The sequence below is a fragment of the Dermacentor variabilis genome, chromosome 9, assembly GCF_050947875.1.
Source record: "Dermacentor variabilis isolate Ectoservices chromosome 9, ASM5094787v1, whole genome shotgun sequence".
NCBI classification, from domain to species: Eukaryota; Metazoa; Arthropoda; class Arachnida; order Ixodida; family Ixodidae; genus Dermacentor; species Dermacentor variabilis.
In genome coordinates, this window is record NC_134576.1 from 29855310 (window position 1) to 29999488 (window position 144179).

The 144179-nt window shown below is 46.3% G+C and overlaps 1 protein-coding gene across 1 annotated transcript; it reads right to left on the bottom strand.

Annotated features, from left to right (window-relative positions):
- Positions 1-8579: 8579 nt before the first annotated feature.
- LOC142592564 (dermonecrotic toxin LcsSicTox-betaIC1-like) lies at positions 8580-78415 on the bottom strand. Its single transcript, XM_075704082.1, has 3 exons — positions 78330-78415; positions 13614-13854; positions 8580-8789 (listed from the first exon to the last, which is right to left on the bottom strand). The coding sequence occupies exons 2-3, from the start codon at positions 13721-13723 to the stop codon at positions 8654-8656; spliced, it is 246 nt and encodes an 81-aa protein (XP_075560197.1). The 5' UTR covers positions 13724-13854; positions 78330-78415; the 3' UTR covers positions 8580-8653.
- Positions 78416-144179: the final 65764 nt, after the last annotated feature.

The window sequence follows — 144179 nt, forward strand, 5'->3', positions numbered from 1 at the left end:
ATACCAAATATGATTAGATTATTCCTTCCACCTCGGTCCTCGATTTCAACTAACTTTCTTTCCAAACTCTCTATTGTTCTTTCCATATCTGTCATTTTCTCGCGAAATACTTTCACTACAGCCAGAGACGTCTCGACGGCCTTAAGTTTTCCCTCTTTTGCGTCAAACCTTTGCTGCATGCTTCTTTGAGCGTCAAGTAGCTGTTTTAAAAGCTGTTCAGTGCTCGGACCATATATTAAGAATTTACGAATTATTATTACGAATTTATTATTGTTCCCGTCGTTCTACAACGAATTAATCTCATTTGCCCATTGCTGCTCTTCGTGCTTGTGTAAAGCTGCTGAAGAGAAAAAAAATCTCGCTTTATTGATTCCTTTGGCTTTCAACGTGTTTGCTTTGACTTCACTTTCAACGTGTTGGCTTTCACAGGAGTTTCCCGCAGTGCACACCGCTATCTTCAACAGCAATTTGCGCTCGTGATCCACACAACGTTTTCTTTTCTTACACCTCACTGTTGCCTGATTTGATATCCGAAGTAGATGTAGAAAGCTACGGCCTTCGCCCGCCGTAGTGCTTGATAAGAATGATAAAGCTTTTTAGTGTGAATGCTTCCTCGGCCTGCTAGTGGCAACTAAGTTGGGGAAACGAAAAAAAAGTAAGCAAATTGCGTTTTGTAGCAACGCTTCCTCGCCCAATTTCCCCATGCAAAAAATACCAGATTCGGTAACCACAGGGTACAGCGTTAGCAGGAGTCTGTGGGCCTCCACTGAGGAACCGACGCGCTTGTCGATCTAGGACTGCCACTCCTATCATGCATTTAAAACGTTTGTCATCATCATCGAAGCTGGTCATTTGGCCCCGGTGCTTTTGTGGGAGCGCTGCGTACTTAGGGGACTGTCTTGGCAGCTGCCTCTTTGTTGGGATGGTGGCCGGGTTGCACAGCTTGCAACCCAACAGGCGTCTTCTGGTGTGCACGGTGGCCAGCGCGAAAGAACTACGGCGTAAGGGCAACACCGGTGTGGGCCTTACATACAAGTGGTCTGCGTGGCAGCGAAACCAGCGCCCAGAGCTTCTATCGTGTGTTGGTGTTCTCTACGCACTGTCTGTGTGGCTACAATAAGAAGGATGTATCGGTTTGCTGCAACTTCATGAAGGCACATTGCTGCGGTGGTTCTAGGTTGGTATCACGCCCACAGCAGCGTGCGGTGCTTAATTACCTGGTACACTGCAATGGCCGAGAAGCACCCACCCCCCATACACCCTAGATGGAAATAAAACAGCAATTGAAAGCAGAAGGATAGGACCGTGGTTAGCGCACCCTGCTCTCAAATGCACATAGCCAAGTATGTGCGGTTCGTTTGACTATTGCGTATCAAAAACTAAAGCAGCCTCAACTCCACCTGACAACTACGTATTGCGAAGCATGCTCGTTTTCGTAAAGAATGGTTCTTATGAATCATATCGGCTGTTCTGTGCCGAACAGTGAAGGACCTTAGAGCACAGCTCTTAAGTGCCGATTGCTGCATTGAGCGTCGGCGTGTCTCGGGGTTGTCGTCGTAGACGTAACCGAGCGAACGTAGAGTGCAGCGGTGGATAAAAAGTGAAGAGAGCGCGAGGAGGAAAGCAGAGGAAGAGGCTACAGGGAAAGCACGAAGCGTAAAGTGCAATAGGAGGGTATGGCGAAAGTTTGAGAAGAAAAGCGTAGTGCCGCTCTGCGGCGACGATGGCGCTACAGCAGTGCGTCTTCTGTTCAGCTATGGCATGCGGCGAGCGCGTCCAACGGTACTGCACCTGCACGTGAAAACAAAGCGCTGCACAGCGGAGGTCTGTTTGCGACGGCTCCTGTGAATCGCGCCCACACGTCAACCACGTGGTGCTTCGCAATGTTCCGATTAGGGAGGCAGTCGCGCCCCACTTCGCTCCATTTACAACGAGCCGCATGTGACTGGTTGTCTGCGCCAGCCAATAAAATTGCCGTGGTTAAATGCGGTTAAACCAGGTATGTCTAGCTATAGCTCAGTTTTGCATGATTTGGGTGTCACGGATCCCATCCGGAGAACACTCTGGCCGAAAGAATGGACTAGGCGACAGGTGTACCCACACAGATGCACATTTAATACAACCAACGTGACACAACACCAGCACACTAACCAAACAAAACTAACAAAATACAAAGGCTATCAGTACACACGACCCGGTAACACTGCTACTAGCGTTTTACTGTTGGTGGTTGGCGTTCGTGCTCACGTCTGGTTCGGTGCGGATGTAGCGTGGTATGGGTCCCTTAGCCGGCGTCGGAGTGGCGTTTGACGTTCAAGGGCTGGCGTCGCTGGCGGCGTCGTTGGTTGCGTCGTACACGCTCCCGGTCCGAACGCCCGTGGAGCTGTTGCCGATGATGTTGGCGTTGGGGCACCACCTGGAAGAGTGGCAACAGCGCTGGAGACACCCCTGGCCGTAGCAGGTGGTAGCGTCCTCCGTGGACTCCCCGGAAATGGCTCAGGAACGGCAGGAAGTCTGCGGTGCGAAGCCGTAGAACGCGAGCTCACCGGAGCAGTAGCCGGCGTCGCTCTCTTCCGGCCGAACCGTCCCTGAGTTGCCGAGTGTCCGCTGCTTCGTTCTTCCTCCCTGTGCCTGGGCCTTCCTCGCCCTTTTATAGCCATGACGTTAGTTCACGTAATACTTCTCTTCGTCTTCTTCTCTTCTCCATCATCGCTTTCCATCTCACCGGATACTGCTTCTTCTCTTCTCCACCCATCATCTCTTGTCACCTCACTGAGTACTTTTTCTTTATCTTCTTTCGTCTTCGGTTAATCCACGTCACACTTAAAACTTTTCTTTCTTGTGAGGAGGGGAAACCTTTGTAAGATTTGGCCCTTACTTCAGGGTCCCATTGGCTCGCGCTACTCCACGTGCCCGCCGGATCAGCCGCCGCTGCTTTTGCGAGTCTAAGCCGTTACGCGCAGTCTCCCAGGAGGAAGGTGAAGATGAAGAAATAGGGCAGTAACCCGGAGGGTGTGGGCACTCCCAGGTGGAATGATACGATGTGTGCTGTCCTCCACAGTAGGGACAGTGTGAGGGATAATGTATGGGGTGGAAGAGGTGAAGATAAAAGAGACACGGAAATGAATTTTTTTGAAGCTATCGCATTGTTGAGGAATGACCTAGCGCTTGCCAGAAGGTAACGCGTTTTGAAAAAAACTCGAATAGGGCCAGTCATGGAAGTATTCGCGTAGGCGTATGTTACAGGCGAAATTATCCAAATCTTTCAGCAGTTGAAATTCACTCTGTCCGCCTGTACCTTGACAAAAATTGAGACCACGACGCCGACCACTGCACTCATCAGCTGCTAGTAAAATGTCCGAAATATTACCAATATTGTTCTGGATTTAATCGAAACAATTCCTAAGAGAGGTTGACGAAGAAGTGATGGAGTGCATTTCAAAAGGCTTGGTTATAAAAGGGGCGGAATTACAATCCCTGTCCTAGCATGCAGAACGGCACCCAACACCATCACAGGACAGGTGCTCGGCTTTCAATGCGTGAATTTCATTGCGTTTTTTTTTTACTCAATGCCTCTATGGCGGCGGATTGGGGAGATGACAAGTTTAATCTCGCTACAATTTGACTTTCTTGTTTCTTGAATTTCTTACAGGAAGAACGATAGTGATTCAACACAACATGCGTGAGTTATAAAGTGCTTGTTATTATGTTATCCCATCTAGCCTTATCGCGTTCGGATATGTAAGACAGAGCTGGTTTTGCAAAGATACGGAGAGCCTTCGGTGCAACAGAAATAGCTAGGTAGGTATTTACCGTATCTACATCTCGATCAATGCGGATTCTTTCTTCTAAAACCGTCCATAGCCTAAAGAATTCATTTGAATATAGGTAAGTGATATTATTACCAGGAGACACAGTTCTTAGTCAATTCGCAGATGCGTCGTTACCGGCTTGGGTGTAGGCACTGCGAAGCTCGTAGTAAGCACCTCTAGGGGAGAAACCTGTTATGTCCTGTGCTGAAGGAACTCTTTACCTGACGAAGATCACGCTGCCGTGTTTCTTGGTGGATTCGTTGAAGTAGCCTTCTTTCCGCGGCGCTGCATTTTTCGTTTCTGGGGTGGTGATTCCATTTGAGAGGGACTACCATTAGTTGTTTAGCTCATCATGAGCGCCGGGTTGCGTATTTCCAATTGATAGTAGGTACACCGGGGCGTGGAACTTGCGGATATGACGGACGTTTGCGCGCATACGCGAACAAGAGTGGGTGCGTGAGAGGAAATGCGGGGAATTTCGCTCCTTGAATATACGAGTCTGCCTAGGCACTACGGAGGCGCGGTAGTGCTCAACTTAGCATCGCAAGTTGGCGGCTCCGCGCATTTATTTTTATTCAATTGTGCGTTTTTACTAATTAAAAGAAGGTGTAATTATTTGGCATTTTTGGCGGCGCCAGCAGGACACCAAAGCTGCAGAGGCCTGCGCGTGCCAGGAGAGTATAAGATCGGCTGTCCACTGTCACTGACAGCCAATTTTTTATGCGACATCTCCCTGGCATGCTTCGGCCTCCGCGGCTCCACCCACGGTCCGCCCTGTTACCAGCTTTCATCCCCCGCTACCGCTTGGGTGCCCCGGAGATCCTTCGCCGCCTGCTTTAATATAACCTCAGGTGCTCTCCTGAGGCTTCCGTTTGCCGGTTACATGTGCCCTCCTGGAGCACTTCTTGTAAAATATGTAATCTGTCGTCGCGACTAAAAGAGCGACCCACGACTTACACAACAATAGTCAGAACCTTGCACCTTCAGAGACAACAATCATGAAATTGGGCGTCAGTGCCCCCTGCCTCACCGCGCGGGCAGCCAGCGGCGCACCGTAAGCAAAGTGGACCGCACTCCGCAATGCCGGCATGCCTAGGGGCAAGCGCATACAACACGGGTTAATAAACCTCCTCCGTTGTGCCTAGGCCGACTCACATATTCAAGGAGCAAAGGCCTCCAGAATTTTTCTCTCGAACCCGCTCTTACTCGCGCCTGCGAAAAAACGTCGGGCGCCGTGACAAGCGCCACGCTCCATTGTACCTACTAGCAATTGTAAAAACGCCGCCGGGTTCAAAGATCGGCCCACAATGGACTGTTCCTCTGTGTCTTGCTGAGGCGGATCGCAAGTGCACTGTCTAACCAAGAGTGGGACGTTGTCCTGAACGGTTTGCAAAGGAGGTGCTGAATGCGGTAGGCCATGAGTGAGACGCCTTCAAAGCTCGGGCGTAAGTCATCAGCGGGCAGCACGCGGTCCAGGGGCAGACATTCCAATCCACGGTTCAGAAAAGATACCAGTCGAGAGTGGCTAGAGGATTTTTACAGCAGTGCGTTGAAATAGGACGCTTCTTGGTTGAAGCAACCAAAGAATGTGGCACTGGGGTGCCCTCTTCAGCGGTTCATGGTTCTTGGTAGAATAAGAGCGGCATCGATTCTGGTGTCTTCAGGGCGTTGCTTGGCGATGTGGCTACTGACTTCTTAGTCGCTGTCGAAAGCTCTTCATGCAGATACTCGAGCATGGTTTTTGAAGCCTACGTGAAAAACGTTCGCCGTGTTGTTCTCGGGGACGAAATACAATAGTCCTGGCACGTCCTGGCAAGCGCGGGCGTTTCGCTCAACGTACGATCAAAATACTGGTACCTATGTTTTGCCTGGCAGTCACCTACAACGGTTAAAGACGGAGCACTCTTCGGATACTTCCAGCAGACATGCTCCAACGCGGTTTTCTCCGCAACCATGGTTGCAATATACCAGAAAAAAATAGTTTCTTGATCCCGGAAAATGTATAAAATGAAGTAGACGTGCCTTTGAAGCGATTTATTGACGTTTCTGCCGGGATCTGGTCTTCATCAAAATACAATGTATGGCTTAGCTATAGTTTATATACATGCGCATATCAACGAGATCTAGATATGTTTACATAAAAAGAGAAGTAAACGCGCGATAAGAATGCCTGTCAATTGTTCTGAAAAACAGCGGATACATGTCTAAACAGATGCCGTTTGCAAACACATCAATTATATATACGTGCAAAAGATGAAAATCTAATGAATTGTCAGGTGACAGCAATACCGTCTCCAAATAGGTGCTATGTCACCAATCAAAAACAACAAATAAAATAAAGAAATAAACAAAACCGAAAAATACCGACGTCAAAAGGACAAATAATGCCGTACTAGCAAGAAGAAGTGAAACGAGGAAAGATATGACGGGCTATGTGGACAGGCAACTCAATTTTCCTACACTTGCGTTCAAGCCAGACTTGACGATATCAAACTTATAGATAAGAAAAGATTCATGAGCTTCTTTACCATAATTTCAACGAAATCCCGACTCATGCAACGTGACTTTAATCCTGCCAAATGAAATGAGCCGTCAGGCAGATGTACGCGTTATGAGATGGGCAGTTTGAGCAACGTATTAGCGTGGGATTTGTGATTGTTAAAGCGCAATTGAAAAGGCGCTTCTGTTGGTCTAATGTACTGTTTTTGAACAGTGTGCATTCAAGCATATATATTACATTTTTAGTAACGCAGTTGAAATCGCCTTTGAGTTTTAGATTAAAGTTTAAAGCCGTACTAGTTACCTGCTGCGATGTACACATGTAGGGGCATACGCGTCATAACACGCATGATAGCGTCAGGGCAATCATGCTTAGATAATGATGACAGTATATTAATAGAGGGAACATAAGACATCCACCCAAACGTAGCTAAGTGCTACAAAAGAAATACATACGAGTTCCTCGAAAGAAAAGCTTCGCAGTTGAAGAAAAATTCGTGCTGGTCCGAGACTCGAATCCGGGACCACCGCCTTTCCGGGGTTGCCGCTCTGCCATCTGTGCTAACCAGGCGGCTAAGATACGGCAGGCGAAGTCTAATTTATCAACAACTCAGAAGCAAAGGCAAGAGTTTGACGCAATAGTGACGCAACGCGCAAGGTGGAGAGAAGGTATTAATAAAAAAAAATGAGGCATCAACCCGAACGTAGCTAAGTGCTACCAGTACGACGCTATTTTTCCTATTTTTCTTTTGTTTCTTCATTTGTTAATTTTCATTGGCGACATAGCACCTATTCGGTGACGGTTTTGCCGTCACTTGGCAAATCTTTCAAATTTCAATATTTGTGTATATCTTCAAATGATGTGCCTGCAAACGCCATCTGTTCGTGCATTTTCTTCGTTTTTATGTAAACATATCTTCATCTGGTTGATAGGCACATGTATATGAACTCTGCTTATGACGTACACTGTATTGTGATAACGGCCGGACCCCGGCCGAAACGTCAATAATCACTTCATACTCGCGTCTATTTCAATATATATATATATATATATATATATATATATATATATATATATATATATATATATATATATATATATATATATATATATATATATATATATATATTTATATATATATATATATATATATATATATATATATATATATATTTCATACTGCAGATCTAGATCAGGTCGAAGCAGGGTGGTCAAACACAACAATAATACAATGCATTATTCAATCAAGTAGGGCGGTAAGACACAACAGTGGTACAATGAATCAATCAATTGAAACAGGTAACAACGAGTTATTCCAGTCTGTTATAGTTCGGAGAAAAAAAAATACTTGAATACATCCGTCCTTGCCAAATAAAGTGTTAGTGAATACGGATAATGGTGTCGAGTAAGCCTAGACGTTGTACTAGACAGATACGATGCAGGATTAATTGATAAGTCTCCAGTAAGTCTCGATAGTGAAGTAGACGCGCGTATGGAGCAAATTATTGAGGTTTCGGCCAGGGTCCGGTATTCATCTGAATACAATATATGGCGTGAGCTTGGAGACGCTAAGATTATTTTTTCATGCTACTTTACACAATTACTCGTAATTATTTATCATCGTCTCAGATATATTTAGGCGAAAAGTGCCAATGAGAAAATTCTAGAGCAACATGAAAAACTCCCGATACAGCTTACTGTTGCACAAAATGTGCTACACAAAAGCGTTTTTCCGAGCGCTAAAGAAGCCCGCGAATACACGCAAATGTCCTCAAGCAGCCAGTCGAGCGGCAATTTGGCCTGCATTTGCAGGTTTCTTTTACTGTCGGAAAAACTCTTGTATGTAGGACGTAGTGAGCAACAGAAAGCTGTATCGAGAGTTTTTCATGTCGTTCTGCACTTTTCTCACTGACACTTTTCATCTAATTGTAATATTTTATAAGTTGATGAATTCATTAAGAATAATTATCTGATTGGGTGGAATAAAAACAATTTGAGTATCTTCAAGCGACGAAAAACAAGAGCAGCTTGGTTATGTTCAGCTACGTGGCATTCTCAATTTTTTAAACTCTGGCTAAACTTAGCTGGGACCGCTTATATGCAGCTATCAAGAAAGACGCCGCAGGGGAAGAATAACAAAGGTGTGTAGAGTAAACCTAGCCGTGCGTATTCATGGCCTCTTTCCTCCTTGCAACGATTGCTTGGTTTAGCGGCTTCTGTTTGTGTCCGCAGGACATTTGTGGCTTGCTAAAGATGGTGATTAAAAATAATAATTTGTTCAGTTTATTCCTCCATACCGTCTCTGGTAATGCGATCACAATGAAAAATTTTGCCAATGCTGCTACGCTGAGTAGACAATTCGCTTCCACGGATCGTCGAGACTATTGGCAAGCCTATACTTCCTGGAAAACTCATCTTCCTCTAGAACTTTCAAGGCGTTTCCTGGAGAGTTTGTCACAATGCCATCGATGTTCTTCCTGCCAAAAGAAGCGCAGAAAGCTCACATTAGCCATTTCTGGTGAAGTTGACTTAAGGATACTTTGCACCTTGCGTTCTTTGTTCGTTTTGGGACGTTTACGATGACGTATGATTTTTGCGCCTTATGCTTGAGAACCTCTCCATCCTTGCAGTTTTTATGTTGTAGTACATTATCAGGTTCTTTTTGGTGCGTGTGGCATACATGTTCAACATATCTTATATAAATGTCCAAAAAGAATTTCATTATACATTCTTCAATGGTAATATAAAACTTGAACAGTATTTTCAGAACTCAGGAGCAGATAAATAAGTTGAGCAAATGCCTTCTTTCGCCAAGATATTTGTTTGGGTTTAACTTCCTGCAATTTCCATTTTGGTGCCGAACGATGAAAGCCTCCTTAATAATTTTGACCATACCGGATTCTTAAATCACTCCTAAATATAAGTACGTAACAACATTTGTTTGCATTTAGCTCAGTGAGCTTTTCCCGTCACGGCTCAGATTCAAACCCGCGACCTCACCTACTGCACCAGATTGTCATAGTCACAAATCCAAAGCAGGTCTGGGGTTAGAATGTAAGTGAGAGCAGTGAATTTAGTGTTTCAATGTTTCTCTCATTTCCTCAATCCACTCAAATAGCTTTGTGGCGACTGCTCATGGCCGTTTAATTAGTCACAGCTCTAACCCAAACGGAAAGACAAAGATGCCAGTGATTTTAAGGAACTCGTGCGCAGAAGTGTCGATCATGCAAATTTTTTGTACGCACGCGAGAGACCATAAAATTTGTTCTTTGAACTAAATTAAAGCGAGACCTTCCCGTCATCCTACGCGATTTAGCGTTTCCCGTAAGCATTCCCGCGCAAAAAAATTCAGGTGTCATTAAAGAAAATCTCCCAAATTTAGAAGATCAGGCCTGAACAAAAAATTTACTTTTGAAAGCCTTCCGCTGCCGATAAACGTTCATCAGTATGGTCAAGCTGCACAACGTCGCAACGATAGGTCCTCATGGCCGAGGGCCATGAGGACCTATCGCTATACCTATCGGCTATGTGGCTGTGAAGTGTCATTATACTGTGTAACAAATTATAACATCACATTGAATTCATTCAATTTCTATTAGTACATAACATTACATTACAATCATTGCAATAAAATCAATGAGAGGAGGAGATTGGTGAACATCCTACTTAATATCCTTGCTAATAAAGCGAAGCTGTCTATGGCTGTGATCCAGGATTTTGTGGCGCCCGCAAGGAAAAACTCTACCCTAAAATATGACCCTAAAAAGTGAGAGTGAAATAGCCATCAATAAAAGCAAACACATATCACCGCTCGCGTCGGAGCTCGATTTAATGGCCACCTGTTTCTAAAACAGCGCTCCATCGCAGCTGTGTCTCTTTGTATGTATGACGTAGTGTGTGAGGTAGTGTACGCCTGATAAGGCGACCAAGGGGAATTTTTGGCACCATTTCGCTCTACCATTGCTATGGGAAGTCCAGGTGTGCTGCGTACGTCGGAAGAGCAGCTTATCTACGAGCAGCGAGAGCAGTGGCAGGAGAGAGACCGTCGGTGTCGTGCTAACCCAGCGGCCCGAGAAGAACGTGCCCGCATTGTGGTAAGCGAAGAGCAAGAGAGGACGACACATATCGGGACACCGAGAATGCCGCAAAAGGACGTAGATGCCACGAGGGCAGGGTGCCGGGATTCGATGGCGATGCGCAAGGTTCCAAAAAGACTCTCTCGATCGCAACTTTGGATCAAGCTGCCGACGTGATCGCCTATGGTTCGCTAACGACCTCTCGGGAGCCAACGACATGCGGCCGGAAGAGCGACGGCCGAAGGGGGTGGATGTGCTGACGCGGTGTTTTACACGCGAAAACATTGGGCAGTTGCGAGTCTGCGGCACGTGTAAGAAGGCGCTGATAAACTGTAACGTGGCTCAATTCAGTACAACGCGTGTTGAGAGGCTCTGCTAAAGAATGCGGTTCCACGTTTCTCGACGACGAACGGTCACGTGTACCCGCATGTGCCGGCGCATCTTCCGAAGCTCAATGCCGATCGGATCAGCTTCGCTGGTGATCCACGTTAACAAAGCGCAATGGCTCATAAATTTTTTATTTGTCTTTCTCAACTTACCACTATAAGTTTCGCTGTGGATAGCCCAGCTGCTGGACGCAAGTATAACACACCTGCTTTTGCTGCGTACAAAACGAAAATGCGCACAGTGAAGCTGCGATTGATTTAAGCTCATCCTACTTAAAAGCTAAGTTGCCCTGAAATGGCTGTTTCGTGATACCTGAAAATCGTAAGGCGAAAGAAAAAGAAATTAAATTATGGGGCTTTAAGTGCCAAAAACACCTTCTGATTATGAGGCACGCCGTAGAGGAGGACTACGAAAATTTCGAACACCTGGGGTTCTTTAACGTGCCCCTCAATCTATGCACACCTGTATTTTCGCCTTTCGCCCACTTCTAAATGCGGCCTCCGTGGCTGGGATTTGATCCCGCGATCTCGTACTCAGAGGCCGAGCACTATAGACACTGACCAACCACAGCGGGTTGCAAGGCGAAAGAGGAAATGACAGCGTATAATTCCAAATGATGGGTTAGCAATAGAAACGCGAACCTAGGGCCACATCCAACTTGATTTGAATTTCGTACGTTTTGCTACTGATTCTCAAAGCTAGAAAGTTGTGTTTGGTTTACTGCGCGCACTCTCGCCAATTTTTATTTCACAGATTTCTGTACACAGGCGCATAAAACGTTTTTGTGGCATGGTCCTAATCTTTGCTCGAACTGTGGCGTTAAAATGATTGTTTTAAATTTCGTGCTTGCGGGTGAAATTATCGCATTTAGGACCCGTCATTCACTGGGGTATGGCTTCGTTTCTACAGATAAACCTGGCTCATCCTTGTGAACTGTTGTCTGCGCTTTTCGCAGGCAAAGTACTACCAGAGCTCCGCTACATGACTTCTGACTGCGAGCCACCCCTCCCCCCCTTGCAATGCGCTTAGTTCACGCTCCTTATGCTCATGGCTCTGTTAATGTTTCGCCTCAGCCTCTATAATCATTGCCTTGTTTCATGGTCCGAACTCGGTAGCACTTTTTCACTTTACCGCACCCTGCCCCCCAATGCTACGATCTTTTTAGATTCTCGAACTGTTATTAAAACGAACACCTACTGTGTCAGAAGCCTCTCATGGATGGCATCAAGCCACCATAGGCATTGGGTGTCTTGATAGGTCTTTTTTATCGTTTGTCTCTTTTTTTATTGTATCAGTCTATGGCTAGGGCCGCAGCCCCGTCATGCGACAATTCTAATGCCTAGTACCTGTAGAAAAATGCCTAATTTGCAAAGTTAAGACATTTAATCGTTATAATAATGTATATGTGAATGATCCGTAGCTTTATAAGCAACAAGGAAAAGTTTAAACAATAATGAAAAAAACACGACAATACTCATAGGAATACGTCAGCCTCCTTCAAAAATGTATGGGGAAGCTTATAGCATAAGTGAGCCAACTGCTATTTTGGGATGAGAAAAATTTAAATTTGGGGTTGGGTAAATGTGAAATTCGGGGTTGGGTAATTTTTACACTTGGAGGTGGGCCAAAAGAAATTTCGAGGTTAGCCAACTTAGATTCGGTGGTGGGCCAACTTAAATTTGAGGACAGGCCAGCTTGAAATTAAAAGTAGGACAACTCGAAGTTTGCGCGTGGGCCAACTTAACTTTGTGGGTCGACCAGTTTGAAATTTGTGGGTAAGCCAGCTTGAAATTTGTGGGTGGGCCTACTTTAAATTTAGGGGTGGGTCTACTTAAAATTTGAACGTTTATCAGCAACTCTAGTAGTGTTCGTATTCGTGTTGAGTATTGTTTTCCGCTAATAGCGTTCTTCTTTCTTTTCATTTTATTCTGTTTCTTGTCGTACGTTAGGCTAGAAACAAAATTAATCTTCAGTTGAAATCAGTTTTCTGCTGCCTACACACCTCAGTTTCACAGAAGACAATGGTTTTTCACAGGCGGATCGAGACCTGGGTGATCAAACAGGAAATGTACGGGGAGGTCTCTGCAGGGACTCAACGTTTCAATAAGCGGTGTTTTCTTCGTCATGGGCCCTCACGTAGACAAGTTCCGTTATCGTAACATTGGCTTCCTGCAGAGACATCGCTTGTGCAGTTGCTGTTCGACCACTCCATGCTGTCGTATCGGCAGCGCTGTATGGCTTTGCGCCATCTAACGCCGTGAACGAAGTAGCCCCACTGAAAGCCCAGCTTTGAACTCGCACAGAACTTTGTGGCAACTCCTTGCTATACTCGCGGACTCAAGCGGGGCAACCGTAAATGCTTGTCAGTGCGTTTCCTGAAAGAAAAGTATGCTCGTCAAAAGATAGGCTCTAGGCCGAGGCTTCCATTGCGAGGGTGCTGCTAATAACGCCAAGATTTAAACATTTTGTTAACCTCTTTTTTGCGGAGAACGATAGCTCACGAGGTGACGGAATTTTAAGTGCAATATTTCAGAACTTGCGCTGTAGTCTGAGAAGCTCAATAAAGTGGCCATGCTTCAAGCACTGCTCGTTCAAAACTGGGAAAATCCAACACATGCCCGAACAGCTCATACACTTATCCATATCAGTTCGTTATTTACATACTCGGTAGTTACTAACTGGAATAAAGTTATGTCGGCTTAGTGATGCAGTCTTGTCGAAGTTGTGGCTTTAGTATATAGCAGCTGCATTTTATTTTGACCTGCTCAGGCTAAAAGCTCCATACATTGACTAGACTTGGCAAATGCTTGAAGCTAAGCGGGAGTTACAAAAGGTCACCTGAAAAATCGACGAATTGTGAATGTGTGGTCGGCTGTCCACACGTAGGCCTTGTCCACATAATCGTGGGCCGAGCTGTTGAGAGATCGGCGAGCAGTCACCCAGGACATCCTAAGCGTAGGATAAATATCTATGAAACGGTTGTTGGTGCCGTCTCCTTGCCACCGGTGTCTCGTAACACCGAGCTTTTCGAACGTCGTGGCGATAGTTGAGAGAAAATTGTTGCCGCTAACGTCGAAACCTGCAACAATTGTTTCATTATTTTATCAATCAAACACTCCAAATTTCATATTATTTGCGTTCTATTCTATGCACCCAGAACAGAGACCAGTTACTTATAAGAAACAGTGTTGTTGTTGTTGTCCCAAGTGCCAAGACTCTGGTCTCTGAGTTCTCTTAGAGCTGTCTTCTTTTCTTATATTATCGTAAAATTGGCTTCAAATGGCATTTCTCGTCCTTATAAAGCCACCACTGCTGAACAGCAGAACACTTGCTAACCATAGGACATCACATGGAGGTAACTAGCTTTACCTAGAAGTCAAATGACCATCCATTATTCAATTACGAAGGCGTTCAACTACTCTGAATATTGTAAAAGCTACACCAATATAGAACACGTTTAATGAGGTTACTGAAATTTCTTAGTGAGGCATGTGTTGAATGTGAACTCAAGAAATGCCTCACAAAAAATGTGGGCGCGAAAGCGCATGTTACTTTTCCGGTTAAAAACTAGTAGGCCATTCAAGGATCCTAGCGTATTGTCAATGAAAGTGGCAGGGTCCCATTTCTTATTATCGTAAATATTCAATTTTCCGTCGTGCCCAATTACTTAAGACACTCTGGTTTCATTGTAAATGGTTGATAGGTCAGGAGGAACGACACGTGCGGACCATATTGACGTGCAGCTTCATGGCCTCATGAAAAGTGTGATTCAGGTTAGTATGAACGCTTTAGCAATGACTTACATAATAAGGGCATCTTGAAGAGTGTAATGCAGATAAGTATGAATAATTTAGCTATGCTTCTAACCATCCAGGTCTTCCGCTAGCTCTAAGCAAAGAATTAGTGCACATGTGTACTTGATTACTAGCATTTCTCCAGCATTTTAATGTTTTATATCACAAGGCTAAGCTCCAAGAGTATTCGGTAAGGTGTAAACGCCGCTCTTATTATGTAGGCGGAAAATGAAGCTTTCAGAAAGGCAAATGGCGCGCCAAGCTGTGTGAATCAATATTTCACTTTCATAAGTTTCCGGAAACCTAAAGCGACTGCCTTAGTAGCGCATACAACGTCAAGACTTACCGTCTCTCACGATGCCGCCGTAATCACTAGCATGGAACCATGACTCAGTACCTTCAAGTTTTATATATATATATATATATATATATATATATATTTATATATATATATTTGCGCTTTAACCTACAAACCATAGTGAACAGCTTTGGTGCGTATCTTAGAGTTCGCTTCGTAACGCCTATTGTGAGCCTAATTAAAATAACGAACGAAACTGGGTGGCTACTAGGCTGTCAGTCAGTTCTCAAAAGTCTCAGTTTGATCCTGATGTCTTATCGCGAATCATAACAAAGAACACAAGGTGATTCTTAATACTGTTAAGGTTAGCATTTGGTAAAACCGAATACCTGGATTAACATTATAGGATAAGTATTACGTTCGAAAATGAAAACCCGCCTCACATTTCTCGGACTCTGTAGACATCGTGAACAGGAGCAGTGAGCAAAAGTAATCAGTCAATCAGACTTATTAAGAGAAATCCATGCGATTCTAGCTAGTGAGCCACTTCACTGGCGTATTTTGTATTCCTCGACGATCTTCATAAATTAGAGGGACTTGCTGTCTTTAATGAAAGCAGGACACGTTTGCATAGCTGGTGGGCTGGTTATGCAAAGGATACACACCGTGATTCTTGGCTTAGTTCTTGCTTACTAAAGCACCTGTTTACCGCTGAAATGAACAGAGAGGAACTGTCTCTGCTGCAAGTTATTCCGGGACATCATGTTCTTTATTTAACCAATCCTTATTGACACACTATGGCGTATACCACACTTAAAACGTGGCACTGCGTTGCCTGTCAGTCACCTGGATATTAAAGACTGCCAGTTCCTTCTAGTGTATGTCACGTGAGCGGCGACGGGCTAACTCTACACTGGCTTTCGCAACAGATGATGATTATTCCTTTGGTTAAATTTTCGTTCACCGTTGCTTCGATAATAAAATAAGTTTTCTTAAGAGTCTACACGGGAGCACTACGTTCAGCTTACGTGGTGTCGATAGAAGAGCGAATTAAGCCATTGCTTTTGTTCAAGATCAGTAAAAAATGACGTAACATTTAAAGACGAGACAATAGAATTCGTAGCAGAAATAGGCCTAATATTACATCCACACATAAAAGTTATAATGTATAAATAAATCATAATGCTGATGACGTTGCAGTTCGTAGGACCGATATGACAGCACACTTTAAAAAGCAAAGTTCCAGCATTCGAGACAAAACTCTACTACTACATATAATGCAAGCAACAATGCATAAAACGGCAGTAGTTTGACGTCACGTTAGTTGTATAATATGAAGACACTCTTCCGTAAATTGGTGGCTGGTCAAGAACAATTTCACCCTAAAACAGCTGGAGCCATCAATTTCAATGACCACACAGTTTGCACAGCATAGAATCCTAAGTATGACAATGATTATAGGTGCGCATATTGTTATAATATCACTGCATGTCAAAGCACGATATAAACAAAGCATTGCAAGACTATAGTCTTTATTCTATCTTCTTTCCGGTATCCGAGAAAACACTAGCACGTTTTATTTATTACGTTTTCTCTCATCTATTTATTGCATTCGTTAAAACTTTTGACCAACCATGCACACGACTTTTAGACAGAGCTGAAGGACTCTTTGCTGCAGAGGTAAGGGAAGCAAATAAAGCACCCGAAAGCAGACAATTAACCAGGAAACAGGTATTTCGCACTTTCTATACGTATTTCCTCAGCTTTTTGCCTTCTCTGCACCATATTTCTTCTTATCATAGAAGCTTTATCACTATGACACACAAATGCAGCTTAAGCTTTACCTCAAATCCTCACCGAAATGCAAGAAAACACACCGCAATGGCTTCGCGGCTATGGTATTCAACACGAGGTCGCGGGACTAAATCCACGCCGCGGCTGCAGCATTTCGCTCGGGGGCGAAATGCAAGAACGCCTGTGTACCGTGCACTGTATGCCGGTTGACGATGGTCAGATTTAATGAGGTGTCCCCCACAATGGCGTACTTCAAAATGAAATCGTGGTTTTGGCACGCGAAATCCCGGAATGCATTCATCCACTCATTCGAAACGCAACGGCTCGGGAGTTTTCTAGTAAAATGGCAGAGTTTCATTACACGCGTTCTGGATAGTAAATTGAGCTGGGCATGGGCAAATCAGCTGTGCGGAATCCCAGAAGTTAGAAAAGTACACGAAAGGAATATATTGACATCCGCTGCTTTTGTAGCACGATACCACAAAGGAAACTTATATTCACTTCTTATAAAAAAGTTTCACAGTTGAAATCCGCGACCAGTGCCTTTGCGGGTGGTCGCTATACTACCTCAGCTAACTACGTGGTTAGATCGTAGAGCGAGGGCAGATTGATCGACAGCGTAAGCAATTCCTCAAGTTTGTGCACTTCCGCATGCATGCTTTGCCACATCTTGTGTCCCAGTGCTCCAAGTAATCGAATAGTTCGCCTACACGCTGCGGTCGACCAGCTTGTTGGTTAGCTCAGATGTTGGAGTGACCGCACCTAAGAGCCGTTGGTCGCGGGTTTGAATCCTAGACGGGGAGGAATTTTTCTTAAGCTGTGAAGCTTTCTTACTGAGAAACACGTGTACGTTTCCTTTGTAGCGTCGTGCAACAAGATCGGTGGACGCCAATATTTCCCGTTCATGAGCTAAACATTGTGCCTTTTTTTGAACAAGCAGTCTACATCGCTTAAGCATTTTTAGGGGTGGCCGCGTATTCGATGCTTTCGAATAACGAATCGAATAGAGCCTTATTCAATTCTATCTTCCGAACTAATGGTCACCATTTGTAAATCCGAGTATTTTTTTAATACTTTTTCAATATTTCAATACGCCAACTGCGTGTAATTAGACGTAAAGTATGAGCAAAACAACGCTAAAACGTCAAGCTGGTGACCATATTATAGACAGAAAACATTAGTATTTCCGTACTGGACCATTCGACATCGCTTAGGTAGCCATACTTTACAGGCTATACAGGGATCATTCGCACTCTGAAGAGTCGTGTACATGAGAACTTGTTTACTCCTAATGCTTTATTTGTGCTTTTTATAAGGAATGATTCATAACGTAATGCGTAATGACAAAACTTGGTAGTCTTCACGAAACTAGGATTTTACAATCGTTGTAAGTTAGTTGTGATAGTGGCTTTTCATTATTAGAAAAGCGTTTGATATTTGATTTGATTCCATTCGCTTCTGGCGCTATTTCATTCGTACTCTATTCGTTCTCAAAAATTACTACTCGCTCAACCTTAGCATTTTCACCTGCGTCGCTCAACTAACAATACTACAGTATAAGCAGTCACTGCAGTACAAGCACTCACGCTAGGAGGTCATAAGTTATGATTGTTCGTTTGCAGATTACCATGACGGGTAGCGATAGACGGAACATATCGCGTTTTGCTTTTTAACCAATGCTTCATCTTGTGCACGAGAAATGTGTTTGCCTACTTGCTAGCTCATACGCCGAAATTAAATAATGGAGTTTAAAATCCCAAAAGTCAAGAAATCGTCATGAATGGTGCCATAGTGCGAAGCTCTAGATAAATTCTAACAGCCTAACGTGCCTTAATGTGAGCTAAAATAAACCGGAACCGTATTTCTTTTTCATGCCGAGGCCACTGAGATGTGATCCCCTCGGCAGGCAATCGAACCCATGTCCATGTTCTCAGCAGTCTAAGGCCATACATAACCTCTGTGGCAGGTATTGCACGTAAGCAGGCACTATTGCGCAATCTTGTAGCAGAATCTACGTCGAGGAAGATGAGGACAACGACGGCTGGATAGGGACAGGCGGGGAAGCGGAAGGGAGGAAGGGAAGCGGGCGCTTGGCTCACATCACACGTGGCCTGTGCGAGGTGGCCGGCGGATGTACCCGCCAAGGAATAACCGCCAGCTAGGGCCTTATGCTCAGTAAAAATAAACTGCTGTTTATTGTGGCTCATCGTCATCGCCGATTTTGCATACCACCATATTGGTCACCCCGGACAGCGGACAGGGCTCACGACCACTGCAGCGTTTCCAATATTCACTGTCAAACCACCGTCACGGATGACAGCGATCGAACAACCCCAGTACTATTGCGCGTCGTGGTTACTCTTTCCGTGATGCTACTCCAGTACTGGCCAGCAGACCCCCAACTCTGGATTGCTCAAGTAAGCAGCCAGTTCACCATAGCGCGATTCACGCCGCACACTAAAAAAATTCAACCATCTCGTATATTCGCTGCCACCTGAGATTGCCACCGAGCTTCGCGACCAAATCCTTCAACCCCGGCAACAGACCTTTCGACATCCACACGAAGGAACTCGTCAAATGCACGACAATGTCGGAATGACGACGGCTACAGCACTTTGCCCATACTGAAGAACTTGGGGATCGCAAACTTTCGCAGCTCCTGCGTCGTTTTCAACAGCTTCTCGGAGACAAGGCAACCACCTTCGATCAAGATTTGCTTCGAGAGTCGTTCCTACAACGCTTGCCCACCTCCGCTGGTTCTGGCGACCGCAAACAGTTTACCCGTGTCGCAGCAAGCCCAACTTGCCGACTCCGTCAAGGACACATCAAGTACCGCGGTTTCACTCAGGGAAGGTCCAGATGCATCCACTGTGCCACCCTCGCCCTCCCTGGACAATCTAAGTGATAAAATCTGCGAGGTGATCTGAAAACAGCCAGACCAGATCGCCGCTCTATCTTCTCCGCGCGAGCGCTCTTCATCGCAGGGACGCTCTTTCTCGCACAGTCGCTCGCCGTCCTCACAACGGCAGGGTGAATGCTGGTACCATCATACTGACACGTGTACTAGTTTGTCTTTATCGGCCGACACGTTTCACCGCCTAAAAAATGTTATCGTAAAGCGCAGGACGCGTCTGCATGTATCGGAAGTTTCTCCAATGTTATCGAAGCTTCCATCCACTGTCTGTGACCGAACCTTGTGTAATCTGATCGCAAGTCTGCGCGACGCGAATGATGTAGAACTTTGTGGAAGGCACGCGGGTCCCAGCAATTACTCTGGAACATTCGATGACTGATGTATAAAAGCCGACGCGCTTGACCCGATGACCAGATTTTCAACGATCGCCGACCGTGTTCGCCGCTATCGTTGTGCTAAACGTGTAGCCTGTTTTTTGGACACAGGTCCGCCCAAGAAAAGTGAGTTTTGCCTTTCACAGTATTGCTACTGTGTTCTTCAACGTCGCCACCACGTGACATCTGGTGGAGGTGCTTTTTGTTCATGTATCGGACGCAACCGACAAGCTGAGATCCAAGCCAACTTTTAACCCAAAGAGCGTAGGTTACGGCGTGTTGGTTCATAACTGAGGTTCTTTAGCGCACGACAAGGGACGCAGGACAGTTGCAAGACGCGGACACTGTGCTACGCGTCGCTGTGTCCAGCGCTGTCCACGCTGTGTCCACGAACACAGCGCTGTGTCCGCGTCTTGCCACTGTCCTGCGTCCCCTTTTGTGCGCTAGAAAACCTCAGTTTTAACCCAACTTTTAACAACTGGAACAGCGACGGCAAACTGCGACATGTCTTCTTCGCATTGGAAGACTCTGCCAGGACGTGGTTCGAGAACCGAGAAGCCACCTTAACGACCCGGGAGCTGTACCGAAGCGGCTTCCCGCAGACATTCGCAAGCATCGTACGCCGAGAACGAGCCCAAGCGCTATTAGAAACCCGGGTGCAGCCACCTAATGAGACAACCGCGATCTTCACGGATGAAATGAGCCGTCTATTCTGCCACGTTGACCCTGAAATGGCCGAGAAGAAGAAAGTGCGCTACTCATGCGTGGTATGAAGGAGGAACTTTTTGCCGGAATGGTACGAAGCTCACCGAAGACCATCGACGAGTTTCATTGCGAGGCCACCAGCATCGAGAAGACACTCGACATGCAAAAGCGGCAATTGCACCGCCGCATGAACTCGACAAACCTCGCCGGAGTTCTGGCCACAGAAGACCTGCACGAGACTATCCGAGTGGTCGTGCGGAAGGAGCTACAGATGCTGTTCCAACCATCACAGCCTCAAATGGCTTCGATTGCCGACGCCGTACGTGAGCAGCTCCAACAACTCGGAGTAGACCCTGAAGCGCCGCAACATCAGCCGCAAGCGATGAAATACGCCGCTGTAGCCCGCCTCCGCGTTCCCCCTCCGCGCCGACGGCAGGGCCCAGCGACGACACAGTTCCGTCGTCCACTCCGCACCCCCCCCCCACCAGCATGCCAACCCGTCACCTCACGCGGCGTTTTAAGGAAGACTGACGTTTGGCGTGCGCCCGACCACCGTCCGCTTTCTTATCACTGCGGAGTAGCCGCACACTTCGACCGCCTACGCCCATACCGAGAGAAGGGACTCCGAGGATTCGCAGTTAACGCGCCGCGACCACAGATTGGCGAACGACCTCGCGATATCGCCGACTACCTCGCCGCCACTCAGTGGAGCCCTCGACGACAGTCCCGTTCGCAGTCACCAGGCCGCTACCTCTCGCCGCAGCGCCGACCATACACCGGACCAGCCCGGGCCGCTCTGCGAGCCAATATCCGGAAAACTAAAAGGAGCAACCGATGGAGGTTCGGTTGCTGTTCGTCGCACTGACGAAGATCCTCTGCCGCCGACGAAGACAACGAAGAGACCATCTCGACGACATCATAACGACACGCTGCCGTTCCGACGAAGTCAGGAAGCCAAGACTACACCGAAGGAAGACGACTTCACGACGCGACGGTCCAACGTCAGTTCAACACGACGCAGCCGTGATCCGCCGCCAAGACCTAACTGCAACGCCAGACAGGAACCACCGACCTCGACGTGCTTCTCGACGGCCACGCAGTTACCGCCTTAGTGGACACAGGGACTGATTACTCCGTCATGAGTGGACACATAGCCGCCCAGTTGAAGAAAGTTAAGACTACATGGGAAGGCCCTCAAATTCGTACCACTGGAGGACGCCTCATAACGCTGACTCGAATGTGCACGGCAAGAATTGCCATGCACGACCGGACTAATCCTGCCACCTTCATTATCCTCCAACAGTGTTCACGAGACGTCATTCTCGGCATGGACTTCCTGAACCAACACGACGCAATCATCGACCTGAAGTTGAAGTCAATAACGCAGTCGGCAGATCAAGCGATACCGCCGGAGAGCCTTCCTAGTCACCGCGCCTTGAGTGTGCTCGAAGTTCAAGTGAGCATCCCTCCTCACTCCAGCAATGTTAGTTCGGTCGGCACCGAAACACCTGCTGACGTAGAAGGCATCATCGAAGGCGACCAACGTCTACTGCTCGAACGCAAAATTTGCGTCGCAAGAGGAATCCCCCGACTGCACAGAGAAAACACGAAAGTGTTGCTGACAAACTTCAGCCAGGAGTTCAAGCACATCAACAAGGGCATGATGACCGCGTACATCGGGGAAATTCTGGAAACCAGCAATGCGTTTGTCCTCTCGGATTCTGCCGCATCTTCCCCGACAACCGTAGTTCCCGAACCAGACTTCGGCATAAATCAGAATCTCCCCATGATTAAGCAACAACAGCTCAGAACTGCTTGTTGGCCTAGTTGGTGCTTGCTAAAAGACATGTTTTTTGCCGCAATTGCACACTCACAAAAGGAAGACACATAAATACAAGGTATTATTATTTTTATTATTATTTGGGGTTTTACGTACCAAAACCACTTTCTGATTATGAGGCACGCCGTAGTGGAGGACTCCGGAAATTTTGGCCACCTGGGGTTCTTTAACGTGCACCTAAATCTAAGCACACGGGTGTTTTCGCATTTCGCCCCCATCGAAATGCGGCCGCCGTGGCCGGGATACAAGGTGTTGTCTTTATGTGTCTTTCTTTTGTGAGTGTTCAATTGCGGCAAAAACATGTCTTTTAACCACTCAGAAGTTTACTTCGACTATACAGAGTGCTTTTAGACGTCACCAATGAATCGACAAACGCCAGTCGCAAAGCATCGCATAATAACCAAAGAGAGTGTGCTCGACCACTCCGCCAGAGCCCTTATCGAGTTTCTAGGCGAGAACGCGAGGCTATAAGGCACCAAGTCGACGAAATGCTGCGCGACGACATCATCCAGCCGTCAAAAAGCCCGTGGGCATCTTCTTTAGCCTTCGTGAAGAAAAAGGACGGAACCCTAAGTTTCTGCGTCACTTATCGTCGTCTTAACAAGGTCACCGAAGAAGGACGTATATCCCCGCCCACGAATAGACGACGTATTGGATCGGCTCTGCAACGCTAAATACTTCTCGTGGATGGACATCAAGTCTGGCTATTGGCAAATAGAAGCCGACGAAAGAGATCCGGAAAAGACCGCCTTCATCACCTGAGAGGGCCTCTATGAGTTCAAGGTTGTGCCATTCGGACTGTGCTCGGCGCCTGCAACGTTCCAGCGCGTGATGGACACGGTTTTAGCACGATTGAAGTGGCAGACCTGTCTCGTATACTTGGATGACGTCGTCGTCATCGCCTGAAATTTCAGCGATCACCTTAGGCGGCTTGCAGCAGTACTAGAGGCCATCACGTCATCAGGGCTTACTCTGAAGCCGGAAACGTGCCGCTTCGCTTAGGACGAGCTTCTGTTTCTAGGCCATGTCATCAGCAAATCTGCAGTCCGCCCTGACCCGCAGAAGACAGCTGCCATCGCAAACTTCCCGCAGCCCATCGACAAGAAGGCAGTGCGTAGAACCTTGGCATGTGTGCCTACTACATGCGCTTTGTCAAGGACGTCTTACGCATCGCGGACTCGCTAACAGATCTAACGAAATGTGATGTCGAGTTCACGTGGGAAACGCCGCAGGCCGATGCATTTCAAGAACGCAAACGACGCATGCAGTAGCCGCCGGTACTTGCGCACTTCGACGAGGACGCCGATGCCGAAATCCACACTGATGCCAGCAGCCCAGGCCTCGGTGCTCTCCTATTCCGGAGGAACGACGGACTTGAACGGGTAATATCTTATGCTAGCCGGTTGCTGTCAAAAGCGGAAGGCAATTATTCCACGAGGAATGCCTCGCAATTACTTGGGCTCCACCAAAATTCCACCCCTATCTATATGGAAGGCCATTTAAGGTGGTCAGTGACCATCACGCGTTGTGTTGGCTAGCTAACTTAAAGGACCCTTCAGGACGGTTGGCGCGGTGGAGCCTCAGGCTACAAGACTACGACATCACTGTAACCTACAAGTCCGGAAGAAAACACTCAGATGCCGATTGCCTATAACGCGCCCCCATTGACCCACCGCGTCAAGATAACGAGGATGACGATGCCTTCCTTGGAATAATAGACGCGGAAGACTTCGCTGAACAGCAACGAGCAGACCCGGATCTAAAGGCCTCGATGATTATTTGGATGGGTACACCGACGTTGTCCCTAGGGCGTTTAAGCGCGGATTGTCTTCGTTCACGCTTCCAAACCACCTACTCCTGAAGAAGAACTTCTCACCAGTCTGCGCCAACTACCTTCATATTGTTCCGTCAGCACTGCGTCCGGAACACTGCACGCCCTACATGACGACCCGACCACTGGGCACCTCGGTTTCTCCCGGACGCTATCGAGGACACACAAAAACGAATACTGTCCGTGCCTAACCGCCTATGTCACCCGTTACGTGAAGACATGTCGAAACTGTCAGCGATGCAAGACACCACCGACAAGGCCAGCGGGATTATTTCACCCGATGAAGCCTCCTTAACGACCTTTTCAGCAGATCGGGATGTACTTACTGGGACCGTTTCCGACATCAACTTCCGGAAATAAGTGGATCGTCGTGGCGACGGCCTATGTCACCCGCTTCGCTGAAACTAAAGCTCTATCGAAAGGCAGCGCAGCCGAAGTGGCGAAATTTTTCGTCGAGCACGTCCTGCTGCGACATGGTGCCCCAGAAATCCTCATCACCGACAGAGGAACCGCTTTTACAGCAGAACTCACCCAGGCCATTCTGCAATACATACAGGCAAGCCACAGGAGGAGAACTGCCTGCCACCCGCAGACGAATGGTCTCACGGAGCGCCTGAACAAGACCCTCGCTGACATGCTAGAAATCTACGTTGACGTCGAACACAAGACTTGGGATGCCGTCCTGCCGTACGTAACATTCGCTTACAACACGGCGGTGCAATAAACAACACAGATCACGCTGTTTAGGCTGGTTTACTGCAGGAACCCGGCGACGACACTCGACGCTATGCTGCCGCACGTCACTGACGAAGAGAACCTTGACGTCGCTACCTATCTCCAGCGCGCCGAAGAAGCCCGACAGCTCGCCCGCCTACGGATCAAGAACCAGCAGCGTACCAACAGCCGACAATACAACCTCTGACGACGCTTCGTCGAGTACCAGCCCGGCGACCGTGTTTGGGTTTGGACCCCGATACGCCGACGAGGACTGAGTGAGAAACTACTGCGGTGCTATTTCGGACCCTAAAAGGTCATCCGACGTATTGGCGCAATGGACTATGAGGTCGTGCCAGACGGCATTTCGCATTCACAGCGCCGCTTCCCATGATCTGAAGCGGTGCACGTGGTGCGTCTTAAACACTTTTACGGACCCTGACGAACTTTCCTTACTTTGTTGTTTTCTTTACTACGAGTGCTTTTCTTTATTACTTGCGTTTGTTTTCAGCATCGGGTCGATGATATTTAAGAGGGGTGTATTCACACGTGTACTTGTTTGTCTTTATCGGGCGACACGTTTCACCGCCTAACCAATGTTTTTGTGCAGCGCAGGACGCGCCTGCATGTATCGGAAGTTTCTGGAATGATATCGATTCTTCGATCCGCTGTCTGTGACCGAACCTTGTGTAATCTGGTCGCATGTGTGCGCGACGCAAATGATGTAGAACTTTGTGGAAGGCACGCGGGTGCCAGCGATTACTCTGGTACATGCGATGACTGATGTATAAAAGCCGACGCGCTTGACCCGCTGATCAGATTTTCAACGATCGCCGACCGTGTTCGCCGCTAGCATTGTCCAATAAGTGTAGCGCGTTTTTTGGGCACAGGTTCGCCCAATAAACGTTAGTTTTGTCTTTCACAGTATTACTACTGTGTTCTTCAACGTCACCACCACGGGACAATACCTTCGGTAACGCAGTGCCAAAGTGCACGGCACCCTGTAGTTATCAGGCGGAACTCCCCGTAGCGCCATTAGAAGCGGCGATTGGTGCTCGTGCCGAAGTAAGCCGATTCTTCTTCGTGACAGACAAAACCACAGGCCTGCGTTTTCTCGTGGACAGTGCTTCGGAGGTCAGTGTCACCCCATCCTCAGCTGAGATTCTCAATCTCCGGCAAGTCCAGTCAAGACTAAAGCTGCTAATAAGATCGCCATTGCCACCTATGGGAAACAAGCACTGTCCCTGAACATCGGCCTCCGCAGGACATTCCGGTGAATTTTTCAAGTTGCTGATACACCTTATATTTACAAAAGCGGTTGCCGCGCTGACCGGTTAGATTCACCGCGCGCGCCCCAGATCGTTCTACCTTCACTTTTCTCGAGAGAAGGCGCCAACGCACCTCGTTCAAACAATCAAACGCCACACGCGTGTAGCAATACATACACAACTCCTGCATAGCGTTATTAGTCCGTTTTACAACCTCTGTGATACTTAGACGACCACGCTGACGTAATTACAACTACAATTGAGGTGAAATTTTGCGAACAAAAGGGGAACAGTTCGCCAAGTTCATGTGCGATGGTAAGTCGTGCTGATCATATATAGCGTTAAAAAAATTGCGAGCAAATGCTCCAAAGTATCATGCTGCTGTGTTAGCTAGGTTTCGCAACGTCCCAAAGAACTCTTCTTTTCACATATTTTATACTTTCAAAGGTTAGGCGGCAGTTTAGGTGTTAACGTTTCTGGCTTATTTACAAGTGTTAAGAATAATTATTGAGCCGTCATTCTTCGTTTTTGTAGTTCTGCGTGCGTAATATATATATATATATATATATATATATATATATATATATATATATGCTGCCAAGATCAAATTACGCGAAAAATAGTGGTACGCTATGGAAATTGTCTTTGAGAAGTACGGCTCAATCAAACACAGCCTTTGTAAAAAAAACTTGTTTAACTGTTAGAGCATGTAATATGGCTGCTATCAGCTATGCTTCTCAGTGTCCCGACATAGCCATACCTTACAACAGGTGTATATTTTGTGGAAGGCGGATGGGGGGCACGGTAACAGCAATGTGTGAGATCATTTTTACGTTCCTGGTAAAGTTAGAAGCGTTACAAATATTTATTAAAAAATTACTGATAGGAAAAATTAGGAAATTTCTTTCCGCATTTTAGGCGTCATAACATGTTCCGACTATGAAGTGATGTCCTCGGTGAACTAAACAATACATTTTCTTTATAACTGGCGGAAATCCAGGGCGCGTTATAGGGAATATGTGGGCAAACTTCATAGATAGGGGACTATAGCTATGGCATTTGCCCTCAATTACGCATGCAAGCGATTCGGAGTTTTATGAAGGTGTTTTGCAAACAGAGAATTTATCCCACATCCCTGGGAGAACTGTGAAGTCAGCCGATATGAAAAGTAGCGGAAATTTAGATGGGGGGATGGGGCGGGGAGGAAGATAGGACACCATGGTGAATCTTATGGCGAAGTAACGTGTGTGCTGATGAATAATTACTGGCTTTTTAAAAATTTCCAGGAAGAAGTGCTAAGAAGTGCTCCAAAGCAGTAGTTGCGGGGAAGGTTTTAAACGGCACAGTCATATTCGTACGGGCAACTACTTAATGTATGCGATATAGTCAAAAGAAACTTAAACTTTTATTGCAACCGTTCGAAAGAGACAGCTTCGCTGGAAACCTGGTTGTAATTCTGCGAAGGTCGCACACATGTACTGCCTTTTTTTTCTTGAGAATATTGCAAGTAATTTACGTCAATTGTACTTCGTTGCCTATTACCTCCACAATTATTTTACGTAAACTAGCGATACATTTATGATGTAGATTTAAACCTGAAGTACAATGCTTTGTTTAATTGCAGAATTGTAGTAAATGCGTATTTTTTATGTGCGCTGTATACTGCTGCTACTGGGCGGGATCCAGGTCCTCTGTGAGGCACTCATTGCCTTTTGTCCATCTATCATCTTTGGATTATGCATAGTTGCCAGAAATAAATGCCAATTCAAATAATTTTTCGGGCTCCCTTGGTTCAGCACGCGTGATTGATAAATAGGTCTATGTCTGGTAAAAGTAAGTATTACTGACATAGGCATTTTCAGGCGCTTTATGTTATTATAGTAGTCACTTTAACACACACACATATTATAATATATATATATATATATACATATATATATATATATATATATATATAGATATATTCTTGTCCTTCGAAACGCGCGTCAGCATGTAGCTGGCCACTCCCCCATGTCGGTAGAGAAAGGCCGAGCCTCTCTGCCGCTTTGTTCCCAGCAATGACTACCAACAACTACATACGGCACACCAGCCGCGTAAGCGTCAGCCGCGGACAGTTATTCGCTGCTAATGCAGCGCTAGAGGAGAAGATGCGCACTCTCCTCCCCAAGCGAGTGTTCGATCGCGTGACATCTGACTAACCTGAATATCGAATGGCGTGGAAGATAATGCCTGTCAACCCTCCATACTTCTCGGCTCACTGTTACGTGCATTTTCTCGCACCCAGAGTGTACGAATCACTGATTCATATGGCTTTGGGACATTGCACGGAACATCACGGTGAGGACAACAGCGAAAACCTTGCTAGGGCACATTGACTGGTTGGTTGGTTTGGAATCATAATACGCAGGGAGCACCGAAATACAACAGGGACCAAGACTAAGAAGACAGGTACACAGCACTAACTTTCAAATAAACTTTTTTTGTTTGTACGTGTTATGTATACAGTGACAGCTGATCGATGATAAAACCAAGGAGACTAACATATAAGGATTCAATATCCAACCCACACGTGTCACCACTGTAGTCACATCGCGCGTCATTTCAACGCGATGAATCTAGAAACATTCATCTCTCTGATAAGGCCGAAGATGGAAAGCTGACGCATCTTTCTTTCATTTTGTCGATCTCATAGGCTTCAATTATATGTCGTGTCATTCTTCCTCGGGCCCTACTTAAAATGGTCATATTTTTGCAGACTGGTACGCAGCCGCAGTTCTTGCATTGTATTCCTCGAAGGCCTGGCACCACTTTTTTGACGTTGTACTGGTGTTCTTTAAGTATTTCGTTAAGGCACCTGCCTGTTTGACTCATGTAAACGCGCTTACATCACAAAGGTATAGAATATACAACGCCTTGAATTCAGTCTACGTGTTTTTCACAGTGATTTATAGCACACTCTGGCTTCTCTCTCTTGTCCAGGAACAGGCGACCGCTCATAACGTGAATCGAGAGAACCCTCCTGATGGCTAAAACATAGCTAAAAGGAGCTATGTTTTTCTCATTAAACGCTGACATTTTTTTCAATTCTTCACAAAAAGCAGCAAAAAATGACTTCGGTGCCCCACGCGGCAAAAATATTGACGCGAAATAAGTTTGCATGTGATGAAACGGGACCCTTAAGGCGAGAACGACGAAGTTTGTGGTTGCGCGCGCACTCTCCGTGGAACAGCCATCGCAAAAGGCAGACGTTTTTTTTTTTGCCAATCTGTCGGTGGTAAACTGTTTTAGTTGTAATAACTGGGTGACATTTCTGGTGGACGTGCGGGGTACGGTCGATGTTAAGATCTCCGGAGCATACTCCAGACCTTAGCCCGGCGAGTAGTTCAGCCGAGCTTACCCCTGTGCACGTACGTGCCAGCCGACGTCTCCAGGGACTCCAGCCACAGCACGGTCTGCTACCCGAACGAACTAGAATGACGAACCAATCACCTCCTGCCATTCCTGCAGCATCGCACGTTGTCCCCAATCACATCCGGAGGCCAAATCTGTTCCACGGAAGTGCTTCAGAAGACGCCGACGACTGGCTTGACCATTTTGACCGGGTTGCCAACCTCAACGACTGGAACCACGATCGTAAGCTACGCTACGTGTACTTCGCTCTTGAGGATTCCGCGAAAACATGGTTTGAGAACCACGAGGCGACACTGACGTCATGGGAAGAATTTCTTAGGCAGTTCCTCAATGCCTTCGCCAGGGCGAACAGGAAGGAGAGGGCGGAGTTAGCGTTGGAGGCAAGAATTCAACACCCGAATGAGCGAGTGACGGCGTACGTAGAAGACATGAATCGGCTTTTCAGACGTGCGGACCCTTCTATGACTGAAACAAAGAAGGTGCGCCATCTCATGCGCGGAGTCAAAGAGGAAATCTTTGCTGGCCTAATTCGAAATCCGCCGACGATACTTGCAGAGGTCCATGACGAAGCCACTACTATGGAAAAGGCCCTTCAACAGCGGGCCAGGCAACACAACCGCGACGCCATGATTTCAAGGGAGCTCTCTGCCGTTACCCTCGGTGACGACGTTGGCGCCTTGCGAGAACTCATCAGGGCTATCGTCAAGGAGAAACTGCAGAATATGCAGAAGACCACTGCCTCTGTGGGACAACTTTCCATTACCGAAATGGTGTGCGCCGAGATCCGACAGTCCGTCCATATTGCTGGACAGTACGAGGCACCACACCAGGGACTGCACGCCGAAATCAGCTGCGCTGAAACAGTACGCCATCCACACCCTCAAGTGCGTGCAGCATGGTACACCCCACTCAACAAATGGCCGTAAGCTCCAGGCCGCCTCGCCGCCCACCGCACATCGCCGAAGCAAGGCCTAGGAAGAGTGAAGTCTGGCGCACCACAGACTACAAGCCCCTTTGTTTTCATTGTGCAAAACCGGACACATCTACAGAATCTCTCCTTATCGTCATGTGGGGCTCCGTGGATTCTCACCGAATGCACCTCGTCCACGACCTGGTGAGCGGCCGCCGGAAATAGAGTTTCGTCGCGAATCGTCGCAGTGTTGATCAGTGATGGCCGGATCCCCGTTCGTCGTCTCTTGCTCGTTAGAGGTCACCATCACCAAGCCAAACCTTTACTCGCGGGGCTTTGAGACGCCGCTCGCCTAGCCCGGCCGGTCGGGAAAACTGAGTTCAGTGACCTCCGGAGGCGAGGCCGCTGACGACGGCCGAACGCAAGATCCTCCACTACGACGACAACGACGAAAACAGAACCACGCAGACGTACAGACAGAGTCTAACACCTTGCGAGAGGTAGTAACGTCGAACATTCCCCTCACCATAGACGACGAAGAAATAACGGCGTTAATTGACACTGGAGCGGACACCTCAGTTATGAGCATGTACCTTGCCTGCAAGCTGAAGAAAGTTTCTACCGAGTGGTCTGGGTAGCAGACTCTCACTGCAGGAGGCCATCTGCTAACCCCGCAGGAAGATCCCCAGCGAGAGTGAGCATTCGTGGGTTTACGTACCTCGGAGATTTCGTTATCCTCCCAAGCTGTTCGAGGGACCCAATTCTGGGAATGGACTTTCTGCGGGCGAATGGAGCTGTGATTAACTTACAAAAGTCGCGGCTAACGTTTTCAACGACACAGGCCTTAGCATAGAGCAGCACTGACGACACGTATGTCAACGCCTTGAGGATTGTTGACGAGAACATAACGGTGCCGCCAAGGAGCAGCGTAGTGGCCCTCGTCATCTGCGACGCATTCGACGGCTATGAGGATATTGACGAGGCAAATATCCCGCTGCTGCTCAAGAGACACATGTGCATCGCCCGGGGCCTTGTTCGAATACAGCATAAGTGCTCGCAAGTTTTGTCACTTCAGCCATGAGTATCAGCACGTCCCTCAAGGTACAGCTGTGGCATTCCTGAACGACATTGCTGACTTCTCCAACATCGGCACGTTACAAGTGACTTCACCGGATGCAACAATTCACGCCAGCCAGAATAGCCGCGTCAACATTAATGCTGACTTAGCAGATGTGCAGAAGCATCAGCTGCTGGGCCTACTGACAGAATCCTCCGGCTGTTTTTCCACGGAATCCAAAGTCCAGCGCACTTCCGTTACGCAACACCGGATTCTTACAGAGGAGTCGGCGCGGCCTGTTCGTCAGCATGCGTATCGCGTGTCACCTATGCAGGGGGAGGCGATTAAGCGTCAAGTTCAAGAAATGCTAAATGATGACGTCATCCAGCCGTCCACAAGCCCGTGGGCATCGGCAGTCGCACTAGTAAAAAAGAAAGACAACACACTCCGATTCTGCGTTGACTACAGACGGCTTAACCTAGTCATTAAACGCGACGTTTATCCCCTGCCACGGATCGATGACGCTTTGGGCCGTCTGCGTCATGCTCAGTTCTTTACTTCGTGAGACCTAAAGTCAGGCTACTGGCAAATCGAAGTGGACAAGTGTGACCGTGGAAAAACCGCCTTCGTGACTCTCGATGGGCTGTACGAATTTAATGTGCTGCCTTTCGGTCTCTGTTCCGCTCCTGCTACGTTCCAACGAATGATGGGCACTGTACTCGTTGGACTAAAGTGGCAGACGTGTCTAGTGTACCTAGACGACGTTGTTGTGTTTTCCAGCACGTTCGATGAGCATCTCGCCCGGCTACGAAGTGGCCTTACCGCAATACGCACGGCCAACCTCACCATCAAGCCTGAAAAATGTTACTTTGGCTTCCAGGAACTCAAGTTTCTAGGCCACGTGGTCAGCTCCCAAGGAGTACGACCAGACCCAGAAAAACTCGCTGCCGTTGCCGAGTTTCCTCGTCCTCAAGAAAAAAGGCTGTTCAGCGGTTCCTGGGCCTCTGCGCTTACTACCATCGTTTCATTCAAGGCTTCTCAAGGATTGCTGAACCGCTCACGAGACTGACGCGACAAGATGTGCCCTTTGCGTGGACGGAAGAGCAAGAGCAGGTCTTCACCAATTTGCGTAAACGCCTTCAATCCGCCCCAGTGCTGGCGCATTTTGATGACACCACGGCAACTCAAATACACACCGACGCCAGCAACGTCGGAATCAGGGCCATTCTGGTTCAATGGCAAGATGGCGCAGAACGTGTAATTGCGTACGCGAGTCGTACTCTGACAAAATCCGAAGCTCATTATTCAACGACCGGAATTCAACGACCCCTTGCAGATCCCCGCAAGGGGGCCAACTCAGCGGACTTGTTCCACATGAGCTCCCGATTCAACGTGTACTTCTTGCGGACTGCAACCTGGAAGCGCCAGAACATCTGCATCATTCGACGCAGCTCGAAAAGCGGCATTCAGAGAGACCATCCGCAGTGCTGTGAGTTCATTTTTCGCAGATTTACACGCCTTGACAGCAGCAAGGCAGCGGCCGCCAAGCTAAGCATACGGGGGATTGCCAAGCTTTGCTCCCCGAGACCACGCGCCTCGCGCCACGGCCACGAGCCTCCTGCCCGTGCCCGAGCTTTGAGACCGAGCTTTTTGCCTCGTGAAGCATCTGCCCGCCGCGTACTGGCCCTTTCAAGGCGGGGTACGCTTCATACTCAAGATGGAGTATCAAGTGGCGGGGTAGGATATCTCCCCGGAAGAGGTTACCCAAGATCAAGGCTGGCAGTCTGTGGGGGCCAGAAGAGTTAGCGCCAAAACGCACACGGCTGACACTAATGCGCCATCGCCCCAGCCGGGAGCGCGCCGTGGCAAATCAGGCGGTGCTGCGCTAAAATCCAAAGTTATACGAGCGGGACGAATGCCCTCACTTCCTCCAGATGACATCAAGATTGTGATCAGGCCGCGAGGTGGACTCAATATCTTTAAGATTGGCGTTGTTACGGTGGCTGAGGCAATACTCGCCGCCGCTGGCATCAGTCAGGAAGATCTATGCCAAGATACTCTATGCCCGAATCTACAGTAAAATATTATGGTTGCCAGTACTCCCAAGCGCGAGAATGCGAACCGCTACGTCCGGATGAGGCAGATGCTCATCTCGGGCAAGGTATATGAGCTCAGTGCCTACGAGACGGCCCCGCACTCCACGTGCAAGGGGGTTATCCGCAACATCCCTTTTCAAGACGGCCCTGACGTCATCGATGCCAAGATTGTCAACGCCAATAATCCACTCGCCTTAGCAGCGAAGAGAATAGCTCAAACCGGCACGGACATCGTCGCGTTCGACGGGCATCGTGTACCGAACATTGTCAGGTATGGACCGCTACAGATGCAGTGCTCACTCTACCGCAAGCAAATCGACGTGTGCTATACGTGCGGCCGCCTCGGTCATCGCGCCGACGTGTGTCCCATTCCAGGTGACGCTATTTGCCGTGGCTGTGGTGCCCCCAGTCCCGATGAGCAGCATCAGTGTACCCCCAAGTGTAAACTCTGTGGTGGCCAGCATCTCACGGCTAATAAGGACTGTGCTCAAAGGTTGAAGATCCCATACATCGTGCGTCGTCGTCGCAGTGAGCGCGCCAATATGGCCGGTGCCGCGTCACCGGCCATCTCAGCGGCGCTCGGACACTGCGGAACTCGTCCAGGCTTCGTCCACTCCGGGTGCTCAGCGCAGAGGACGCTCCCGTTCCAGGGGCCGCTCGAGAGTCCGTTCCGTATCCAGGGGCCACTCCGCCTCCAGGGCACGTTCCGGCTCCCGCCATGGGTCCCAAGGATGGGCCTGTTCGCGGGGACGCACCGGTTCTCGGCCTCGCTCCAGCTCCAGGCCGGGGCGCGACACGTCGAGGCGGACTAGGTCCCGCTCCCGCACGCCCACCGCCCTTAGAAGCAATTTCACGCTCTCCTGGGCCGACAAGGTTCAAGGGGGACATGAGGGTCCAAGAGGTGACGACCCGCCTCGCGCTTCGCACCACGCACACGAGCTCGAGGCGTTACGACGAGTTAACGAGCAGTTAAGGAAAGAAAACGCGCAGGTTAAACAAGAAATGCGCAGGCTAGCTGCGGAGATGGCGGAGATTAGGAAGCTCGCGCTTTCACTCTCCTCGCCGCAACCCGCTTTGGCCCCGGTCGCCATGGATACGTCCGAGACATCCCACGCGGCTCGCGCGCCCGAGCGTCGAGCGGTAGAGAACAGAGAGGAAGACGAGAAAATAAAATTGCTCTCAGAACTCAAGAATGCCTTCGCCAGCATGCAGGCTAGCTTAACAAAGGTCGAGAAAGCCATAGCGCACCCAAAAATGGGCTTAGGTGCACGCAGTGAACGAGTAAGCAAATTAGAGGAGGTCGATGCCAGGAGAGAATGCAGTCCCGCTCCTTCGCAGGTCGCAGCACGACGTCATGTACTAGCACCACCGACGGAGGGCGCGATTCTCAGCGCCGTTCAAGCCTCCTCTCAGCCTAGCCATGGATAGTGCGGACAAGAACTTTAGTATCTGGCAATGGAACTACGTAGGGTTTCCCAATAAGAAGCCGCTTCTGCAGTAATATTTAAGAACTCTCAAGGTTAAACCCCAAATCATCGTTATTGAGGAAGTTGCAACTAGTACTCCAATCAAACTCGCAGGTTATCTGGTAGTATCCTCCCATTCAGGAGGTAGAGGAGTTCCTACCCTTGTCAACAAAAGGTACAATTGCCTCTCTCGCGACCTCGGCGCTTTTGGTGATGGCATCGAGTACGTCATGACTGAAATCCTCATGAACCCACCCAGAAAGGGCCTCAGAAGAAAGAGCCTCTTTATCCTCAACGTATACTGCAGCCCCAGCTTCCGCAGGGTGAGGGCGAAATCTCTCCTCAAGAGGGCCGTCAGCCAGGCTGGTGGGCACCCCCTTGTCGTCGTCGGGGATTTCAACGCCCCACATAGGGTGTGGGGGTACACCCATGACACGCCCAAGTGACGCGAACGGTGGCAGACTGCGATGGAGCTGGACTTGACCCTTATTACCGATAAGGACTTCCCCACTAGGAGAGGCAACTCCGCGTGCCGGGACACTACCCCAGACCCCTCTTTTGTCAAGAACGTAGGGGAGGTCAAGTGGGTAAACACGGCTGTAGACCTCGGCAGTGACCACTACGTGATCCAAGTCTCCCTCCCGATTGCCCGCTATAAGACGAGAAAATTCAAGCTGATCGACTGGGACGAGTTCAGCAAGATCAGAGCCGAGCGCGCACCGATGGCCGAGACAGATTTGGAAGGTTGGTGCAAAGGGATCAGGGATGACGCCGCGGCGGCAACTAAGGAGGTCCTCACTGAGCTCGACGTTAAAAAGATAGCAGGTTGGCGCACATGCTGCAAGCCAAGCAAGCCCTCCTAACGAGATGGAAGGGGCACAAGCATAACAGGAGGCTCCGCAGGAAGGTTTCGGAGGTTAACAGGGAGATTGAGCAGCACTGGAAGAACCTGTGTAAGCAACAATGGGATGAGCTCTGCGAATCCGTCGAGGGTCAGCTCAGATCAGGCAAGAGCTGGGGTCTGCTCAAACACCTTCTCGATGAGGGCAGCACCAGATCCAGCCAGAGACCATCCCTCGCGCGAGCCATCCACCTCGCTACGGACTCCACCCCGGACGAGTTGATTGTCGACAGGCTCATAGACAGGTACCTGCCGGCCACGGATAGCTCTGCCCCTACCCAGTTCCCGGACTACGCGGGGCGTGCGGTGCCGGAGTTGGACCAGAACTTTACCGCGGCCGAGATCCGAGATGTCCTCTTCTCACTCAACGTCAAATCTGCCCATGGCCCAGACGGCGTCGCTAACAGGATGCTGAGGAATCTCGATCATGAGTCGATCAACTTTCTCACTGAAAGGATTAATGAAGTCTGGCGCAGTGGACAGGTCCCCACACAGTGGAAAGCGTCCTGCACGGTACTCATCCCCAAAGCCGGTAAAGCACCAGGAATAGAGAATCTAAGACCAATTTCCCTGACGTCCTGTGTCGGTAATGTGGCAGAGCATGCCCTGCTCAACCGGCTGAAGGTGCAAATCGAGGCCAATGGCATGTACACCCACAATATGATTGGTTTCAGAACCGGCCTCTCGACAGAGGACGCCATGAGGCTGATAAAGCATCAGATCATCGACCGGAGCACGGGAGATACCAGAGCCATCCTTGGATTAGACCTGCAGAAGGCGTTCGACAATATCTCACACGAGTTCATTCTCCAGTCTATTGCCGGCCTCGGGCTCGGGTAGAGGGCCTACGACTTCGTCCGATCCTTCCTTAGCCAGAGAACTGCCAAGCTCAAGATCGAAAGATACCTTTCGCAAGAAATCACGCTCGGTTCACACGGCACGCCTCAGGGCTCAGTCTTCTCACCAACATTATTTAACATCGCAATGATCGGGCTTTCAAAGGAGCTCGCGAAGATTCAACTATACCATCTGCCATCTACCATCTACCATTCAACTATACCATCTACGCAGATGACATCACCATCTGGTGCGTCGGTGGGAGCGATGGCCAAGTTGAAGCCGCCATGCACAGCGCCATCGATGCGACTGAGCGCTTCCTCCTCCCCACTGGGCTCAGATGTTCTCCATCAAAACCTGAGCTACTTCTCTACAAGAAAAGACCCAGAGGCGGCGGCCGTCGTGATTGGAAACCGGCGTCCGAAAGCGAAATACGGCTATTCACTGGTGACGGGTCTCCGGTGCCCAGAGTGGACTCGCTCAGAATATTGGGGATGTATATCGAGTCTAACGGTTCCAATGGAACCGCACTCAGAAAGATCGCCGCCAAGACGGAGAGTGCTCTCGGCTACATTCGGAGGATCGCCAACAGGCACTGGGGAATCGAGGAAGACAATCTCATGCGCATTATACATGCTTTTGTTCTCTGCCACCTTTCATACTCGGCGGCCATGCATAACTGGCATGTTGCAGAGAGGAACAAGCTCAATTCACTCATCAGAAAAGTCTTTTAGCTTGCCCTCGGCTTACCTGCAAGCACCAACACCGAAAACCTGTTGAAGCTCGGAGTCCACAACGCGCTCGAAGATATTATCTAGGCGCAAGAGCACTCACAGCTGCTTAGGCTATGCGGCAGCCCGACGGGCCGCAAGATACTCGACGAGATGGGCCTCAATCCTGTCGACCAGTGCCCTGACGCCGTGCGGATTCCCAGGGACATCAGGTCTCAACTGGACATCGCGCCCCTTCCCCGCAATATGCACCCCGCAAACAACGTCGGCAGACATCGAGCCAGGGGTACAGCTCTACTCGAGCGTGTCCACAATAACCACATTAAGGCAAGCTTCGTGGATGCCGCAGCATACGTCCAACACGAGGCATTCGCCGTCTCCATCGTAGACTCCAATTCAAGGCTCATTTGCTGCGCTACGGTACGCACTTCGAGGCCCGTGGTAGCCGAACAGGTTGCAATCGCGCTGGCTGTGCTCGATGGTCGCAGAGAGGGAATATATAGTGGTTCCAAGGCAGCCATTAAGGCCTACCAAACCGGTATGGTCTCCCCCAGGCCCTCCGCATTCTCCAATGCGCCAATAGTATCTCTCCGCATTCTCTCATTTGGTTTCCCTTCGACTTTTGCGGTTACCCTTCGACTTTTACGAGCCCGTGCGTACCCTAACCTCGCGGTTCTTCATGCCATATACCCTGAAAGATATCCCAGTGCGGACTGCCCTGCCTGTGGACTAAGGGAAACATTGGACCATGTGTTGTGGGAGTGCGAAGCCATCGGCTGCTCCTTCAGCGAGGATAGGTGGGCTGCGCTCTTGGGCAGCCCCGAACTCAGTGACCAAACCCTGGCCGTCCAGAGTGCCCGCGATCGGGCCGTCAAGCTCGGCTTGGCGGTCCCTACGTGGGACTAGCCGGGTGGTGCGGGGTCTCCCCTGCGTCTTCTCTGGACCTAATAAAGTTATTTCACTCACTCACTCACTGACTGGAAAAGAATTCTTAGCAGTCGCGTGAGCTATCAGCAAGTTCCAACCCTACTTATACGGCCGGCCATTACGAGCGATCAGTGTGATCACCACTCGCTCTGCTGCCTTGCCAATCTACGAGACCCGTCAGATCGCCTCGCTCGTTGGAGCCTCCGCCTCCAGGAATACGACATGACAGTTGTCTACAGATCCGGCCATAAGCATAGCGACACTGACTGCTTGTCACGTTCTCCTATTCCCTTCACATCCTCCGACTTTGAGCTAGATTTGCCGTTTCTTGGTGTCTTCGACGTGGTGCGGATGACTGACTATCAACGTGCAGACTCTATGCTGCTTCCAGTCATCCGATATCTTGAGGGAGCTGACATTGTTGTCCCACGCCCACTTTCACGAGGATTGACGTCGTACTGCCTGCGAAACAATGTACTGTACAAGAAAAATTTCGAGAACAGCCAGGAAACATTCCTTCTCGTCATTCCGACGGCACTGCGTGAGAAAGTTTTGCAGGCGTGTCACGATGATCCATGTGCCGGCCACTTACGCTTCGCGAGGACATTAGCGCGCATACGGCAAAAATACTATTGGCCACATCTATTTTCGTCGGTTCAGCGCTATGTGCGAACGTGCCGTGACTGTCAGAGGCGTAAAGTTCCAACCGTCAAGCCTGCCGGCCTCCTTCAGCCTTTGGATCCGCCTCCGGCGCCGTTCCAGCAAGTGGGAATGGACCTTCTTGGGCCGTTCCCCACGTCATCCTTGCAAAATAAGTGGATAATCGTGGCAACTGACTATTTAACTCACTATGCGGAGACGAAAGCTGTGCCGCGGGGAACTGCTGCTGAAGTCGCCAGCTTCTTCGTCCACAACATCGTGCTTCGCCACGATGCACCCGCTGTACTCACACTGTACTACCGCGGTGCAGCGTTTATAGCGGAGTTATTGCAACAAGTCGTCCCATTGACGCACACCGACCACCGAAAGACCACAGCATATCATCGCCAAAGTAAAGGCTTAACAGAGCGCCTAAACAAAACATCAGCCGACATGCTCTCCGTGTACATTGATGTGGAAAACAAAACATGGGATGAAATTTTGCCATACGTCGCGTTTGCTTACAATACCGCTGTGCAGGAGACCACCGATTTTACACCATTCGAGCTTGTTTACGGATGTCGCGTTACAACCCCCTTAGACGCCATTCTCCCGGTAGACCACGGAACCACAAGGAATCACACCACTGAAGATTTCGTCGAGAAACCCGAGGAAGCTCGCCAGCTTGCTCGGAATCGCATCCGCACCCAGCAGAATACCGACGCCTACCGTTACAACCGGACCCGACGGAATGTCCAGTACTTACCAGGCGACCGCGTGTGCGTGTGGACACCTATCCGACACCGTGGGCTCTCAGAGAAATTGTTCAGCCGCTATTTCGGCCCCTATGAAGTTGTACGCCGCCTCAGTGACGTGAACTACGAGGTGGTGCCTCAAAGCTCTGATCCTGGTTCGAACCGACGCCGTCCCCGTGCTGAAGTCGTCCACGTAGTACAGATGAAGCCGTACTACGCACGCGAGGGCTAAGGAACCCTCACAAACCGCTTCAGGATTGTGTACATTCCTGTATGTTTCCTCTTTTTGCCTTTTCATGTTGGCACTTTAGCCCATAGTGCGCGCCCGCTGCCCTTGAAGCGACCGGGCCGGTCGCTTTTGAGAGGGGAGCAATGACGCGAAATAAGTTTGCACGTGACACGGGAGCCTTAAGGCGAGAACGACGAAGTTCGTGGTTGCGCGCACGCTCTCCGAGGACCAGCCATCACTAAAGGCAGACGTCTTTTTGCCAATCTGTCGGTGGTAAACTGTTTTAGTTGTAATAGCTGGGTGACAATATTAAGGTGCATGAGAGGTCTATAACGTGTCCTTCTATTAGTGTACCTGCTTCCTGGTCTCTTTAATAGTGCTGAAATGCAGTCCACATTTTTTTTCGTTATAAGTTTTTCTAACTTACAATGTGCAGACAGGTCTTCGTTTCTAGTGAGTAGAAAACTGGCGCTGCCTTTGTCTTCGTTTTCGGTGAAATGGTTTGACTATTCTATCGACAAACTGACAATGGGGGCCAGCCAGCCATTACGTAGGCATGTGCTTGGGGGCAAACGTGGCGCAAATATAAGAAGGTCTCTACGACAACGCGAACCTATAGTACCAGCTTTTCATATTGAAATGTAGTTGATAAGGTAAAAACTTTGGTGTTTAACCAAGGTTACTCTGACTCCTGCTAAAGCGGAACGATGGGCGGCTTGCTCAATTTGCGAGGGGGGCTACTGACATCGCCCTGACTTCTCAGCATTGCTGGAGGAGGGATTCATACATTTTTAGAGGCGGCTCAGATCAAAAATTTCTGCTTAAAAATATCCAGGCGCTTTGGAAGTAACCTCTGCGGTGAGATCACCATGGAGGGTGAGCTTTACTTTGAGGCATAAAAAATTAGGCCCTTAAAAATCGGTTGTCAGTCCTTTTACCTTCTATCCATACCTCTTGCAACCATTGGGGAGAATGCAATACGTCCTCGCTGGAATTTCTTGCTATGCTTCGCGAATTATGCGAAACGGTGTGCATGTCTCAAACTAGAGCCACCTTGTTTGCTTTAGTATTGTTGGTCAGCTCACTGAAGTTTGGCCCTACACTTGCTACTCACATTTGCTACAGCGGTCAACAGGCTAAACAAATTTGCCTGGTGTGTCGATATAACGCAGTTTCTTCTAGTATGAGGTTTTGTACCTACTTATAAGGCCGTTACTTCAGTGAACAACTTTGCAAGGTCACGTGAAGTTTCTTCAAGTGAAAGTGTTACTAAACTGTCGCCCGATAAAGATAGTACCACGTGACAATATATATATATATATATATATATATATATATATATATATATATATATATATATATATATATATATATATATATATATATATATATGCATAAATTTGTCAGAAGGCGTTATAGTTCCATTGCTAAAACGCTCAGATAGCAGAGAACCGCAGCGAGAGGACACAGAGCTTCGGCGACACAGGCACAAGCCTTCCAAGCACTTGTCGTCGTCGTCTTTCTCTAAGCAGTGCCTACTGCTCATTCTTCTTCAGTACAATTGCCTCCCCGGGGAAGAGGAGCCGTCTCGGCGACCTACAGGCAAGATAGAACAGGTGGGTCAAAGTACGGCTTGAGTCGCTGAACGTGCACGATTTCGTGCCCTCGGCGGCGCTTATCGGAAGGCGGCTCAAGGGGTCTACCATATAGTTCACAGGAGACGTTTGTCTGAAGACACGGTAGGGACCCTGGTAATTGGACACAAGCTTGGGTGAAAGTCCAGGGCTGGTAGCGGGAACCCAAAGCCAGACTAGTGAGGAAGCGGCATAGGATGCCGGAGAAGAGGGAATATCCCGAAGGTGCTTCTGTCGCTGCTGATCTTCCGAAGTAAATGTGCGGGCGAGCTTCCGGCACTCTTCTGCGTGTGCAGCAGCCTCGGACAGGGTAGTAGCCTCCGTTGTGTCAGGGCGATACGGATGGATGGCGTCCATTGTGCAGGAAGGCTCGCGACCGTAAAAAAGAAAGGACGGGGAAAATCCTGTAGTGGTCTGTGTGGCGGTATTATAAGCGTACGTCACGAATACGTCACGAATTCGGTCCCAATTGGTTTGGTCAGGTGCGACGTACATGGCTAACATATCGTCAAGAGTGCGGTTAAAGCGCTCAGTCATGCCATTGGTTTGCGGGTGGTATGCAGTAGAGGTACGGTGAATTACGTTGCATTCCTTGAGCAAGGCTTCTATAACTTCAGACAGAAAAACGCGGCCTCTGTCGCTCAGCAACTCTCTGGGAGCTCCATAGCGAAGTATGATGTTACGCAGAAGGAAACAGGCAACATCCCACGCAGATGCGTTGGGCAGAGACGAAGTTTCGGCACAGCGTGTGAGATGGTCAATCGCCACTATCACCCAGCGGTTGCCATCTGAAGTACTTGGAAGGGACCGATAAAGATCAACTCCGACTTTCTCAAAGGCCCGTCCTGGACAAGGCAATGGTTGCAGTGGAGCAGCTAAGGCATGAGGGGTATTCTTGCGGCGTTGGCAAGCGAGGTAGGAGCGGACATATTGGCGGACGAATCGGTACATCCCGCGCCAGTAATAACGAATTCGAAAGCGCGCGTATGTTTTAAGTACTCCTGCATGTGCGCATTGCGGGTCGTCGTGAAACGCTGCGCATATATCTGAACGTAGATGCTGAGGAACCACGTGTAACCATTTGCGCCCAGCCGAGAGGTAGTTACGGCGGTACAGGAGCCCGTCACGAACAGCAAAGTGGTGTGCTTGGCGACGCAATGCACGGCCAGTAGAAGGCCCTGATGGGTCTGACGGAAAAGCCAGCATGGTAACAATCCATGGATCCTTCTGCTGCTCCGAAAGCATATCCGTGGCGGTGAGGGAGGACTCGCATATTTGTACTTTCTGATGATTGGGCTGGCCTGACACTGGGGAGCGAGACAAGGTATCCGCGTCCGAGTGTTTGCGGCCAGAGCGGTACAGCATTCGAATATCCTACTCTTGGAGGCGAAGCGCCCATCGAGCGAGGCGGCCTGAGGGATCTTTCAAGGGCGACAGCCAGCAGAGCGCATGGTGGTCCGTGATGACGTCGAACGGACGGCCGTAGAGGTAAGGACGAAACTTAATTATGGCCCAAATGATAGCCAGACATTCTTTTTCTGTAACGGAATAGTTTGCTTCCGCTTTTGGGAGTGCGCGGCTAGCGAAGGCAACAACGTAATCGTCGAAGCCAGTCTTTCGTTGTGCAAGAACAGCGCCAATGACGACGCCACCTCCACCAAATGTCAAGAGGCGTTCTTCTTCTTCAGTACTATATATATATATATATATATATATATATATATATATATATATATATATATATATATATATATATATATATATATATATATATAGGGCGTAGGGTGGCACAACTGGGTTCCGTTAGCTTGCCCGTACAAAACTGACTGTTAATTAACCATTGATATATTGTTGGGGAATTGTTGAAACAACGGACTTCAACAAATTTTCAAGAGCAGTTGAGTTCACTCAACCCTTGCACAACAATATTACCGTTGAGTGTTCTCAATAAACAATTTATTGGGTAATTTGTGTTGATTTTTCTAGTTGTTTTTTGTTGTGTAGCAGTTGAGTCCAGTATACAATAATTAGGACTCGCATATGAGGACATTCCAAACATTTATTGCGATGCGTTCCAACCTCATTCCTGTCACTTTGCGGCAGCTAGGTTCTTCTTTCGCCTCGCTTTTATTAAAAGAAAATATTGTTTGACCGAAGGGGTGGAATCGAAGGTCGGCCGTCGAGCCCGGTACTCTAACCAATAGGCCACGAGCGCGCGCATACTCCTCTCATTCCATAGCCAGTAAGCTCTGAAATTCTTGGCGCGTGCGCCGCGTGCCACTTCCTGGTGCTGTCGCTACAGCCGGCGCTTCGAAGCGCCTATCTCCGGGACCGCTCCACTTTCGTAGCCATTTTCGCTACGTAAAAACTGCAACGTTAGACTAGATTCATAACCGCCCAAGTTCATAACGATTTATTTCTTCGCTGCTGTATAAATGCCATTGTCGTTTTAACATACACTAGATGACATAACCATTGGTACGATCCGAAATGAGCACGTTTCGGGGAGCAGAAGAATGCGAAATTCACTTGCAAACACGGTGACTACGCGCATGTGGAGTTCCCCAAAAGTAAACACGGCGGCAGCGTGGCCGGCGATAAGACAGGTGCCGACAGGGGACGACGCTACCTTCGAGCACCGGACGCGCTGTGGGAACCGTGTGATCCAAGCGTGCACACGCTACAAACATACACGGGTGAGGTCTTCGAATTTCCTACGACGTACCCTCTGTCCGCAAAGCAAATATAGTTTTTTTTATCCAATGTGCGTAGTACTAGAGATCAAAGAACGAACGCGCTTTGAGATCGCAGCGCGCAGCCGCTATAACCATTGACTTCAAAGAGCTTCAGATTCAGCAACGGCCGCAACAGTATCACAGCTAATCGCTGTATCTGCGGCTGCTCCCGTCTCTCGCCTTGCAAGAAGCACGCGATTTATTTGAGCCTCCGCCGAACTGTCGTCGTCTCATCTCCCAAGCCTGCAGGTCTCGTATGTTCAGTTAACAACACCAAAAGGAAATGAAAGAAATACAGGTAACGGACTCTTATCATACCTTACTTGTCACCTCGTTATCTGCAAAGGTATTATAAACTATTTTAGAAGCTTTATTTTTGTAAAAATAGCAAAACTAGTAGTAATCTTTATTTCTAGGTGGCGCGACAAACGTCAAGGTAGTGTTCGGGTGTGTATGTGTGCGCGCAAGCGGGTGCAACCGAGCTTCGTTTTGCGCACACTTTTGTAACAGTACGCACGGTTACCGCTAGTTTCGCAGTCGCATTTTTTGGTCGTAGTATTTATTGTTTACGCTACAAATTAGGTTGTTCTTAAAAATTTATAAAGGTTAGTTGATGAAAAATTATTGACAATTAATTAGCGGTTTTTAAGTGCCGTTATGTTGTGTTTGAAAGGTTTTTATAACTGAATACGATAGTGAAGCTGTGAACGGCTTTCGGACTCAGTTATTCGGTTGCAGTTGTACGGTGGCTCACGCCTCGTGACGCACATTTTGCTTTAACGACGATAAGTGGGACGTTTATCCGTTGAAGTGGTTGGCTCACCCAGCTACTAGTCCTCTACTGATGTGCGAGCCTGGTTGTTTTGATGAGTTGCACGACAGAGGTCATGATGCCTGTTGGAGAGAAAGCACCCCGAAACAGTCGCAGCCGCACTTCTGAAGATAGGTAAGTAATCTCGTTTTCTTGGGCACGTAGCCTCTTTTTCTATTTTGACATTGACGAGCGTGAGATGTTAAGCACACCGTTCACTTTCTTCTAGCAAACCGCATGCCCCGGGGCAAATGCGCGCGATATTAACTCTCGCTGCCGCCGTCACTTTGTTTGATACAATGGTAGGCGAAGGAGCAGCGGCGCCCAATGTGCGTAAAATTGAATTGCTTCATTTGTTCCTGTCTAATAACGTTTCCTTCATTTGTATGAGAGAACACAATTGGAACATAATGATCGGCTTCTCTGCGCAGTGATAATTTTGTACAGTGGCCACGTCATCTTTAATGGGGGCTCACGTGGGCCGTCTAAGCACTTGTTATCGCGTTCCGATACGTGAGAGGCGCGCTGCCTTTCAAGGTATTTAGGCAGGCACTACGAGCTTAGGAGAACCGCGACAAATAATTGTGCAGTAGGTGTGCAGCTGTGCTGCGCTGGTACCACACTCGCACCGAAAGGCAGTGTTGCACTTCACGCTTACACATTTCGTAGCTATGGCGGCCGCCGTGGCAATTTGGGGGTCGAGGTCGTGGATACGATCCCTGCAGCGGCCGCATTCTAAAGGAGCGGAATGCAAAAACGCTCGTGCATTGTGCATTGTATGCACGTAAAAATTTCCAGGAAGTCAAAATTAATACGGATTCCACAACTACGACGTGCATCATAATCAGATCGTTGGTTTGGCACGTGGAACATCAGAATTATTTTTTTTTGCGTAGTGGCTCATCGTATACCATACGGTTAGTGTGATCACCTTTTGTGCCGTAGCATTTAAGCGCGCCTCGATTTAGGTTGCGGCTAATGATGCAGTGCACCGCGACATATATTTCGCCTCTTTGGGATTTGCGGAGAACGGCCAACCGATTGGTCACAGCTGCCGCGTGGTCACTGTACATGGATACACAGCGCAAATGAACAGAGGTGTGGTGACGACGTCGGCAAAAACACAGCCGCCGACGGGCTCACCTTATCGCCTATCACCGCCGAAACTACCGCAGTAAGCATCTTTATCTAGCGCGGCGGGTTGCCGTTGAAGGCGTACTGTACAATTTTAATAGGTGATAACCGAAACATGCCACCATTCTCTGTTGCCTCTTTGAGTTGGACCGATCCGAATGTGCATTGCTTCCAGAAGCAAAAGGAGCGCCAATCGACGCGTTGTCGCCTCGAGCTAAGCGTCGCACTCGAATACCGTTTGCGCGGTGAAGAATGACGCGTGCATGAAGCTAGCTCACTGCGCGGACGCTACCGCGCAAAACGCGCAAGGGGATGTGCGCGACGTTCTGCACACAAATCGCGCGGGATGATCGGAGCCACGCCGGAGCGGCTAGCTTTAAAGAAGCGGTACATGTTCTCACTCGTACAGGCACGCCCACGCTCGCATCGCCCTCGGCGTATGTTTAGGTCATTCCTTCTGCTCGACTTCTACGCAAAGATTCCATATCTGCTTGGTATCGGCTATGCACTGTCGCCTGGTCTTTGGTTCTGCGAGAGAGCCGGGAATATTTTTCCCCGCTGTGAAACATCACTGTGCGTGTTTTAGTTAACATTTACCGTAGCAACCCATTTCTTCCTTTTCTCGACGGCACTCGTGCAGAGTCGCAAATTTTTACTTGCCAGTATAGTGTGTACTTCTATTTCGTGCGTAGCTATGTACATTGTGTGGCAGATTCTTAATCCTCGTAATCTCATTTTCTGTCCACATTTCCTTCTCACAGGTCACGCATGCAGCAAATTCCCAGGTGCTAAAGTGTTCTACGCCAAAAGCACCTTGGCGTCGTGCAAGAGACACCCGTTGATATGTGGCTGATTCACTAGCAAGCTCTCATCTCTGTTTTAATCGCGGTGAAAGACTTGTGATAAAGCTTGTATATATTTACGTGACGTCATTTGTTTCAAGTCTTATTTTGCCTTCTCACAGTCAGCTGTATCTCTTCCTGTGATGTGTTAGTGTACGAAACATTTTAATGTAACATATTCAGATGTATTTTGTGTATTCACACGCAAGCAGCTTCAAGTGTTCATGTGTTCAAAGTTGGTTGTTACAAGGGTATGCTTAAGCCCTGCCTTTTGAGTCGCTTTGCCTTCTAGTCATAAACTTAATTTGAAAGTGAAGACCACAATGGGGGTCGTTTTGATTGAATTCGTATGTATAGGATCTTTCAGATGTATTTACACTGCTAGAGTGCTGTAGGTACTAGCCTATGTCTCCAGGTTCGATGCAGTGGTGCCTTAAGTACTGTAATAATGTTTCACGTGCACGCGTCTTTAGTTTAAATAAAGGTACTTCAAGTTGATCAGTCTCTCTTTTGATTTTGTTTGTGTTTGGGAAGGTATGAGCAGGCACCGGGGCATGCAATTGTGAACAGCAAAGCAATTTCAATATATGAATAAAAATCCACTAGCCCAAGGAAACGTCAATCATATTTCAATGGCGACTTCTGAAATCTCAATGCCATCTCAACTGTACCACAATGCGCTTTTCAGCGCTGTTGCAATAATAATTCAACAACAGGTCAGCATAACTATCACAACGTCAGTTCAACGCAGAATCGATAGTAATTCAACAACCATTCAACAAAACGAACACAGCGGGCCGTCTAAGCACAACGGACTTTCAATGGTAACTTAACAATTATTCCACATTGAGTTACCCAATGGTGTTTCAATTAAATTTCAGTGGCCAATATTCAAGAGTCCTCAACACTCAACCCAGCAATTCTCCAACATGCTCTCAATAATACCTCAATAAAAAACTCAACATTGACCAACGAGAGTTCAATTCCTTTTCAATAATTTTTTTTGCACGGGTGAGTCGCTCGATTTCGCCGACTCTGTGAGCTTGTGCTAACTTCTCCCCCGTGTGAACACCCTCCTGAAGCGGATTCTCTGTTGGCGACCTTACCGGGAGCCCGAGCTTAAGTTTACGCGCTTGGAGGATAAGAATGTACAACTCCTTTTATTTGCGTTCTGGAGTCCGAAATAAGCAATCATGCGGCAAGTGGCTAATCCTTGAATTAGTTTTAGGGCGTCTCCTTCCTTGAGCCCGTGTGATTTGCTCGCCATTCGTTCGGACACATGTGCAAGTAGAGTGCTGGTACCTTGAATCTTCTATAGGGTGGCTGAGTCCACCCCTTCTATTTGGAGAATTACCCTCCGTACGTGCACAGTATCAACTGATACAATTATTGTACCATTAAGCTCGACTTTAGCGTCGGGAGTTGAAGATCTAGTTGAAGGCCGACCTCTCCTTCTGCGTAGTACAAGTGGTTCTGATTCTTCAGTCGTACAGGAGAGGCCGTATGCAGTGAGATACGCCTGCGTGCGATTGAGGCCTTCCTAGAAGGCGCCTTGTTGTTGCCCCATGGAACCTGCTTTGGCCTTGGTAGTAATATCGTAGTAATACAGGAGGTATTCAGATAACTGGATTGGGAAGAATTGGGGATAAAATTTAATGGAGAATACCTTAGTAACTTGCGATTCGCTGATGATATTGCCTTGCTTAGCAACTGAGGGGACCAATTGCAATGCACGCTCACTGACCTGAAGAGGCAAAGCAGAAGAGTGGGCCTGAAAATTAATCTGCAGAAAACTAAAGCAATGTTTAACAGTCCCGGAAGAGACCAGCAATTTACATTAGGTAGCGAGGCACTGGAATTGGTAAAGGAATACATCTACTTAGGGCAGGTAGTGACGGTGGATCAGCATCATGAGACGGAAATAATCAGAAGAATAAGAATGGGCTGGGGTGCGTTTGGCAGGCATTCTCAGATCATGAACAGCAGGTTGCCATTATCCCTCAAGAGAAAAGCGTATAATAGCTGTGTCTTCCCAGTACTCACCTACGGCGCAGAAACCTGGAGGCTTACGGAAAGGGTTCTACTTAAATTGAGGACGACGCAACGAGCTATGGAAAGAAGAATGATGGGTGTAGCGTTATGGAATAAGAAAAGAGCAGATTGGGGGTGAGACAACAAACGCGGGTAAATGACATCTTAGTTGAAATCAAGGAAAAGAAATGGGCATGGGCAGGACATGTAATGAGGAGGGAAGATAACCGATGGTCATTAAGGGTTACGGACTGGATTCCAAAGGAAGGGACGCGTAGCAGGGGGCGGCAGAAAGTTAGGTGGGCGGATAAGATTAAGAAGTTTGCAGGGACGACATGGCCACAATTTGTACATGACCGGGTTTGTTGGAGAAGTATGGGAGCCGCCTTTGTCCTGCAGTGGGCGTAACCAGGCTGATGATGATGATGTGTAATATCGTGCTCCTAATCGGCAAAATCCAGTCCCGCGATATAGCACTGTCTGCACATAGCTTCATCACTGCAATTTTGAAAAGTAATGAAGACATAACTGAACACTATGGAGTAACCTTTGGGAAGACTTCGAAATGACATTCTTCAGTCTTCCAAGCCCTACGGTTTCTGTTCGGTTAGAGATCAAGTCTCCGATGTTGTTGGTGCGGTTGGTGTCTTGCAGGTTGTTCAACGCGGCCTTATGAGATTGAAATTTTGGTTTAATTAAGAAGTATCTTCTAGAGTTAACAATTGTCCTAGCTCAATAGCTGTAATTTACATTTTCAACAAGGCAGCAAAATCATGCAGGGATAAGTTTGTTAGTATAAATGACGTTCTTATTGAGAGTAAAAACCTTGTTTTCTTGAAATTATTTTTAATTGCTTAGTTAAGAACAATCGAACCTACATTGCAGCATAGGCATAATTTCCCACATCACTTAGCCGCCCTTACTTTGCAAAAGGGTTCCCGGTAGTCATCGTAGCTTCTTTCGTTCGCTTGGTTTTGGGTAACAGAACAAGAAGCCAGCGTTTCCATGACGCTGGCCCTTGTGATTGCGGGCTGACGAAGTTACTGACGCAGGGCATCATACCTGTTTACGCTGAACCTGCACGTTCTTTTAGGTTTATTACAAGGGACGTTCCAAAGGTAATTTTCGTCATTTTTTTGAAAGAGCGGTTGGTACACCAGGCGAAACAAACAATCGCCATAAGAATCCACACCCGTCTCTGGTTCAACGACGGAAGGAGCAACAGCGTAAGAGGAATGGCGCATGCTGAGAGCGCCGAAGAAAGAGTAGCAGTATAGCGGCGGGTGCCAGAGGTTATTCAAGTACAAATCACGATGGCATCCAGAGGTGTGCTAACAACGTGGTTGACAATGGAAGTCCGTATCGTTATTAGGTATGAATGTGCACGTGGGACTAGTGTGTCCATCCCCATGAACGCCTGCAGATCGTGTACGATAAAGAGGTCATGTCTCAGGGCTTGCATCGCAGGTTACCGCGTTTTAGCTCAGTGGTTTCTTTCAAAATGACCGCACGCTACGACGAATGTCTCAATGTCCGTGCCGACTATGTGGAAAAATAGCGCAAGATGTACAGTTCATAACGCCAGGGTGCATTTTTTTGCAATAATATTTCCGTGTGAAAATAAATGTCTAAACTTGCTTTAAGAATGTCCCTCATAGAAACAAGGCATTTTTCTCTTCCAGGTATAGCGTGTCAACGTTACAACTTCATTAGCAAAACAAATTGGGTAGTTTCAACTACGATAAACAAAATCGCTGATATACATGTCTGCGCACTGCTGCCGGGGATCAGGAATGCGATTTTTAGTATGTAATCAAAACTCTGAAGAGCTAAAATCAGATATGAAGACACATAATTGATTCTAAATGCAATGAACTTTGAGTAAGTTGTTAGCTTTGTTGAAGAAAAAGTGTTAAATCGCTATAGGGCCAATGCAATTTTCAATGCTGGCCGGCGAATTCAGTGCTCCTTATAAAGAACTTATGCTGGTCATTTCGACCCCGCACTTGGGTCTAGATGGCAATGACGTACTACAATCCACTAGCACTGTTATTCTGTCCTATTGAAGTTGCGCATTTCACGCTGACCGGATGCACTGATGAATAGCTTGCCATTATATTAGCGTGTATTAAGCCCTTTCTTTATATTGACACGCCAGTTTGATTCAATGTCGATAATTCGCTTCCTGTACGTGGCACTGCTATCAGGTTTATGTTTCTGTTGCCGTACGTCCGTGGCTTAGTACCGCACGTCCTAGAGTTAGCTCCGTCTACACGTGTGCGTCTTGAAGAATCTATATCAAAGCGGCCGGACGGAAACAGCCCCATCCGATTCGATGACCGCTGATCACACTAGCTCTTATTACCGCCACCGAGTTGTGCTGCTTTACCTTCGTCAGTGGCGAAAGTTCGCCAACAAAGCTGTGAAATCGTCGTCGCTGTTGTAGGGCATACATCCCGGCCCGCCTACCAGCGCACAGTCGCTCTAACGTGACAATAAAAAGATTAGGAACTGTGCACGTTGTCCTCACAATGGCGTTGCGTGCGTACGTGTGGGATCTCTCGTGTTGCTCTTGCAGTTGATTTGTTCAGTACAGCGTGACACTCTTCGTTTTTGCAAAATGGCGGCTACGGTGCCGTAATGTCGCCAGAGATCCGGCTAGCGCCTTTGGACTAATGTGGCCCCACTGTAGACAGCAAATGTTTTTACTTCTATTTTGGAATCATGCAGCAGGATTACCCACGTGGGCATTCCCAAGCACTGAAAGCCCTGTTTTGACAAGCGCTTCCACACTCCGCAGAGAGCTTGCGAGCGGCCTACGTGTCGTCATGGTGCAGTACTAAAAGTGTCCAATATATCACCTTCGCACATCTAGTTTTTACTCGAACAAACAACGTCGGTGAAACACCTCGGGTTGCGATCACAATGTGTTAGCACTCACGACCAACAAGTCAGAAAAACGCCCATTGTTTGCCTTCAAGCACGGCTACAAGTGCGCACACTACGAGCGGACACCATCACGGCGCGCCGCGAGGTGGTATTTCCCAAGAAAGTGCATTAAGTGCATGCATTCCTAAGTGCATTAAGAATAAACTAAGATGCAGGATGACATTGCTGCGCTTCCGTCGGGCAATGTGGTAGCTGACTCGTACAATGTAGCGTAGTGACTATTTTCGCTCGAATCTACGCCATTCTTGTCCCCACCGATCGAGGCCGGCCGTTCTCGGCGATAACCTGCGCGGAACATGGGCCTGACAGCTAACGAAGCGTGAAAAACAATGGCACAGAAACAGAATTGTTACATTATCCTGGCCCTGGCTTCCATCGGCTCTTCATTTCTCAGTGTCGTGCCTACCATGCATCAACCACCTATCATACCCGTCTATATCTCGCAGAATTATTTTGATATATTGCAAAAACGGCGCAACCAAAGAGCACACCTACTTCAGGGGATACCGTAGCTCAGACCTTGCAGTGCTGCTGCCGCTGAAGACACAAAGCACACCCAGGTGTCACCTTGTTAAACATGTTAATCGCAAGAGCGCCACAGATTGTGCAGATGGCACCTGCTCAAAGGCAAAGCACGATCACGATGGGGCTTCGTGCCCTTTAGTTGGATTACTTTCTTGTTTCTTCGTGGTGACCAGCGAAGGCGGGGTGAAGCGGTTGATCTTTTTTATCTATTGCGCTGAGATCGGCGAAATGCATTGCACTACTGCGGGAAACCAGTCGCGCAGGGCCTAGCGTCAAGTATCCAGACGGACCGGTCGACGAAGCGACGCCCTTGGTATCGCCATTCCTTGCGGCCCATTAGGAAACATGTTTCTGACACCACAAGGCCAGTGACCCCCTGATTTATTTATTTGTATCGTTAATCTAGCCTATTTTAGAGAGTAAGCGGGGAGGGCACCGAAATTGCTATTTCATACTTCATTGGAAAACACCAAGAACATTTTTTTAAGAGCACGACATCGCGTGACTAATTAACAAAGCAAAACAATGTAGCTTCAGACGGAGCAACATGAAAGAAAGAGACAGCAACTCACGGCAAAAGTTAGCTAAATGGCGCGTGCAACAATAAATTACTATACAAACGTTCTTCGTCTATAATTGCACATTAAGCACCTATGGGAAGGAATCTGGCGTTGGGCAGTGCACAAGCTAGGCAAACTGCAAACCTATTCCGTTCTCGGACGTCTTTCGAAAATAAGGGCTCTCGAATGCGTCAGTTCGGCAGCAAATATCTCTAATTTTTCGTTAACCATCCTGTGGATCATGTAGACCGTCTACTGACTGGCTCTATGTATCCTTTTTTATTTATACTTAATCTATTATTAAGCTGACATCACATATTGTCAGCTCCTGACTGGAAGCTTACCACTATCATTGAAAAGGAAGGTGTAGAATCAGTGCACTTTACCAGTGCTGACATATGGGGCAGAGACTTGGAAGAAAAAGAAGCTTCAGAACAAGGACCGCGCAAAGAGCGATGGAACGAACAATGCTAGGCGTTACCTTAAGAGACAGAAAGAGAGCGGTTTGGATCAGAGAGCAAACGGGTATAGCAGATATTGTAATTGACCTTAGGAGAAAAAAAAACGGAGCTGGGCAGGTCAAGTAATGTGCAGGTTAGATAACCATTGGACCATTAGGGTTACAGAATGGGCACCAAGAGAAGGGAAACGCATTCGAGGGTGGCAGAACACTAGGTGGAGCAATGATATTAGGAAATTCGCGTGCGCTAGTTGGAATCGGTCGGCGCATGACAGGGGTAATTGGACATCGCACGGAGAGGCCTTCGTCCTGCAGTGGACATAAAATGGGCTGATCATGATTATTACTTTAATGATTATTATGATGATGATGATGATGGTGATGACGAAGAAATAAATTAGTCTATTTTAGAAGCATTTAAAGATGTATCATCTTTCTCGTTGCCGTCCTAATTGCGAGCGATTTCATATATTTTTCATTGACAAGGAGCTCACGGATAAATGCCTACTGTAGGAGTTGTGTATAAATCTCGCTGCTTTTTCTTGTACAACTCACAGTTTTGAACATTTTCTTGCGTATATGGGTCCTAAGCAATGGATCTATACTCAATAATAGGATGAACGAATGTTCTGTAAGTTATGATTTTATTTTCAGTGAGGTGTGCCATAGAGCGTGCCTTATATAGCGAATTTGAACAATTCATCGAACAAACCGTGTGGCCTTTTGACTCTCTCCAAGGCACTTGTTACAGATTAGAGACGTATTTTGGCACCAACACTTTCCGGGATGCTATTGCCTCGGCCATCAGGCAAACGCTGAATGGCTGGTTGAGCCCTGCGTCACTAGAAGGCTACAGTATCGTCGAAAGTAATTAACAATGAATACTTCCTATGATTAACACCAAATGTAACAGATACATTGCCACCAGGCAATTCGGTTAGCTGTTGACTGAGAAAAATGAAAACTTTCAGCCTGTGGTGGATGAGGCAGACGTTAGTAAAGTAATTCGCCACGTTTGAAAGGCCGGATATAATACAAATGTTTTCGTATGACGGACGGGCTCCGCTTCCCGCTCCCATCTCTACCCATCGAATCGTCTGTCTTGAGTCGTGGCAGCCCAACTTGGTTTCTGCCATTTGTAAAGGCATCAAAGTCGTCTTTTTTCTTTATGTGGTCACTTGTAAGAAGGCGTTAGAAGGTTGCTTGTGTTTCTCGATGCGACCCTATAGTACTTTTGTGTTACTCTGACCACTCATCAAAGTGTGCTTTGGAAATGACGTCTCTCTCACCGCTCTTGCACAAGAGAAGACTAGAAATGAGGGGGTTAAGTTCTTATTTCGTCGTGTCGGGGACTGTGTAAGCGTTAGCCATCGCCTGCCAAGCCAGTGTTATCTTGTTCTCTTACTTTGAGAACAAACCGTTCTCTCCGGCACACGCATTTTATGGGCACGCAATTGTTTAAGGTAAAGCGATATTGAGTACAAATGTTTCTCAGAACAAAGAGCAGATAAACTGAACATTCAGGATATACGAAACAGTACACTGGTTTGTATGATGAACGATTTGAACAGCTGTCAATGTATTTCGACATGCAATGTTGATCGTAAGCAGGTCGGATGGAGCGTCTGCGTAGTTCTGATGCGACGCCAATGCTGATACAGCTACAAGCTATTAGGCGCGATAAAACCATTAATATAAACATGGACGAAGACACTGTGTACCCTGTTCTATGGCACCTTTTTAAAAGCAATTTATGATGTCAAGAAAAATTGTAATGCCAAGAAAAAGCAATTTATGATGCGAAGAATGATAACACCACTTCATGTGGACACAGCAACCACTAAGGTGATGGTTGTCCTACGTGCATATTGCTCAATGGCAATGAGACAGAGTTGGCGGCAGCTGTATGAGTGAAAGTTAAATGCCCTGTTTCTGTTCACAAGTATTTACATTGGCGTGAGGGTAACCGGGCAAATCGTGGAATATGCGCACCCGTACGGTGCGATAGGATGGTCTCGCACTGTTGAGACCTTCGAAAAGTGCGCGAGACGCACCGCGAAGACGCTACTAACGAGCAGAGAGGGGGAATGTGCCATGCGGTCGCAGTGAGAGTGGACGGGCACGCAGTTTTTGTGTTATTTCTACTTCTCGCATCCCACGGTCCTTTCCACACTCTAGTTGGTTACTGCACAATAAACCAGTCTCGAAGCGAATCCAGAAGAGTTAAGTTCTCTCCGTCGTGGCTTCTGCGCGCCTTTTCTGCGCCGTTCTGCTTAGTTAACGTGCAGCGTGAAGCTAGCAGTAGTCCAAGAGTGACAGTAAGTAGTCAGCAAAAGGCGCGAGTATTCTTTCAAAATTTTGAAGCCGAAACCCGAGATTACTTAGCCTGCTGACATCGACAGCGCCATAGAACGACTGCCAAAGAAGCAGGCCACCCTGCGACAAGCAACCGACAGAACAATTGCATCCGGTCAGCAGCTAACTCTAATCACCAGTCGTCCAAGTCGGTCAGCTTGAGAAACAACTTGACCTTCTTCTCGAACAAGCCGAGGAGCTGAAAGTAGTGAACGAGAGCATCAAAAACCAGATAGATTTTCATGAACTTGATACAGAACCCGCAACCAGCGCTGCATACACCGAGATGATCTGCTCCCCGAAAACAAATATCAAGAGAGCTTTCAGACGTCAAGCAGCTAGAAAGAACAGGTCAGCCACTACATCAGTGACAGGCTACATGTGAGAGTCTGAAGTACATTTTCTTGGTTCCATCCTACCCTCGGCATTCCAGCCACGATTAGAAACAATCACGTTACGTAAATTAGAAAACGCAAAATTCCGCAGGCCCTCTATGGCCCCTCTATGATGAAATCTAGTCCCGAGTCCGAAGTCAGAAGCTTTGGGCGAGTGTCGTCGTGCACACACGGTGCTCGGATTCTCACAGTCCGTGATAAAAGGATAGTGGGCTTAGCTTGGAATGCTTCCGAAGACAGGCCGTATGTCTTGATACACCCGAAGACGAGTTTCTCGGTTTCCTCGATTTCACGAGAGGTGAGGCTGCGAGCAAAGAGGGAGCCCAAAGCGCAGTACAACAGGTGTGCAATGACGCTATCAAACAAAAAGGACCGATCGAAAGGGGGCATTCCGCCTTAGAAAACATCAGCGCCTGTTCTGACACCGAGGCCGGCACAGACCGGCACCGAGGCCCAATGCACATTTTCTGATGCAGATGGACATCTTGCAGTGACGTACCTCACACGCGTACCCATACGCATGAAGGAGGAAGTGATGTGAAAGGAAAGGCGCTGTTACAAGTGCGCAGAAAATGTCCGACGTCGCAGAGTGACGTTCAAGGTGACCGAAGTGCTCCAAATGCTCTGGACAACAGAGCGATTGGCAAGAGGCGTCTGTGAACTAAAGCAAAGGTCGACACTACCTCCCTCAGGGGAAGATACGGCACCAGCAGAGGTAACAGTGCAATCGCCACTTCAGGCGGGAGAAACGCGAAGAACTGCGTGTATACTTCCACATACGGCACGAGTGCATGCAGACGGCCGGCCAAAGATCGCTGCGTTGAGAATTCTTGTCGACTGTGGCAGCCAGAGGCCATTACCACGGCAGGAAGTTTCTGGCGCTTCAATCCTCGCGTCGCCGGATGGGAGAATGTCAATGTTTCCACCTTCAGAAGCCAGAGGTACTCTTAAGAAACGTGTCATCACGTGGAATGCTAAATTCGAAACTGGCGCTACGATACGAATGTCCGCATTGAAGCACTAGAGGATCCCGAGATCTGCGCAGACATTCTGCCACCACCTGACGTCTGGAAGGCCAGCATCGCTCATGAACAAGACGTCCAGCTTGCTGACATGTTACCGCACGGCCACCATGCCCTTGTTCACGTGGAGCTACTTATTGGTGCTGATTATTATTATGACATAACAACAGGAAATGTAAAGCGCCTCAGTGAGAAGCTCGTGGCCGTGACACTGGCTTGGGTGGATATAGCAAGGCACGGAGCCTACATCGTCCACCGCAACCTATTTAACGAGCCCCGCAGTGATGCGGGTGGACGTGACCACAACACCTCATGAATTTTCTGATCAACCGATGTTATTCTGTGAGATATAGCTTCTTGGGATTGTCGACTATGCAGAGCTGACCCTCAAAGAGGACAACGTGTATCGGGAACTTCAAGAAACCATCGTCCAAGGGAAGAGTAGATACGAGGTCACTGTCCCAGGGGGAGAGCGCGCCGTACTTCGTGGACAGCAAGCGTGTACGGCATCGCACAGACTTTGCTCATTCGCCACGAAACTGACGCGAAATGCAGAGACAGTTCTCCGCTACGATCAGGAAATTCGGAACTCCCTGCAAGCCGGACACACCGTGGAAGCGAATGGACTCCGTGAGTGCCGACTGGGACCCATTTCTTATATGCCTTATCTTGTGGCCGAAAAGAAAAACAATCAAACTGACAGTCGTCTGCGATGACTCCTCCAAAGCGGTAGGAAAGCTGTCACTGGAGGACGTGAACACGTTCTCGGACATGACGCTATATGGAGAGTTGGCGAGTGGCTTTAGTACAGTACAGGAGAAAGCGCTATGCATGGTATAACATTATCATCTTCTCATCCGTCCACACGCTTGCTTATTTGTTGGGAGCACAGACGCCTACTACACACCGGAGTACGGGACACGTTATCCTAACTTGAAGAACGCTGTTGGAATTATTTGAGGCAGCCAGGCAATCAAATTGGTCATTTGACGTTGTCGTGCGTGTACGGAGCAGAGTTGTCGCGCCACAGAGTCAACTGTCTCGCTTCTTCCCTACAGAGTCACCCAGGTTGATCTATTCGAAAATACCGGTTTGAATGTTGAGGGACGCATATTATGCAACATAAGTGCGTCCGAACGCAAAGCCTACATTGCTTGTTCACTTGTGCGACAACACGAGTCATAGACCGAGAGCTTGTCAGAGACATCTCTTCGAAGTAATTTCAGATAGCATTCAAAATATTTGTCCCTACGAGGAGAATCTATAACACTGTCCTGTCCTACAATTCGCTGAAATTCAAACAGGCATGAAAAGATTTTAACGAAATGTTTCACTCCAGAATTGGAAGCGAGGTCCAGTCTTTCTTAAGTGTAGATCATGTTCGTAGAAAAGTTTTTGTCGAGAGAGCGGCGCGGTGCGGTACCTATTGAGAAAGAATGCTGAGAACCGTTCGAAAAGTGCTCGCAAAGAGTGTCTTGACAATGATCGCTTCTCCACTGTTCTAACGCAGACCGAGGCTGTGGGAATTTTCGTCTCTTTATTTTCGTCTCCTTGGATGCAAGGGAGCTTATGTCCTTTACCTCAGGCCATAAATACTTCGTTTAGCGCAAAACAACGGACGCAAGAAAAGGCGACAGGACAAGGCGACTTGTCCTGTCACCTTTAATTGTGTCCGTTGTTTTGCGCTAAACGAAGTATTTATGGATCCGCACCAACTAGCCCGCCAACACATTGTCCTGAACCTCAGCCCACTTCGTCGTCGGTAGGAGGATAAGAAACTTTCCACCCTTCCGACAAACAATTGAAGTCAGGTCGTCAGAAGAGACACAAACCCAAAGATGGAACAGACGCGCCGGCATATTGGGCTCATTCTGGCGATGGTGGACACGCGAATACTTCCTGTTTCTTCGCTCAGCACCTGTCACAAAGCCAGATAGATGAAGAGGCATCAGTGAGGGAGACCATCGGGCTCCTCGCAAGATGTGGAACATGTGCTTTGTTTTCGAAACCTTTCCAGAAAGAGACGGCCGAATACTCGCTTGTAAAGTCCTTCCTACTGAAACGATGCTGTGGCGACCCGTTCTAGCCGTGTGCCCGCTCGAGTTCAACGAATAGCGAACCTTTATAGACACTGGCGGCTGGGAATGAGACGGGACTCAACGCGGTGAACGATGCGGAGAGCTTCGAGGCGAGCGCGTCACACATCACACCACTAAGACGCTACTACGAAGAAGAGGGGGGGGGGTGTATGTGCCAGGCGCTCGCATTGAGAGCCGCGGAGGACGCTTAACAAAACCATCCACCCGACCATGACCTTGCACCCTTTCCGCGACGCGTGTGGTGCCGATTTGATGAGCTATATTTACTTCTATCTTTCCACTTTCCTTTCCCGAGTTCAGTCCGTTACTGCAAAATAAACCAGTCTCGAAGCAAATCCCAATGAGTGAAGTTCTTCGTGGCTCTCTCCCTTTTTTTACTGATTGGAACTCTCATTGGAAAGTTCCAATCAGTCGGGCGAAGTGAACGGACGTGTCGTCGGCGCGCTCCGCAACCACCGAGACGACGCTACCTTCACCGACCGCCTTTGCGCGGGCAGCTTTCGCTGGGAGTCATATGGGAGGCGGCTTTCTCGCCGTTTCCCACCGACAGCGTTTTCCCGGGACTTCTTGTCGCTCTCAGCGGCTCTACAGCTCTGAATTCCAACGCGGCTGCCCTGCCGGGGCCATAGCTGCCTTGGTGTGTTTTCTACACCATGAACCAAGAGCGGAAAGCGACCAGCTCTTCCGAGGACCATGTTCTAAACGGGCGTGCAAATGACCTTCGGCCAATTCATCGCTCACTTTAGATGGAAAATTTATCTACCGCAACGTCATTTTCCAACGAGAAGGAGACGCAATCAGCTACGCAGAACGCTGCCGCGCGTTCCTCGGCAACAACGAAGACGCCCGAGGTGGATACCGCGGGAGTGGCCGCCGATTCCATCGTCACCAATTTCCTTCTCAACAACGAGAGGTGGACACTCCAACCGGGGAAAGGATGAAGATGCTGCCCCGAACATTTACGACGACAAAGCTGACGATGACGCATGTGGCTACATACATAAGCATAGATAAGCGACGCATCCGTCAAACGCAAGCTAAGACGCAACCCTCCGATAACACCTTGAGCATTCCGGACGCCTCTCAGCTTGCCGCAAGCGCAGTCGGAATCAGAACATGCCTCAACTTTCTTTGCACGGTGAATAGATAATTCTGCGGCCTCACGGAGGACTTCGTCTCGATAAGTGGACGCGTCCAGAACTTGCCAGTGCTCTATGGAGTGCAGCCGGCTTGACCACCGAGGATCGTCAGGACACCATATTCCGACTGAGACCTCAGCAGAACTTGGCAATCATCAGCACAACCCAGTCACACGTAGCTGTCGCATTGTACAAGGTGAGGGAGCTGAACCTTGGTCAGCGGGTCTATCCGAACACAACATATTTTGCGGCCCCAGACAACTCAGGCAAGGGAATCGTTCCTGGTCTTTTGCCTGGTACACCGTCTTCCAAACTAGTGGATGAACTTTTCGCTCCTGGAACTCAAATACTTCAAGCACGAATAATGGGTCGAACAAACGTTGCGCTGATAACATTTGAAGAATTGAAGTGTCTCGCTACGTGCGTTTTTATGGTGCAGAACTCCGCTGCTACCCCCACCGACCCCGCCAACTGGTTTGCAAGATATGGCAGAAGCTCGGCAATTGGGCTGATTACTGTGCTACGCCACACGTGGTCATTTGCGCGACGTGTTCGGGACTAACAATCCCACCCCGTCGCACCCGTGCACCCCACACTGCAGATCCTGTGATGGGACCCACCCTACAACGGATCCAAACTGCCCGCGGCGTGCTAGGCAGACACTGAACAAAGATTGGGTGCGGAAAGCTCTAGACAAAGAGCAGAGTGATCTCCAACTCTCCCGCGACCCGACCACGACCACAGATACGGCGGACACCCGAACGTCACGCGCCCCAACGAAGGAGACCAGAAGTCCGGTCGGAGACCCGTTCGAGGTCCCGTCGCAAGTTGCGGACCCGCTGCAAGCCTCGGTCCCGATCCCGCGAGGCATCGGTGCGACTCCCGGAGAAGCGCCCTCCTTCCCCATTTTCCCAACAACCCTACAAAGAAGGCGCTGCAGACCAACGCCCCAGCCAAGGTGACCCTGGTCCCTTCAGGGGTGCAGCGGACCCCGGAGAAGAAAACAGCACTGAAGGCGCCTCAGGAAGTAGATCGGGTGGAGTGTAAGCCCTTAAATCTCTCCCTACTCCTTCTCCTATTACCAATTCGTTATCAAATCCCGATCCTCTAATATAATTAGCCCGCCTACGTCGTGACAAAAAGGCGCGCTGTGAGGGCCTGCAAAAACAAATGGACGCGCTGGTGGCAGATATGAGCACTAGTATACAGGCAGCTCTGGACAGGATAGAACGCCAAATGGAGGACTTTCCAATAGGGATTACGGAGCAAGTGAAATGATGTATAAAGTGCACTTTCGCACGCATGCAAGTTCCTGAGCTTAGCGGTAACAACGAAAGCGCGCTTTCCGGCCAAGGCTCTCGGCCGCAACCTTCAAATTTGGGCACTTGGCGCCCGCTTCCCTATGCAGGACCGCCTGCTTCCTCTCATGATGATGATGGCGCCGGGTAACACGGAGCAGCTAGTGGTGTGGCAGTGGAATCATAGGGGATTTCGCCAAAAACGAAGTTCCCTACAGCAGTATATCGCCACATCCACGAATCCTCCCGATGTCAGCCTCTTACAGGAAGTCAATTGCACCCCTTCTTTATTGGACTACAGCACGCTCTAGGGTATCTCTCCTCTTGTGGGAGCCTTAGTTTTGAAACACGTTAAATGTCGCATGCATACGACTAGCATTGACATTCCTCACCAAATATTAGAAATAATTACGCAAGGTAACCGCAGCGAAAGTCTGTTTATTCTCAATGTATACAGTTCCCCCCATTCGTGTATGCAGTCTTTTCAGCACCTACTAACATAATTTGGTAGGTTTGGATAGGTTTGTGTGGTGGCCGGCGAATTTAACGCTCCGCATACTGCATGCGGTTACGTTAAATCACAGGATAAAGGGACCCACTTATGGAATGCCATCTATGGAATGCAAGAAACGTCTAGATCAAATTACACGGGAATTCTAGGAGTATGCAGAGACCCTTACGAGGAATAAATGATGAGAATTTCGCGATCGCCTCTCAGGCACATTGAGCACAGCAAAAACGTGGTCGATTGTTCGCTCACTCACAGACCCCACCACATCAAAGGGAAAACATTTCAACAGCTGCACATCCTAAAGCACGAGTACAAGGACGATGTCTGGACACTCTTCAGGGAGCTACAGAAGCATGTCATACGCACAAGCCCGCCGCTGGAGTACCCTGACTATCCTTACTAGGCTAGGCGGACGAATTCCTCGATGCAGACACCACATCTGACGAGGTGCGGGTGGTCTCACAAGACCGACAGCACCACACGGCACCGGGAGCCGACTACATCCGTTTCGCCACCCTTCGTAACCTCAATGACGCGGATATCAACCATCTCAACCATATCTTCAATGATTGCTGGCGCAAGGCCATGCTTCCCCAAGGAAGGCGACACGCCGACATCCCAGTGATCCCCAAACCGGGCAAGCCTGCTCAGGTTGAAAACTTACGACCCATCTCCGTACCATGCTGCATTGGTTAGCTCATGGAGCATGTACTCTTGCGGCGTCTGCAGCCCTTCCTCGAAGAAAAATCATTCTTTTCTAACTCTCAATTCCGATCTCGAGCTCATCTGTCTGCCAAAGATGTGCTTTTACAATTGCGGGAGGAGACATAGGACCTCCGTCGTGCTCCCACACGAGAGTACTCATCGCCTTAGACCTAAAAGCGGCATTCGGTAATGTTGAACATGACCTCATCCTTCGCAATGTTGCATATTCACACTGTAGAATTCATATGTACAACTATATCCGCGCATTTCTTCAAGATCGCACAGCCACCCTAGGAAGGAGACCGCATCGATACGGTACGATTCGCCGTGTAGGACGTGGTACACCCCAGGGCTCAGTTCTTTCCCCTACTCTATTCAATATGATTCTCGCAGGGCTCCCACGGCTACTCGACCAGATCCATGATGTCGCTCATGCTATTTATACGGACGACAATACTATCTGGTCGATACGGGGTTCGGACGGAGCCATCCAGGGCCGACTGCAGCAAGCAGTCGACACAGTTTCCGAGTACGCGAGAAAATGTGGCTTAAGATGTGCTCTGAAAAAGTCGGAGCTCATAATCATTCGCCCCCGCAGCCGTTCCTCTGCTCTCACTATCACTGTGCACGTAAATGGCATACCCATACCACAGGTTAATCGTGCTCGCATCCTCAGCATACACGTCCCAGCGGATGGCAGATTTAACTATACTTTTGCCCTTCTATCCAGACAGATTGAGCAAATTCTGGCCATGATCCGGGGGGTCTCCAACAGGCTCTCGGGCCTTCGAGAAGAGGACCAGCTGCGCTACGTGGAGACATGCGTGCTCAGCCGGCTAACATACCACCTCTCATTTCAGCGGTTGACCCAAACGCAACAACTTCGCATAGACAAAGTGATTCGCAAAGCGACGAAGCTGGCCTATGGCCTCCCGAACTATACTTCCACACGCCGTGTCCTTAACTTAGGGAGACATAACACAATAGGCGAGCTGCTAGAGGCACATTGGGACAGCCATCGCCAGCGCCTCCTACTCACTCCTACTGGCCGCCATCTTGTCACACGGTTAGGATACTCTGTCGCACCCCTTGAGTCTGAAATCCGTCCAACGATCTTGTCGTCAGCGATACGCCAAGCACTAAGTATTCATTCATTGCCAAGTAATATGCACCCCCAGCATGACAAAGGACGGGGCAAAGCCCGTGTACGATACCTTTGTCGCGTGCTTGCAAACATACCGGAAACAAATACGTTATACACGGACACATCACGCACTCAAGAGGGATACACCTCGATAGTTTTGGATGGCACCGAATCTCTGAGAGACACTGTTGCAATGTGCGGAACAGATGCCGCTGACGGAGTAATTCTCGCTGTTGCTCTTGCAATTCGATACGCCATCCGTGTTCCTGAGGAAGTGTACATATTGACAGGGTCGCAACAGGCGTGCCGGGCTTTCCTATCAGGACATGGCATCCCGAGAGCGGCGCACCAAATTCTCAAACAGATCCCGCAAAATACACTAACCACACCTCCCCGCATCCACTTACTCTAGACCCCTGGTCATACCTCGCTGCCGGGCAACGAACACGCACATGCGCTTTCCCTAGGAATTTCCCTCTGGGCGGCTCGGCGTGGCGACGCGACTAGTTCAGAGTGGAGCATTCCTTGCTCCGTAACAAAGACATACTCCGCCATTATACACGCATTCATCGCACCCACGTCGCACCGCCGCCGTCCTTCTGGCGAGAGGTAGCAGTGGCATTACGCCAGTTACAAACCACTTTTCCAAATATTGTCTCTCTCAATAAATTCTACCCACACTGTTATGCAGACCGTTGCCGTGGCTGTGTCAGCTCACCCACAATCTTCCACGTCACGATTGAGTGCACTGCAAACCTCTTTCCTCCCTTGCCAACTCTCCTTTACCCCCTAGCAACAAATAGCTGTGGGATGATGACCTCAGCGACGGACCTCCCGAGCTCCTCCGAGCTGTTATACAATGGGCTCGAAACATCGCCGGTATCATCTTAGGGACCGTGGACCGAGGGTTCCTCCCCCACTGCTATCGCCATTTAAATAATACTAATAAAGATGTTTTACTCTCTCTCTCTATTCGTGGCTCCTGCGCGCGGTCTATGCTGTCTTGCTTAGTTAACGCACAGCGAGATGTTAGCAGTCGTTCAAATGCGGCAGTAATTAGAGTCAGCAAAATGCTTAAGTATTCATTCACATGCTCTATGGCGCTAGTTTCCGCTGTAGATACGCATTTGGCAAGACCGATCCGTATCGTTAAAGCTAAATCTAGCACTGCATGCAATGTACGCGGGCTCTTTTTGCAGGTGTTGTACAGAACAGTTAGGTCCTACCTAGCGAAATATGAAGTTGCCGTATTGGCGTTACATAAGTGTACCACGACTTTACGCCAATAAGTTTGAGTATTGTAGGGGTGTAATGGTCAACACTGCATGCAACCAGCGGAATTTATGGTGATTAATGATTACGCATAATGAATGTGAAATTCCTTGACCGTGTAGACACACTGCCAGGCTTGTTAGCATATGTCGTAAGGAAGCTCCCACATTTGTTTACGCAGGTATATACTATAACAGGTGACCAAATAAAGTTAACATTGCTAAAATTAAGCGCCGAGAGGTACATCTGCCTCTGTCCCTAAGTGAGTAGGCCATGGGGCACCAAGTCAGCTGAAGACTGTCGCCGTCAGGCACATACTTCATCAAAATTAATTACTGAACATTTTACTGGTGCAGTAAGCGGGTATCTTTGTATTACAAACTTAGCGGCAGTCGTACTGCTACACAATACAATTAGATCAAATTCTTCTAGCATGCGCACATTCCCAAATATCCGCCTAGAAACATTTATAGGAGTTTGAATCTATTGCGCATGCAAGACCGTGAGGATCGGCTCAAGATTCCTCCCCAATGTGACTAAGCTGTTACACCACACCCTCGCCGCGTAAGGTATGTTTTAAACCTTTTTTGCGAAATTTGCGCAGCTCAATTTTGATCACCATGTATTTGATGTAAATGTGGCTGCATTTCTCGCGCCTGTGGACATGTCACGACACGCGCCCACATGCAGATGTCGCCTGCACAAATATTAATTTGGACTGTCCTCAGCAAAACACACGAGAGGAACAAGTGCTGGCTTAAATGGCTTCTAGCAGCAATACTCCGCCTTGCGGCTTCCATGACAACGTTTGTGCGTTCTAAATCTTCGTGCCATTCTCACTCTCTAAAAGAGTATGAACTCTTTATTTCGTCACACTAACCTGAATCGGTGAAGTTTTACTCAGGAGTGTGCTATAAAAATTGTTTACAAGTACTGAAATACTGTTGCGGCTGAATTACATTTGCTAGGAGTCTGCATGAGATTGAGTTGGTGTTGCTGTTGTGTTGCCCAGTTTAAGTGGGTACTGCAAAGCGCAGGACAATTTCACACGCTGTTTGATCGGCCAATGAACGGAAACAAATTTCAGAAGAACAAGCCAGAAAAGACGCACAAAGGAGACATACAAGAAGACAGGAAAGAGGTTGGACGACCACCCGTTTATTGTACAGAACGGGGCTCTTGTTTATAAAGGCACTCTGCCACAAGACCATCGCACAGTCGGCTTATCGCAACCAACCGTAAAAAAAGACACCAATGAATTCCAAAGGCTGCATGCACCTTCTATCTTTCAAGGGATCTCGCATCTATCTTTGCCTAAGCCCAGTGATGACAATGTAGCAGTACCGATGTTAGGTGATCGTAGCAAAGCAGAATCACATGTTCATAGCATAGCAGAGTAACATGTTCATACCAAAAACAGAGTCAAAATCAACAGTACAACAAAGAAGTAAAACAACACCCAGAAACACTTATGGTGGCTAATGAAACCGAATGAACAAACCTGCCAAGCAGAACTGAACGCCATGGCACACCTAGCGGTTTCCCATTAAGTCCTTATGATTACGAAAAAGCGTCTCTTTACCGGACAACGGCTCTTCCTTCGCGTTGCCACCGTGCACTCGAGTTATTGAGGGTTGCCGACTTCGGACCTTCAACACCTTTCCTCCTTAACTAGTGTTGAGGCTAGCAGAGGAGAAAAGGAAGGGAAATTTACTCCAGCTCCTGTAAATCGCCATACAACAGTAAATGAATAAGACAGTGAAAAGATCTCCACATTTTTCCAGAGCAACACAATACTTCACTAGAACCAAACATCTCAAACAGAGCATGTCATATGGCTCGAAACACAGTTGAAGGTTTGAGGTAAACAAATGCAGTGATAGCTTTAAATCCAGTTCATCAGTAAATACATTGCGTTCGAATACTTAAAACATTAAAAACTTAAAACACTTAAACATACTTAAAAACATTTTTTTATTAGCGGTCGAGATCAACGCGCCTATCAGCCTTTTTAGAACATCCTATAGAGAAAAAAAGTACCTGCGAGGTATGTACTCCATGATGACCTTTAATAAGCGAAAGAAGGATTTCAATTATTAAACACAATTTCGTTGCGTTAATATCAGGAGGTTGGGTTTGCTAAAATTGCCCTGATGAATGTTCGCTAAAAAGTGTTAAAAGCAAAATGTACGACCCTCTTTTAAAATTTTCTATGTTCAAAAGCCCTTTCTCCAGTGCAAGGGCACCGGATTATAGATCCATAATACGATTGCCTTAAGCGCCAAAAGGTGAACCGAAGAAATGGAAATGCGCCCGCGTCTCAGAAGGAAAATATTCTAGTTAGCTGAGTTAATTACAATATTTTTGCGTTTCGTCCAGCCAAGATCATTCGAAATTCAAAGTCCAAGAGAGTTGTAATGTCCCACTTCCTACAGGAAAATTGTGTTCGCTGAATATATAAAATTAAGAAGGTCATGCTTATAGAAAATTCACATCAAATGGATTGATTAAAAATTGTCAGACATTTCCCAATTATCACACCAATGAATAACCCTTTAAAATGCTTCTTTCAAAAGGATTTTCTCAAGTGAGCTCTTCATTTCAGAGTAGTGCGAGCAGTCATCTTTGTATAGCTTAACATTTACTTGTATGTCATGTAATATATCATTTAGGAATGAAATAAACAAAAACGGAGGGAACACAGAGCACTGAAGAACACCTTAGCCAACTGGTGCTGGTAAACTGGTAAACGCAAGCATGGTGGTAACTCAAGAAACCTAGTTTAGAACAGCTCACAGTCGTAACAATGGTATACGTAGAGGTGCGAGAATAAAGCAGATGACTACGAAATAAAGAAAAGGAGCCTTCATGCTGCACCTGTGCGCGCACAAATGCAAGTAGTGTTGGCAGTCAGCGTAAAGTCAAAATATTCCTCCTTGATATATCGGGAGAAAATAAAACGTTTTCTGCTAACATATGAAAATGACAGATAAAGGTAAGCAGGCACATATGCTGTTCTGGACACCAGTGCTTCGAAACAAGTGTGCCTAGATAACAAAAGCTGATCAATACCAAAAGTAGTAGGTTTGACTAATGATTTGATAGAAGAAACGATAATATTTTCAGAAAAAACATGATTAAAGAAGAAGGCGACATATAGGGGAACGTGGTGCCAGTCGTTTGTAGTAAGAGGTAAAAAAAAAGAATTGAAAAAAATTCGCGCCTTATATAGTCACAGAAGATACAATATATATGATGCTCGTGCGATTCTGTGAGAACTTAGAGAAATTTATTTTCTTTGAAGACCGGCACACACTCAGTGACCCCCACTGACACAAAAGACTCGTTCAATTGTCGCTTATAGCCAGTGGCAGACACCGAGTGACTTAAGTTGGCGTCATATGTTTGGTAAAGAGTGGATCATAGTCAGTCGCACATACTCAGTTACTCACAGGTGTTCCATTAAAAAAAGGCAAGTGCCCACGACAACAACGATAGTTCGGCTTTTATCTGCGTTATCCTAGACTCGGTGCTGTGATTATGAGTATTGAAACGACTTGCTCTATCGTGTGTGATTTCCAACGCTTCAATTAGGTGTTGCTAGTGGGAGACCAAATGGGAGACGCGTACTCAAGCTGGGGTCGTACGAACCTTAAGTCAGTCAGTTTACGCAATGCAGATGAAACGCTGCGCAAGTTCCGGCGCAAAACCCTGAAGATTTGCACGCAGTGGCACACTCTAAAAAGTAGGGAAGGTATCGCAGGAGTGAAGCGGCCAATTTACTCTTCAAAGCGTTGTTTTACTCTCGCGAAATGTCACGAGGAGTGAAATGCATTGCTCACTCCGTCAGCAAGGAGAGAGTAAAATGTGCTTTTCAATCTGGCCTTCTGAAAGAGACTAGAATGCCCGTTCTGCTCTTGCGGTAATAGAGAACAAAACGTAGCGTAAGCTTCTGCTTCAATGGTATGCGAGGCTGGCCCCGAACATGCCGATATATCACTTATGCACGTTGAGCAAAGAACACACCGTTTTGCTTCTAAGAGAACAGGCAGCCACAGTTCGAAGGAACGCAGAGCGAGCGCACTACTATTTCACTCAGAGTTGCTCCATCACACGCGCGCTCAACACCACGGAACAGCACAGCACGACAGAAAGGTGATCCGACCAGCGAGAAGCAACGACCGCCATCCAAGAGGGATCGTGTGGCAGCCATCTCGCGTCGCCGCGAAAACAAGACAGTCGTTCGTCTTTCGTTCGATATAACAACAAACCCTCCACGGTAAGTGAATTCCAACTTAGGTGCACATTCTGCGTATATGACATGCTATTGACATGCTATGACATGCAACAAGTGACATTGAAAAGTTAGAAAGGTGTTTTAAAAAAGCTGATTAGTTTTGTGAGAAGTGACTGCTTTTTGTCTTGCCTCTCAACAGATATATTCATGTGATAAAAAAACTGTGTTACAATGAAACTGCGTATTTTCTTAGTAACATGATGCATACTTGCAATGAGCGCGGTGCTTGTGTTCACTATAAAAAGCAACAGCTCATGCTTTTAGGTGCTTACATACATTTAACAGCTTTAGTAGCGTACATTTAACACCACGTGAATTCAAGTGTGCAAATACAAACCACTGTCTATGTCTTCCTTTTTATGTATATTTTACACCTAATTTTAGAAGTATGGCTTTCTTTTAGGTTCCAGAAAGAGGAAGCATTGGGGAAAGAGAATACGATGTTTAAGAAGTCATCGTTTAGGTGCATTCTCGCCAAACCAGTTCATTAGAACCGCTCGTACCTCCGGAAGCGTAAGCCGGAGAATCACTTAGAATTGAAAATTATTTTAAGAATGTAAAATTGTGCTACCTCGTTCTGTAAAATAGGCATATGAAAGCTTCTGGCAGGTATATTATATCCTGATTAGGGTAATTCAATCTACCTGCCAACCAAGTATTCTAGTAGCGGTAGAGATGCATTCAATGTAAAACCTGAGAGCACCTGAGCAGAACACTTGTTCAGCAATTGGCGGATGTGAACATATAGTGTTAAGCAAAAGCCCCTTAGTTTCATGGCTTCTGTAGACATAATTTTTATAGGGCAAAATAAAATTAAAGGATTTTCGCACATGGTAAATTTCTGGACTAAAGATACAGTGCACAGTGAGGCGACGTATTAATCTTCCCAGACACAATTTACTTGTTTTGAGACGAAGATTATGTGAAGTAGGATAATTTCTCTTTAGCTCATCTTCACTACTTCAGTAGGAAAGAAGCTTTGCTTTCAGGTAAATGGTTCATGGTGCAATTATATACATAGTCGCATGCAAAAATCCACGTGCATGAAAGGGGTATGTGAAACCGAATGGTGCCTTTCTCAATTTCTGATTTGCTTCTTTGTCTTTTTTGTGCACTCCCCTGCCCGTACTTAGGCTTATGTCGCCTTTGATGCACCATACTCATCACTTGCGATTTTTGGTTCACATCTGAAGCCATGCTATACTTTAGTTAGATTGCATTTTCAACGAGGAACAAAATTGATCATGTAATTATGCAAGCTGCTCCTCAGAACTATAACATTCCTACGTAATGGGAATGAAAAGCTACCATATATGAGATTCGATACGCAAGATTTTAATGCCTATGCTACCTGCAGTTTTATACTCGTTTCCTGCACACTGGATAATATTGTAAATTTTATGTTATTTGTTTGTGAGAAAATGTAATGGATCAATCCCAACAGTACTAGGAAACTACTTTCTTGTGGAGATCAACCGTATAAGAAATATGAAACGCCTCTGTACCGCTTTGAGACCGGGCAGAATATTGCTGAAGAACCTCGACAAGACACTTAGAAACAATGTGGTGCAGCCCATACTTGAATTATGTGAACTATAAACAAAGCTAGCTACACCTGCGCCCTCACATGAGAATATCCAACACATTTCTAAATGCACTGTACGCTCTCTAAGGAACATCCATACACTGTACAGGGCGTTATCACATGAGCTGCTGTCTTAGAATATAGCACACAAAAAAGTTTCTTGCACAATTTATCAACATTACCAGCCCCACGCTTAGCAGCTCATCTGGTAACCTCTGCCATATAAGCGCCCGCGTTTTGTGCCAGAAATGTGTTTGCTGGCCAGTAATGTGGTGCATATTTCTCTTCGATCATAGGGTCAATACTTTATGAGTTTGCACATGTTTGTTTTGTGTTTAACTGTATATTGAATACTTAATTTTTGAAGAGAAGGATCTAATTAAAATTAAAGAATATTCCTACACTGTAATACTGATGAAACTTTAAAGAATATACTTATATTTTATTATAAGATGTGTTGTAAAGTTCATGGGCATCATTGTTATCTGATTTTGTGTTTGACAGCATGTTTCTTAAGTTATTATTCAGTTTGTCTTGTGACTGATCAATAAAGATTTTGACCTTTTAGGAGAGAAAAGGTTTCCTTTGAGTAACTCGGCGACTACAGATTACATCCCATTCACCAAGCATATATGCAGGAGCTGCTTATGAAGGTATCAAATATTCCGCAGATGTAAGGATTGCGAATCCCTTCTAACGTGACCATGGATCTACATTGTGCTTTTACACTATTGGGAAGAGCGCTACACTCTGAGTACTAGCACTCTGTTCTGAAGAAGTACAAGCACTCTGTATGGGGGAGTAGAACCACTCGGCTTGGAGCAGTAGAAGTACTCGCTTTGGAGGAGTACAAGAACTCGGTCTAGGCGAGTACTATTAAGCCTGTGGGGAGAGTGTTAGCACTCTGCGGAAGAGTACTAGCACTCCATTGCGGTAGAGTAACAAAACCGAGTCAGGAGGAGTTATCCTACTCTCTCTCAAAGAGGGTCGATCTAATCTCGAAAAGAGGGTGAAATATGAGACAAGCAGATAGTCCCTCGAACAGAGTGCCCAGAACTCTGTTTTTAGAGTGCCGAGACGCTTAATGGGCTCAGACCATGATAGGTTAGGTGTAACGTGCACGCTAAGATATTTATATCTAGCAGTCGGGGATACAATATCGATAATAACGTAGTAGAGAAACTGCGAAATAACATATTTACGGGTGAAATACATTGTTTTACACTTTGCCACGTTAAGTGCGATTAGCTATGTAGTACGCGACTGGTTTACTATCTCTGTTTCGTTGGAGCACTTTATGATCATCACTGTTGGTTACACGAACAGTATATTGTACAATCATCGACCTATATGTTCGTAGGCGAGACCATATGTTGTTACGCAGACCATTTATAGAGATCAGAAACAACAGAGAGCCAAGGACGCTTCCTTTTGGTACGCCAGAAGTAACGTTTCATTTGGGGGAATTGAAGTCATTAACAGAGATAAACTGCTCTCCATTCGACAAGACACGGGGAAGACGGGAGATGGAAATTCAAGACGATGAGCAAAACGAGAACAAAGTAAAAGCGCGAGCCAACGTTTCGACAAGTGGACTTGTCTTCTTCAAGGCGACATATGATTTCCTCGGCACAGTATATATAGGTGGGGTTCCTCTAAAGGGGAGACGGCGTAAGGCGGGTGGGTGAGGCAACGAGCGAGGGTGTGTTAGCGGCGAGGGTGCAGAATTGAGATTAAACGAGTGCTGTGCACAAGGCCACAGACAAGACCATCTGTCAATCACGTGTCAGCGGACGTGTGTCAGCCGGCTTGTCAACGGCATGCACAGCAGCCCTCTATTACATGTTTCGCTGGTGGCCGTGGGCTATCGTGTCTCTGAAAGGGATAATATAAAGAGTGGCAGAAACCAGTGCTCGTAATGAAAAAAGGAAAAGCAATATTGAAATGGTATAAATAAATAAAAGGCGGAAAACCGAAATAAGAAGATAAAAAGAAAAAAAATCAGGAAATGAGATTAGAATCTATTTGCTATGCTAAATTTCAAGCTATAAGCTACAACACTTAGTTTGGTTTCTTAGCGTCCTTTTCTTTGTTCTTCCACATTTCTTCTTCGTCTTTCCTTTTTTCTTCGTCTTTTCCTTTTTCCTTGACGCCAACTGTCTCCAGACAGTTGGTGTCACCATAATTACAAGGTGATTAACAACGCAACAAAATTACCTATTTCGCATAGCTTCACTGGCAAACTTACAGTTAAGAAGTTACTAATTAGCAAAAGATAAAAAATTTGTAATAGCGCGAATGCCATAACTATCAACTCAGTTTATGGCAGAAAATCATGAAATTTGGAATTAGGTAATATGGATGCTGGCGCTATACCTGGTCACAAGAAACCCTTCTCCTTTAGTTACTGTAAGCCCATGATCTGCAATCTTTTATTTAAAAAGATATTTGATGGGATCCTCAGAAACGTTATGTTTTTTTTATGGAAGGTTAATATTCCATCGATAACCCCAATGTGGACTCTCGTTGGCTCGAAGAACGTTGAGCTATATTCCTTCATTATTTATTCTTTTTGTGTTAAGCATACGTCATCAGTAATAGGACACAGCAGGTGCGCAATGGGTTCTTTGCCCGTTAGTTTCTAATGAAGTAGGAGAAAATTGTGAAAATAGCTCTGCAGTAGAGAACGCAGAAAAACTCTATATAATGAAAGCTGCTTTCAAGTCATTATGTAAAACGCCCTGGAAGCGGTTTGAGGACAAATTAGAGTCCCCAATGGCTGAAAAAGCGATGAAGCCAGGACGATACCCTGAACCAACTTCACAAATTAAAATTAAGATACATTTAAAAAAAATTAATGGTTTTTGTCGGCATCCAATTTTCAACTAGCTACTATGAATCCTGTCGGACTGTCGGCTCTGCGTCAAAATCTTCGTTTCATGTCCTTCTATAAAAGCAAACAAACCTTCGTAAAAGGAATTTCCGAGAATGCTCATAAGAACGTTCAGAGGTATCTCCCATACCCACGCAATGCTAACACTAAAATCAAGATCCAAGCAGCACGCGAGTATGTGTTAATGGGGTAGCATCGAATATGTGCAAAGAAAAACACGCAAGCATAAAAGGTGCACGGAATACAAAGGTCTGAGATATACTGTAGACTATCAAAATCGACGAAGCTATGGCCGACGTTGGGCTAGTTAGTAGTGCGAGCTTATGCAGTGCTCGCCCTTTATGGCTACATGAATGGCACATAAGAAGCCAGCAACATCAAGTTGTTTCGAATGACAAAGTACTATGCAGAGCTAAAAGTAACCATCAAAAAGTCACGAACGCTGAAAATCAAAGGCACTAGAAAAAGTGACGACACCCAAAGGAAAAAGCAATGTAAGAAGAGCTGATGCAGCCGGCATCCGTGAGAGACGGGCGCCGAAACCCTCGCAAAGATCGTTCGCGGTCAACGAGACTCCAGCCCGGTCCGTAACGCCGTGACGTGGCTCGTCGCTCACAACTCCGGTCGGAACACAAGTGGCTCGTTGCGGTCTATGGAGATGTCGTGGGCCTCGGTTGCGTCGAAGAGGATACCCTGAAGCTCATCCGCGTCCGATTCTTCGGGAACGATGCCAATCTCTTCGAGCTCTTCGAAGTAGGCGTTCACCCGATTCACCATATTCGGCTCCCACAGGTACTCAGGTTGAAAGGCACGGAGCGGTTCCTGCAAGCGCATAGACGGGTAAAATAGAGAATGTTGGCTCAAACTTAATGACCCTCAGTGTTAAAATTACGCTGACTTTGGTTATAAATTACGCTCATGCAATACCAAGAGAAGTATTCAGTGAAAAGTACATTTTCGAATATATGTGACACAAAGTGTTCATGAAGTGGCTCTATTCACCTGTTCATCTTCTACAATGCGTTTTGTAGCAGAGATATTACGAGCCTGCCCGACAAATCATATGCGGAGCCTCCGCCCGCCACACCCGCTGCCTTCTCCTCACGCGACCCACGTGATCCACAAATTAGACTGTCTCCAGGATCGGCCTACTTTCATCTCGCCGTCTCCAGAATAGGTCCATACGGATAAGCCTAGATGGTTCGTTATCTACAGGACCAGTCTATCTTCCTCGACAAGAAGTAGACCAAGCGGACATGCCAAACCATAGAAAGTAAAACAAAAATTATTCGAGAAAATATGCTTTTAAACACGTATATTTGGTGCACTGTGAATCATTAGGTGCCGTTTGCTGCTTCGCTTCCTAATGTCCCACAGAACAGGGTCCGCCACCGGCACCTCACTAAGGCCTACACATAAGGTCATCCATTACACGAGGGCTGTCCTGTGTCGGAGCTATACGGCAAGACAGTAGCAGCAACCACGATCAGCCAAACTCCAGGAATGTTCACAAAGAAAGGTTTGCTTTAAAAGCAATTTCCAGAGCTTGAGATAGTTTCCTCCGCTGCCAAGTCTTTTTGAAAGCAATTTACACACAGAACCAATCTCCGTATGTTTTTGTCCCTTACAAAGAAAAATGAAATCCAAAGTTGTCTTTTTCAACTGTACACTAGCAAATCTCAAAATATTGACCACTTGCGCACAAAACACTAAAATTAGTTTTTTACGGAGGGGGTGACATAAACAACCTAAGTAATTATCGACCTACCTCGATCGTCCAATTAATTTTTTTGCGTACAAAACCTCGGTTATCACGAATGTAAAAATTTGTTAAATGAACGTTTTACAAACGCCTAGGCAACATGGATTTAGAGAGCTTTATTCCCGCGAAATAGCACTACGAAGACAGAAAGAATTCATCTGTATAGTCTTTATATCAAAAGAAAACGCGCTTGAGGTTTTCCTTTATTTTTTCTAAAACATTCAATTTCATAGGCTACCAAAGTCTTATCGCTAATCTTCATCTCTATGATTGTCATGGTATGTTTCTACAAATAATTACATCTTAATTTTGCTTTTAGGTATCAGCAACTAATAAACAATGAAGCGTACGACATTAAGCTTATACATTCTCGTGTCCCACAGAAAAGAATACTTCGGCCACTGGAGTTTGCTTCATTATGCAAAAAGGAAGTGAGGCGTGCAGACACGACACAAGAGTAGAGAAGTGGACAACACGAACGCCGACTATCAACTGAACGGAGCACTGAGGCAAAAAAGAAAGAAGATACAAAACTCATCTGCGCATGCTCAGGAATGGTAACACCACGAGTCAGTCGGGTACACGTGCCGGTCTACGTGAGAGATAACTGTTAAGGCACTTAATCTCTTCCTTATGTAAAGTAATCGAAGGCTGACTCACGCACGCACTTCCACCATTATAGATATGCCATGCCTCTACCCTAAGACGCGTATCTTCATTCTTATGCCTGTATAATATCGCGCATTCATCTAACGCAGGCGTGCAGTTACAATCTCGGCAATGTATTGAAAGAGTAGAAGGCGATCCACCGGTTAACGACATTTTATGTTCCATTAGCTTCTGATTGCTACACCGCCCCGTTTGTCCTAAGTAGAACTGGCCACAGCTAAGGGGAATTTTATAAACCACACCCATACGAAAGTCAGTCAAACTGTTGTTCTTTTTGTGCTTCACTGGACAAATATCCATTCGTTTATTGCCTTTTACGCGCTCCTTTTTATTCTGTACGGCAGCGCATATCTTACCTAGCTTATTGGGAGCAGTGAAAGCAACATTAACATCACATCAACTTGAAACTTTTTTAGGCCTGTGTGACACTGAATGAATATACGGAATTGCTTCTAATGCATAAATGATAGTGTCACCGTTATCATTAACGCAATGTGTCATTTATGTTAGCGAAACTATTCTATTTTCGTACAGGAACAGACATATGGTATTTAGAGCAGCAGGACATAGAGAACTTCAATTTATAGTTAAATGGCACACCTCAATCCTAATAATCTTAAAGTCGGAAAAAGAAAAGCCATGCTCCTAAAACCAAGGAATTATCCTGTGTATGCACATGCCTTCTCAATATTGGTTGGTCAGGTATTGAAGTGTATTCTCTAATCGAAAGACCTGGTCCATAGTTTGATCAACTGAAGTCCTGGACCGACTAAACTTGACTGGTCTCAAGCCAAATGTCGAAAAATAGCAGAAATTGCAAAATGCTTCTTTGATATGAAAAATGTATAGCTGTTTATTTCTCTCCTTCATGAACTACTGTTTCTAGGTGTGGGGAAGTATTACGATTTCCAGCATTTATCAACTGCGCAGTATAGAAAAGTGCGCCATATGCAAAGCTGCTAATGTATACACCACGTGAAGGCCACACAACCCTTATTGAATAACACAGTATTACTGCCATGCCACGACTCCACAACCGAATTTTAACGAGTCACGGTCGTTAACTTATAAAACGGTTTAACTCATTTCTCGCAATTCAAGATCATTTCAGTAATAATTGTTTTAAGCAAACCGCTCGCAGCAATGATATTTGGTACACCCGAAGAGTTAAAACCATTTAGCGTGATCAAAAGTTTGTCTAATATTACATATTTATGTAAAATTGACTCTGCTCACCCGAATGTGCTCCACGACGCAGGTGAAGATGCCCAAGGGTATCTGCAGCAAGCCGGCGCCCCCCACAACCCAAGCGAGCGCCTTGTACTGGCTGCGAACGGGCGCGTTCATAAACACGGGCGGTGTGTACGTGGCCACCCGGTGCACGCACGCCACCTGTGGAGAAGAAGCAGCAGCGCACCCATTGGGGGCGGCACTTTCTTGAAGGGGTCGCCCGGGTTCTGCGACGCCTGAGATGGTTTCGCATCCCCCGCTACATATTCTGTGAGTGGCGCTGCTTAACACTCACACGAATGCGTCCAGTACGGATCGCATAGTTTCCTACTAATGTTCCTACACTCCAAGAAAAAAGAGAGTAAAAAGTGAGCCACGGCGACTTGACTTTCTTTTTTCTTCCGAAGACCCATTTTAGCACGAGTAGAGTCACAAAACTAGAGTCAACATTTGCACATGGGTCGTTTGACTCTCAATAGCACGCGAAGAGTCGTCGTGGAAGATCGCGTCGCCACTGATATTCGAGATGAGTCTGGCGAGAGAAAGATTATAATGCAAGAGAATAAATACCAGATAACGCCTTCTGTTTTAAGCAGGCCCTCGGGTTCCTGTCCTGGTTGTAATGCAGTGTATCATTCTTTCATCCTTGTCATGTTCTGCAACTACTTCGAACTCTATATATTGATTTTCCTTGTCCATGTTTGTTAATACTTCACGCTTAAGCAATATCTAGTTTCATATGCTAAGGAAGACCAGGATTTGTCACACTGGATTCGGACCATAAGTATTGGCTAATGAAGAGAGCACAGCAACGAGATAACAAGTTCAGTAGGCGCACTAAACAGTGTCGCTCGTAAGTATAAATCCGCGACGTAAAATTAAATTTTGAAGATTTAAGTTCCAAAATCAAGGGCTTGTTATGAGGCACAGGGTAATGCAAAACTGCAGATTTATTTTCAGCAGCTCGGGTTATTTAACGTGTACGGAATGCACGGTATACACGCGTTTTCGCATTCTGCCCCCGTTAGAATGCGACTGCCGTAGTTGTGATTGGACCCGTCACCTCGAGCTCAGCAGCGCGATACCAGAGCTACTGGGCTACCTCAGTGCGTTGCGTTCTGCGACCAGAAACAAACATTAGCGTACGCAGGACTGCTTTTGAAGCCCCTAGAAAGATAAAAACAAAAATGTAGCAGTTTCAACCCAATGCTGCATGAAACACTGCACGAACAATTGCACGAACCAAAGTTCGTAGTTTCATTGGCTGAATAAACTGCAGTAAGCATTCGCTTACTCCTTAAATTAGCAAGCACTGGGTCACGCGCGCAGGTGCAAACATGTACAGATCTCACTCAATGACAGCGAACACTCGCTGTCACAGCGTTGGCGTGACGAAAGGCGCTAACAGAGCGGACCGAACGCTTCCGCTGCCACTTCCTTCAAAGCGTCTTCGAAAGTTGAAATTGCGCTATCTGAGCGCCCCCCAGCGTTGCATGCATCGGAAATTATCTCCGAGAAAGAGCGAGGGTGGGGTAAGACCGGACTAGAGCAACGGCCAAAGGAGGAGAGGCGCGCTAAACTAGCGCCTCCCTCCCCAGGCTTGCGCGCGTTTTATCACGGGACCTCTTATAGAATCTTGACTTGGGGCGCCCATCCAGCCCGGCGCAGCCTCGAACACTTCCTTTAACGTGCGCAGCCAATGGCGCGGGATAGGTTCTTATCGCACTTGACTTTATACGTAAGCTCTAGATAACACCGACAGATATATTTCGACGGTTGTGTCCATATAACTGATATCGCAAAATTCGCAATAAACAGAAAATTTTACTAAGGACCAAGAACGCTGCTTCTTCACGTCGAGATACAGCAGTGAATGATATTTCTAGAAAATGCGTTCCTAAATCTCCGCCAAATGACTACGCTAGCATTTGGTGACAGCGGAACACAGTCGCAAGAAGTTGTGGAGGAAATACCGAAGTTCTGGCAGCTTCAGGTGCACTAGATTATTCAGCAACATCGGCGGCTTTATAGTTCTATCTTACATCAGAACAAACTGCTCTGGACATAGATAAAGGGCAGCCGCACCGTTATAGCAAAGCAAATTAAGCACAATTACGCCGCGACTTCTCACTTCGAGCACGCTCCTACAGCCCAACGATGGATATTTCAAGCGTAACCACACTCGGACGAGCAAATTTTACTTCGGCGAAGTGAACGTAGCAAGTAATTGAAGACACGTGTTAAATTCATGGCTGTTTCATTCGTGAACATTACTTACGTTATTCAAAATTATCAGTGAGCAAAACAGTTTTTATTTCAACGCGAGGAAAGGAAACCGAAACTAGCGCAACTGTTTTGCTAAGTTGTGCGAATACAAATGATCCAAAGCCGAAGCCGTCAATAGCATGACGCCAATCTACAGTTTGGTTGCGTTCCATCTCGCGCGAGTACGTTGTCGTTGAGTGGTTCTGAAAGCGCTGCATTAGGGGCGACTGCAACCAGGCATTGCGGCAAGTTACGATGCGAATTTCTGTCCGTGCTGTGTGATTGCGACGAGGAGGACCGCCGCCAGCATCGGCGTGCCGCCGATTTCGTCTTTGCCGACATCGAGCAAGTGCAGCTCGCCGGACCGTGACAAGTACCCGAAGTGATGCGGTTTGTACTGCTTCTTTCATTGTGATATGGGAGATCGCAACGCACGGAGACGACCAGATGCATATGAAAGACTACCAGCTGGGAGTGGGGTGTGCCATATTTCTCTTAACGTCTCAGGTAAGCATATCACCTTTTGTTGCGAGTTTACAAACGGCGCCTACTCGGCCCTTCCGGTATGGCTATATTTTGCGCCACGTTTCGCTTGGCAGTTCACAGACGTTTCTTAGGCGTGCGTGCGCATATGTATTCAAAATACTGCTGGCAGACGGAAGCCTCAGGAGAGGATCTGAAGGTATAACGAAGCTGTACTGCCATAGATAAACACCGTTCTTAACGACTCCAATGACGAGTGGCCTGTCGCATCGGAAAATCCGCAGAATATCAAGCACTGCGTAACTTGAAGGGTAGATGCCATACTAGCATCAGTGTAACTTTCGCTGGCAAAGACAGGTCGTCGAAAACATTGAGGACAGCTTGTGTATTCTGAAGATTTACTAGCGCTTTAGGTATATTACCGCGAATGATAAAAGCGCTACAATGCTGTATGAAATGTCAGGCGCTGTGGCAGCAGGGATATTTTCCTAGCAATAAGGCGGCTGCATACACAAGCGAACAGACGCAGTGCTTTAAAAGCGCTGAAACAGAACAAATTTTATCTGCATTTGGCTGAAAGTCAAAGCTTATTAGCTCACAATCTAAGCCGATATATAATGTATTATTTTTACGTAATCTTCGTTTTCACTCTTGCAAATATTTAAAAGCATGAATTTGCTGCAACCTTCATATAGTAAATCCTACTAGGCTTACAAAACCTGGGTGGTAAATTTGTAACATAGCTACTGGATTTTCTATTTTGAGCCCGGTGTTTTATGAAAAGAAGGGTCTTTTTATTTGTATTTTTATGTTAGTGCGTATATGTGGCAAGCATAAATGAGTTGATTGCAAAGTTGTACCTCCCAGTGAGCTGCATGTGAATCCAAGTTTATCCTGCCTTGGCTATTGCAATGTGCATATAACAATTTTAAGTATATACAGCTGTAGTTGGCTTAGTCGCCATAGTGTATTTTGTAAAATTTGAACGCCATGTATTATTTTACTACTTTCATCCAGAAATACCTTTTTTTTCGTGTACTAAGAAACGCTGACAGCATTGAATGAAATGAAGTGTGGTGTATTTTTCTACTAATTTCGTAAAGGAGATGTTGTCTGCCATGTATCAGAGGTGAGATTACCTTCTAGTACTAAACAACGCGTTAACTCCTCTGGTACTGCTGTCGTCCTGTGTATTTCTGTAATTTTGAAATATATTTTATTTTAGGTATCCAAGAAATGGCAACAGCCAGAAGTCGCCACCTTATCCAGCACGTTATTGGTGAGACAAATTGTAGCAGGTACTTTTGCGTATCTCATTAGCATATGATGCTGTTTATTGTAATTTTGTGTCCACTTTTCTGGCCTTGATTCATTTTACTATTATTGGGTGGAGGGTAATACTTTTACATCGAGACAGAGTAATTGCCCAAGACGAGATATGGCTGGAGGAGACAACACACACAAGCCTTCTTTGACCTTATCTCATTGTTGCGCAGTTACTCTGTCGTTATCTACCAACAAGCTCAAGTTCCTCATCAGCTGCATTTACTAATTCTCTGTTATTACAATTTCATTGACACAACATTGAAAGTACAGAGACTTGAAATGATGAAAAGCCGAAGAATAAGGACCATCGCTGGAGCTAATGTTTCGACAAAGACAAGGAGATAAGTTTTCTTGTAAAAACGTTGGCTCCAGTGACATTTCTTCTTCTATCACTATTTACGGGTAAAAGAAAGCATTATTGCTCTTGCTGAAGTATTATGCATTAGGGAATAAAAATTAGCAGGGTGAAATGTCAGGGATGTCAAAATTCTTGTGTGTTCTAAAGCTACAGCGAAAGCCAGAAAAACAAGATGTAGAGAAGCACTTTGTCATTTTTCACTACCCATTTTGGCCAGCTTCATTCCGAGCTTGCAGTTTGTTGCATTAACAACCACTGGAATTCGTTAATTGAATTAGCTTGGTGATTTACTTATGTTAAGAGATGTTGAATTCGTATTAATGCAGCTTAAAATAATTCATGTCAATAAATATACAATGACATTTGAAATGTAAGGCTTGTAGTTGACTAGCAGATCACTTGATGGTATGAGCTCAGGTTTCAACCGAGCTTCCATGCACAAATCGGTTGCACATTCTTTGTCATTTCTTGGATTTTCATAAAGATAAGTACCGGTTCTTTTTTGTCGGGATTCTAGTTGTGTTGTAGGACCTAACAGTTTACATTTATCTGTATTGAAAGCCATGTTACACAGACAGCCGAATTTTTCTTGGAAATTGTGACATGGTAGTACTAAGAACATTTGTGCAAATTTGTTGCAGGTACACTCTTGCAGCTCCCGGCCCTGCTTCCTACCACCACCGTGTCCTGGCTGCTTCCACTAGGGAGTTCCAAGCCTTTGGCGGCTCCTGTCACTGCGTCTTGCCACCAGCGCGTCCATACTGCTTCCACTAGGGACTTCCAAGCCTTAATGATGATGCCAAGCGGGCTGGCAGCCGGCAGAAAGATTAAGGGAAATACATGTAATTAAGCGGCGTCTTCTTGAGTGAAGTGACTTGTAGCCACTCTGCAATGAAAGAATTAACTTCGAAGAAGTTTAGACACCCTGCTATGGGTGCAGGAATGCTCAAGACCATGTATTTTGTCTTAGACGCCAAGAGGCTATGTGGATAAGACGGAACGCAATGCGAATTTTGGAGCTAGTGGGAGGCCATTTGTACAATTTTTTTTCTTGCTTAACACAAAAATTACTTTGATAAAGCTTTACCAATTTAAAAAGAATACAATGTACCCTCGTACATGGTATTTGGCATAAATTTACTAGGACTGCCTCAATAGTAAGTATGCCAACAAACACACCAAAACTGACTGTTTTTGCAAGTTTATCCTCATCTCTGTGGACTGCTGCATAATTTATCTTTCTGAAACCAGCTTTTGCACAGAGCACAAGTCCTAAACACGTGGATTACATAAACTTGCAGCTTTTGCTGTAAGCCAGTTCGGTCAAAATAAAGTTAATAAGCCATTTAGTCCATTTTTAATGACCAATAATAAATTGAGCAGTGGCTAATAAGCAGTTCAGTTTTTGGTGTAAGGCCTCTCTTGATTGTCCAGAAAAATTTGGCCCTCTAAATGAGGGAACCAACTTTTTGGCTATGCCTTTTATGATTTATTTATTTATTTAGTCATAGTGTTAAACCTCACTTCAGGGTCGTTACAGGGAGGGTCAGTAATTGAATTGCAGATAGAACAAACATTGAAGATCATTTGTAGGAGGACATTTGTAACACATAGAACATTTGTTACATGCAAGGATTAAATAATCTATACAGTTTGAGCGAAATACTTATCAAGACCAACCTCAACATCAATCACAGCATTTTTCGTACCACATAATTTGGTAATTCATTCCGCAGTTTAATAGCGTCGGGAAAGAAAGAAAAGCAGAATTAGTCTGTTCGAGCTATTACTGGTTGCACGAATGTGCTGCGTGTTGTTCGTGGGAACCTTTTGTGAAAAAGCGTTAGATAATCATCCTTGTTTATTTTCACCTCTGTATGTAGCATTTGGAAAAGCAGTTTCAATCACGGCTTCTGCCTTGATTACGGTGGTTCCGAGTAACATATTTTAACACTTCAGTTACCGAGTCACGTCGTCGATATTTAGAACAGATAAGTGAACTGACATTCTCTGAATTCATTCTAGTTTATGTTTGAAAACCTTTTCATGGGGGCTCCACACAGCAGCAGCGTATTCCAGGCTCGGACGGATATATGTCTTCTATGCAATTAGCTTGACTTCTTTCATCGCCTGGCGCAATTTCCTTTGCAGGAAGCACAACTTCTGATATGTTGATCGACAAATATTTTCAACATGGGGACGCCAGTTCAATTTATCTGTTATAGTTATACCCAAATATTTGAAACTACATACTTTTACCAGTATATTATCAGCAATATTATATGTGAATAAGGTCGCTTCCTTTCTTTTTTGTTATGTGCGTGTAAGTGGTTTTTTTAATTAATTTCCCTACCACATTTTTGACACCACGAGCTTAAGTTTTGAAGGCACTGGTTGATTTTAAATTGATCTTCCCTGCATGTTACCGGACCATAAATTAGGCAATTATCTGGGAAAAGCTTAATTTTTACAGGTGATTGGACAACCGCTGAGATATCATTAATGCATAGCAGAAAAAGTAGTGGCCCTAGCACGGAACCCTGTGGCACGCCCGAATACACCTCACGATTTCCCGACATAGTATCTGCCACTCTGATTGCTTGTTGGCGATTATTTAAATACGCTCCTATATAATCGAGAACATCAGCACTAAGAGCGACATTGCGAAGCTTGAAAATTAGTTTACGGTGTGAAACTTTGTCAAAAGCCTTCACAAAATCTATGCATATAACATCGACTTGCACACAGGCATCTATAGCAACACAGAAGTCACGAATGGTTTCAATCAACTGCGTTACAGTTGAAAAGCCACGGCGGAAACCATGCTGGAACGGACATAAGTCATATTGTTCCAAACATTCTGTTTTTTGGCACTATATGCTCAGATATTTTACAACGCACCAACGTGAGAGACACAGGCCTATAATTGCTCAACATCGTTCTATTGCCGCCTTTAAAAATTGGGACAATTGCTCTACGCCAGTCTTGAGGTAGCGAGTGGCATGCATAGATTGGTGCTTTACACAAGATCTCACTTTGTGCTTGTGGCAGTAAAAACATTTTTTGCCTTAAGTATTTCGTGAAATTAACGTTTGACCTATATTGAAGCGCCTCCAGTTTTTCAAAAAAAATATTGCAAGTGGTCGCATGCCAGGTTGGGACAGCTGGCATGGACTAGCCTGCTTATAAATAAGGAGGGCCATGTACATTTTACTGTATGTTAAGATACTATTATTGATCTACAAAAGACAAAATGAAGCATTCAATCCTATAAGCAGCTCTTGCATTCATTTACACTTTTGCACACTTATATACATTGAGTCTGGTGACTTGTGTCTGTTTTCATTATCTGCTTTGTGCAGATGGTAAACTTCAGGTTTGCCCTATGGTGAAATATATTTTGGTTCTTATAGACACGGATCTGTGTTTTTCAGGTAGCCTCGAAATTTTACACTAGCCATGCCGCACACTCGGGCCAGGCCTCTCGCAAACGACGTATAACCAGGCTCAGCGCAGCAGTGTCGATTGAGTCCGGAAATCAAGGCAACCTGCTGTGCAACCAGCGTGCAACCTTTGGTAACCCCTCTATATGTGCCATCTATTTCACCAACTGTACCTCGGCCCCATCTATTTATACAGCATCACCGGCTGTAGTCACTTATCGAACCGTGGATGAATGTTGGGGTGGAGTGATTTGAAGAGACATTCTATTCTCTTCAAGTTCTTACCAAATACTTCTGTTATTATGATTTATGTGTGTCTTTAGTACCTAGTTTTTAATAGTTCCTTTCTCGGAATTCTCACCATCGACTCCTGCTAGTATAATGTATATGTCATTATGCTCAGTTTTTAATAGTTATTTTGTACTTGTGTATGTAATTGATAGGTCCATAATTCTTGTTATACAGAAGGCTAAAATTCAAACTTAAGCTATTCGTTTGTTGCATTGATAATCTACAGCACTGGAAAGTGTTCAAGAAATGTAACCTAACACGGCCTCTGGTGCAAGATAAATTTAAGAGCGATATATACTTATTTCAAACACCCATTATTTTTGAAAAAGTCGGACATATAGCAGCACAAAAAAGTAATATTAAATGAGATAAACACGGATTCCCCACATATGTCTGGTAATAATGTCACTTTCTTTCACTGCAAAGATACTGGAACTCACATACAAGGTTTGAGACATGAAAGCTATGATACCCTTGCCATTTCTCAGTGCCTATTTGCCACACTGGCGAATGTCACAGGCAGCGTAGGTTTCATGCACACATTAGTTGTGTTACATCCTTTTGAGTATTGCATTTCTCAAACACAAACGTTTACAGCAGTGCTTTAAATGGCAAATATATTTCCTAGTTTTGAGAATGGATTAGTGGAAGAGTAATGTAAATAGTGCAGATCCTGTATAAATAATTTTAGACTATATGTCCATGGATGCACGCTTCTTCTGATGACATAGCAGTGACATGTGGTCGTGGGTTGAATATATTTATGTATTTCAGATTTAGGTATTTGCTTCCAGGTCTGGGTTAGTCTCCTACGCTAAGTATTCTAGGTCAGAGGCTAGAGGAATTAAACTAGAAATTATAAACATCAAAAGATCTTGTTAGGGGCACTAATGTGACAATCAGCAAGGTTCTTTGTGCATCCATTTCCAAATTCATGAGGATATATTTTATGGCTATTTCATTAATGCAAGAACAAATATTTGTTTAGTGTAACACTAGCGTTGGCTGCCCCCATTTGTATACAACCCCTTTACAGGCTTAAAACTCTGTGTTTTAATAGCCTGTTTTTGGTTTTGCACACTCTGAAGGGATGCAAACGGTGACATACAACAGAGTGCAAGAATTACAAAGAAATGCAAGCAGGGCGTGGGGCTCTTTAGGCAGATGCGCGCCTGTGCTATTTATAAAACTCCCTATGGTATGCCTGAAGGAATTTTCTAAGACTTTGGTACAATGCACTGACACCCACTTGTTTCGAGGAGTTGTTGCGAGGAGGAAATTTGTTTCGAGGAGCACCTCGAAACAACTTTTTTTAATTATTTGTATTAGAGATTTCAATATATTGCCATTCATAGTGTTTTATGTAGATTTTAATTGTCATTTGTCTTGGTGAAGCTGGTGTTTTTTACTTGTGTCCTACATAGTGGCAAAATATATTTATGGGCACTTTCTTGTGTATAAAAGTTACGCAAATAGTTTCAGGCTGTATCTTATTTAGCTAGTTGTATACCGCAAAGTGGCGATACCTCTCCAGACACCTTGTACAATTACTGGACCTATGCAAAAAATATTAGGCCACCTTAAACAAGTTTTACAGATTGCAATTTCAATTCGATAATAGCATTTTGCATATCTTGAAGAGTATGTATGCCAAATTTTTTTAGTATAGGACAAATATAAGTGCACAAGGTTATTCTCATGCTATTGTGAGAAAAAATTATTGAAGTATACTCAATAATTTCTTTTTCACAATAGCATGAGAAGTATGCAAGACTAGTAGGCAGGCCTGCCTGCCTGCCTGCTAATCTTGCATACGTCTAGTAACGTTACATGCTGTTTGAATAGATATCAGCACTTTGTAGTCTACAAAGAGCTGAGTTAGCTACAGCACACTGCTTTTTGTGAAAATTTAATGCAGAAGAAAGTGCCCGCGAAGGTCACTGTATTTACCCGTAGTGTAGGTCATGACTCGAGAAGCAGCTAAACAAAAACTAATGACATGTATGAAATCTGTATGAAGAATTCTACAATTGGCTCTCATTTAAAACCTCTAGTACAAATAATAAAAATATTTCGAGTAATATTCAATTAGCAAAACGTGCCCGTTGCTATAGTGACCTATAACATAGCGACGAAAAGTTGAAGGCAAATTCTCTTGTCAAAGCGACTCTAGGCAGTCTTCCGAGGGGCTGCTGTTAAACACTGCATTTTCCTGCATTTACCAGAAGTACAGTACTAAAACGTTTGTGAATGTGCACTTGGTATTGGTACACCAACAGAAAAAAAGAACAGTTCTGTGAAATACAGAATCGACTATAACTTTGATCGACACGTACATTTTGACCACATATCTTTGTTTTGTGTTTTGTACTGAGTGTTTCAGTGGTGACCGCCGCTAATTATTAAACATAACTGCTTCATGACAATGCGACAATTTTTGCTAACAGAAATTTATAGCAGTCGCAGGCATTAGAATTACAGTACTCAATAACGTCTACTTTGTAAGAACTCGGACTAGCACCAGTTGTGAGATACACAACCCCACAAAGTAATGATCAAATAGGTTTCTCTTCCACACAGAATTGTCCCACAAGGCTTACAAAAGGCTTTGTGGCAAAGTAATATCTGAAACAGCAAAGCATGTTCCATCAAGTATGGTGACAAATATTTCAGAACTGTCTGTCTGAAGACTCCTACAAACTAACGATACATTCAACACGGACTAGCTTCAATAATGGGATGTCAGCCATCTTGCTGAAATTAATAAAACTTCAATTATTGTGACCTTGTTTAAGAAGACATTTGCAATTATGATGCTGTTCTAATCTCTGTCACTTTTGTAAATATTTTCCAATTATTTTTTCAGGCTACAATTTTTGGTAATAGAGGTATTTATTGCAGAAAGAGCTAGCGCATGGCATTTAATAATAAAGGTACTTGTCATTGTAGATTTTCTGTCGTCAGAATTTGTTCTGTTACACAGCTGTTTCTTGAGATCTGAAATTATGTACCCGCCTCCTTATGTTAGCAATAAACAGGGAAATCTGTCAGTGCGTTTTGTTTAAAATATAGCGGATCAACCCGATAGTTAGGCTATTTGCTAATTATAAATCATAACGATAATAGTTCAGGACCATAAAAACAGATTGGTGCTGACTCACAACTGTGCCCAGCTACATCCACGCAGCTAAGCCATACAATGTACATGTGTTCAGAAGAGCCAAACGCCCCAGAGAGAAAGCAACAGTAACTCATTGTTTGCTATCTTGTACAAGCAGATGATGCGACAGATGTAATTTATGCTCAGTAAATACATAAATCAGTCATGTGAGGTGTCTTACTTTAGCTTGCAAGTTCGAAGTTCTTGTAATCTTGCTTGTTTTTATTTTGTTTTCTTTTTGGGAGCATGAGTGACTTGGTTACCTTGGCACATATTCTGAAAACTGTTTCTTCATCACTAGCAGTCACGAAAGCTTGTTTATACATAAAATTCCCAGTTACTAAAATGGTAGGGTTCAAGCTTAATTCTCTTATCTTTTATATATTTATCTACGAAGTAGTTTTATCGTTCATCGAAACATATCCACACAATGCACAGTGGCCACCCAAGTTATATCTGTTCTTGCTTTCTACCCTGCTCTGGAGTTTTCTTACCCTGGCATTGGTGCAATGGCCTGTGTGCACCTGCAGAAAAGTAGCCAAGTGGCTAAAGTTAAAGGTTAACAACATAATAAAGATAAAAAAAAAACATATAAGTTTGCAATTGTGCTCCATAACTACAGTTTCGCTTAGAATTTAAAAAAAAATGTAGACATCCTGCTATGGTGTGAGAGTTCCTTTGGGCACCAAGTGAACTGCGTAGCACCTGTGCTAGAGTACACAACAAAGCAAAATATCACTCCAGATCGGAGAGGCAGTGGAAAGTTAAGTACAGATATTTTATTTCACACACCATTAATGTGGCTTATCATCTGCACCTGTTATGTGGGAACGCATGCATTGGGAAGACAATCCTTTGCGCCAATGTTACCTTAGCACGACACCAAAAAAAGGTAGAAATCAAGAACAGGTATTCACACTTGGTAGCCCACAGTGTATTATCTGGGTGTGCTTCACTGTACAAAAGACTACTGTGGTAGATAATAACAAAAAACAAAGACAAGAGAATTAAAAGAGATATGTGTCAGTTATCCGTTCGTGACCTCCAGTGTTTATAGAAATACTTCTTTCTGTATATGTGCCAAGCCGTAGGGAGGCTTTCCGTAACTCAGTCATGCTTGTTAGTTAAAAATTGGAGTAAGGAAATTCACAAGAACATTGTATGGGTGATTTCTTAATGTAGCACCTAATGTAGCTTATTCTTGCATGTGCTGAGGGTAGATTACAGCCAGTGCATAATGTGCGCTTACAGAATAACGTGTGATAAGCAAAAGAAGCCTTCCTCACATCTTCCTCTTTGTTTAGTCTGGATCTTTGTGCATCATCTGTATTGTTACAGCTGCGTGCATGCGGCTGTGTATAGTTTATGTGTTCTGCTTCCTCCCTTGTCCTCATCATTCATGCGCTATCTTTGCTGTAACAAAATACAGCTACCTGTGCTACTTAGTTTGTCAACGTGTTTGTGTGTTTTGTATTAGTGGTTATGTCAATCTGTGAAAGTGTCTGTGTCAACTACTATACATAGTCTTGCAAAAGTATGTTTCTCAAAATAAATAAGTTATCAGTATAGATGTTGCTGTACTTATTTTTGTAATACTGCCAGTTATGAAGTTTTTTTACACTGTTGCATGTTGTATGACAGAATAAAATTGATGCACAACTTTTTAATGTGTGTTTTTCAGATCAATTTTTAACTCGTGCTAACACGCACAAGTTGTGTGGAAAAGGTGCCAAAAAGTGTACCATAAGGCAAGACAGCTGTTCTTACTCTTAGATTGGATTATCTATTGTCAACCAGTTGTTTTAAGCAAGCATAGTATAATGCATAGATTACGTAATCTAAGTTGTAATATTGTTTTTATTGCACTTCATTATCTGGGTCTCCTTTGTCCATAAGTGCAGCCTTTTTTGTTTACTATGTGTAGCTTACTTGCTTAGGATGTTAAATCATAAGTTTTAAATAAAAATATGTCTCTGAGAACAGTGAAATAGGCTTAACTTATCAATCTTCTGACATATTATAAGAGACCTGTAGGGTGGTGAAATGGAGGTTCTACACGAGTTACATAATATTTTGGCGTCGCACTATGGTTCTGAGTGGCATTGCAGTGTCGTGCATAGGCAGCTGCAGGCTACATATCGGATGTTTATTTAAGACTGTTTTCCTTGGTTGGCCATTGATTCCAGTTTATTAGTAATGAGAACTGTCTTGCTTTCATGGTGATTATGTGCTGTCTGATACATTTGAATTTTCCTAAAGACAATAACAAAGACTGATGAAATATTAACTTTTTCTTGCTAATCTGCCATGTGCTTTCTGGCAACTTTGCTATGGATTCTTTATTATCCTATGTTGCCTTTTCACAGCAGTCATCTTGAGAACAAGCCGTAGTTGTAAGTACTTACAGCAGAAGTTGTTGACATATATTGAAAAGCGGCTCGACACTGCCATCCAAGAGTCAAACAACTTACATAAATTAGTTATCTTAGTCTATTTGCAAGAAATCTGCACGACGCACTAAGGGTAACTTGACACACACTGCTGGAGTCATCAGACTCATCTGGAACATTTCACGGAATCCCTCAGCACTAGTCTTGTAACCCTTTTGAGAGGGTTTTGGAGACTACTAAAACAGAGTGTGCATGACTATTGTGTGCGGAGTCACATAACCACCTTTTATCGAGCACAGGTAGTCGCGGGACTCTCTGCCGAAAGAGAGTTCGGGTGTCTTCCACAAAGTGTGTCGTATACGTGACGAGTCCATACTCTTCGAAAAGAGTAAGAGATACTCTTTTTTCTTAGTGCATATAGTAACTCTGGCGCTGCGATAGCTCCGCTAGCACGGCAATCATGCTGATCTGACCGTTCGGGACGTGGCTTCAAACGTTCCTGCGACTTTATTTATTGCGCTTTGTCTGCCAAAGGGTACCGGGTACCGGGAGGTACCGCGAGGATGTGACGGACACATCGAAACAACGCTGCAAGAAGTGGTCAACGCCATCGAGGAGCAGCTGGGCGGGTCTCGACTCGTTTGCTCTCCTGCCAAGTCAGAACTGCTGGTGATTCCACCGACAGGAGCGGGCAGGAAAAGAAAGAATATGGAAGTCAAGTACTAGCGTCCCAAGATCACGGTCAAGACGGCGGGATGACAAGTAATACTGGAGGTCGAGAAGATTCGAGTGCTCGGGCTGCTCATCCAGCGAAACCGAGTAAACGGTCAACAAGCTCGCTGGCAAAGCGGCTGCGGCAATGAGACTCATTAGGAGGGTGTCCAACAGAAGAGCGGGGATGAAGGAGGAGAGCCTGACTAGGCTCGTTCAATCCTTCGCAGTTAGCCACATAACGTACGTGGCCGCCTTCCACAACTGGAGGCCGAGTGACGTAACAAGATAGACGCCACCATACGCAAGGCGTATAAGGCGGCACTCGGTCTCCTCGGGAGCACGAGCACCGAAAAATTCATGGTGCTGGGAGTCCACAACACGCTGGACGAAATAGCCGAAGCCCAGAGAATGGCGCAACTCGAGCGTCTCTCTGAAACGACAACCGGAAGACAGACACTGCGGGACATTGGCCTCGAGCCGAGGGAAGGAAAGCAGCTGAAAGACGTACCTATACCGGATGGCATCAAGAGAAAGCTCAGGGTCTGCCCGATCCCGAGGAACGTGAACCCCGAGCGCAACAAGGAGCGGAGGTTGGCGAGGGCCAGGGCTGTCGTGGGCCTCCACACCTGAGAAGAAGGCGCCGTCTACGTGGAAGCGACGGAGCATCGAGGGAGCAGCGAAGCATACGCGGCGGTGGCTGTCGGGGCATCGACGGGTGCAACGAAGACCGCGGCGAGCGTCCGGACTCGAGAAGCGCACCGGGCGGAGGAGGTGGCCATCGCCTTGGCCGTCTCCGACCCCGGATGCACTACAGTGTTGCGTGACTCTAGAACGGCAGTGAAGAACTTCGCCAAGGGTAGGGTATGTAGTGAGGCCGCGCGCATACTGCGCAAGGCCGAAGACGTTTGACGCAAGAGTGCTGTGGTGATCAAGTGGTTTCTGGCCCACATGGGCAGTGACGTGTCAAAACACTGGAAAGTGAACCACAACGAGACGGCCAACTCGGCCGCGCGAGGACTAACCAACCGCGCAGCTGCAAGCACGGCCGACTCGGAGTGCTGGTCGCGGTGCAGTGCCAAGGACAAGATGACCGCCTTCAACGAAATAGGGAAGTGGTGCAGACTGAACAGACAGACTATGCCGCCACCTCACTCGCGGCTTACCCGGAAGGAGGCAGTGTTATACAGACAGTTACAGACGGGGTCCCTGCGCACCCCGGTGCTAGCTAAGCACGTGTGTCCGAGCATGTACGCGATGACGTGTGTAAGCTGTGCGCGAAGGAGAGAGCCACCGCGGCTCACATCCTCTGGGACTGTAGCCTAAATCCGCGAGAAGCCAGCGAGAAGACGAGGATCCCGCCGCAGCTAGAGGCTGCAACGAGGAGCTATGATCAAGAGACACAACTCAAGGCCGTCCAGCAGGTCTCGCCAGCTCTAGAGAGGCAGCGACCGCGCGAAACCGAGGAGAACGGGGGCAGCACCCCCAGTAAGGGGGCGGCGGCCCTCTCGGACCCGCGGAAGTAGCGAGGAACCAAAACCTCGAGGAGCACAACGCACGAGACTGACGAAGTGGCCGCGTCGCGGTGAAAGCTCGTCCTCCCTGCGTGGAGGGAGCCTAACCGATTCTGCAGGCAGCTTTAATAAAGTTGTTCTCTCTCTCTCTCTCTCTCTCGCTTTGTCTGCCCGTAGCCTCCTAAATTACGAAGCAGTTTTATTTTTTAAACGCGGAAAGTTCGAAGGCTACGCGCACAAGCAGAACTAGCCCGAAAAGTTGCTGTTGAAACAGAATATTTTGTTAAAAGTGAAGGAGCTTCAAAGTCAGAGTCGTTTGAAATCATAAAGTTTGAGGAACATCCATGCCCTAACCATCATTTGTTCCATGTTGCATTTTTTTGTTCCACAATCCATGTTGGCGAAAGTACCACGCCGTCAGCTCCCACAGATGGTGGTGCCCGAGTTCCCTATAGTTGCTTTTATAGGGGTCTGTATCAACAGATAAACAAATCCCCAAGAAACATATAGCGAGAGGAACAAGAAAATACAGGGCGGTGAACCTGAGGTATATCCAGTTAGCTTGCCCTGCGCGAGGCAAAGGAGAAGGTGAAAACTTGAAGGACGCCTTTTATAATTTATAATTTATTTTATAGTTTACAACGGCAGATTATGTAACCGTTAGTCTTAGCGGCAAACACTTGTGGCGAACGCTACGCACGAAGGTTAACTTTCTTACAGAAATTATTGTGGCGCACTTTTATTATTTAATCTCCGAATCTCAGAATATTAACATAAAAGGCATGCGCTGTCTGTGCTAAGTTTCATGACATTTGTTTTTGGTCTGGGATTTTCAATTTTCCAAGGAATAACTTTGTCAAGAATGTAAGACAAGGTGTGAGCAACTACAGTGGTTGGCTGGCGTGGCAATATAACCCGCGTATACCGCATGTGATATCGCAATGCGTGGCACATACATATGACTGAATATATGCGGGAAGTTCCGCTCAAAGGGAAGCCGGCAGTGGACGCCGACACCGGATTTTCCGCGACAGCGGGCCCTTAACGCTTCCGCGTTAATAACTTTTCGTTCAGCACAAGCGTACGACAGGAACGACCACCATAGCAAATCAATCGCATAGCATCGAAAGTGCGACAATGGAGGTTTGGTTCCCAGCTGCGATGGGTGCGACATGAACTATCCACGATCTGCGCAGGCACACTGCGCAGGCACCATAAATTCAGTTTCGTAAAAACACCACAAGTGAGTAAAACTCAGTATCTCACTCATCTGACGGGAAAATCCTCATTGGTATACATGGGTGTGTCTTTTTTTTTTAATGCCTTAGTTCTCAAAGGCCATTACGTCTCATTTGTGACTGCATGCTTTCCTCCCGACGCTTCCATATGGTGACTTGGCGTAGTTTTCAATATAGAGACTTCCAGTAAATAAATTTGATTCCTTCGCTTAATTTCAAGCTTAGCTATCCATGAAAAAATCAGCGTGAGATTGTGCTAACTCATTAGCTTGTTCCAGCTCAGGCAACAGTTTATAAATGGAGCTTTACTTTACAACAATATTTTTATGCATCTCTTTAGAAAGGCAATTGTGTGATGGGAGATCGGCTAAGAGTGCTCCAGTTTGTACTGCGTCACTACCAGCAGCCGCCCCTCTTTGGAGCTGCTACCGCACGTAAACTCGAGCAGTTAAATAAACAAAACACAATTTACTTCGTACTAACCGCAACTCGACAAATACTTTTGCCCTTCCTGAGACTTCACCAGATTGCGTATTTTCGCAGCGAAATTTTGTCACTTTTATCGTCATCACGCGTCGAGTGTTTGATGACTTTGTTCTCCTAAGGCTTACTGAATGGCTTAAATACTGCAGAGCGGCTGCCACTGAAGGGCATTGGTCCCAGTTTCAATCTCCAAACCGGGGCAAATTCTTCCTCGATAACGAATGCTTCCCTCTGACGTAAACTTTCGCACAACGCATCTACACATATTTACAATGTAAGGAAATATCCTACTGCTTTTATAAAGCTATTCGTTTTCCCAAAAGAATTGGGCGCTTAAGGGCGAATGTTTGTTGCAGTAGGCTATTTATGTATGATTTCCTCTTCCATTGCGTATTGCCACAGACAACAAGGCCAACAGAGCACAACAACCTTTAGTCATCCTTAAAATGCCTCAGAGATCCCGGGCAACGATGCATTATGAGAGCTATAATGCTCCGGGTTTGGTGACGTACGCCAACCCCGAGCATTAACGTACGCGTCTAACAAATTGGGGGCGTGAGGCCATGTGTTCTACGCATTGGCTCCTTTGCATCAATCAATCAATCAATCAATCAATCAATCAATCAATCAATCAATCAATCAATCAATCAATCAATCAATCAATCAATCAATTTTATTATTACATAAAAATAATATACAGATAGAAGTATACAGAAGGAGGTCCCATAGTTAAAACTGAATTGGGACCTCCTGTTCATGGTTAACACAAAAGTTCATTTAGCAAGAAACAACAGCTCAATTGGTACAATTCCAGTAATAATAAATAATGAGATACAAATCTAAGTAGATGAAGTAATTATTAGACAATATAACGGCAGTAAGCAATATTTCGAAACTAGAAAAAACGAAAGTAAAAGAGGAAGAAAGAGAAAAGAATTAAAGAAAAAGAAATTAATTACTTGTTGGAGTAAACGATGGCAGGTCTAAAACCAAAATCGAATTATACATGCATAGTGTCACTTACATATCACATAACAGAAATTTTTTGAGTTCATCATAAAATGGATGAGGTTTCAGGAGTTTTATTATAAATGGTAATGTATTCCATGATGATATGGCTGCAAAGAGAATTGTCTGTGTCCCAAAATTAGTGCGCACTTTGGACAGAATGAAGTTATTATGCAGCGCAAAACGAGTTGAGTTAGTGTTTGTTAGACATGATATAGGAATTAGCGATAATGATATTTTGTCATTTATTATTTTGAAAAGAAGAGCGGCAAGGCTGTACTTGACAAGGGCTGCAACGTATAGAATGTTATTTGCTTGTATTTGCTTTTATTTGCTTTATATTTCCTTTATATTTGCTCGTATTTGCTTATTTGCATTGGCGGTGTGTGGATTCGAAGTGATTATTCTAATTGCCTGGTTTTGAATTGTTTGTATCGGTTTTAGGTGAGTAGTGTACGTGTTACCCCAGGAGGTTATGCAGTAGTTAATGTGAGAGTGTACAAACGCGAAATAGAGTGAGAGCAACACAGGTTGTGAAAAAAATGGACGCTCTCCGATGAGAATGCGTATTCCATGTGATTACTTCTTTTTAATATGCGTTATATGGCGATGAAATTTTAGGTTACAGTCAATAATAACACCTAAGTACGTGCATTCTTCACTTGCTTGTAAGAAATGGTCACCAATGGAAATGGGCGGAATGCATAGTGATGATTTATTCTGGGATGAGAATAAAATAAATTTAGTTTTAGTAGGATTAATGGTAAGTTTATTCATTTTGCACCATTCTAATAAGTTACAAAGATCACTATTAAGCTTGGTTGTTACCGTTGACAGACATTCGCCAGAATTAGTAATTGTTGTATCATCGGCATATAGCATGCATTTAAAAGATGCAACGCAGTTAGGTAGATGATTATATAAAATAAAAGGAGTAACGGGCCCAATATGGATCCTTGTGGTACACCTAAATTAGTCATTTTAGGTTGAGAATGAGCATCGGAAACACTAACAACCTGGTATCTGTCTCGTAAGTGGCTGCGTAATAGTAGTAAAGGAAAGTGGAATTCCGACCACCGACCACGAAAACGGGCGAAATAGTTAAGAAAACATATTCGGCTTGATCAGGTGTTTCCATGGTAGTTTCGTGCAAATCCTAGAGAGCTATGCCAGGAGAATAATGCTAGCCGATGGGCTTAATTTTTGGTAGCTACAACATTCCTCGGCAAGCGCAATGTTGAAGTCAGAAAAGGTATAGTCAAAGGTAACTGTTTAGTAAATGATACTTCACAGCTAAAATCTGCCAGAATCCATCTTACGATAAATGCCAGTGTTAATGCGATTAGGATTGAAGTAATGTAACGACACACCATGTGGCCTACGCCTGAACATGTATGCAGCCCAGCTCCCCTCTGGTGCTTGGATGGATGGATGTTATAAGCGTCCCCTTTGGAACGGGGCGGTGGTCTGCGCCCTCAACCTCTTGCTATTATGCTGCCTAATGTCCTACCTAGATTAAAAAAGAACAATACACGATGAATTCCCATTATTAAGTTTTCTGATCTCCTATTGTGAACTTCGTTTTTGTACGTCCCTGTTTTTTGTCGTTTCCTCACCTTTCTTCCACCTATTTTCCGATCGCCTCTTACTAGTCTATATTGCAGACATGTTTACTTTCCCCCTGCTCTCACTACACCCAAGGGCTTAAGGAGGCCAGTAGTGCCTAAATCAACCGCTGTGCAGATATCTTCGCATTCTAATAAAACATGCTCCATCGTTTCCCTAGCTTTACCGAAGCACATGCTGCTTCTTCCTTCTCATATCTTGCTTTATAGGTGCGTGTTCTAAGGCATCCTGATCTCGCTTCGAAAAGTAGTGATCTTCCCTTTGAGTGTTTAGCCCTTTCCGGATAATGGCTTCATCGATCACTTCAGCTTTGACAACGCATTTATTGATAAACTTAGGTATAATTGGGACGATAATAGTAACACCCTCACTAAAGCTCTCTCTCACCCATCAAATCCTCTTTGCAACATCTCAACTACTACCCCTTTATGTCTGAGTACAGGCACGTACCCAAGGGGGGGCCTGGGGGGGCCCGGGCCCCCCACGAAATTCAGACGCATGCCCCCTCCCCCCCCCCCCGCCCACTCCCCGCTCACGCCACCATTTCTCACACACATTCCTAAGGCGCCGCCAAATCAATGTTGCGACTTGACAGTTATTCGGCGGTCAACATTTTGCTGCCTTTTTCACTCCTTTTGGATGGCGGCAGTTATCGGCGTCTCCTGGGATGTGATGGCCAGTTTCCTCATCAATTCGGTGCCTGTGCGATTAATTTGAGATGCATTCAGTTGTCACCGTCTATTCAACGGTCACACCCATCGTTGTTGCTTCATAAGTTCAACCTTCTTCGTGTAGACTGATCCAGGGACCAGGAAAGGGATTCAGTTCGTGGTCAGCTGGTCCGTATGCACGTGGAACGAGTTGCGGCCAGAGAAAACGCCAATTGCGTTTAACTTTTCTTTTTGTTTCAATATTTCCTCGAGTGACGGCTCGCCGCGACGCTGACAGATTCTCGGAACCATATACCCGTGATATGGGTTAGATAAGGTGGAAAATAAAATAATGCGGGATAGCATTCACCATCAAGCCCTGTAATAATCTTGAAACCCATGGGCAAATTAATATGACTGTCACCTGTTAACTCGTCTAGTTTTCCCCTAATTGTACAGCTCTTTTCGTGCAAAATTGCCAACTGGAAACGAGAGTCGGAAGAACTTGAGAAATTAAGTGATGTCCTAAGGGAGATAGCCAAGGCAACAGCCAAACAGGAAGGAAAAGCGAAAATTAACAAATGCAAGCGTTGTTTATGAAAATATTCATGGATCAGCATCTTTTTATTTAAAAAGGCAGTAGAGAAAACGCCGCCGGAAGTGGAGGACAATTCCGTGTGTTCTGAATGACGCTTCTACAGTTATCATTCGAGCCGCTTAACGTTGCCACTTCCCTGCTTTGCTTGTGAAGGTGTTTTTCTAACCTTCGGTGGTGGGCACAGTACGTGCAGAGTCGCAGCTTCCTGTGCCATACGCGGTTGTACGCGACTGGCGGCCACGCATCGTTACGTAACTTCCCAAATAACCATAAGAGTCGGTTGTGGCTTTTAACTTATCAGAGCAGTAAATGAGGGATCGAAAAGAACTGTGACTGTTCTGCAAATATATATTTCTGTATATTTCTTCCAGAGATAATTTAAAAACGCTGCTATGGTGGGGTACAATTTATGAGGAAGCTTTAGCTCGGGCCCAACTCTGAGGCGGCCTATTCAAATACACGTAAAACGCAAAAACGTTTTTCTGAGATAACCCCTGCACCGATTTTAATGAAATTTGTTGCATTTGAGAGACACAGTTAAATTGAAGTGACTGCTTGAAAAAGAATTTCGAATTAGTGCCTGAATTCTGTTAAAAAGATTTTCAAATATTCGACAGTTTGAAAAAAATAGAAGCACGAAGTTTACAAATCCATAGCTCTGCGTCAAGAACAGATGTCGCGGTTCTGTAAACAGCATCGATTAGACCATTCAAAGCGGACAAATTCGATATATCGTTTTACGTCTTATGTGAATTTGTTACGCTGTTTACAAGGGTTCTGCAAAAGATGTATTTCCATATTGCTAAATTTTTTGAGATTCATATGTAACATATCACTTTTGTCCGCTTTAAATGTACTACTAGATGCAATTCACAGAATTTCGATATCATTTTTCGTTGCCGAAAGACAGAGTTGTAAACTTGATAGTCTCGTTTTCTAAAAATTTTCTATTTTGATAATTTTTAATGAAAATTGACAATATAAAGCGAAAATTCGAAACCAACAGTCACTAGAGTTTAAGTTTTTCTTTTAAATGCAACAAACCTCGTCACATTTGGTGCAGTTGTTGCTGAGAAAAACGAATTCTCCTTTTACATGTATTTAGATAGGAGCACCCGAGCTAAAGCTCCCTCTTAAGTCTGCAATGAAGCCCTGGGCCGCTATTTTGTAGGGATGCCTTATGCTTTATTCTATGCTATTCTTATCATCCACCACACACGGCCGCCTGATCCCGTTTATAATGTGGGTAGACCGTCGCTCTGACCACTGGCCAAGCGCGAAAAGCCTGAAAAAGCATAGAATCGGAAAAGGCATCGCTACAAAATACCGGCCCTGCCCGCGCCCTCATAGGCGCCAGCCACTGTTCCTCCGCGAGGCTGCAAATAATTCGTGCTTAAACCTCTTGTGTTACCCAAATAAGGCGGTAACAACAAAAATAAAATTTTTAGTGTGTAATTTTATACCTTTCTCCTCGCCCATTACAGTTGAATGGCGAATGCCTAATTCATTATTGAACTGAAATAACATGCTTGCTTCGCTACAACTATTTATTGTGAAGTTTCACTTCAGTTGGCAGTGAAGTTTCATGAGTAAAACGGGTTCAGCAGTGACATGAACTGCACAGCAGACTTTTGAATAGTGAAATGCTCAGGGTCGATACATTTTGTCCACGTCTGTTGCATACCTCATTGTTTCCGCCGATGAAAAGACTTTTGAAGAACAGCAGATGCTCCGGAGGTATCAAGTACGACGTCATGTTGAAAAGGCTGCATGACGACGATTTTTTTTGCTTCTGTCATTGGCTGGCGGAGTAACACAACTCCGCGCGGTCCGTGTGCCTTTGTTTCCAACTACTGTTTTTAATGTTCTATTCTACTAAAGTAATCTTTATTTTACAGTTTCTCTTCTTTACTTGTTCTTGGCAGTGTTGTTCCTGCGCTTCTTTCCAGCGCAAGTCCATTTTACGTGGTTCTTTGTTTGCCAAGTAAAGGAGAGGCGTATCGCACAGGCGTACCTGTAAAATACACCTTATTTCATTTCTTTTTTGTGGGTTTACGCGTTTTTATGGCGAATGGTGGGCGTTATTTACATTTGTACTAGTAAAGGTACCCCCCCCCTCATTTGCATAGAAAAGTTACCTTGGGTTGGGCCCCCCCCCCCCGAAAAAATATCCTGGGTACGTGCCTGCCTGAGTAACCAACCACATGAACCCCTACGTATCTTAAATGTTAATGCCAGAAGCTTAAGTAAAAAGTTTCCAAATTTCCTCTAACTGATATTCGCCCATTCGCCACATATTGCTGGTGTAACAGAAACATGGTTGCGTGATAACATATACGACTGCGAAATAACACCTCCATGTTTTAGAGTTGTTAGAACTGATCGACGTCATGTAACAGGAGGTGGCGTTAGATTATTTTTGCAATCTGAGCTTAAACTTTGAATAATCCCTAGCCCACCTGATACCAAATCAGTTTGGTGTAAGGTCCTTTTTGGAAGTATTTCTATAGTATGTGGTGTTATGTATGTTGTGTGGTGTTTGTTTGTATGTTCGTCTAGGATATGTTGTATTGCTGTTGATATCCTGCCTAATAATTTTATGTAGTTTCAAAATATTCTATGTGCGGCCTTCTTTTTCTCACGTATTTCTCACAGCCAACCTTCACTTTGACCTTTTATCTTTCCTTGCACCCGTATTTCAACCACAGTTTTTTTTCTTCCGGTATATTTCCCACTTACTGGCTACTTCTGCCTGCGGTAACTGAGGATTTTTATTGCGTGCCTGTTCTCTCTGGATGCTTTCTGTCGTTCGGCGATCGCTTCTCGTATATCCCTGTTTCACCAGCTTTTAAATTTCTTTTTTTTTCTTACCAACGAACATGTTCTTTCTCTTTCCGTATTTCTGTAGATTTTACACTTAAATGCTCACTATATTCCCACTCTTTACTTGGCCATTTGCCAAGTTCTTCCTCGACTCTTGCGACTATATTTGTTATTTGTTCAGCATTCAAATTTGGACTGGCCACTTCGCAATCCTTGCTCTCTTTCGCAACTACATATCCCATTTTCAAAATGATGCGTTTATGACAACTCCCTAGGCTGCTATACCCTTTCTCGTCAGTGACCATTTCTCTCAACTTATCATGAATTTCTTCTGTCATCAGACAGTAAACAATAGTTGATTGCCAGTTTCCAATTTCCCACGTGATCTCCTCTTCACACTCATGATAACAACATTCATGATAACTAGGTTATGCTGCTCAGAAAGCTCTAGCACTGACTTGCCGTTGTTGTCGGTAAAGATATCTAGATTCTCTATGTGGGCATTCATGTGACCTAATTGGATAATTGCTGCATCATTCCCGCAACCCTTTATATCAGCACTTAGACATTCCACTAACTCTCGTTTCTTTTCTGTGCCATTATTTCCGGTCCACACATAGTTAGCACGTGCTAGCTAGCTGGTACTTACACAGGCTAACTTCCTTCTCTCCCTGCATTTTTTCTCCTCTCCTCCCAATGCTCCAAGTTGGCATCAAAGAGGTTCAGTGAACCGCTGGACATACGTAGTGCCACATATCCAGTGCCACATTATCAGGGTCACATGTCCAATGCATGTTATCAGTGTCACATTCACAGTGACCGAAGTTAGTCCTAAGATTGGTTTCGAACCCTGGTCCCCTCAAGACAGCTACCGAGGCACTACTCATTATACCATAGACTACACGTACCTAATCAGTATCCCTAGTTGACGGTAAAACGCTTAGATACAGAGAGGCAGACACCAGATCCCGGATTGTTCGTGAGGCACCCTAAGAATGTTAGTCGCATTAACAAAAAGACAGAACTAGAGTTTCACGAAAAAACGCCCGACGATTACGCTACTCCTTTATACGAAATTTGAGCGCAGCTGTACACGTGTTTTCATTTAGCGATACAGTAAGGCAAAGAATATGAGATCGAAATCACTGCATCCACTGGCAGTGGGCCAGTGCCTTCAGAACCTTTGCAGAGGGCGGAGCAGTATGGAAATGCTATGACGATTAGCCCCATCAGAAGAGCACGATAAAGGCACGAGCAATGGTCCGAGGGCGAGGGGCAGTGTGGGAATGGTGACTGATGAGCGGCATCGAAGCCAGCTGTGCAAGAAGATGACAAATTCGCGAGCGATATATTGAGGGAAAACTTGAGCCCTAAATCAACGCACCTACAGGCAGTCGGCCAGTGCTGTAAGCGCCTTTGCGGAGGGCGGGGAAGCATGGGAATGCTAGCATGATTAGCGGCATCGGAGCCAGCTGTGGAAGACGACGAGACGAAGACATGAGCCGTGGCACGAGCGCGAGAGGCAGTGTGGGAATGCTCGCATGACAAGTGGCATCGGAGCCAGCTGTTAAAGAAGACAACGACAAACGCGTGTGCAGTGGCACGAGCGCGTTCGCGCAGTTACGCCGAGAGACGGTGATGTTCAACCCAGAAACCATCTGTTTGAACAACAAACGTAATATTCACAAACAGGGACGATCGAACGCGCATCACCGTTGAATGGGCTAGGATAGCACGTGAAGTATGCCCCAGCGTAAGTAAGCCATCCCTGGCTTTATCATACTTATTTTTATCTTTTTGTTTTACACACTAACACACACACACACACACACATATATTTATATATATATATATATATATATATATATATATATATATATATATATATATATATATATATAACACAAGGAAAGGTTCTGTAGGTGCGGTGCATAGGTAGTTGAAGAAACCAAGGAGCACACTAACGAAAATTGCATTTTTAATGGTTCAACGTTTCGGTCTTGGCACGGCCTTCGTCAGAATACACCGTTTTTTTGATGAAGGTCGGTTTATTCTGACGAAGGCCGTGCCACGGCCGAAACGATAAACCATTAGAAATGCTATTTTTGTAAGTGTCCTGCTTCGTTTCTTCGACTATATATATATATATATATATATATATATTGTCACGTGGTACTATCTTTATCGGGCGATAACGTTTCGGCGCCTAGTAAATGTAATCGCACAGCGCGGGACGCGCCTGCATGTATGCGAAGTTTCTGGAAAGTTATCGATGCTTCTACCCGGCTGTCTGTTGTCGCCGAACTTGTCTCATCTGATTTCATCGCGTGGCGCAAATGGTGTAGAACTTTGTGGAAAGCATGCGGGTCCGAACGATTAGTCTGGAACGTTCGACGACTGCTGTATAAAAGCCGACGCGCTTCACCCGCTGATCAGATTTTCGACGATCGCCGACCGTGTTCGCCGCTATCGTTGTGCTGTAAGTGTAGCCTGTATGTGTGGGCACAGGTTCGCCCAATAAAAGTTTTGTCTTTCTCAGTATTGCTACTGTTGCCGACGAAGACGACGAAGAGACCATCTAGACGACATAATAACGACACACCACCGTCCCGACGAAATCGGGAAGCCAAGACTACACCGACGAAAGACGACTTTACGACGCAACGTTCCAATTTCAGTTCAACACGACGCAGCCGTGATCAGGCGCCAAGACCTAACTGTAGCGCAAGACAAAGAACCATCGTCCTCGACGTGCTTCTCGACGGCCACGCAGTCACCGCCTTAGTAGACACAGGAGCCAATTACTCCGTCATGAGTGGACCCATCGCCTCCCAGTTGAGGAAAGTTAAAACTGCATGGGAAGGCCCTCAAATTGGGACCACTGGAGGACATCTGATTACGCCGACTGGGATCTGCACTGCAAGAATTACCGTTCCTGACCGGACTTACCCTGCCACCTTCGTTATCCTCCAACAGTGTTCACGAGACGTCATTTTCGGCATGGACTTCCTGAACCAACATGGCGCAGTCATCGACCTGAAGTCGAAATCGATAACGCTGTCGCAAGATCAAGCGATACCGCTGGAGAGCTGTCGTAGTCACCACGCCTTGAGTGTGCTCGAAGATCAAGTGAGCATCCCGGCGCGCTCCAGCATTATTATTTCCGTCGGCACCGAAACACCCGCTGAAGTAGAAGGCGTCATCGAGGACGACCAACATCTACTGCTCGACCGTGAAATTTGCGTCGCAAGAGGGATCGCTCGACTCCACGGAGGGCAAGTGGAAGTTATGCTAACCAACTTCAGCCAAGAGTTAAAGCGCATCAACAAGGGCACGACAATCGCATACATCGAGCAAATTGTGGAAACCAGCAATTAGTCCCCAGCAATAGTCCCCGAACCAGACTTCGACGTGAATCCAAGTCTTCCTATGAGTAAGCAGCAACAGATCAGAAGTCTTCTCTGACGATACAAAGACTGCTTTTCGACGTCATCGAGGATTCGACAAACACCAGTTGCATAGCATCGCATAATAACCAAAGAGTGCGCTCGACCACTCCGCCAGAGCCCTTACCGAGTTTCAGCGCGAGAACGGGAACCTATTAGGCAACAAGTCGACGAAATGCTGCGCGACGACATTCCAGCCGTCGAAAAGGCCGTGGGCCTCACCTGTAGTACTGGTGAAGAAAAAGAACGGAACCCTACGCCTCTGCGTCGATTATCGTCGACTGAACAAGATCACGAAGAAGGATGTGTGCCTCCTTCCACGGATAGACAATGCATTGGATCGGCTCTGCAACGCTAAATACTTCTCATCGATGGACCTCAAGTCTGGCTACTGGCAAATAGAAGTCGACGAGAGAGATCGCGAAAAGACCGCCTTCATCACGCCAGATGGGCTCTACGAGTTCAAGGTCATGTCATTCGGACTGTGCTCGGCGCCTGCAACGTTTTAGCGCGTCACGGACACGGTGTTAGCAGGATTGAAGTGGCAGACGTGTCTTGTTTACTTAGATGACGTCGTTGTCTTCGCCGGAAATTTCGACGATCACCTTAGGCAGCTTGCGACAGTGTTAGAGGCCATCAAGTCATCAGCACTCACTCTAAAGCCGGAAATGTGCCGCTTCGCTTACGATGAGCTTTTGTTCCTAGGCCACGTGATCAGCAAATCAGGAGTACGCCCCGACCCACAGAAGACAGCTGCCATCGCAAAGTTCCCGCAGCCAACCGACAAGAAGGCAGTGCGCAGTTTCCTTGGCATGTGTGCCTACTATGGGGGCTTTGTCAAGGACTTTTCACGCATCGCGGAGCCGCTAACACGTCTAACCAAATGTGATGTCGCGTTCAAGTGGGAAACGCCGCAGGCCAAGGCATTTTAAGAACTCAAACGACGCATGCAGTCGCCGTCAATACTTGCATACTTCGACGAGGACGCCAATACCGAAATCCACACTGACGCCAGTAGCCTAGGCCTCAGTGCCGTCCTAGATCAGAGTTAAGAAGGACTTGAGCGGGTGATATCGTATGCTAGCCGGTCGCTGTCAAAAGCGGAAAGCAATTATTCTACGACTGAAAAGGAATGCCTCGCCATCATTTGGGCTACAGCTAAATTCCGCCCTTACCTCTATGGCAGGCCATTCAAAGTCGTCAGCGGCAATCACGCGTTGTGCTGGCTAGCTAACTTAATGGATCATTGAGGACGGCTGGCGCGGTGGAGCCTTATACTGCAAGAATATGACGTCACGGTAATATACAATCCGGAAGAAAACACTCCGACGCCGACTGCTTATCACGCGCCCCCATCGATCCCCCGCCGCAAGACGACGAGGACGACGACGCTTTCCTTGGGATAATAATCGCAGAAGACTTCACTAAAGAGCAACGAGCAGACCCGGAGCTAAAAGGCCTCGTGGAGTAATTTGGAAGGGAACACTGGCGTTGTCCCTAGGGCATTTAAGCGCGGGTGTCTTCGTTCACGCTACAAAACAACCTGTTCGTGAAGAACTTCTCACCAGTCCGCGCCAGCTACCTTGTTGTACCATCAGCGCTGCGTCCAGAAATACTGCACGCCCTACACCACGATGCAACCGCTGGGCACCTCGGATTCTCCCGGACGCTGTCGAGAATACAGGAAAGGTATTACTGGCCGCGTCTGACCGCCGACGTCGCCCGTTACGTGAAGACATGCCGAGACTGTCAACGACGCAAGACACCACCGACAAGGCCAGCACGATTACTACAGCCGATCGAACCTCCTCGCTGACCATTCCAGCAGATTGGGATGGATTTCTTGGGGCCGTTTCCGATGTCAACATCCGGGAATAAGTGGGTCGTCGTGGCAACGGAACTAAAGCTTTACCATAAGGCAGCGCCGCCGAAGTGGCGAAATTTTTCTTCGAGAAGATCCTGCTGCGACATGGTGCCCCAGAAGTCCTCATCACCGACAGAGAAACGGCTTTTACAGCAGAGCTCACCCAAGCCATTCTGCAGTACAGCCAGACAAGCCATAGAAGGACATCTGCCTACCATCCGCAGACGATTCGTATTACGGAACGCTTGAACAAGACCCTCGCCGACATGCTAGCAATGTACGTCCACGTCGAGCACAAGGCGTGGGACGCGGTCCTGCCGTATGTAACCTTCGCTTACAACACGGCGGTGCAAGAAACAACACAGATCACGCCGTTTAAGCTGGTTTACGGCAGGAACCTGACGACGACGCTCGACGCCATGCTGCCCACGTCACTGAGGAAGAGAATCTTGACGTCGCTAGCTATCTCCAGCGCGCCTAAGAAGCCCGACAGCTCGCCCGCCTACGGATCAAGAACCAACCGAGGACCGACAGCCGACACTACAACCTCCGACGACGCTTCGTCGAGTACCAGCCCGGCGACCGTGTTTGGGTTTTGACACAGATACGCCGACGAGGACTGAGTGAGAAACTATTGCGCCGCTATTTCGGACCCTACAAGGTCATTCGACGTATTGGCGCACTGGACTATGAGTTCGTGCCAGACGGAATTTCGCATTCACAGCGGCGCCGCACATGATCTGAAGTGGTCCACGTGGTGCGTCTGAAACCCTTTTACGGACGCTGACGAATTTCCTTTTCTTACTGTTTTCTTTGCTACGGGTCTTTTTCTTTATTACTTTCGTTTGATTTGCAGCATCGGGTCGATGCTTTTTAGGAGCGGGGTACTGACACATGTACTTATCTTTATCGGGCGACCACGTTTCGCCGCCTAACAAACATAATCGCACAGCGCGGGTCGCGCCTGCATGTATCCGAAGTTTCTGGTAAGTTATCGATGCTTGTACCAGGCTGTCTGTGGTCGCCGAACCTTGTGTTATCTGATTCCACCGTGTGGTGCGAATGGTGTAGAACTTTGTGGAAAGCACGCGGGTCCGAACGATTAGTCTGGAACATTCGACGACTGCTGTATAAAAGCGGACGCGTTTGACCCGCTGATCAGCTTTTCGACGATCGCCGACCGTGTTCACCGCTATCGTTGTGCTATAAGTGTAGCCTGTTTTTTTGTGAGATGTTCGCCCATTAAAAGTCAGTTTTGTCTTTCACAGTATTGCTATTGTGTTCTTGAACGTCACCACCACGTGACAATGTATATATACATATATATTGTGATGCAAGGTGTTGCATAAAAAACAGAGGAGAAGACACTATATATATATATATATATATATATATATATATATATATATATATATACATATATAGCGTCGTTTCCCCCTGTTTTTTTTATAAAACACCTTGCATCATACAATGCAGTTTTAGTTGACGGCACGCACTTGTCTTCGCTTTTTCCTGTGTCCCCTGTCCCGCTTCGCGCTGCACATGAGTCTTCTACATTATTGGTGCCGAAACACAGGGAAGGCCGGCATTCTTCACACCGATACCATACCAAGGACGGAGAAGTTGCGCGAGTATCGAGACCTTCTTCATGCTTCCACTACCCGCCTCATATCCGTGGTGAGCAAGATTCCCCTGCAAGGCACTCACCCGTCATCCGCCGGCCTGCAGAGCATAATCGACGACCTTCGCGACAAGGACTCGGCCATCGGCGAACTAGACAAAGAGATCGCCTACCTCCTTGACGGTGAGACGTTTGACGAAGAAATTAACGCTGGCATGGATCACGGCGAGAAGATCACGGCGAGAAGGAATGGATCCCGGCTGGTCGCATGAGATACCGCAGATCTGGAAAGCACCTCCGGGTACGCGTATTGCAGCATGAACACTTCAGCAGGTTGTAGCACAGCATCAGGCACCTCTGGCAGGGGCAGGCGGCTCAGGGAATCAGCGGGTCCCAGGTCCTTTCCCGGACGGTAAACCAGCTGGTAACTGTAAACTGCCAGCCTCGAGGCCCAGCGTACCACTCGAGGTGATGCCTACACAGGAACTGCCGTGTCCGGCCTCTGCAGCCCCAACAGCGGCTTGTGGTCCGTGACCACCTCGAACTTCCGGCCACACAGATACTGGTGGAAGCGTTCGACACCGAAAATGAGGGCCGAACCTTCCTTGTCCTGCTGGCTGTAACGTTGCTCTGCAGCATGAAGCCGTCGAGAAGCAAACGACACAGGAAGTTCCTGGCCATCTTTGTCCTGATGTGCCTGGACGGCTCCCACACTGTACGGCGACGCATCAACGGTAAGGACGACAGGTTTAGCAGGATCGAAGTGCACGAGGACTGGAGCCTTGGTGATTAGCTCCTTGCTGCGCTTGAAGGCCCGGTCCTGTTCCACTTCCAGACCCATTTCTGACCATCTCGAAGCAGAATATGGAGCGGCTGTAGATGCTCCGTCAGGTTCGGCAGAAAACTCCCGTAGAAGTTGATCAGGCCGAGGTAGCTCTGAAGCTCCTTATTGTTCTGGGGAAGAGGTGCCTGGAGCACAACATCAACTTTGCGGGGAGCCGGGGCTAGGCCTGCCTGGGAAATGACATGTCCCAAGTACTCAACGCTGGGGTCTAGGAAAACGCACTTTTCCAGCTTGAGCGTGAGACTCGGGTCCTGCAGTCGTGCCAGGACGTTGTACAGATTCTGCAGGTGGTCCCCGTCGTTGCTGCCAGTAACCAGGATGTCGTCCACGCACACGGCCACGTGCCTCATGCCCCTGAAGAGGTTGTGCATCTCCCTCTGGAATATGGCTGGGGCCGAGGCCACGCCAAACGGTAAGCGCGTGTACTGAAAGAGTCCCAAAGTTGTCGATATTGTTACATACTTCCGGAAGGCATCCTGGAGCACCAGCTGCTGGTAAGGATCTCTGAGGTCGAGCTTGGTAAACTTCTCTCCACCGGTAAATGCTGACCAGAGATCTTCAATACGGGGCAGCGGGTACTTCTAGACGGTAGCGACGGGGTTGATGGTAACCTTGAAATCCCCGCAGAACCTGACACTGCCTCTCGCTTAAGGACTGGTATGATGGGAGCGGCCCATTTAGATGTATTGAGAGGTACCAGGATGCCCTCACGCTGTAACCGTTGCAGCTCCTCCGTGACCCCGTCGTTCAGGGCGTACGGCCGTGGGCGAGGCTTGAGAAAGACGTGACCGGGCTAACTCAGGTACATAGATGCCATCCGTCGTGCAGGCAAATGTGCCCACTCTTGGCTTGAAGAGGGACTTGCACTCGGTGAGAAGGCTGGGGACGTATTTCACCACATGCACGCTGGCTTCCTGGTACTCTGGCACAAAAACGCTCAGTGCATGAATCCAGTTTCAGCCCAGCAGCATCGGCGACGACCCCTTCCTTAAGGGGAAGGGTTCCCTCCCTGTCGCCAAAGCGAACGCTGACCTGTGCCTGACCCTGGACCCGGGAGAGTTGCCCGGAGTAGCTGTGCAGCATCACGCCCGAAGCCTCGACGGTCACTCCGGGGATAGTACGCTTGAAGAGTTTCCCGGCTATTACTTACACGCTGGCCCTTGTGTCCAGCTTCATGGAAATGGGGTGCCCGCAGATTTCGACGGTCAGCATGTACGGCGGCACAGACGACCGTGCAAAGCCTGTGTGCCACATGTGGAAAATCCGCGGGTCTTCGGCCACGACGTGGAGCCTGGCCGCTGAAGAACTTGAGCCTGTTGCCGCACGGCTACGTTGGCCGCGGGCTTGTGTGGTACCTGGGCTTGAACCAGGCTGCTGCTGTTTGCTGTTCGTCCTCCCCCTTCGGCATACACATGTCAGGTGCCCAGTTTTTCTGCACGTGAAGCATTGTGCTTGAGAGAACTGGCACTGTGAGGGGGAGTGGGCACGACCACAGTGACCACATGTACTGCCCATTGTTGCCAGCTTGTTTATCGTCGCTTCCGACGACGGTGAGCCAGTCGCAAGGGAAATCTCGCCGGCGTCCTTGGCGGTAGCTTCCATTGCCAGCGCTGGATTCAAGGCGTCGTCCAGCGAGAGGTCGGGAAGCTCCAGGAGCCGCGTCTGCATGGCGGGGTTGTTGATACCGCAGACGAAACAGTCCCGGAGCAGCGAGTCCAGCAGGTCCTCGAAAACGCAGGCAATCGCTAACCCTCGTAGCGCAGCAAGTGCAGCGGTGGCGTAGAGGTAGAACACCCGTCTCGCGTGAAAGAGGTCCGTGGTCCGAATCCCGGTGCCGCGCAATTTTGCACCGCATTAAAGAAAAGACCCGCGTGTTGATAAAATTCCATAAACAGGCATGGAGTGTGGCCTGATCCCAGTGACCAGAACCGGTAACGCACTCCCTCACCAGACCAAGATTGCAACCCTGGTGCAGTACTTGACAACCTCCTATATGAACACAACAATCAAACCCCGGCCCTCAGACCCCAGCAGCTGCGAAGTAACTGACCACGGTGTCGGTCAGACCTGCGACACAACAGAGGGTGCTAACAATCCCTGGCCGCCATTGGAATATGAATCTGGAAACGTTTACCGCTAGAACATTACCTAGTGAGGCGAGCCTAGCAGTGCTATTGGAGGAATGAGACGGAAGTAAATGGGATATAATTGGGCTCAGTGAAGTTAGGGGGCAAAAAGAAGCATACACAGTGTTAAAAGCAGGCATGTCCTGCTCTGCCGGGGCTTAGCGGAGAGACGAGAACTAGGAGTCGGTTTCCTGATTAATAAGAATACAGCACGTAACATGCAGGAATTCTATAGCATTAACAAGAGGGTGGTAGGTCTTGTTTTGAAACCTAATAAGCGGTACAAAATGAAAGTTGTACAGGTCTGCGCCCCTACATCCAGTCATGATGAGCAGGAAGTCGAAAGCTTCTATGAAGACGTGGAATCGGCGATGCCTAAAGTCAAAAGAAAATACACTACATTAATGGGCGACTTCAATGCCAAGGTAGGCAAGAAGCAGGCTGGAGACAAGTCAGTGGGGAAAAATCGCATAGGTTCTAGGTATAGCAGGGGAGAGTTATTAGTAGAGTTTTCAGAACAGAATAATGTACGGATAATGAATAGCTTCTTCCGCAAGCGGGATAGCCGAAAGTGGACGTGGAGGAGTGCGAGTGGCGAGACTAGAAATGAAATAGACTTCATACTGGGCGCTAACCCTGGCTTCATAAAATATGTGAACGTGCTCGGCAAGGTGCGCTGCAGTGACCACAGGATTGTAAGAACTCGAATTAGCCTAAACTTGAGGAGAAAACGGAAGAACCTGGTACATAAGAAGCCAATCAACGAATTAGCGGTAACAGGCAAACTAGAGGAATTCCGGATCAAGCTACAGAGCAAGTATTCGGCTTTACCTCAGAAAGAGAACCTTAGTGTTGAAGCAATGAACGACAATCTTGTGGGCATCATTAAGGAGTGTGCAATGGAAGTTGGTGGTAACGCCGTTAGGCAGGATACCAATAAACTAGTGCAGGAGATGAAAGATCTGATCAAGAAACGCCAGTGTATGAAAGTCTCTAACCCTACAGCTAGAATAGAACTGGCAGAACTTTCAAAGTTAACAAGCGCAAGACAGCTGACATGAGGAAGTATAATGTGGATAGAATTGAACATGCTCTCAGGAGTGGAGGAAGCATAAAAGCACCGAAGAAGAAAGTAGGAATTGGCAAGGATCAGATGTGTGCGTTAAGAGACAAAGCCGGTAATATCATTACTAAAATGGATAAGATAGTACAAGTGGCTGGGGAGTTCTATAGAAATTTATACAGTACTAGTGGCACCCACGACGATAATAGAAAAGAGAATAGTCTAGAGGAATTCGAAATCCCACAGGTAACGCCGGAAGAAGTAAAGAAAGCCTTGGGAGCTATGCAAATGGGGAAGACAGCTGGGGAGGATCAGGTAACAGCAGATTTGTTGAAGGATGGTGGGCAGATTGTTCTAGAGAAGCTGGCCACCCTGTATACGCGATGCCTCATGACCTCGAGCGTACCGGAATCTTGGAAGAACGCTAACATAATCCTAATCCATAAGGAAGGGGACGACAAAGACTTCAAAAATTATAGACTGATCTGCTTACTGTCAGTCGCCTACAAAGTATTTACTAAGGTAATCGCAAATAGAATCAGGAACACGTTAGACTTCTGTCAAGCGAAGGACCAGGCAGGATTCCGTAACGGCTACTCAACAATAGACCGTATTCTAACTATCAATCAGGTGATAGAGAAATGTGCGGAATATAACCAACCCGTATATATAACTTTCATTGATTACGAGAAAGTGTTTGATTCTGTCGAGACCTCAGCAATCATGGAGGCATTACGGAATCAGGGTGTAGGCGAGTCGTATGTAAAAATACTGAAACATATCTATAGCGGCTCCACAGCCACTATAGTCTTCCATAAAGGAAGTGACAAAATCCCTATAAAGAAAGGCGTTAGGCAGGGAGATACGATCTCTCCAATGCTATTCACAGCGTGTTTACAGGAGGTATTCAGAGACCTGGATTGGGAAGAATGGGGGATAAAAGTGAATGGAGAATACCTTAGTAACTTGCGATTCGCTGATGATATTGCCTTGCTTAGTAACTCAGAGGAACAATTGCAATGCATGCTCACTGACCTGGAGAAGCAAAGCAGAAGATTGGGTCTAAAATTTATTCTCCAGAAAACTAAAGTAATGTTTAACAGTCTCGGAAGACAACAGCAATTTACAATAGGCAGCGAGGCACTGGAAGTGGTAAGGGAGTGCATCTACTTAGGGCCGGTAGTGACGGCGGATCCGGATCATGTGACGGAAATAATCAGAAGAATAAGAATGGGCTGGGGTGCTTTTGGGAGGCATTCTCAGATCATCAACAGGAGGTTGCCATTATCTCTCAAGAGAAAAGTGTACAATAGCTGTGTCTTACCGGTACTCACCTGCGGGGCACAAACCTGGAGGCTTGCGAAAAGGGTTCTACTTAAATTGAGGACGATGCAACGAGCTAAGGAAAGAAGAATGATGAGTGTAACGTTGAGGGATAAGAACAGAGCAGATTGGGTGAGGGAACAAACGCGTGTTGATGACATCTTAGTAGAAATCAAGAAAAAGAAATGGGCATGGGCAGGACGTAATCAGGAGGGAAGATAACCGATGGTCATTAAGGGTTACGGACTGAATTCCAAGGGAAGGGAAGCGTAGCAAGGGGCGGCAGAAAGTTAGGTGGACGGATGAGATTAAGAAGTTTGCAGGGACGACATGGCCACAATTAGTACATGACCGGGGTTGTTGGAGAAGTATGGGAGAGGTCTGTGCCCTGCAGTGGGCGTTACCATGCTGCTGCTGCTGCTGATGATGATGATGATGCAGTAACGAAGTGCCCGAGGGTCTCTCCTTTCCGGCAGCTCCGGTACTTGAAGCGGAAACACTGCATTAGTGTGGACGGTGCTGGATTGAAATGCAAGCTCAGTATGGTGAGAAGCTCGCCCAGCGTCTTCTCGATCTTCTCGACCTTCTCAAGCCAGCGTGGCTGGCTTGAGAAGGTCGAGCAGGAGGCTAAAGACGTGGGTCCCCCAGCTGGCCAGCAAAATGTCCCGCTGTTTGGCCTCGGGTGTGTCTTTTGCCCGGAAGAACACGTGGACTTGTTCCTCGTAGATTTGCCAGGCGTACCCATCTCCCTCGAATAGCTCGAGCCTTCCGCACAGCAGCATGGCGGCAACAACGGGGGGCGGTGTTTCGCCGCTCGCGGCGGCGTGGGACAATCCGTGGGTACTCGCCGCCAGTGTCACGAGTATCCCATCCTCGTCGCCAGTGCCCCGAGTATCCCTTCTTCGTCCCCAGTGTCACGATCCACCCGTGTTCGTGAACGAGGGAGGTCTCGAGGCACCCTCCGTTAGACGGACGCTGTGTAGCGTGGTGGTGCTGAATGATGAATGACCGCCGAGTAGCCGTGCTTGTCGGTATTTATTGCGGTACGGTGACCCATGTTGCCTGCCGAGCTTAGCAGGCCACCCAGCCTGGCGGCGAACGGAAATTATGCCTGAGGGGGCGTCATATGCTTGCTACAAGTACTTCGCAAACTGGCATATAGCAAAAACTTCACAGCAGACCCAGACGCGAAAGCCCGATTGCCACCACTTCTTCGTGACTCTATCTCAGTTGCTCCAATACCTCGCAACATGCATGCAGCATACCACAAAGACAAAAGACAAGCAAGAGTTAGAGCGCTTAGCAAGAAATACTTAAAGAATCCCAACACGAGATATACAGATGAGGCAAAATACCCAGGTGGAAGTGCATACGCAATTACTCTGACCAACAACCAAGGGAAGGAGCTAATTGCTGCCACCATACCGGCCAGAAATACAGAAAGGGCGGAGGAAGTGGCCATCGTCCTCGGCATCGCCAAATGCAAAGACACATCAATCATCTTGAGCGACTCACAAACGGCATGTGGAAACCTACGAAAAGGTCGAATTTCTGCTGCAGCAGTGAAGATTCTGAAAGAAATAACAAGACGCCAAGAACTACCCGAAAAATACGTCGCGTGGACCCCAGGCACGAACACCTGGCAGGAAACGAAGCAGCACATGCTGTCGCCCGCTAGCATACCAGCCGGGATTTCCTGCCGCACAGTCTCCGGAAAGTAACGAGGGTGGTGGACATGCCCATCAACCACGCCGTAATATTGCAACATTACCGACTGGAAAGAAGAGAATATCCTCTACCAGATCCAAAATTAAGCAAGGAAGAAGCCACCGCCCTCCGCAGAGTAGAAGCGAATACGCAAGTACAGGGAATTATCATGCGCCGAATGCACCCCACCAAATTCTCATACCCATGCCGATATTGTAATGTACCAGACGCGCTCCAACGCATGGTGCTGACCGCGAGAAAAATAGTCAAGATGATGCCTCAGAACAGCTGCAAGCGATCGAAGAAACGTGGGAAGCAATGTTAAAGGCACAGAGCCTGGAAGATCAGCGAAGTCTGATGGACCGGGACCGGGCTGCGGCATTAGCCAGCGGCTTTCTGGACTAAAAGAGCCGCCCACTTAGGGCGAAGAAAGAACACTTTCTTGCTGTTTCTGACAATAAACGTTCATTCCTCCTCTTCCTTGTGCCTTTTTCTTTTAATTTTTCTGCTTTTACAATTATTACTCCTCTTTGTTGCTAGGTGTATGATCTTGTTATATGCTAATATTTGAGCGCGTTGTTCGGATATATTTTTATGTACTTTTGCCCCTCCTGCTTGGGCCCTCTTCCGGCCTGCAGCATTCTGTAAATTAAATAAATAAATAAAGGGGTGAACACAGTCGGCGTTCGTCAAAAATCTGATCTGTGGGGCAAGCACATCGGGTTTTATACATTACTCATGGAAGGTTACAGAATATTCGCTGGTGCCCGCGTTTCTTCTGTCTACGCTACTTGCGTCGCACATACGTGCAACCAGACTACCAAAGGTTAGGTGACAACAGACAAAGAACAGAACCATCGAAAGCATTTGAGATACTTCCCATGCATGCGGGCGCGTCCTGCGCTGCCAAATTGCGAGATAAACAAGTACACGTGTCTAGCTATCTATCACCTGTCTATCTACCCTCCCTCATAAAATCATCGTCCCGTTAATACAAGCGCTAAAGCAAAAACAAGAACACACATATTAAAGAAACAATAATAACAAAACAACAAAGAAACTAACTCCTCAAGTACGTCAGCGGGCATAGAAAGACTTAAGAGGAACCACGTGGAAGACTTCAGGTCGCACATGGCGCCGCTGCTATTGAGAAATACCGCCTGACAGGACCTTAGTGTAGTACGCCAAAACATCAGATGATCTCGTAGAGTCTGAAATAGCCTCGTAAATGTTTTTCGCTATGTCCACGTCGGAGTATCGGAGTCAAAACCCAAAGATGGTCGCCGGGCTGGTACTCGACCTAGCATCGTCAAGGATTGCAGTGTAGGCTGATGGTCCTCTGCTGGTATTTGATGCGCAGGCAGGAGAGCCGTCGGACTTCCTCGTTGCACTGGAGATGGGCGGCGACGTCAAGATTATCTCCATTGGTGACATGCGGCAGCATGCTGTCGATAGTCGCAGTCAGATTTCTGTCGTAAACCAGCTTAAACAGCGTGATCTGCATTGTTTCTTGCACCACCTTTTTGTAAGCGAAGGTTACGTGTGCAAGAACGGCATCCCGCTTAGAGTACTCGACGTCGACGCGCATTGCAAGCTCGACATTGAGGGTGTTATTCAGCCACTTTGTAAGGCCATTCGTCTGTGCGTGGTGGGCTGGTGTCCTCCTGTGGCTTGCCTAACTTTGTTGCAAGATGGCTTTGTTGAGCTCTGCAGTGAAGGACGTTCCCCTGTCGTGGATGAGAACTTCTGGGTCACCATGTCGCAGCAGGATGTTCTCAACGAAGAATTCAGTCACTTCGACCGCACTACCTTTAAGCAGAGCTTTCGTTTCGATGTAGCGGGTAAAGTAGCTGGTAGCCATGATGATGGACTTGTTTCCGGATGTTGACGGAAAGGGCCGCAACATATCCATCCCGATGTGATGAAGCGGTTGGCAAAGAGGCTCGATCGGCTGTAGTAATCCTACCATCGTTGTCGGTGGTGTTTTTCGTGGCTGGTAGTCTCGATATGTCTTGACGTAACGGATGACGTCGGCGGTCAGGACATTTCTTGTAATCTCGCGAGCGTAAGGGAAAACCCTAGCTGCCTAGCTGTCTTATCATCGTGCAGGGCGGGCAGAACATCTGACCGGAGTGTTGTGGGCACAACGACAACGCAGTTTGCGCGGGTCGGCGAAAATTTTTTTCGCTAGGGCGTCGTTCCGAAATGAAAACGAAGCCAGTCCGCGCCTAAATAGTCCAGCGAAGGACGGGGTGATCTTGCAAGTACTTAGCAAGGGTTCTGAGCTCCGGTTCGCGCGCTGCTGTTGGTTCAAGTCATCTGCACTTACTGCTCCTAGAAAGGCGTCGTCAGGTTGGTCACTTTGGGGCGGCATGTCCAAGGGAGTGCTAGACAGGCAGACGGCATTAGAGTGTTCTCTTCAGGACTTGTTGATTCAGTGGCGTCATATATCGACACGTATACTGGCGTATCTTTATCGGGTGGCCACGTTTCGACGGGTTACAAATGTTATCGCTCAGTGCAGGACGCGCCTGCATGTGTGTGAAGTTTCTAGAATGGTATCGATGGTTCTATCAGCTGTCTGTTGTTCCCGAGCCTTTTGTAATCTGATTCTTTGCCCGATGCCAATTATGTAGTACTTTGTAGAAGACACGTGGGCACCAGCGATTACTCTGGAGCATTCGATGACTCATATAAAATGCCGACGTGCTTGACCCGCTTATCAGATTTGCGATGATCTCCGGCTGTATTCGCCGCTATCGTTGTTCTCTGAGAGTTGCCTGTTTTGAGTGGGCAGCTTGGCCTAATAAAACGCTATAAAAATAAAAGTTTCGTTGTTTACAGTGTTACCGCTTTCTTCAGCGTGACTACTACGTGACCTCTGGTGGAGGTGCTTTGCGTTCATGCACGAAGATCTTCACGAGCGTCGTGCGGAAAGAAAGAGCGGAAGTTCTAGTGGAAGCACAAGTGCAGCTATCTAACCAGACTGTTGCCATCTTTACGGAAGAAATGAGCGGTCTATTTCGCCACGCCGGCCCGTAAATGTCCGAGGAGAAGAAAGTCCGCGTGCTCCTGCGCGGTGTGAAGCAAGAACTTTTTAGTGTAATGATACGAAACTCACCGAAGTCCGGCAAAAAGTTTCTTCGGCAGTGCACCATCATCGAGAAAACACGGTAAATGCGCAATTGACCATTCAACAACCGCACGAACTCAACAAACTGCACCGGTGTTCAATCACAGGGCGCTCGCTACATTCGCGTGAAAATGAGCGGTCGTTCGAGAGATGCTTCAGAAGATGTTTCCTTCATCGCAGCTTCAAGTGGCATCCATTGCTGATATCGTCCGAGAGAAGCTTGAGCAGTCACTTGGAGTCGCCGAATCGCCATGCCCTCCGTCGGAAGCGATGATCTACACCGCCTTAGCCCGCCGTCACGCTCCCTATGTGCGTCTGCGCCAGGGTCCGGTAACGCCCCAGTTCCGTCACTAATCACCCCAGACCCAAGCTCGCCCTCCCATCTTCCAAGGAAGGCAGATGTGTGGCGCGCTCCAGACTGCCGCCCCCCCTCTACTACCAATGTGAAGATGCGGCTCACATCTACCGCCGGTGTCCATACCGCGACTTGAGATTGCCAGGCCTCGCCCTGAATCCCCCGCGTCCACAGCTTGTCGAACGGCCTCTTCATATTGCTTACTACATCTACGCAACATGGGTGAGACCCCCACGTCATTCGCGTTCGCTGCCACCAGGACGCTCCCTGTCGCCGCAGTGACGACCATACACTTGCCCAAGCCAGTGCCAGTCCACAAGCCCCTATCCGGGAAACTAAGAGTAGCAACCGATGCCGGTGTGGTTGCTGTACGTCTAAATGACGAATATTTTCCGCCGCCGACCATGACGCTTCAAGAACAGTTTCGACTACACAGCAACGACCCGCCATCATACCGATGAAGCCTGGTAGTCATTGATACGCCAACAAAAGGCGACCTGACGACACCACGTACGAACCACAGGTAAACGCGACGCAGCCGTGATTCAATGCCAAAGCCTAACAACGAAAGACAAAGAGCCGCCCATCTCGACGTGCTTCTCGAAGGCCACAAAGTCACCGCGCTTGTAGACACTGCAGCCATCTACTACGTCATCAGGGGATTATTCAGCGCCAAGTAGAAGAAAGTCAAGACTGCATTGGACGGCCATCAAATTCGAAGAAGTGCGGGACACTTCATAACGGTGACTGGAACCTGCAAAGCAAGAATTACAGTTCAGGACCGAATCTGCCCAGCGACGTTCATTGTTTTCCAACAGTGCTCGCGAAACGAAATTCTCGGCATGGACTTCCTGAACCAACTCCGCGTAATCATCGATCTTAGGCTGAAATCAATAAAGCTGTCCACAGACGAAAATGCCTTGCACTCAGCATGCCTTGGGCGTACATGAGGACCGAGTGGGCATCTTGCCTCGCTCCAGCATTCTTTTTTCCTTTGGCAGTGAAACGCCCGCAGACATATAAGGCATCAGCGAGGGCGAACACCGCTTATTTCTTGACCGTGAAGTTTGGTTCGCCAGAGGGATCGCTCGACTGCACGGAGGGCAAACAAAAGTGATGCTGACAAACTTCAGCAAGGAGTTCAAGTACATCAACAACGGCACGAATATTGCGTACATGGAGGAAATTGTAGAAACCAGCAATACGTTTGACCTCTCGGATTCTACCTCATCTACCCCGATGACTATATTTCCCAAGCCAGACTTCGACACAAATTGAGGTCTCCCCATGAGTAAGCAGCAACAGCTCAGAGGTTTTCTCCGACAATACAAAGACTGGTTATGGACGTCATCGAGGATTCGACAAACACCAGTTAAAAAGCATCGCATAATAACCGACGAGTGCGCTTGAACACTCCACGAGAGCTCTTAATAAATTTCGCCCGAGAACGTGAAGCTATAAGGTAACAAATTGATGAAATGCTACGCGGCGACATCATCCCGATTTCGAAAACCGAATGTGCATCTCGTGTAGTCTCTGTGAAGAAAACGGATGGAATCGTACGTTTATGCGTCGGTTAATGTCTACTCAACAAGACCACGCAAAAGGAGGTCTGTCGCACGGATATACAATGCATTGGATCGGCTATGCAATGCTAAATATTTCTCGTCAATGGATCTCAAGTCTTGCTACTGGCAAATAGAAGCTGACGAAAGATATAACAGCACGACCATCTTCATCTCGCCAGACGACCTCTAAGATCTCAATGCCTGCCATTCGGACTGTTTTCGGCGCCTGCAATGTTGCAGCACGTGATGGGCGCTGTTTAGCAGATTGAAGTGGCAGACCTATCTTGTTTTCTTGGATTACGTTGTCGTCTTCGCAAAAATTTCGACGATCACCCTGACGGCTTCCGAAAGTACTACAGGGCATCAAGTCGTCAGGGCTCACTCTGTAGTCGGAGAAATGCCTATTCGCTTACGTTGAGCTTGTGTTCCTGGACCACGTCATCAGCAAATCTGGAGTCCACCCTTACACGCACAAGACCACTGCCATCACCAAGTTCCAGCAGCCTATTGATAAGAAGGCAGTGCGTAGATTTCCTGGCAATTTTTTCTACTACAGGTGCTTTGTCAAGTACTTTTCACGCATCGCCGAGTCGCTGATACATGCAACTAAATATAATGTCGAGTTCAAGTGAAAAACTCCGCAGGCCGACACATGAAAGCTGTTATATACCTGTACATATAGATATGCCCGTTCTTGAATGCTTTGTATTTCATCAATGTCAACTTGAGTATAGCAATACCAAAGAAATAAGAATACCAAAATAATATAAGAATAACGACTACAAAAAATACCAAAGAACTTATCCAATACCGAAGAACTTGTTCGCGACAACTTACGAGGCGCGCTGCCAAAACGGGCTTTCTTTGAGAATGCGAAATTTCCGCACAGGCAGAACAGAGGAAAATGACGGGATGGTTTTTGTTTACAGTATTCCCGCAAATAATAAGGAAAGGCTAGTATCAAAAACATCTAGCCGTAAACTTAAAACACAGATTTTAAGCACGTCAGAACGATCGTATATGCGTCCATTCCTTTCATCTACATCTCCCACCCAACTCCCTAGCATTTAGGCCCTCAGCGTTGCAAGAAAAACGACGGGGTAAGTTACCAACCCTCCATTTCCTCCTTCTCCTTAGCTCTAGTATCATCATCATCATCATCATCATCATCATCAGCCTGGTTACGCCCACTGCAGGGCAAAGGCCTCTCCCATACTTCTCCAACAACCCCGGTCATGTACTATGCTCTAGTATAACCGCTGTTTAAAGCTATAGAGAGGCTGAAGGCACCATTGGGAGCTGTCAAGGTTACCGCTTTGTGCGAGGCTACCCGGATCCGCTAGTTTTCTGATGCCAAGGGACAAGCCGACGCGACGAGCGGGTGATACGCGATTCGGAGCGTCTCGGTAAACGATGGAAACTTTTCTCCTTTTATTTTTACACAGAAGTGTTACGCTCTGTTCAAATTTAGCTAAAGTGTATCGTGTACCTAGGCACGTTGAAGACCGCGTGCATGCGTGAGATTCGGGAGAGAAGAGGTTAGGACCACAGAAAATTGTTACTATTTCGTGCAACCTATGACGGTCAAATCAATGGATCCCTTAGGCATGTAGGGCTCTCTGGGCTGTACTTTTTGGTGACAAGGTAGCCTAGCCGCCTGCGGAATTATCTTACTGAGCTATGTCAAATGCTCGGTTGCGGTAGTCGGAATATAAAACCCCCACCCCCCTCCCGCTTTTTTTACGATGGTGGACCTGTACTTGACATTCTCCAGTGCGCTACATCTACAGGCTTGGAGTGACGCCTGACACCGGCGAAAGATGCTGAGAGCGAGTGGCGCTATACTGATCCTGGTACAACCAAATTAGGAAGGCCCACTAAGCTTGAACAAAGACACTCCCTCACCAGAAGAGCTATTGGCATCCCTGCTGCAGTATTCGGTCACAACCCCTCTGATCACACCTACAATTACCCATGCCCGCCCGCCGTGGTTGCTCAGTGGCTATGGTGTTGGGCTGCTGAGCACGAGGTAGCGGGACCGAATCCCGGCCACGGCGGCCACATTTCGATGGGGCCGAAATGCGAAAACACCCGTGTACTTAGATTTAGGTGCACGTTAAAGAAGCCCAGCTGGTCAAAATTTCCGGAGTCCTCCACTACAGCGTGCATCATAATCAGGAAGTGGTTTGGCACGTAGAACTCCATAAGTTAATTTTTTATTAACCCACCCCCATCACTTCCCAGCAGCTGTAGAGCACCTGACCAAGGCGGTGGTCCGCTCTCTAATGCAGCAGAGACCGCTAAGAATTTCTGGGTCTGGACAGGTCACCAGTAAAAACTGACCCTGTCATCCTTTAGCCGCCGAAATTTGTCGCGTGAGGCTAACTAAGCTGATCTTTTTGGGGAACTATCAGACGTTGTGTAGTATATTACCGGCCTTAGTGAGATTAGAAGAACTGCTGAGACTATTAGATTGCTAAATAACAGCCATGTCCTCTGCTATAGAGGTTGCACAGATAAGGAGCAATACGAGGTAGGATTCCTAATTCATCAGGACATAGCGGGCAACATTGACAAACTCTACAGTACTTATGAGAGGGTAGCAGTAGTACTCAAACTTAATAATGGGTATCCATTAAAGGCATTACAAGCCTATGCTCCAACATCCAGTGACAACCACGACGAAGTAGATCAGTTTATGAAAATGTTCAATTAGCGATGAGAAAAGTAAAACTAGACATGCAGTAGTAACGGGTGAAATCAGTACAAAAGTGCGGTAAAAGCAGGCGACTGAATAGGCAATTCGCCACTACGGCGTCGATTCTAGAAACGCCGGAGGAGAGATGTTGGCAGGATTCGCAGAAAGGAATAAGCTGAGAATAATGAGCACCTCTTTCAGGAAACGCAGCAACAGAAAGTGGACTTGAAAAAGCACTAATTGTGAAACGAGAAATGAAATTGATCTCGTACTTTCTGCTGATCCCAGCATAGTGCAGGATGTATAAGTGTTAGGTAGGGTAAAGTTCAGTGATTATAGGTTAGTGATAGCTAGTAATCACCTCAATTTGAACAGAGAAAGGGTAAAATTGATCAAGAAGAAAAAGGTCAACACAGGCAGTAAGGGTAAAAGCAGACAAATTTAGGCTGGTACTTGCAAACAAATATCCCGCCTTAGAACAGAGAGATGATGATGATGTCATAGAGGTAATGAATGAAAAAATAACGATGCTGGCTTCGGAGGCAGCAATTGAAGTGGGAGAGAAGGCACCAAGGCAACCTGTCGGCAAGCTCTGCAAAGTAACAAAGGACCCAATAAAGAAACGACAAAGAATGAAAGTGCCCAACTGAAGAGATAAAATAAAATTCGCGGAACTGTCAAAACGGATCAGCAAGGCGAAAATAAGTATCATTCGAAATTATAACTTGAGAAAGAGTGAAGAAGCCGTAAAAAATGGACACAGCCTGAAAATAGTGAGAAGAAAACTTGGCATAGGACAAACCAAGATGTATGCGCTGAGAGATAAGCAGGGTATGTGATCAGCAATCCAGAAGGTATAATAAAAGCAGCGGAAGAACTCTATACTGAGCAATATGGTACCCAGAGGGCTCGGGAGTACTCCCTTCGAAACAACAATGAACAGGATATAGAAACTCCTCCTATGTCTAGAGATGAAGTCAGAAGGGCCTCGCAAGACAAGAAACGGGGAAAAGCGACATGACAAGATGGAATAACAGTAGGTTTATTCAAGGATTAAGGTGACAGAATGCTATAAAAACTGGCGGCTCTATATAAGAAAACTGGAAGAATGCAAAGATTGTACTAAGCCAGAAAAATGGAGATGTTAAAGAACTTAAAAATTATAGGCTCATTAGTTTACTCCCCGTATTAGGTAAAATATTTACCAAAATAATCTCCAATAGAATAAGGGCAACCATGGACTTCAGACAACCACGGGAACAGGCTGGCTTCAGGAAGCGATATTCTACAATGAATCAAATCTATGTCTTCAATCCGGTAATCGAGAAATACGAAGAGTATAATCCGCTCTCTATATTAATTTCTTAGATTATGAAAAAGCATTTGATTCAGTCGAAATACCACCAGTCTTAGAGGCATTGCGTAAGCAAGGAGTACAAACTGCTTATGGAAACACCCTGGAAATTATCTACAGAGATTCCTCCGCCACCTCAATTCTGCACATGAAAACTAGGAAGATACCTATAAAGAAAGGAGTCATACAAGAAGACACAGTCTCTTCAATGCTACTCACTGTTTGCTTGGAAGAAGTATTAAAGCTATTAAACTGGACTAGTTTAGGAGTAAGGATCGACGGCGAATACCTCAGCAACCTTCGGTTTGCAGATGACATTGTTCTATTCAGCAACGCTGCAGACGAGTTAAAACAAATAATTGAGGACCTTAACAGGAGGAGTGTAAGAGTGGGGTTGAAGGTTAATATGCCGAAGAACAAAGATAATGGTGAATAGCGGGGCAAGGGAACAAGAATTGAGGATCGCCGGTCAGCCTCTAGAATCTGTGAAGGAGTACGTTTAACTAGGTCAACTCATCACAGGGAACGCTGACAATGAGAACGAAAGTAACAGAAAAAATTGGGTTGGATCGCATACGGCAGACATCGTGGACTTCTGACTGGAAGCTTACCGTGATCACTGAGAAGGAAGGCATGCAATCAGTGCATTTTACCGGTGCTGACATATGGGGCAAAGACGTGGAGACTGACAAAGAAGCTTGAGAAAAAGTTAACGACCGCGCACAGAGCGATGGAACGAAGAATGCTAGGCATAACTTCAAGTGACAGAAATAGAGCGGTTTGGATCAGAGTGCAAACGGGTGTAGATGATGTTCTAATTGACATTAAGAGAAAAAAAAATGGCGCTGGGAAGGTCATGTAATGCGTAGATCAGATAACCGTTGGACCACTGGGGTTACAGTATGGGTACCAAGTGAAGGGAAGTGCAGTTGAGCATGGGAGAAGACTAGGTGGTGCGACGAAATTAGGAAATTTACGAGTGCTACTTGGAAACCGTTGGCGCAGGACAGGGGTAATTGGAGATCGCAGGGAGAATCTTTCGTCCTGCTGTAGACATAACATAGGCTAATAATGATGACCACAGCGAAGTGCATTCTAGTGTATCTAGAATTGCGTTAAATGCAAAGAGACTAGCCTTCATAGTATTCAGCCTCAAAGCAGAATAAGAAATGGTTTTGTTTTCCAGACGTCCACACGGAATAATGTGGTTGTTCCACGGTAGATCCATGGAAGTGCAAGTGCCACGATATTTTGCCTACTCTACCTCAGAGAGGAAGACTTTACGTGCCCTGTATCGGATGTTCAGAGGATTACGGCGGCGCGACATTTTCATGAAACCAGTTTTTTTTGCACGGCAGTAGGCATGTTTCATTCATCACACCATTTCACAACCTTTTGAAAGGCATCATTTAGACGCAGCTGGTCATTTACAGTGTCTGTTTCTGAATACATAATGCAATCATCTGCGTGTGATTTACTTGACACCTAAGTCGTGAACAGTGCCATTATCAAACAGAAAAACAAAAGAGGTCCGAGTACAGAACCCCTGTGAGCGCCTCAGTCTATAGAAAGATATCAAGAGATTCACTTTATTGTTTTGGTATTACGCAGTATCACGTGTAGTTTATGGAGTTGCATGTCGTAGGAAACCTTGTAAAATGCTTCGGCGAAATCTATGAAGTTTGCTTGAACCTGTTTACCCGCATTTATTGCCTTACCAAAATCGTGAATTGTAGTTAGCAATAGGAATTGAAAGTGCGCGTACAAAATCATTTTCTGAATCTATGCTGATAATATGATAATATACGGAGTCAGTAGCTCAGAAATGTGCCTTTATATGATATGCGTGAGAAGTTTTGAGGAAGTTGAAATCAACGAGATGCGACGGTAGTTCCATATGTTCTGCGTATTACTATTACTATAAAGAGGTTTCACCATTGCCACTCGCCCGTCGATCGGTGTCTCGCCCTCACATAATGATTTGAAAAACAGTCTTTTACCTTTTGCTTGAATTGCCGATGTATAACTTACCGTGTTTTGAAAATTCTGTAACTTCTGTTGAACTTTTTTGTTGTTTTGTTTTCTCACGTCGGGTAAAAGAAATCTTTTTTGAACGTTTATGACTGTTTTGTAAAACCTCCCCTCCCCCCGCACTGTAACGCTTTTTGGCCCCTGTGGGTACTGAATAAATAAATAAATAAATAAAAAATAAATAAATAATCCCACGGGCCGCGTTCTACGTAGCACGAAGGTGATATTATCGCCGGAAGTAATTCGTCTGAAATTCCCGTACTCGGTGCGGTGGCTCCATTTCTGCAGTGCTTGTGGCAGCTTGCAATAATACGGGACCCACGCACATCTGTCGCAGAATAAAGCTGCCTAGGTACCACTGAGCACGCGTGTGAGGTCCCGAATACTGCTTGCTTATACGATGGCATTTGCTTGCTCATGCGGTTTTTTTTCGTTCTGTTAATTTTAAGAGTGCGCTTAAGCACTTGGATGCCTGAAATGGCTTTGATTTTTTATATAAAAAAAACCAAAGACGAAGTGAGGCATAACACATGCATTTTAGAAATTTAATACTTGCTGCATATAAACGTTCCAAAGAAAATAAAATCTTAACCAAAGGAGAAAAATAAGACATATTCCAGGCCATGAATGAAGTTCTTACCATGAGTAAAAATGCTGTCAATAAGCGGTTAACTTGATGCAGCAAGTAACTGAAGGTTAACATGCAACTGTTCAATTCATTATGACTTGCACAAAAGCAATATGTTCGTGTAGCGGTGACATTATGTAGATATGTACTAGTGAGATCTTTTGAAGGAGAATATTTATTTGGAAGCCAATAGTTTATAATGTTGAAAAAACAACTTATTTCGAGTAAAACCAAATATTTACATTCTTTCTTATTGGTGTGAGTGCAAGATCTGTTGCCCCCTTTATACTTAAGCTTACCTAATTCAGCATTTCAACAATAAAAGAAACATTAACAAACCGAAGGCTTTAGCTGGGGTTAACCTCCCTGCTTCTCTCTCATTTGCATCTCTCTCTCTCTCTTAACAACACGCAGAAAATTAAGCAGTACCATGACAGGCATGCTCCCTCTCTCAGACATGGCAGCAAACAAGGATGATTAACTTGACAGTGTTTGATACTGCGAGCATAATGCATGCGTGTTCTATTTTGATTACCTTATATGTGTGAAAAATAAGCTCAGACAGGATGTACATGATAAGTGAACTATTGTAAGCTATACTAAGATAATTTGTGTTTGTTGGCATGAGCTACGTGTTTATGTATTTATGTAGTAACAACTTAGCTAGCAGATTCACAGCGATATTTTAGGAAAATGGGAAAAATCAATACCATTGCATAAACAACTGGCCTGTGCCTGTATCAATTTGAAAGGAAAGATTATCAAGTGACTCAACAGCGAGTCCAGTGACGTCTCGTGGTATGAAAATGTTGACGTAGCAAATGGCTGTGTTTCTCTTTCTTAATTAGTAGCTGCTCTGTCATGCACAATGAACCGAAGGCTCATATGACGGAAGACAGACCCACAGGAAAAGTTAGGAAGCATTGATTGGCGTCTTTTTTATGTTGATAGCAAACCAACGAACAGTCCCTTAGGTTCAGCTTTGTGAATAATGCGGAAGGCGCTTAGCGAAAACTACGAGATTGGTGTGTTTCATCATCTATTAACTATCCGAAAGGTGAAATCAATGATATCCCCATGAACACTGTGAAAGAGAATACGGAAATTTGCAGTCAAGAGGCTACAGTGGCTCAGCCTCTGGCCTAATGTAATATTGTTCCAGAAGACAACATGCATACTGGTGAATTGGTCATGCATTCACATATACTATTGAAGTCCCCACATCACAAGAAATAGTTTATTCCTTGCTGCAGTGCTCACCACTGTACAGATCACAACGCAGCGCTATGTATGTGCAGTAATATAACTTGACAGATCAACGCTGGGTTAATTCTGTTCACACAAATCAACTTTGCGTGTGTCTTACAGAATAGAATGTTCCTACATATGGGTCAGCTTTGTGTCAGCCGATTTCTTTACTAGTTGTTCACTGCTACTTTGAGCTATTCGGTGCCACCGGGTACTGCCACCGGTGCCACCGGGCACCGGGTACCATAAAGATACGCGTGTTGTCACCTCTCAGTTCCAATACAGGTTGTTTTATGAGGTTTTAGCTATAAATATTTGAAGCAATCTGCAAACTCAGCACTAATAAATAAACTGGGACACCATGAAATGCAACATAATAGTCAGGTGTGCACATTTTTCGGCAGGTAAAATATACATAAGCACTATTTGTAGCTGAAAACAGCATGCATTTCACATGTAAATCTCAGAATAATCAGTGCAAAAAATTTTTGTGTGTCATACATACATATGGTACGTTGTACAATGTTTTGCACACTGATAGCTGTGTTTGGTGCAATCTGAGTAGCACATTCATAATGGACTACTACATATAACATCGGTTGTAAACATTTATTTTGATATTGTACCCTCAGACACCGAAGACAAAAGTACCGAGTGGATTTTTTCTTTAAGCCAAATTCAAAAGGTAAGCATGTTGCTGTCATCATACGTCTCCATCTTCCACGCATGGCACATATTGCATGTTCTGAATGTGCACTCGTTGCCGGTGGCATATCTTCTAATATGAAAATACTTTGTTCGACGAAGCTTCACCTGCATGTTTTTAACTTACCTTTAAGTTCTCACTCCTATACTTCTACAGACACCTACGTCCGCACTGGTATCTATGCTGTGCCTTCATTAGCGCAGTAATTAGTATGAAAGCTGTAAATTCATACAATAGAAAGTCTATATAATATAAGCAAGAAATTTTCGGATACGAGCATCATGACAAACCAGCTTAGATGGTGGCACTATTCTACTTTTCACTTGCGATAGCGAAAGTGTTTCCACTTGTGCTGTCGCGCGGTTGTGACCAATATGCTTACAAAGGCTTCTTTCGTTCAAATTTCAAGGGATCAGTAACAGTTGCATAGGTCCAACACCTTTCTCTGCCCATATCAATGACTTGACTACATCTAGCAGGCCAAGCTGTTTCATTATTGGTGTAGCTGAAGTGATGTATCATACATAGTATCCGCATACACTCTGATTGGCGAAAAGCGTGCAGGTGTTGGTCTTTGAGCTATTGGTTCAGTGTTGGGTCTCCATTAAACTGACTGTTAAGAGGCAGATTTCACTCCATCAAAGGCGCGAGTGAAAATGAGCCTAGAACTCATGACACCAAATGCAGTCACAATGTATGACTGAAGAACAACACGTGACAGAACGATGAACAGTGGAATTCATCTTGCTAGTGTAAAAAGGAAGTGCAGCTGTGTGCAGATTTCCGTGCTGGTACACTAAACCCAAATATTTGTATGAGTTGTTTGTATGGAATAATATACAAGAACCCTTAATGCGCGATGACAGACTAAATAAAAAGCTGGTACTGGCTGGTAAGCTCAGGTACTGTCATTTCTCCAAAATATGCATTGTCACATGCAGTGGATATATTTCATATATTGACTTACATGCCGGTGTGAAGTGTTTCAACTGCGCCACGTGATAAAATTTAAATAACATCAACTGAATACCGTGTAGAATATCTTTGATGGGGCCTAGTTAGTGGTGACATGTCTTGATATGAGCAATTGTGCTGTTTATTCACACACACACATGCACCTAAACGCAAAGCACGCATACCCGCCGTGGTTGCTCAGTGGCTATGGTGTTAGGCTGCTGAGCACGAGGTCGCGGGATCGAATCCCGGCCACGGCGGCCGCATTTCGATGGGGGCGAAATGCGAAAACACCCGTGTACTTCGATTTAGGGGCACGTTAAAGAACCCCAGGTTGTCGAAATTTCCGGAGTCCCCCACTACGGCGTGCCTCATAATCAGAAAGAGGTTTTGGCACGTAAAACCCCATAATTTAATTTATTTATTTTCTTTAAAGCACACATGTAATTTGTATTTACGTGTTACTGTGTGCTTCGAATCAAGAGCAGAACCTATACAATCCAGACATCATACCAATAATTTCTTGCATCGGACTAATTTCTATTAGTTACGGAGATTTCTTTTTCTCACAAGCAGGAAATCAAATTCGTGCATAAGTCAAGCTGATGCTGCTAATCTAGGCGGGGTCTGGTTATCATTTCCAAAACAACAACACCGCAACAACACCGGGGCACAACACCGCTGCAGGAATGGCGCACTCACCCTTAATCATGTTTCAGGTGGCCGTGCTGACGATTGTGCCCGTGGCTGCGTGCCCGGCAGCTTCAGTGACTGCTACTGCGTGCACCGCGGATGCATCAACAAGCTGGCCTCTCCCGGACCCTTTCAACTATTGGACGCCACCAGTGCTTTTTGGCCGGACATCCCACGATAGCTGGCAACCTGTACCTACATCTACCGCTTCCGCTATCAATCGTGGCCTCAGACTACATAAGGATTCCTCGGCGAGCACTTCACTGGGGCACAACACCGCTGCAGGAATGGCGCACTCACCCTTAATCATGTTTCAGGTGGCCGTGCTGACGATTGTGCCCGTGGCTGCGTGCCCGGCAGCTTCAGTGACTGCTACTGCGTGCACCGCGGATGCATCAACAAGCTGGCCTCTCCCGGACCCTTTCAACTATTGGACGCCACCAGTGCTTTTTGGCCGGACATCCCACGATAGCTGGCAACCTGTACCTACATCTACCGCTTCCGCTATCAATCGTGGCCTCAGACTACATAAGGATTCCTCGGCGAGCACTTCACTGGGGCACAACACCGCTGCAGGAATGGCGCACTCACCCTTAATCATGTTTCAGGATAGATACCTTGATTGTTTTTCCGTTCGGAGTAGCAACCGTTGCCTATTCTTGGTGTTGTGCCCCACTGAGCTCTCTAACTCGTTTAAGCGTTGTAGCAGCTGCGTAGCAATGTGCGTTAAAATAATGACTCTGCTTCTATCTGGCGATGTCGAGACAAATCCGGGACCTTCTACAGAAGAATTGTTAACAACTGTTTTGGAAACCGTAACAAGGATTGAAAGCGGGCAGGCAGATATGCGTAGTGATTTACACGCACTTAAGCACTGGCAAGCATCTGTCAACGAGGAACTGCAACAGCTATCTTCAAGAATACGTGTTCTTGAGGTTGACACGTCATCGCTGAAAAAAAGCCAAAGTGCATTGCCACTCCGCTCGCCTGAAGCTATTAATTCAATATCTCAGCAAATTAAGACTATTGAATCAAGATGCGATGATACGGAAAATCGGCTAAGGCGATGTAATCTCCTCTTTTTTGGCATCCCCGACGATTCCAATGAAACATGGTCAGCGTCAGAAGGCAGAGTCATTGATATTTGTTCAAAAGAGCTTGGCGTTACAATCGAATCTCCGCAAATCGACCGTGCGCATCGTCTTGGCAAATATCAAGTGGGTAAATGTAGACCGATTATTACAAAATTCACCTTCTTCAAGGATAAGCAAAGAGTAATAGAAAAAGGTTATAAGTTCACAAATACAAATTTTGCTGTGCGCGAAGACTTTTCATTGCAAACACGAGTAGCCAGAAGAAAGTTAATAGAATTTGGGAAGTCCAAAAATGTGCCGTTTAAGCTAGCCGTCGATAAACTGCGCATAGAGAATACCGTGTTCACGTACTGCGCTGACACTGACAGTGTTATTAAATCATCTAGATAGCAGTTTCGAAGGCTGGCAGACTCATCTGATAGTAATCCACCTCCTAATGCAAGTGTCCATAATGATGTAGCGCAGATTTCGATATCGTTCACGAATATGCGCAGTTTACTCCCAAAACGTGTCGAAGTTTGCTCGCATCTAGAAAACAGCAATTGTGATATTCTACTAGTCACAGAAACATGGCTCCACTCCGATATCACTGATGACGAAGTCCTACAACCATCAGTTGACTACAGCATCTATCGTAAAGACAGAGACGGAAGAAGGGGAGGCGGGGTATTGATAGCCGTAAAAAAAGACATTACTGCCTTTCCACTTGAAATTTCAAGTCCACTTGAAATAACCTGGGTCTGCATTCCATCTTCGCATTCAAAGAACGTATTTGGAATATGTTATCGACCACCAGACAGTACAGAAACGTTTACGTCATATTTGTATGAAAATCTTTGCGAAATTACTAAGAAATTTCCTAAAGGTAACATATTTTTATTTGGTGATTTTAATTACCCAGAAATTGACTGGGCTAACCTAACGTCACCCTGCCAACACTCCAACAATTTCGTAGCGCTTGCACTAGACTTTTCTCTAGTGCAAATGATTCAGAAACCCACTCGTGGCAATAATGTTCTTGACCTCGTTTTCACATCAATCCCTGAAACAGTTGCATCGGTTTCTTTGATGCCTGGTTTTAGTGATCATCTACTCATTAACCTCATAATAGAACTACCATTATACAAACGCACTACAACACCTAAGCGCATATTTAATTATAAGAAGGCTGATTTCACTGCCATCAACATAGGTTTAGAGAATTTCTACAGCTCGTTCATACGTAATTTTGTTTCCCGACCTGTTGAGGAAAACTGGAAGCTCTTTAAGGAAACACTAATGCAGCTTACACATGCTCATATTCCACTAATTCACTTCCGGGTAAATAGTTCTAAACCATGGTATCACAGGGCGCTGCGCTCACTAAAAAATAAAAAGAAACGCCTGTTCAGAATTGCTAAGCGTCAAGGAACCGCAGTGGCGTGGTTAAAACATAAAGAGTCCGAAAAACATTACTGCTGTAACATTCGTAGCGCTAAGCACAAATTCTTTTCACACGACCTGCAATCCATGATGCAAAATAACCCTAAAAAATTCTGGGCAGTGATTTCCCCTCGAAAAGACTCGAGCCGAATTTCACTCCAAGACAATACCGGAGCACCTATTTCAGAAGAATCCTCAGTTGCTTTTAATAATTTTTTCACCTCGATGTTTACACGCGAGGATTACTCTACCATTCCCGCAATTGCAGACGTAAACTACAAGTATATGGCACCAATAAAGATTGATGCCGCCGGCATCTCATCCCTAATTAAAAAACTAAAGGTCTCTACCTCAGCCGGCGTTGATGGTATAAATAATAAAATTTTAAAGCATACGTCCACATATACAGCCCCCATTCTATCACGTATTTTTGAGCAATCCTTATCCACAGGGGAACTACCATGTGACTGGAAAATCGGGAAAATCATTCCCGTCTTTAAGTCGGGCGATAAAAGTAGGATAAGTAATTACCGACCCATATCATTAACAAGCATTCCATGTAAATTACTGGAGCATGTGATAGCATCTAATATTGTGCAGCACTTAGAAGCTAACAATTTCTTCTATCCAAAGCAACACGGTTTTAGGAAAGAACTTTCCTGTGAGACTCAACTAATTGAATTCACTAACGAGCTATTCACATACATAGACAATGGTTTCCAGATTGATAGTATCTTTATTGACTTTGCCAAAGCCTTTGATCGCGTTCCCCACTCTAGATTAATAGCCAAATTATCATCATTACATTTAGACAGCCTTACAATATCGTGGATAAGGAACTTCCTCACATCCCGCAAACAGTTTACGTTCACTGACAATCATTCTTCTCCCTTGGCCGATGTGTCATCTGGTGTACCTCAAGGTAGCGTACTGGGTCCGCTATTGTTTCTCATCTACATAAATGATTTGCCATCGAACATAACATCACCAATCAGATTATTTGCTGACGATTGCGTAGTTTATCGCCAAATTAAGACACCCGACGATCACATAGCTCTTCAAGAAGATCTAGATAAGATTACAAGCTGGTGCAAGCTATGGCAAATGTCACTAAATACTGAAAAATGCAAATTAATGACTGTCAGCCGAAAGAAAACTAACTCTCTTTACACTTACTCGCTTAACAACAGTGCTGTCACTGTCACCCCCTTGTACAAATATCTCGTTATTCAGATTACAACAAACTTATCATGGAAGACGCATATAAAACATGTTACAGCAAAAGCCTCTCGCACACTTGGTTACCTAAAACGAAACCTACGTGAAGCCCCTTCAGCCACTCGTGCAATAGCGTACAGAACCTTTGTTCGTCCGCAGCTTGAATTCGCTTCCGCCATCTGGTCGCCACATCAGGAATATTTAATAAATTCTCTCGAATCTGTTCAAAACCGTGCCGCGCGTTTCATCGCGAAAGATTACAGTAGGCATTCTAGCGTGACTGCTATAAAGAAATCACTATCACTCCCATCTCTTGAATCTAGAAGGACGATAGCTCTGCTTTGCTTACTGCACAAAATCACTCACAGTCAACACGCAACTACATTACCCCTTTCCCGCCCATTTCGCACATCTCGCCGCTTATATAACGCACACAGTTTCACACGTGTTTTCGGCCACACAAATGCATTTAACAAATCTGCATTACCTCTGGCAATAGCAGCTTGGAACGATCTTCCAAGCCACATTGTTGAAATTAATAATCTGGACACGTTTAAAGAAACATTAAAAAAATTGATTCCGTAGTTATGCGCACATGTTTCATTTGTACCATGTCACTTGACTGTCATTCTGTGGGCAGCATGTCACTTGACATGCACTTGCAGTTCTTTGCAGGAATTTGATGAGCCATGCGCGTTTCTGATCGTCCAGAGTGTTTTTGTTCTTCGTTTGCTTGATGTTGTTCGGCGTATTTCGATTCAACTTTTTTTTCAATTGTTTGATTTGTTGTTAGCTATGTTTTTTGCTCCTGTTTTCGACATGTTGTTTCTCTTACCCCCCTCACGAAATACTCCAGTTGGAGCCTGTGAGGTATGTGTATAAATAAATAAATAAAAACATCATATGTGGCTATGTGTATGCGCCTAAAATTGATGGTTTGACAATACTCTATCTGGCTGGATAATAAATTTAGGTCAAAAGAAAAATGCGGCGAACTGACCAAACAATCACTCCACCAGACAGACACTCCGCAGGCAGAGCCCTTGAAAATTTTATCGGCAGTTTGTTCTCGTTGGCTGGCTTTGATCACATAAAAAATGCTGACACAACAGTGAAAATTTGTGTTCAGAATATTATTATGAAAGCTAATAAGCACCGTTTATATTGTGATAGAAGCTGAATTCTCAGGCGCAATGCACTGTGGCCACGAACACGCTAAATAATAACAAGAAGCGAGGCGCCTCTTTCCATAGTCTTTAATAAACGGAAAATGAGACATCCACCCAATCGTAGCAATTGCTACAATGGAAAACCTTACGAGTTCCTCGCAAGATTGTAGCGGTTCAATTATTGAGTGGAGCCGTGACCTGTGCAAAACAAAGATCAGCGAGATGGCCACTTATACCGTCCAACATCCTACACCCACGAAGGACAGGCAGCCGCGGGCTTCAAGCTAGATGAAAGTGCACCGGAAAAACACTTAATGGACATACTTTGCAGGCACAACTCAGTTTGATCCGCATTATTTGGTAATGACTGTCGGCAGAATGAAGAGGATAGAACATAAGGCACTTCCCCTGCCACATAGTGCTGGTACTTGTTACAACTATTGTTCGCATTTAACTGAAGGCTCGAGCCAAAACAGGCGACATGAACCAGTGAATGAAATAGGGTGGATGCACAATGTAACGGCAAACTTTCATTGAGCTTATTCTGCCTGCATTAGTAACGTGGCCATAACTAGCCAATCAGGCAGCACTCTAGGCAAAATTTCTTTTACGCAATTCTGCTAGCTGCTAGCATAATATCACATATCACCATACCTGTGATGCTTACTTACTTGTTACGACTTGCTTGCCTTACTTGTTCACTTTTACATGCCTATTGCTTTTCTCAGGAAACGCGAAATTGTACTTAATCAGAAGGAAGTATCCAATTCTAACCTATAATATTTTTATCTATCATTACACTAGTGTCTCCACGTACAGACTCTGTGCTTGGTCATCAGCAAGAACAGGCACCAGGGGTCCGTGCTTGCATAACTACAGCTATTTACTTCGCGCAATCGAGAAATTCCTGCTATTCACACGAATGTCCACATTATAAGATATCGCCGCCGCAGCACTCTGTAAAGTGGAATACAGTTCCCAGCGTAAAGTTAACCAGCGAACGTGAAACGTGCGGCCCCTGTGTTTATCAATGGGTTACTTCCGATGGTTCTTTACACGACGGCATGGTAGGCTGGCGGATAATCGGTATGCTGTTGTTGCTTGCGCTCGGTTGCACAAGCCTGCTCTTTTGCCCGGGCTGCAGCATCGGCACAGCTTACACCAGCTCGTTCACGGTTCCGCTCGTGGCTTTGCGGATCGAAAGCTGCCAGCTCTTAAGATGTACGTGTGATGTGTGGCCTACCTATTTCGAAGCTGGAGAGAAACTGTTGCGCGCAGACTCGGCCGTGACGGAGAGCAACGACGTCACTACTGGCGCAACTAATCGAACATTATCTCCATAGCACAATGCCTTTTCACTTCCATTCATGACGTCATATTACCTGGCCCAACTCTCATAGAATCTAACTAGGTGCTTCCTAGTGGCCAACAGTGATTTTGATGTCACCGCTATCATCGAACCAGCCTTAGCAATGTAAATTTATGGCCAAGTAGCGTGACGCCATGGACCAGAGTAAACAGGCTTTTTGCAATCTAGGTGGTGCTGGCTAGTCGCGCGCTTCTCTTTCGCTTTTTGTTTTCGCCCATGCGCACGGGATTACGCCGGAGGAGTTTTCGACGTGCAGGCGACCGACAGACCGACTGACAGACGGACGGACGGACGAATTGGCTAGCCATATACCGCTACACTGCAAAAGCAAGACTGCCCTAAAATTTTATTAATGAAATTAGTGCTCTTAGTCATGTCCACATTTTACGACAGCTCTGTATGTCTTCACGTAACTATTCTGATGTTCCCTAAGCATTTCCAACCGATAGAAGAATCGTCAAAATTGCAGTAGCAACTTCTGAAACAAACGACACGTTACGAAGGAGAAAAGGCCGGTGTGATGAAGCCTATCTATCAGGGTACTACATGAAACTACTTGATCGGCAACAGTTATAGGTAGTTAATTTCCGAGCAAACGCACACCTCCAGCGGTCAGTCGAGCGGTAATTTTGCATGCATTTGTGGCTTCTTTCATGTTATGAAAAACACTCTTATGTAGCACGTATTGAGCTAAAGGAAGCTGTATGAGGGGTTTTTCAGGTCGATATACAATTTTGTCATCGACACTTTTCATTGTATAATGTATTTGAGAAGTTGATTAATTATCTAAGACTCATTGTCTAATTAGGCAGAATGACAAAAAATAATTTGGGTACCTCCCTGTGACGGCAAACAACAATGCCTTGGTCCTGTCTAGCTATGTAGCATTCGCATGTTTTTAAACTCTGCCTAAATTTAGCTGCCTAAAGTGAGCAGCGGTGGCGTAGAGGTAGAACACCCGCCTCGCGTGCAAGAGGTCCGTGGTTCGAATCCCGGTGCCGGCAATTTTCCACAGGAAAAAACAAAATCCGCGTATTGATAAAATTGCACAAACAGGCCTGGAGTGTGGCCTGATCCCGGCGACCCGAACCGGTAACGCACTCCCTCACCAGAGTAGGATTGGCCACCCTGGTGCAGTACTTGGCCACAACCTCCTATGAACACAACAATCAAACCCCGGCCCTCAGTCCCCAGCACCTGCGAAGCAACTGACCACGGCGGCGGTCAGACCTGCGACGCAGCAGAGGGTGCTAAGAATCACTGGCTCCGGACAGGCCGCCATTGGAATATGAACCTGGCAACGTTTAACGCTAGAACGTTATCTAGTGAGGCGAGTCTAGCAGTGCTATTGGAGGAATTAGAGGGCAGTAAATGGGATATAATAGGGCTCAGTGAAGTTAGGAGACCAAAAGAAGCATATACAGTGCTAAATAGCGGGCACGTCCTGTGCTACCGGGGCTCAGCGGAGAGAAGAGAACTAGGAGTCGGATTCCTGGTTAATAAGAATATAGCTGGTAACATACAGGAATTCTATAGCATTAACGAGAGGGTGGCAGGTCTTGTTGTGAAACTTAACAAGAGATACAAAATAAAGATTGTACAGGTCTACGCCCCTACATCCAGTCATGATGACCAGGATGTCGAAAGCTTCTATGAAGACGTGGAATCGGCGATGGGCAGAGAGAAAACTAAATACACTATACTAATGGGCGACTTTAATGCCAAGGTAGGCAAGAAGCAGGCTGGAGACAAGGCAGGGGGTGAATATGGCATAGGCACTAGGAATAGCGGGGGAGCATTATTAGTAGAGTTTGCGGAACAGAATAATATGAGGATAATGAATACCTTCTTCCGCAAGTGGGATAGCCGAAAGGGGACGTGGAGGAGCCCGAACGGCGAGACTAGAAATGAAATAGACTTCATACTCTGCGCTAACCCTGGCATCATACAAGATGTGGACATGCTCGGCAAGGTGCGCTGCAGTGACCACAGGATGGTAAGAACTCGAATTAGCCTAGACCTGAGGAAGGAACGGAAGAAACTGGTACATAAGCAGCCGATCAATGAGTTAGCGGTAAGAGGCGAAATAGAGGAATTCCAGATCAAGCTACAGAACAGGTATTCAGCTTTAACTCAGGAAGAGGACCTTAGTGTTGAAGCAATAAACGACAATCTTGTGGGCATCATTAAGGAGTGTGCAATGGAATTCGGTGGTAACTCCGTTAGGCAGGATACCAGCAAACTATCGCAGGAGACGAAAGATCTGATCAAGAAACGCCAATGTATGAAAGCATCTAACCCTACAGCTAGAATAGAACTTGCAGAACTTTCGAAGTTAATCAACAAGCGTAAGACAGCTGACATAAGGAAGTATAATATGGATAGAATTGAACATGCTCTCAGGAACGGAGGAAGCCTAAAAACAGTGAAGAAGAAACTAGGAATTGGCAAGAATCAGATGTATGCGTTAAGAGACAAAGCCGGCAATATCATTACTAATATGGATGAGATAATTCAAGTGGCTGAGGAGTTCTATAGAGATTTATACTGTACCAGTGGCATCCACGACGATAATGGAAGAGAAAATAGTCTAGCGGAATTCGAAATCCCGAAGGTAATGCCGGAAGAAGTAAAGAAAGCCTTAGGAGATATGCAAAGGGGGAAGGCAGCTGGGGAGGATCAGGTAACAGCAGATTTGTTGAAGGATGGTGAACAGATTGTTCTAGAGAAACTGGCCACCCTGTATACGCAATGCCACATGACCTCGAGCGTACCGGAATCTTGGAAGAACGCTAACATAATCCTAATCCATAAGAAAGGGGAAGCCAAAGACTTGAAAAATTATAGACCGATCAGCTTACTGTCCGTTGCCTACAAAGTATTTACTAAGGTAATTGCAAATAGAATCAGGAACACCTTAGACTTCCGTCAACCAAAGGACCAGGCAGGTTTCCGTAAAGGCTACTCAACAATAGACCATATTCACACTATCAATCAAGTGATAGAGAAATGTGCAGAATATAACCAACCCTTATATATAGCTTTCATTGATTACGAGAAAGCGTTTGATTCAGTCGAAACCTCAGCAGTCATGGAGGCATTACGGAATCAGGGTGTAGATGAGCCATATGTAAAAATACCTGAAGATATCTATAGCGGCTCCACAGCCACCGTAGTCCTCCATAAAGCAAGCAACAAAATCCCAATAAAGAAAGGCGTCAGGCAGGGAGATACGATATCTCCAATGCTATTCACAGCGTGTTTACAGGAGGTATTCAGAGACCTGGATTGGGAAGAATTGGGGATAAAAGTTAATGGAGAATACCTTAGTAACTTGCGATTCGCTGATGATATTGCCTTGCTTAGTAACTCAGGGGACCAATTGCAATGCATGCTCACTGACCTGGAGAGGCAAAGCAGAAGAGTGGGTCTAAAAATTAATCTGCAGAAAACTAAAGTAATGCTTAACAGTCTCGGGAGAGAACAGCAATTTACAATAGGCAGCGAGGCACTGGAAGTCGTAAGGGAATACATCTACTTAGGGCAGGTAGTGACGGCGGATCCGGATCATGAGACGGAAATAATCAGAAGAATAAGAATGGGCTGGGGTGCGTTTGGCAGGCATTCCCAAATCATGAACAGCAGGATGCCATTATCCCTCAAGAGAAAAGTATATAATAGCTGTGTCTTACCAGTACTCACCTACGGGGCAGAAACCTGGAGGCTTACTAAAAGGGTTCTACTTAAATTGAGGACGACACAACGAGCTATGGAAAGAAGAATGATAGGTGTAACGTTAAGGGATAAGAAAAGAGCAGATTGGGTGAGGGAACAAACGCGAGTTAATGACATCTTAGTTGAAATCAAGAAAAAGAAATGGGCATGGGCAGGACATGTAATGAGGAGGGAAGATAACCGATGGTCATTAAGGCTTACGGACTGGATCCCAAGGGAAGGGAAGCGTCGCAGGGGGCGGCAGAAAGATAGGTGGGCGGATGAGATTAAGAAGTTTGCAGGGACGGCATGGCCACAATTAGTACATGACCGGGGTTGTTGGAGAAGTATGGGAGAGGCCTTTGCCCTGCAGTGGGCGTAACCAGGCTGATGATGATGATGATGATGATGATGATGATGATGATGATGATGATGATGATGATGATGATGATGAAATTTAGCTGGCACACCCTGCATATCACGATTTGTATGTTGTGAACACGCTTCGCAACAGCAAGAACACCACAGCACATCGCTGCGGGCAAAACTGCTCACACAGAGTATAGCACACGCGAAACGACAGCGATAACGAGGAAATAAAAATTTATTGTTACTGATCGTATCACCACTTCTGAAACTTGCAAACCACTGGCGTTAACCTCTTCCTGGCAAGAACCTCCTGCACAGAACACATACGACTCGCGTACGTCGGGTTCACTGGTCGGACACTTTCCATTTCGCCACGCCCTGAACGTGTGTCCGGTTCAGAATGCACGGGTGATGAACTTCTCGTTTGCGACGCACGCGCAAAGCGCAGCACTAGAAGTCACGATGTCGATGGCTGCTAATATTTCTTCGGACGCTCTCGTAAACACAATTAACACACTTCCTGCGCTCTCTCGGTTTACGTCGGTCATCGCAAGCACTCATAAGGCCTGGAAGTGTACACTGGCTTGCTGCATTCAATGACACATCTCCGTGGGTGCTAGATAACTCAAGTAAACGACAGGAACGAGAAAAAAAGGCCGTTTCTGATGTCGCTGTAGCTTATACCTCGTGTACCCGCTTCGATCATTGCCATGAAGACGCCCGACGCCGTCCACTGCGGACCAGCGAATGAGACGAGCAGGCGTGCGGATGGCAAAGTTGCAAACGGTCGTCCGTCTATGGCCCAGACGGTCAGACAGGCAACCGCATGCGGGCGGTTGAGGGCGGAACGGACGGGCGGATTCACCATGTTTACGCCTTAAAAACTCGCTGGCCGCCCCAGCGTACGGCGCATGCGCAGCGTCGTCTCCGCTCGCCCGGCGGGCACTCTGTATTGCAAACCCGCCCAGATATAACTACCGAACATTTTTCGGTAGCACTTTCCAAATACGCGTCCAAGACGCACATTTCGGGGCCACTTTTTTGTGCAGCATGGCGTGTCAGTTTCACCTGCTCAAGTATGCAGGCACGTTCTACAACGAGCATGGCAACCAGTCGGGCTGGTTGGCCACTAGTAAATTGTTAACATGGATCTTGAGTCACATAAAAGATTTACATCACCGGAAGCGCGTTTGATAAGACGGTAATTTTACCCGCTGTCTGGCGCAGTTTTTCATTTAAAATAAGCCTATGTCTAAAATTTCGTATGACTGATTACAGTATTAATAATGCTAAAAAATAAACTAGAAAAAGTATGGGGAAGGCGGGAGATGGAAATTCAAGATGATGAGCAAAACGAGAACAAGGTGAAAGCGGGAGCCAACGTTTCGACAAGTGGACGTGCCTTCAAAAGACTTTAAAAAGGCGAGTCCACTTGTCAAAACGCTGGCTCCCACTTTCACTTTGTTCTCCTTTTGCTCATCGTAAAAAATGAACTGTTCTTTTGGGACTGAAAGCTTCTCCTAAACGCTCGTGTCCAATGCACGTATTGTTCAAAACAAAAGGTACATGTGAAAGTAATATGAATGTGGTGTGCGTGAGGGCATCTGTTTTTATTATCGTGAAAGCATTATATGCCCCAGTGATCCAAAATCCGCCGTAGCCGGCGATACCAAACACTGCGCCAAATGCGGCCTAAGGTGCAAAGAGTAAAATACGTCAGAAAATGGTGAGCTTGAAGTTAAATATCTCAGGGAAGTATCTGTAGACAAAAT

Excerpts from the sequence above, each read along its gene's own strand:
- LOC142592564 (XM_075704082.1), bottom strand. The coding sequence starts at position 13,723 with ATGTCCTGGGTGACTGCTCGCCGATCTCTCAACAGCTCGGCCCACGAT. Across the intron at positions 8,790-13,613 it reads ACAATTCGTCGATTTTTCAG|GAAGAACATCGATGGCATTG; the intron begins GTGACCTTTTGT and ends TTCTTTTGGCAG.